Source organism: Cololabis saira, chromosome 4, assembly GCF_033807715.1.
Source record: "Cololabis saira isolate AMF1-May2022 chromosome 4, fColSai1.1, whole genome shotgun sequence".
In the NCBI taxonomy this organism is placed as follows: domain Eukaryota; kingdom Metazoa; phylum Chordata; class Actinopteri; order Beloniformes; family Belonidae; genus Cololabis; species Cololabis saira.
In genome coordinates this window covers 47,929,822-48,048,403 of record NC_084590.1, presented here as the reverse complement: position 1 = coordinate 48,048,403, position 118,582 = coordinate 47,929,822, and the positions used below count along the sequence as shown (strand labels likewise).

Sequence of the window (118,582 nt, the reverse complement as noted above, 5' to 3'; positions counted from 1 at the left end):
CCATGTTGACCACTATACCACCATGCTGACCACTATACCACCATGCTGACCACTATACCACCATGCTGACCACTATACCACCATGCTGACCACTACACCACCATGTTGACCACTACACCACCATGCTGACCACTACACCACCATGCTGACCACTACACCACCATGCTGACCACTACACCACCATGTTGACCACTACACCACCATGCTGACCACTACACCACCATGCTGACCACTACACCACCATGTTGACCACTATACCACCATGCTGACCACTATACCACCATGCTGACCACTACACCACCATGCTGCCACTACACCACCATGCTGACCACTACACCACCATGCTGACCACTACACCACCATGTTGACCACTACACCACCATGTTGACCACTACACCACCATGCTGCCTCTACACCACCATGTTGACCACTACACCACCATGCTGACCACTACACCACCATGCTGACCACTATACCACCATGTTGAACACTATACCACCATGCTGATGACTATGCCACCATGTTGACCACTATACCACCATGTTGACCACTATACCACCATGCTGATGACTATGCCACCATGTTGACCACTCTACCACCAACGCTGCAGGAAAGTACCTGAAACAGCTGAATGAGACGTCACAGTTTTCCAGTCACATGAGAAGGTGAGCAGTCATGATGTCAGAGAAAGTAACTCTTTGGTGATAGTTTCTCCAGTATCACAGGCTACTTAACTCCATTTGGCCCTCAGTTTGCACAACAACTTCTAGATTAACGATTGCATGTTTGTATATTCAGTTAGACATGTAATGTATTTATCAGATTTGGATCTTTGGACAGTGATCCGTTTATATTAAGGGCAGTTAAATATTTCCTTTTTACATTTCTTTTTTCTAAAGCAAAACAGTAACTTGTGTTCCTTTCTCCTTCCTCTAAACTTAATAAAAGCTCCTTTAGCCAAGTCTAAATAAAACTGATCCAGGTGTAGCTGGATGTTTTTTTAATTCAAGTTCATCTCCTAAGGTAAGTAGTTCTTTTGAGAGAAGGAGATCAAGTTTATACATCAAGTCAGCTTCTAGTTTATGTTGGAACCACGTGACCTCCACTGTGCACACAGACAGTATTTGACGTAGTATTTTGTTATTAAGCAAAGAGACTTACTTTAAGGTAAATAAATTAAATAAAAATGTATTTTTTTAAACTCAAAGAGAAAGAGTGTTTTTGTGCTTGAGAAGACAATGATAGTCTCATTCAGTACTCCTTTTACTTGCTTTAAAAATAAATGTGTTTATACTTCACCTGAAACTTCCACAACAATATTAATTTCCAAACAATTAGATACTTAAAAAAGGGCACAAAGTCATCTTACCCTCTTGTCCTGCTTGTAATGTTTTCAATGAAACATATATAACTTGGGTTTGGCGAGCTCAGCCGTTTAAATGCCCTTATTTATACAGATTTTAGTACATTTTTTCTTGTTGTTTATGCTTCTAGCTCCTTGTTTGCCTTTGCTTTGATTGTTAATATTATTATTAAATGCATGCCTTGTCACAAGTTTTTAATTTCTCAATACAACCTTGTGTTACTGCTGCATATGACAATAAACTTCTTGAACATGTTTGTAAACTGCATCTAGAATAACTAACGTTTCCTTAAATCCCCTCTTCATTGTCACAGCCAAGAAAAACATCCAAACTAGATCTTAGTGTACCAATTACATTTGATTCAAACCTATTAAGTGGATTCCTCTCCCTTTCAGGCGCTGGGCTCCGCCGGCAGCTGCAGGAGAGCCGTCACAGCGACATCAAGTGGCAGGAAAGTGACATTACATCAACAGAAAAAAAATCTTCCTTTTTATTTCAGTTTAAGACAAAAGATAATCAAAGCAGAAAATACATTTCTTAGGCAGAGCTTACTTGTATCTTTCACATGCACTTAATTTAAATACAGAGGCTCTAAGCAGAACTAAAGAACCCAGAGCGTCTTCATGTGGCGGGCGGCCGATTCGGGGAAATGTCGCCATCTGCTGGACGATTAACTGCACTGCAACAACAAACGGAGGAGGAAGGTTGGACCTCTGTTGGAGGTTTTCCTCCAAAAGAGGAGGAGGACGCATTCTACAATTCTTTATAAAACCATAATATGGTTTATACCTTAATAGGGTTCATATTAAATGTCTTTCTCTTTCAGATATGTGGACTTGGAGAACAAGTAGACAACGTACCTCCCAAGAGTCTGTCCTTTCTGGATACTTAAATCCCCAAAAATAAATGTAACCCCTTTCCCAGGTAGCTAATTAGTAATGATGGGGTGTTGTAGTACACTGGAACGGGGCCTGAGTTCGTCTAGTTTTGGCGCAACATACCGGTAAGGACCTGAATAACAATATGAAATAATATGGCGGTGCCTCCAATAATATCTAAGAAGTAGCACAAATTAGGTACTTCCCCTTTAAAATGTCTTGACTGACTTATATTTCAAATAACCACAGAGTATTGACTTTATAATCAAAACACAGATTTATTTCTATCAAACAGGTATTTATGAAACAATATGAAAAGTAGTCAAATTAGTTAACAAGTTCACTGTTGACCTTTAAAGGTGTAATGGTAACAAAGTTCAAAAACCCAATAAGGAACTCACAGTTTTGATCCACATTAAATCAGTGAATGAATGAAAATGACCATAAGTCACGATACCCACAGCCCACACTCACACACACACTCACACCGGGCTGTTAAAGAAAATGAAAAATAAAATAAAGCGTTGCAGGCCCAGTCGATGCTCGTGAGCGGTGAGGCCAAAAACGAAAGGCCGGTTCACTGGGTTACCAGCATAAAATAAAACAGCACGTGCAAAGGTACTCACGAACCCAACAGTCAGATGTGGGGATGAGGGAAAAGGGCAGGAAGGCACGACGTGGTTTCGGCGGTCAGGATGAAGCGGGCAGCTTCACCAGGCAGGAACACGTGCTCTCAAGTACAGCAGCTTCAGTCTCTCACGGTCCAGGGCTCTCCTGGTCCTCACTCTCTCCCATACGGCAAATGTGCAGTCCTGAACCAAATAACTCTTTTTAATTTTCACACCACAGGCTGACTCGTGGCAAAGACTCACAGTAAACACCATTAGCAATTGCTAGCCGCAATGCAAAATCATCAATATAAAAGTCTATGAGCATATTAAACCAACGGCTAGCAGCGCTTAGCATTTTAGCTCGTTTTTACACATGTCAAAAACAGTAAGTACATAAAACACATTCATTTACCTCTGGCAGCTTCTCAGAGTACACACACATCCACTACACGACGACTCTCCGTCAGTCTTGGGAGTTTAGAATGTTCTTACTTTAATTTTACTATAGGCTACAGCATACAGCTCTCCTGCTCGACGCAGCAAAAACGGCTCTGCCGATATATCATTGATGCGCCCGAGATGACGCTAAGCACCTCCTACCTGAACAAGGTGAGGACAGGATTGGCTCAGGGCTGGTGGCCCAAGATGAGATCATGAGAGGATGCTCCACTGTACCCAAAATTAACACCAACAAAACCCTTTACTCTCTGACTTTTTAACTGTAAATAGAATGAAATTTTAACATGTTATACTACAGCATTTTTAAACATAGTTACACCTTATGAACTATTATTTATTATTAACTTAAAACATTGTATCCTCTAAATAAAGGAATGAAATAAGAGCCACAGGGCTACAATCTCCCCTTTCTAAAAGGTGTTGATGTCCTCATCACACAAGTATTACATCAGTCACATCCGATATTTTGTCAATATCAACGTCTGGCATATATGCTACAGACTAAGGTCTTAAACAGGTGTTTTTAATCACATCATTATACATTATCCCAACTTTTACATATCATTGGGGAGTCTCTTTTGATAGTAATTCTCAATCCTCTATGTACAACCACAATAGGTTCATTTGTGGAATGGCCAGGTCTATCATAGCTTAGCCGAATGACTGGCTTCACTGGTCTTCGGGCAGGACGATCATGAACAGGGTTAGCACTACTTTGAGACTGACTAGTAGAGAGGAGTACTCCCCCTTCTAGACCTGTGTCCACCACAGTGTCCTTTGGCAGTAGCTGAGTTTGCTCTGTATCCTGTCCTACTGGGATTATATCCACATCCTGCTCAGTGTCCACGCCAATGTCCTCCTCAACATTATCCTGTGTCAGCACATTTTCCAGGGGGACATCTCCACTTAACTGATCCGCCAGCAGATCAAGGGCAAGTAAGAGGTCCTCTCTCCGGTCAGCAGGTACATCCCAGTATTCATCCTCGTCTTCCGAGTTTTCCTCCTGGTTTGAACTTTCATTTGGCTTTTCCTTTTGATGTGATCGTGTCACAGGTTTCTGTGGTAACTGATTCATCTCCAAATCTGACTGAAACCTGACTAAATACCCAATGGGTAAAAGGTGGTCCCGGTGCAGAGTCTTGACAATGGCCCTTCCCTTTTCAGGTTTTACTCTGTACACAGGTAAGTCTGGTAGTTTTTCCACAACGACGTAAGCGTTAGAGTGCCATTTGTCACCAAGTTTGTGCTTTCCAGGCAAACCTAGAGCTCGTACAAGCACACGATCACCTTTCTCCAACACTTGGTCTCTTACTCGATTGTCATAGTATCTTTTGTTTTTGTCATGTGACTTGTTAGCAACTGTCACTGCCAACTCGTACGCTCTCTTCAGGTCACTCTTCAGTCTTGCTACATACTGTAAGTACTCTCCATGGTTGTTTCCATCAGGTGAAGTCCCAAAGCACAGATCAATGGGAAGACGCGCCTCGCGCCCAAACATTAGGTAGTAGGGGGAGTAACCCGTTGCATCGTTGCGGGTACAGTTGTAGGCGTGTACGAGTGCACTGACATACTGGCTCCATTTCTGTTTTTGACTGGGCTGGAGGGTACCAAGCATAGACAAAAGTGTTCGGTTAAACCGCTCTGGCTGCGGGTCACCTTGGGGGTGATATGGAGTCGTTCTGGATTTCTTGATGCCTAACATCCCTAAGAGCTCTTTAATGAGACGACTCTCAAAGTCACGTCCTTGGTCAGAATGGATTCTGGATGGAAGACCATAATGCACAAAGAATTTCTCGACCAGCACCTTGGCGACAGTAGTTGCCCTTTGATCTTTGGTCACATACGCCTGTGCATAGCGGGTAAAGTGGTCTGTAACCACAAGAACGCTGGTCAAACCTTTTGAGTCTGGCTCTATAGACAAAAAGTCTATACATACTAAGTCGAGGGGCCCGCTGCTTGTTATCTGCTTCAAAGGTGCGGCCCTGTGAGGTAGTGTTTTACGAGCAACACATCGCCCGCAGTTTTTGATGTACTGGGAGACGTCAGAGGCCAATTTTGGCCAGTAAAATCGGTCTTTCATCAGGTCAGTGATGCGGTCAGCTCCTAGATGGCCAGAATCATCATGGATAGACTTAAGGACTTTGAGACGATATTCACTGGGAAGAACTAACTGACAAATAGACCTTCCCACTGGTCGGGTGGTTTTTCTGTACAACAGGCCTGATTTTATCAAGAGTCTGCTACTTTCTCGCTGCAACAAAGCAACATCTGGAGTGTGATTTTGGGAGGTCGCTGGCCAGACTCCATTTTGTACAGCCTGCTTAGCAATACTGATGGCAGGGTCTAAATTTTGTGCTTTTTGCAGCTCCGCGTGGCTTAGCTGTTCCACAGAACTCACCCCAAGCTGAGTGGATAAGGTGTAAGCAGGTGGGATGACACTTGGAGGAACTCCCAGCTGGTCTATGAGACGGTATGGTAGCTCAGATGACTGAGAGACGCTAATGGGGCGACAGAGAGCCTTGACACCTGATTGAGGGATGTGTCTCCATCCGTCGTCCTCTTGCATGGCATTTCGGGACAGCCAGTCCGCATCAACGTTTTCTTTGCCAGGCTTATACTTTATGTCAAAGTCGTATGTAGTTAAACTAGCTAACCACCTATGACCAGTAGCGCTCAATTTCGCAGTGGTGAGGACATAAGTCAGCGGGTTGTTGTCTGTTCTAACTGTGAATTTGGCACCGTAGAGATAATCGTGGAACTTATCCACTACGGCCCACTTCAAAGCTAGAAACTCAAGTTGGTGTACAGGGTAGTTTTTCTCTGATTGGCATAATTTACGACTAGCAAATGCTACAGGACGTAACCCCTCAGGGTACTCTTGATTGAGGACTGCTCCCAGTCCATCAAAGCTGGCATCTACATGTAAGATGTAGGGCTTTGTGGCATCTGCGAAAACCAATACCGGAGCACTAGTAAGGCATTGAATGATTTGGCGAAACGCGTCTGTACAGGCTGGAGTCCAGCGCTCGCCGAATGGTTCAAATGGTCGGAAGTAGTCATTTTTGGGTCTGAGGGGCTTCTTTCCCTTCCTCACAGGAGGGTACCCTTTGGTCAAGTCGGTAAGAGGGCGCACTATGGCTGAATAGTTCTTGATGAACTTACGGTAATAACCGCAGAACCCCAGAAATGACTGAAGTGACTTCAAGTGTGTGGGCGGCTGCCAATCTGCTACAGCCTTGATTTTGTCTGGGTCTGTTGCAATACCGGCTGCGGACACAATGTGTCCCACATACTTTACTTCAGGCTGGCAAAAGTGACATTTATCCAGCGAAAGTTTTAAACCGACCTCTGCTAGTCGATCAAGTACGCGCAACAGACGCTCTTCGTGTTCCTCCAGAGTGGAACCAAACACGATGAGGTCATCAAGGTAGACAAGACACTGAAGCAGGTTCATATCTCCCACTGCCTTTTCCATTAATCGTTGGAATGTAGCAGGGGCGCCGGTGATGCCTTGGGGCATCCGCTCGAATTGATAGAACCCAAGCGGGCAAATAAACGCTGTTTTCTCTTTGTCCTCCTCTGACATGGCGATTTGATAATAGCCAGAGCGGAGGTCAAGCACAGAGAACCAGCGGCTTCCAGTGAGGCTAGTTAACGCATCGTCAATACGAGGAAGGGTGTATTGGTCAGGTATGGTTTTCAAATTAAGGGTGCGATAGTCAATACACATCCTTATTCCACCATTTTTTTTCCTAGCTATCACTATGGGAGAGGCGTACGGGCTCCGGGATTCTTTGATAATCCCTGCCGCAAGGAGCTCCTGTAGATGTTTGCGAACCTCATCAATTTCTGCTGGAGCAAGACGCCTGACTCTCTCTCGGAAAGGGCTAGGGTCTTTCAGCCTAATGTGGTGCTCTACCCCCTTAGCCAAACCAACATCCCACTCAGACAAGGAAAAAACCTGAGGCCGCTCGGCCAGTTTTTGGGCCAGTCTGTTCTTCCAGTTCTCTGGAATGGGAGAGTTACCAAAATTAAAGATAGCAGGGTCAAGTGGGCTAAGTGGGGTCTCTGTGCGCTGTAACTGAGTGACAACTTCTGCTTTATGCACATAGGCGATCACTGTGCCTTTAGGGATTGCTTTTGGTTGGGCAGACTCATTTTTTAACAGCACAGAAAATCTGTTGCAATCCATCTCGGAAGAGAGCAGAACAGATGGGGGCATTAACACTCCAGCTGGAAGTGCTCCATTAGAAGGACTTTCTATCATGAGGATGCTATCTTTAAGTGTCTCGTTACTGGACACAGTGCAAATGGCTGAACGCTCGCCACCAGGAGGTACAGTAAGTGGTCCAGGTCCAGTCCACTTGACTACAGCTACGGGATCCCCAGGAGGGAGAAGGGACTTAGCCTTGACAGGTAAGTGTGTGCGTACACGCATGGTTTGAGCAGGCTTGGGGTCACCTTTAACTACACTGGACCGAGGTGAATGACTGAAAGCTCGGGCATTAGTGCCAACAATAAGTGGCAGTTTTTCAGGGCCACTACTTTCTGGGCAGACTAAAATAAACACCACCTTGGGCTCACACTGATCACCATCTTCAAGAAACTTTATCTCAGCTGCAATGTAGCCTTTATATGGGTAGCTAGCCTGACTTAGGCCCCATAGCTCCAAGGTTGAAATGGGATGAAGCGTTAAGTGGGACAAGTGCTTGTGGTAATAATCTTCAAAAACAATTGAGACATTTGAACCACCATCCATTAAAGCGTCACAAATGTGTCCCTCAATCATAACTCTCCCAGTGCTCGTTTCACCCACTAAGCCTTTAGGGATGTCGGGTGGCAGGTCTGGCCAACTGCTATCGAGTTGGCTTACATGTCCTGTTTTTACAGGGGGAATGGTTGAGGAGCCCCTTTGGTTTTGTTTAAGCTTCTGGTTGCTTTTGATTAGCTTACTTATCACTTTGGAGGGGTTGTCAGTACCACTACAAGTTTTGGTGATATGGCCATCTTCCCCACAGCGGTAGCAAAACACACTTTTATCATCTGTAGTGTTATTACCTGTCTTAGGTTTAAAGGGCAATCTGGATTTAAACCTTTGAGGGTACTTTTCTGGTGTTTTGGGGGACTCTTGCATGGCTGATTGCTCTCTGAGCTGATTTATCAGTTGCAAACTAGCCACTTGTTCCTTCAGTGACTGCACTTCAGGATCAATGGGCAACACTGAGGGTTTCTCTTTGACTGATAGCTGCTGTACTTTAGTTTCTAAAGCTTTGACTTGACTCTTAAGTGCATATACTTCAGCAGAGTGGGAAACTTGGTCATCTGCTGTGCGCACCGTGTGCGTGCTAGTGGTGAGAGTTCGTTTTGTCATTCTCTGATCTTCCTCTGCTCTAATTTCACTTAATAACTCCATGAAAGAGGGTGGGGTGCGCAACCTCTCCTTCAAACGCAACTGGAGTAACAGGATGTCTGACTCTGATGTTGCACCTCTTAATAGCTGCTCGACCCGGACACGGTCTCTGGACGCAGAAGGAAGGCCTCCTTTCTGAACTACTTTGGACAGCACCTTCTCTAATCTCCTCAAATAATCTGACAGTCTCTCACCTGACTTTTGCTGCATGGATCGGAAAGTAAAGTAAAAATCTTCACCAGACTTGGTGACTCCAAATGCATTTTCCAAAGCTGCCAGATAATCTTCTGGTCGCGCATCTGCATCATTGCACCGTACAGCTTGGATTATCTCAAATGCTGGACCTCTTAGACTTTCCGCAATCCTCTTTTTTTTTTCTTTTACAGAACCATCACATTCGTCCAACATCACCTGTGCCTGCTCGAGCCAGTTTTCGAGGCTCTCTTCCCCTGCGGGTGTTGGCAACACTCCTGAAAAGACACGTAACCTCCGAAAGGCGTTATTTTCTTGTGGGGGTCGCATTGTTTTCTCCAACAACTCTCCCACAGCACGAATGATGGAGGTTGGGTCCGACTGTGTGGATGTACTTTGCTCAAGTAATGGTTTGAGATCATTCATTGATTTACCTTCACTTTGCAGTAAACTTAGCAACTTCAATGTGAAGTCATCAGGAGGAGCAGCAGCGCATGTGAGAATGGTTGTCGTCCATGGGGTTCCACCACCAATGGGGTAGATCTCAGGGGGAACTGTTTGAGGGTCAACTGGGTTTCTGCACTCACAGAGTATCATCTCATGTTTTAGCGGTGGGAATACTTTTCTAGCTTTGTAGCGAACCCGGCCGAGTACTTTTACAGTTTCTAATGACTCTGTTATATCAGCTACAACAATCTCGTCAGGTACATCACCAAGTATCAGAGCATTGGCTGGATTTACTCCTACGTTTTCACACCATTCCTGAAGTTTAGCTAGCAACTGAGGGTCAGGTGAGTGAGCCATTGTTCTTATATGGGTTTTGAACTTGTTACCTTAATTACAGTCAGTCATACAGTGAACCAATCCCAGCGGTGCCTCCATTTATGTAACCCCTTTCCCAGGTAGCTAATTAGTAATGATGGGGTGTTGTAGTACACTGGAACGGGGCCTGAGTTCGTCTAGTTTTGGCGCAACATACCGGTAAGGACCTGAATAACCATATGAAATAATATGGCGGTGCCTCCAATAATATCTAAGAAGTAGCACAAATTAGGTACTTCCCCTTTAAAATGTCTTGACTGACTTATATTTCAAATAACCACAGAGTATTGACTTTATAATCAAAACACAGATTTATTTCTATCAAACAGGTATTTATGAAACAATATGAAAAGTAGTCAAATTAGTTAACAAGTTCACTGTTGACCTTTAAAGGTGTAATGGTAACAAAGTTCAAAAACCCAATAAGGAACTCACAGTTTTGATCCACATTAAATCAGTGAATGAATGAAAATGACCATAAGTCACGATACCCACAGCCCACACTCACACACACACTCACACCGGGCTGTTAAAGAAAATGAAAAATAAAATAAAGCGTTGCAGGCCCAGTCGATGCTCGTGAGCGGTGAGGCCAAAAACGAAAGGCCGGTTCACTGGGTTACCAGCATAAAATAAAACAGCACGTGCAAAGGTACTCACGAACCCAACAGTCAGATGTGGGGATGAGGGAAAAGGGCAGGAAGGCACGACGTGGTTTCGGCGGTCAGGATGAAGCGGGCAGCTTCACCAGGCAGGAACACGTGCTCTCAAGTACAGCAGCTTCAGTCTCTCACGGTCCAGGGCTCTCCTGGTCCTCACTCTCTCCCATACGGCAAATGTGCAGTCCTGAACCAAATAACTCTTTTTAATTTTCACACCACAGGCTGACTCGTGGCAAAGACTCACAGTAAACACCATTAGCAATTGCTAGCCGCAATGCAAAATCATCAATATAAAAGTCTATGAGCATATTAAACCAACGGCTAGCAGCGCTTAGCATTTTAGCTCGTTTTTACACATGTCAAAAACAGTAAGTACATAAAACACATTCATTTACCTCTGGCAGCTTCTCAGAGTACACACACATCCACTACACGACGACTCTCCGTCAGTCTTGGGAGTTTAGAATGTTCTTACTTTAATTTTACTATAGGCTACAGCATACAGCTCTCCTGCTCGACGCAGCAAAAACGGCTCTGCCGATATATCATTGATGCGCCCGAGATGACGCTAAGCACCTCCTACCTGAACAAGGTGAGGACAGGATTGGCTCAGGGCTGGTGGCCCAAGATGAGATCATGAGAGGATGCTCCACTGTACCCAAAATTAACACCAACAAAACCCTTTACTCTCTGACTTTTTAACTGTAAATAGAATGAAATTTTAACATGTTATACTACAGCATTTTTAAACATAGTTACACCTTATGAACTATTATTTATTATTAACTTAAAACATTGTATCCTCTAAATAAAGGAATGAAATAAGAGCCACAGGGCTACATAAATCAGCTCCACCTTCCACTGAGTCATTCTGGTCATTTGGTTTTGTTGCCTTCCTAACATTTGTGTTTTGGCTACTTACTCCAGTTATTGTTGGTATTTATTTATAATTAAAGGCATTCCCTAAGGTCTTTTTCAATGGGATCTTATCTGTTCCATTCATATAATGTAATTAACAATCATTTCAAGTGGATAATCAAACTATATATGTATAATTTAACAAGGAACGAGACAAAGCTTCAAAGTTGAAAGAGAAACAAGCCACATTTATTAATACAAATATAACAATACACACATGGTAAACAAATATATACAGATATACAAAGTAACTGTATACAAATTATGAAAAAAATACAAACATTTATATACAAAACCTCCTCCTTATTAGGGCACGAGCACTGATAGTGCGAAGGCCCTATTGTATCTGTAGGAATTTTCCTTGTTTTATTTTTCCTTCTTCCGACAAAATGAGGGCCTTTTTGCCCCCATAAACGTGCCCCAAATTTTGCGCGCAAGCTAGGCCTGGCGAAAAATTTGATATTTAATGGCTTGCATTAATGGGTGTGGCCTAATGGCTCAACAGCGCCCCCTAGAAAAACTTTGACGTATATGCACGAAAATCGGTACACACCTGTATCATGTCGCAAATTAAAGAAAAGTCTCTTGGCGCCATGGCGAAAACCGAACAGGAAGTCGGCCATTTTCAATTAATCGTGTAATTTTGGCGCTTTCAGTATGAATCCACCAAGCAGCGCGATGCTGGCATCAGGCAATTTTTGACGCATTAGGCAAATTAAATCTTGTCCCTTTAAAGCCGATCATACAAGTCTGGTGTGACTGCCCCCTTGGGGGTTAAACAGATTCTGTTGTTCCAGCAATAATCTGTCCTTTCTGTGGCCGATAGCACAGGAGTGCCACAGTGATGCTACTCTGAGTAACAAGGAGTTTGGGGAACATCCCTGAATAGCGCACACTTTAGTGAAAGGGAGAGGCTGGTGAATGGGGAGCACCCTGCATCCTCACTGGAAGACAGAGGGAGAACTGTCAGGCCGCTCTCTTCTTCTTCTAGGCTGGCTGATCGACAGCTTGGGTGGGCAGTCTCGCCATAGCTGAAGTAAGCGTCTGTGCTAGGTGGTCCTCGCCTCCTGCCTGGGTGGAATAGCAGGCATTGGTTGGGGCTTAGGCTCTGTTGGGTTCGTAAAATTCAGATGAATTCAAATCAACAGCACAAAGTAAATAATTCAGAGAATTATATTGTTTTTAAAGTTCTTCAACTCTTTGTACGGAAATGCTTACTGACACCTGAAGATGCTGTAATTTGTAAATGGTCACCAAATGATTGTGAAGTAAGGGCGGAGTTACCTCTATCACCACGCCCACCCAAAAAGCATGACAGGCCTTGGTCTCTGTGGCGCTACCTGGATCAGGATCGTCTGTCCAAACTCCAATTTCATCATCCAATCATGGCATTCACTGCTCCAATGTCAGATTGGACGTAGGCCAATCATGGCATTCCCTGTCCAATGTCAGATTGGACGTAGGCCAATCACAGCGCTTCTTTCCAATCACGCCGAGAAGGGAAGAAAGCTGAGGCTGCTTCTGGTTTCCTTATATACAGTCCATTAATCAGTCATAAGTAGGATGTATGCAAAATAACATCATCATCCTTTATTATCATCATTACTTTGAAAGGAAAAGGATGATGATAATGTTATTTGGTATATTTGGTATCTACCAGTGACAGCTTCCAGTCACATGACTGATCACTGGACTGTGTATAAGGAAACCTGAAACAGCCTCAGACACCACCCTGATTAAACCAAGACAGCAGAAAATAAACACATTTATTCTATATTATATAGAATATTTAATCACTGAACTTGGAGGTATAAAGAATCTACGTATGGATAGTCTAAGTATATAATCTAAACTAGGGAAGTTTTTTTTAATACTAATAGACTAATAAAATAACTAACAATAATAATATACTAATATTGATTTTTTTTAAAAATATTAATAACAATGTATTAACAGTTAATTGCATTGCAAGAGTCTTATATCTATATTATATAAAATATTTAATCTCTGAACTTGGAAGGTATAAAGAATCTACGTATGGATAGTCTAAGTATATAATCTAAACTAGGGAAGTTTTTTTTAATACTAATAGACTAATAAAAAAACTAACAATAATAATATACTAATATTAATTTTTTTTTAAATATTAATAATAATGTATTAACAGTTAATTGCATTGCAAGAGTCTTATACGTCATAATCTTGAATAAATTCAAGTTTACACAGTCAACACAAACACTATTATTCTGCATATTATAAACTTCAATCCTGCCAGAGTCAGGATTCGAACCGGCGCTTTTGTGGACGTGTCTTCCTCCTCCGCAACGCACAAAAAATAACTTTTCTTTTCTTTAACAAAAATACTACGGTATATAATGACTTTCAAAAGAATGGGTGCTACAGAATTGTGCTTTCTTCTCTTTTTCTCATTTTTTCTCGCTTTTTTCTCTCTGTTTCCTCTTTTTCTTCTCCCCCCTTCTTCCCCCTTCTTTTCCTTTCTTCCCCCCCCATGGTAGACTATTGTTCCCCAGCTTTGGCGCAGTCGGTTAGCGCGTTTGACCGTTAACCGAAAGGTTGGGGGTTCAAGCCCACCCAGGGACGTGCATTGATTTGGGCCTTTGTCAACCTTGAGAACAAAACTAGGCTATCAGATATTGCCCTTTTTTTGCACAATGTACAGGGGATTTCACCTGGTAAAAAGAGCAAGACTGTGCATTCACACCTCCACAAACAAACAGGACTCTCCAGGCAAATGAACCCTTGTCCCTTTAAAAGGTATAGTCTGTAATCGTTTTCAAAAACATTTATTGTTATACTGGGTGAAATGGTCCTTACATCCTGAGAAGCTGCGGCGCTCACTTGGATGCACCGTGCCGGTGAAATCTGCAACAAAAACTACAAACGAAACACAAAACCAACACGGAGCCGACCAAAACACGAGCAGCAATCGACCCAAATCTTGAGATCCAAACACAGTCTGAGCTAAGCTACCGCTAACTAATCCCAAAAACTACAGAACAAGCGTGCAGGGGAACAAACCAGTGTATATATCTATGTGTGTGTGTGCGTGTATGTATATGATTATGTGTGTGTGTATGAGTGGGTGTGTGTGTATACGTGCGTGTGTATGTGTTGCGATGGCTTCCAGTGCAACTGTGAGAAACCTTGGTGTTATTTTCGATCAGGATTTGTCGTTTAAACCATATGTCAATCAGGTTTGTAAAATAGCCTTTTTCCATCTCCGTAATATTGCAAAGATTAGGAAAATCCTCTCGCAGAGTGATGCAGAAAAACTAGTTCATGCGTTTGTATCTTCTAGACTAGATTACTGTAATGTGTTGTTAGCAGGATGTCCAAGTAATTTGCTGAATAGGCTCCAGCTGATCCAAAATGCAGCAGCACGAGTACTGACAGGAATTAGCAGGAGAGACCACGTCTCTCCAGTGTTAGCGTCGCTCCATTGGTTACCCGTAAAACTCAGAATCCAATTTAAAATTTTATTACTTGCGTATAAAGCCCAAAACGGCTTAGCTCCGCATTATTTGCAAGACCTGATAGTGCCTTATGTTCCTGTCAGAGCTCTCCGTTCTCATAGTGCAGGTTTACTCGTAGTTCCTAGAGTATCCAAATGTAGATTTGGAGGGCGGGCTTTCTGCTATCAGGCACCATTACTATGGAACCAACTTCCAATCTGGGTTAAGGAGGCTGACACCACCTCCACCTTTAAAACTAAACTTAAAACATTTCTGTTTAGTAAAGCCTATAATAGTGTTTAGTAAACCTCTAGCTGGTGTTGGTAAATCTTTAGGTAGTGTAAACTTTAGTGTGTCAGAGTCGCTCCTGTAGTTTCTTGTGCTGGCCGGACATTTTGACCATTCTAATGGTTGAATTAAATGATAACGTCAAATTTTGATCAGCGGCCAAACCATTTTTGTGTTTTTTTCCACAAATAGGCATTTTTGAAACATTTTGAAAAATGATTCCATAATTTAATGAGAATTAAAAATATATATATATATTTTTTTTTTTTCTTCAGTTCTGGGCCCCCCCCTACCCTGGGCCCGGGACAACAGACCCGTTTGTCCCCCCCTATCAGCGGCCGTGTGTAAGCGTGTATATGTATGTGTAGCTAAGTGCGTGTGTGTGTATGCATATGTGTAGCTATGTGTGTGTATGTGTGCATGTATGAATATATATATATATATTATATATTATGTATATATATATATATATATATATATATATATATATATATATATATATATATATACATATATACATACGTGCATGTATGTGAGTGAGTGTGTGTGTGTGTATATGTCTATGTGGCTATGCGTATGTATGTGTGTGGGTATGAGAGTGTGCGCGTGTGTGTGTGTGTGTATGTGTGTGCGTAAAAAACCTATCAAAGCTCCACCTGAAGTGTATCTATAGTGGGAGAGGGGGGAGCAACTCCGCCACCCGCAAGACCTGGGGCCGACAAGGAATAACCCGGAACCCAGGCCACCGGCAACCCCACAATGTTTGATTTTTGACAGATTTTAATTTAAACTTCTTCTATTGAAAGAAGGGAGTTGAAAGTCCTTGTTGCCCAGCGACAGCCCCAAAACATCACGCTCTAGAGGAGATCTGCATGGAGGAACGGACCAAAATACCAGCAACAGTGTGTGAAACCTTGTGAAGACTGACAGAAAACGTTTGACCTCTGTCATTGCCAACAAAGGGTATAAGTATTTGTATAGTATAATTAGTATTGAGATGAACTTTTGTTATTGACCAAATACTTATTTTCCACTATAATTTGCAAATATATTCTTTAAAAGTCAGACAATGGGATTTTCAGTTTGTTTTTTTTCGTCATTCTGTCTCTGTGATGAAAATTACAGGTCTCTTTTATCTTTTTAAGTGGGAGAATTTGCACAACTAGGTCCTCATGTACAAAGAGTGCGTGGATTTCAACGTTGGTCCTTGCGTGGAATTCTTGTGTACGCAAAAAAAAAGATTCAGATGTTCAAAACTGTGCATACGCCCTAATCCACGCACGTTTCTTTGAACATCACAATCAACGTGGAGTCGAGTGCACATGCAGTTCTGTGAAGAGTTGTGGGTTTATTATGTTCGTAATGTTTTGTGAATGTTAATATTTAGCGTTAGTGCATCATTCACACTCTTTTTTTTCTTGTTTGTAATTTAAGAACCGACACCAGAACTTGAGTTGGTGGGACGAAAAACAGCTCCTTGTTCCGTTTTACTGTCATGCGTATGATATACTAACGGATTAAGCCCAATGTACACGTGTATTGAGTCTCATAGTTTGCATTGTGGATGTTCGTGATCACCTCTGTGTAACACTCAGTACGTGCACATGCAGCGATTCAACCTGGTTGGAGATCATTTGCACACATCGTACTGACTTTTAAACTGCATGTGAACACCTTAAGTCAGTCCAGTCAATCTGATCAGACCGGATTCGTCAACCCGCTTGCAGCACCTAGATAAGCCAGTCCCAAGCCAGTCGCAACCGCCTTGTTAATGCCATGTGAACGGGGACATAGATATTACAGTCTGCGCATGCTCGAGATTTTCCCCCGGGTGGGGTTTTCCCCCGGGGGAGGGGATTCACCTGGAAGTGAAAGGAGACGACGACGCTGCTCAGTAGCACCCTGGGGCGTCGTTTGACTGCTTCAGGGGTGTCGTCAAAATATTTCCTATTCTGACATTTCATATATAAATACTGTATTTTCGCGACCATACGGGCGCCGTGTGGAAAGGCCTCAGTCTTGTGTCATTTCTGTATTTAAAACACACACGGCGCACCGACCGAAAAGGCACACACACAAGAACACACACACACACGCACACAAGGTGCTATTTAAAAATACAGCGGGAGCAAAACTTTGTTTGATTGTAGGCTACTTTATTTCAGTTTTTACATTAATCAAACCCATTAAGTCTCATCCTCTGTTTCTGCATTAAAGAGCTCCGCTAAATCAGCTGTGCCAGTCCGAACTCCTCGCTGTCAGAGTCTCGTTCCGTGCCGTGCGGCGCCTCGGAAATGCACGCTTTTGCAAAAGCTCGCAAAATAGTCCCAGCAAACACGTTAGCCCACGGATCAACAATCCATCTGCAAACTGTGGCATAACTGGCCCGGCGTTGCTTCCACTCCTGGAGAAACTATTCTCCCTCTTAGTCATCCGTTGCTCACACGCCGCCTGCAGCCTTAAGGCTGATTTATGGTTCTGCGTTAACCAACGCAGACCTTATGGCGTAGGGTACGCGGCGCACTCACCGAACGTTGCGCGTCGCCGCGTACCATACGCCGTAGGCTACGCCGTCGATTTTACGCGGAACCATAAATCTGCCTTTATTCACCCGCCCGAGACTCTCCTTTTATTCTCCCCACCAACCGCCCGTGCGCTCCCTTTGCCAGCTCTCTGGTGATCTCCCTCCAGCAGCTGCCACTTTATTGAGGTTTTTGTAGTGAAATGAGGAGGAATCATAGAGATAACTTCTCATTTCAACTAACTGGATCAGCCGTTCCTCATCCATGACTGTTTCCTACAGCGCTTTCACCGCAGGCGGCAGGAAGAAATTATAAGCAGGTCTACCGTCCGACCAAAGTGGGGAAAAAAACAACAAAATAACGGCGTGAGGTGACGCAATGAAACAGCGAACAGCTGGAGTGAGCGGCGTGTTCGTGGTGTTAAATGCAGCAAACATGTCACATCATTACTGGGATGTGGGGAAAAGCAGAGGACACGAGAAATGATCAAATAGGTACCAGATCTTGTTGGATCCGGCACAAATTAAGCTCAAATAAGATTAAGATAAGATTCTTGTTAGGCTATATCTTATTATTTTATCAGAACCTTCCAGCCTGGCGATCTCCCTCCAGCAGCTGCCACTTTATTGAGGTTCTTGTATTGAAATGACTGTTTCCTACAGCGCTTTCACCTTTTTTTTCCAACTTTCAACCGGCTTTCAACGCGACCGACAGGAAGAAAATAGAAGCAGGGCGTGCGACAAAAGTCCAGCTCAAAACGGCGCGCCGCGTCGCTCGCAACCAGTATAGACAGTGCAAATAAAACATAAAGCAATGGAACTGTTTTTGACGCTGACGCTCGCTCGCGTCGCATGCAGTGTGGACACGGTGTAAGATTCGCATTTACAGTCAGAGCGATGCAGCGCGGTTTTTATATATATTTTACTCTGGGGTGTCGTGAGATTTTATTCACTTTTGAAAGGTGTCATGACTGAAAAAAGGTTGAGAAAGGCTGTTTTAGACAGATTATTAATAGGAAAGCAGTGAGAATGCACTTTTTCCTTCCTTGTTGTTGTTAAGCAGAGGTCAACCGGAAGTGGCTCTTTGTTGAAATGGTTACCATGGTTACCTCGGGTACAGCGCCACCTAGCGTCACGGAGTCAGCCATGCTCTGGTTACAGTGGCTTATTCAATCTGATTCAGTCTGATCTCAGAACAGCATGTGTACTCAGACAAGTTGATCCAATCTTCTACATGTCATTATCTGATCAGATCTGCAACCAGCTTGAATCGCTGCATGTGTACGTACTGACTGTGAACAACATAAACTCATATTTAAAACATGAAGCATCACGATCGGATTCCTCCACTCGGATTGTTGCAGCCGCAGGAGGAGAGACCGGTCTAACACTTTCTATAGTCCTGCAGCCGACTCCATATAAGACTCTGAAAGTGCCAAAACATTCAATAAAAACTTTATTCATATATTGCTGATTCACATCAGTTCGTACCAACCAACCTTTCAGTGACATGTTAGTTTTATTTTAAAAGACAACTTTACAGAACCGGTTTTTCGCATGCAAAATGTGTTTAATGTTTTTCTGTCCAGGCAGTTATGGGATGTTTTAGGATCTGGCTTTAGTCTCCAGTACTCGTCCCATACGGTCGTCATGGCGACAGATGTCCGACCTGTCAGCAGCTCCAACTGAAAGGAACATGTTGGTCTGAACCGGAGCAGCTGGTCCAGTTCAGGGCAGAGATCCAGAAGGATCCTCTTGGCTTACTAAATATCCATATGTTAACACTGTTATGATCTTTTTAATAAATATGATATGAAACATGATATATTCCTGTACGATTAAGTTTTTTGACAAATCGTCCTCAAACCTGTTAGGCTTGACAAGTACAATCCAAAAAATTAATTGTGCCAAGTTTGGTGTTAATGGAGACTTCAGGTAAAAGGGTACTGAAATTTATTAAATGTACAGAAATTGCAGAAAAACAGTGGATTTAACATAAAATATCAGGAAATGTTAAAAGGGGCAAATTTAGCAAAGCATTCAAGGAATCGATCCTGAAAGTTCAGCTCTCAAGGACAAATGGTTGATTACATATATAATACATACACAGGAGTTAGCCAGTCGGAGGAACATCTTCCTAGCTCACATCAGGAATATACAGTGACTGCTGGGTATTTCATTCTTGGAGACTCTACTTATCCTTTGCAGGACTGGCTCTTGAAACCATTCCATGACACTGGACGACTGACAGCAGAACAGTCTGCGTTTAAGCACAAAGTCAACTGAGCACGAGTGGTTGTGGAAGATGAATTCAGCAGGTTGCCTTCTGTGATGTCCGACTGGTGAAATGAATGGTGATGACTTCCTGTCCACTGCATAATCTGTGTGAAAGTCATGGAAAGACTTATGAAACATCATAGGATGTACCTGCAGCAGCAACACTTCAGCCAGTGGTGGCAGTGGCTCGGGGTGGAGAGGAGGAAGAGATGTTAGAGATGCGCTAACGCAGTATTTGTGGAATAGTTAATGCTATAGTTAGATTACATTCTGTATCTCAGTATGGTGTAACAAAGTTGTGCTTTTTGCAGATATATGGATTTTGTCCATCCATCCATTTCCATCCACTTGATGTGGGACTGGTTAGCGGGGGCAGCAGTCTGAGCAGAGATGTCCAGACTTCCCTCACCCCACACATTTCCTCCAGCTCTTCTGGAGGGATCCAGAGACGTTCCCAGGTCAGCCAAAAGACATTCCCTCTGGTGTTTCCTGGATCTTCTCCTGGTGGGACATGCCAGGAGCACCTTCCCAGGAGGTGTCCAGGGGGCATCATATGTTAGTCTTTCGAGTTTTGGTATGATGTTGTCTGATTATTTTGCTTTTTTTTTTTGCTGTGCTGAGGTGTTTTTTGCAATTCCGCACTCCATACTGATCACATCTTTAGAGTTTATCACTCGTGTGAGTACATTGGTGCTTCTTTAGCTGACTTGATGTGGTAAAAGCTGCTACACACTGTTCACATCTGAACGGTTTATCTCCAGTGTGGATACGTTGGTGATTTCTTAGATGATCTTGTCTGGTAAAAGCTGCTCCACACTGATCACAAGTGAACGGTTTATCTCCAGTGTGAATACGTTGGTGAATAATTACACTACCTTGTTGGGTAAAAGCTGCTCCACACTGATCACATCTGAACGGTTTATCTCCAGTGTGAATACGTTGGTGAGTCCTGAGATGACCTCGTTGGGTAAAAGCTGCTCCACACTGATCACAAGTGAACGGTTTATCTCCAGTGTGAATACGTTGGTGTATCTTTAGCTTTCCTGACTCAGTAAAAGCTGCTCCACACTGATCACACTTAAACGGTTTATCTCCAGTGTGAATACGTTGGTGATTTCTTAGATGATCTTGTCTGGTAAAAGCTGCTCCACACTGATCACAAGTGAACGGTTTATCTCCAGTGTGAATACGTTGGTGAATAATTAGACTACCTTGTTGGGTAAAAGCTGCTCCACACTGATCACATCTGAACGGTTTATCTCCAGTGTGAATACGTTGGTGAATAATTAGACTACCTTGTTGGGTAAAAGCTGCTCCACACTGATCACAAGTGAACGGTTTATCTCCAGTGTGAATACGTTGGTGTATCTTTAGCTTTCCTGACTCAGTAAAAGCTGCTCCACACTGATCACACCTAAACGGTTTATCTCCAGTGTGAATACGTTGGTGAGTCCTTAGATGATCTTGTCTGGTAAAAGCTGCTCCACACTGATCACAAGTGAACGGTTTATCTCCAGTGTGAATACGTTGGTGTATCTTTAGCTTTCCTGACTCAGTAAAAGCTGCTCCACACTGATCACATCTGAACGGTTTATCTCCAGTGTGAATACGTTGGTGAGTCCTTAGATTACCTGATATGTTAAAAGCTGCTCCACACAGATCACATCTGAACGGTTTATCTCCAGTGTGAATACGTTGGTGAATCCTTAGACTACCTGATGTGGTAAAAGCTGCTCCACACTGATCACATCTGAACGGTTTATCTCCAGTGTGAATACGTTGGTGAATCTTTAGATTACTTTGTTGGGTAAAAGCTGCTCCACACTGATCACATCTGAACGGTTTATCTCCAGTGTGAATACGTTGGTGAGTCCTTAGATGATCTCGCCTGGAAAAAGCTGCTCCACACTGTTCACATCTGAACGGTTTATCTCCAGTGTGAATACGTTGGTGAATTATTAGACTACCTGATGTGGTAAAAGCTTTTCCACACTGATCACATCTGAACGGTTTATCTCCAGTGTGAATACGTTGGTGAGTCATTAGATGACCTTGTTGTGTAAAAGCTGCTCCACACTGATCACATCGGAACGGTTTATCTCCAGTGTGAATACGTTGGTGTCTCTTTAGGTGACTTGATGTGGTAAAAGCTGCTCCACACTGATCACAAGTGAACAGTTTATCTCCAGTGTGAATACGTTGGTGAATCTTTAGATCATTTTGTTGGGTAAAAGCTGCTCCACACTGATCACATCTGAACGGTTTATCTCCAGTGTGAATCATCTTATGTCTTCTCAGACCTGATGAAGTGGTGAGGACTTTCTTGCAGTGATCACAGCGATAACTTGTGGGTCTCTCTTTGCCTTTATGTTTCTGTAAGGACAAAGAAGAAGAATTAAATCATCTTATTGGCTCACTCTCAAAAGCTTTTCAGTTTCTATAAAGTGCTGTCTGTCTAAAGTGCTGTTCTTGACAGCCAGAGACCTTCAGATGAAACATCTCAGTACGTCAAATCAAAAGTGTAAATGGTTAAAGCTACTAACACGAAAACCATCAAAATAGTTCATTAATATGGATGGGTATTGTTAAGATCCTCCAACCTTTTTTCATTCTGCTTAACGATTCGGTTTTTATCCCTTATCAATTCTCATTTGGGAAAAAAGACAACAACAAAAAGTTGATTAGCATCACCAATATAAAATAAATATTCTCCCGTAGAAATGAACAAATACAACATGCATCATTCTCTGGCAATTCCACAATTCCAAAATGTTTCTAAAAGAAAAAAAAAATAATAATAAATAAAAATGTCCTTTTTAAAAAACATATGAACTGAGCAGTCAAAAATAAAGCCAGTGAGCCAGTGACAAATACAACCAAGGCAGAGTCCTCTTCCTGCACGGTGTAGTATTGCTGTAGCTTTTTCAGGATGGGTAAAATCTCACCATAGGTCGCACTTTTGTCACTGGAGACTGCCAGTGTAAAGGTGTAAAGCTTTTGCATGAGCAGCACAAACTCCTCTGCTCTTCTTAAGTCCTCATTTTATCAAGGAGCGGCATGTGTTTGGGTGGCTCGAGGGGTAACATACACAACATAAATTCTTATGTACTATTGTGCGTTTCATTTGATCATGATCTAATAATTTACATGCAAACATGTCTATGTTGCCTGCAATATAAAGTATCTTACTGAGCACGTTTTGCTTCTCCCTAAGGACCACTTTTGCCAGTCCCACACTTTTGCCAGTGTGGGACCTCTTCATCCATACAAATCACCAAGCGAATTCTTGCTGGCCAGTTGGAAATTGCAGTGCAGTTATACAGCTTCTGAGTCCTCGTATAGATTTATTGTTGACCAGTTTAACATTTTTTTTTTGTTTTGTTTTTTTATAAAGTAATATTTGTTCTCTAGACTTGTAAAGTCTAGAACTATTTCTTCAAACTTTTGACCGCCAATGCCAAGCCTCAAAAAAACCACTGAAGGAAGTCATGAGGAACCTTTTGGGGTGAAGTTTGCCAGAAACTTTGGAATTTCAAGATTCCACCAACAGGGCAAGGAAAAAAACACCCCATGGTCAGCGTTTTTAGATACAACCCCATTATTATCACTGGATGATTAATGTTTGTTGAACCCTTTTTGACCTACCATAGAACAAGTCCATCTAAGCATATTTTTACATTTTTGCATAGGATACTGCCATTTTATTGAGTAGTTTTATTTCCTATACATCAAAACAACCCATATAAGCCAATTTTAATAATCTGTATGTTGCAATTGAGGAGGAGTTATGGGGAGGGAAAAGGACTCGGGAGGCATTATCGAGGGGTCCTACCTAACGTGACAGCCCACTGTCTGTTTGGTTGGTCTTGCTGGCTTCACCACCATCAGAAGAGTTGACTGATGCAGGAGATGGAGCAGGTGGCAGATCAATGCTGAGTAACAGGATTTACATAGCAACTTTGCCCCAAATCATGTTGCACAAATATAACCAGCAGGCTCCTTTGCCACTCCTGCTGTTGTGTTTGTTGAACGCAAATAACTTCTTTATGTGTTTGTTAAGTTGTGACCCGAGTGTCATGTTATACAAAGGTCTGTCATTTTAGTAGGCAGTTGCCGTTGACAGCTCTGCAATATGCTGATTTATGACTTTGTGGATGAGAACCTTGCAGACATCACTGTCTTGTCATTAATGAATCCCTCCCCCAACCCACCACCCTGTGTTAGTTCAGTGTAAAAAGGACAGGTGACAACATAGATTCCAGCATTAAAAGTGGGATATTTACCAATTTAAGAAGAATTACAAATGGTAATGGCTTTTTTTTTTTACTTGGTACATACATTAATAGTAGTAGGTGGCATTTGAATAGTGAAATGAATGTCTAATGCTATATTGAGGATTAATGTAATCATTATTATTTGTAAAGTATGATGGAAATTTACCAATGACACCTATGTAACCACTTCAGATTATTCATGTTGATCACACAGGACAGAAGCAGCTGTTCCGTGAGCACAGAAGAGAAACTTATTTGGTAGATTTACTGGGTATAGTCTGGCCCTGCCTCCTGCTGAGGCATAGGATGCTCATAATCTGAAAACAAAGATAGTGATAAAATGCAGGGTTACGTCACACCCCAAAGACATTCTGTCTCAGACAGACATGTGTAATCTCCATCCATCCATCCATCCATCCATCCATCCATCCATCCATCCATCCATCCATCGTTCGCCGCTTATCCGTTCCCGGGTCGCGGGGGCAGCAGCCTCAGCAGAGATGCCCAGACTTCCTTCACCCCAGACACTTCCTCCAGCTCCTCCGAGGGGAGTCCGAGGCGTTCACAGGCCAGCCGAGAGACATAGTCTCTCCAGCGTGTCCTGGGTCTTCCCCAGGGTCTCATCCCGGTGGGACATGCCTGGAAAACTTCCCTAGGGAGGAGGGACATGCCTGGAACACCTCCCTAGGGAGGAGGGACATGCCTGGAACACCTCCCTAGGGAGGAGGGACATGCCTGGAACACCTCCCTAGGGAGGCGTCCAGGAGGCATCCGATACAGATGCCCAAGCCACCTCAGCTGACTCAACTCAATGTGAAGGAGTAGCGGCTCGACTCCGAGCTCCTCCCGGGTGACCGAACTCCTCACCCTATCTCTAAGGGAGCGTCCAGCCACCCTGCGGAGAAAACTCATCTCGGCCGCTTGTATCCGCGATTTCGTCCTTTCGGTCACTACCCAAAGCTCATGACCATAAGTGAGGGTAGGGGCGTAGATTGACCGGTAAATCGAGAGCTTCGCCTTTCGAGTCAGCTCCTTCTTCACCATGACGGTCCGGTACATCGACCGCATAACTGCTGACGCTGCACCGATCCGTCTGTCAATCTCACACTCCATCGTTCCCTCACTCGTGAACAAGACCCCGAGATACTTGAACTCCTCCACCTGAGGAAGGACTTCTCCACCCACCCTTTCCAGTTGGAGAACCATGGCCTCGGTTTTGGAGGTGCTGATTCTCATCCCTGCCGCGTCGCACTCGGCCTCAAACCGCCCCAGCACATGCTGAAGGTCCCGGTCCAATGAAGCCAACAGGACGCCAAACCGGATCCCCTCCGGCCCCTGGCTGCGCCTAGAAATCCTGTCCATAAAAATTATGAACAGGACCGGTTACGAAGGGCAGCCCTGCCGGAGTCCAACATATGTTTTGCTTAACCTCGATGTGTCACTGTTCTTGATAACCATAATTTCCACAAAAAAACAAAACAAATACAAAAAAAAAATCAAAGTGACCATGAACGTTTGATGAACTCAGTGGGTCTCATTCATGAAACATGAGCAGAATAGATTCATGGGTAAAATCAGCAGAGTAAAAGTTCCTCACTTTGTGTTGCTGAAATGTCCATAGTTCTAAACTTTTCATTGGTGTTAACAAAATCTACTCCTGCCTCTGACCATGTGCAGAGGTTTTGGAAATGACAGGTTCACATAAATACTGGTGTCAGCCTTGGACTTTACAGCGTGAAGTAGGGCTGGGCAATATGGCCTTTTATTAATATCTCGATATTTTTACGCCATGTCACGATACACGATATATATCTCGATATTGTGCCTTAGGCTTGAATTAACACTTTGATGCCTACAATCACACCAGTATGATAATTCTATATGTCTACATTAAAAAATTCTTGTTCATACTGCATTAATATATGCTAATTTTAAACTTTCATGCAAAAAAGAGGGAATAAGTCAAATTTATCGAAACTGTATTTATTAAACAGTTACTAAGCAGTGAGTGGCACAAACATAAAAAGTGTCATTTCAAAACAGAAAGTGCACGTTGCATCTCTCTGACTCTGTCTGAAGAATATCTGCTAAGAATCTACTGGTCCCGGTGTTGTGCCAAAAAGTGATTGCCTGCCAGAATCTGATTTCTTCTGATTTCTGGCCGCGATAGCGCGCACAGCAGCCCGTTGAACGTTAGTGCTAAAACGTCAGATTTTCAGATTATGAAGCTCAAGAATGAGATCAAGTCATATTTAGGTAGAAACAACTTTTCATTAACTTTATTTGGCCTTCAATAATTTTTGGCAGGTGAAAATGCCTATTTTGTGTTGTAATGCTCCTTTAAAAGAGTTAAAAGCAATCCTGTGAGCTCTAGTGTTTATATTATGAAGCTCAAGAATGAGATCAAATCATATTTAGGTAGAAACAACGTTTAATTAATTGTATTTGGCCTTCAATCAATTTTTGGCAGGTAAAAAGACCCATTTTCAGGGGAGAAATCAGATTCTGGCAGGCAATCACTTTTTGGCACGACACTGGTTTTACCTGGTTTTACCAGGATGAGCTGCTCTGAGCAGGAGGGCCTTTACAGCACCTTTATATTAAGACTAATTGTAGGTGTAGGGACTGCAATGTTTCATCCTCTCCTCCTTTAATTTGCATCACTTTCACTTACTTTTAGAAATATGATGTCATATAGTCTTGTTTGACTTTGTTTCGATGATAGTGATTGATTTCATGTGGCCACATTTAAGCAACACTAGGTGACGTTTGTCAGCTCTGGCAGCTCGACTCAGAACCTACGCCGTAGGGTACGGCGTAGCCTACGGCGTAGCCTACAGCGTAAGCGCAACTACGCCGTAGGCTCTGCGTTGGTGTAACGCGGAACCATAAATCAGCCTAAAGGCTTGGCTGCGCGTGTCGCACTGAACGGCTCCTCGGCTCTCCGGAGAGCCGTGCGAGGAGAAAACATCCCCTCCCGTCTTTACTAAACCGGGTCCGTCGCGCATAACAACTGTGCGGATGAGATCATGGCGCAAACAGGCCGAGTTTAGGAAAGTTAAAGTTAAGTTAAAGCGGGGTGGAAGTGACCGGCGGTCCCGGACAGCAGCGCCGACACCTGCAGCTGGTCGGGGGCCAATGATAATGCACACAGGACAGCACGTGACATACGTGTGTAACAGGGTGCGCTTGTTTTATGTCTCAGAGAAGGAGAGATGAGACGAGAGAGTGAGAAAAGCCTGTAATTTAATGCCCGCGGCTAAAAGCAAAATTTATATTCGAATATGCACGATAGAGTCATTTTGTACATCGCACAGAGTAGAAGCCGAGATACATCGGCTATACTCGATATATCGCCCAGCCCTAGCGTGAAGCACGGTTATTTTTACACTATACTTATAAACCACATTTTAAACATGATAATACATTCAAAATATAACATCTACCCATATTCCTCTGCTTATCCGTGGTTGGTTCGCATGGGCAGTAGCGTAAGCAGGAAAGCCAAGACTTTTGACTTCCTAGCCACTTTTGGCGCTTTTTCCACTAGTACCTACTCGTCACGCCTCATCCCGGCTCCACCCGCTTGGTCCTCATTTGTTTTTCCACAGCCAGGTGAGAAGTGGACGGGTTGGGGTGAAGCTACTGTGACGTATTCGATTGCGCAACCCCTTTGTTCGTGTCGGCGCAGATGAGAAATCAGCTGGACCCGCGAGCGGCTAAGAGTAAAACAGGGTGCCTGTGGACTTCCGGTTATGGTGCGCTGCTGACCAGTCGCAGCAACGTGGCTCGCAGCTAACTTTCTGGAAAAACTCTGAACAAGCGACCGGTATCTCAACAAACTAACTTTCAAAGACCTGTGGACCTGAGTGGAAGGATGCCGCCAAAAAACTCTAAACCTGGACAACAAACATCAAAAACGGCGCCACAAAGTATCTCGACCGGCATCACTGCAGTCGGTGTTAGCAGTGATGCTAACGCGAGTCAAGGCGAAGCTAATGCTGGAACCCCCTCAAACAGCGACATACTGGGCGCGATTCGTACACTGAGGGAAGAATTCTCCAGACAGTCATGCTGGAAGCAGTTAACGGAATTAAAAGGGGATTTACTTTCACAGTCCAGGAGGATTGGGGAGGCGGAGGAGAGGGTCTCACAGATGGAAGAATAGATAATTGCTCTCCAACAAAAAGTTAAACAACTTGAGGGAGTAACAGAGCTGCTTAGAAATAAAGTACAGGACCAAGAAGACCGAGGAAGACTCTCCAACTTGAGACTAGTCGGTCTCCCCGAAAAAAACGAGGGTTCAGACATGTGGAGCTTTTTGCAGAACTGGCTGCCTATGGTGCTGGGTGACACTTTCACCTCCGCTCCCATCATTGAGCGAGCAAGCTCAATGAGTCCTCATCTCCGAGACAGATCATCATGAAGTTACTGAATTATAAGGACCGGGAGAAGACACTGCGAGCAGCGAGGATACAGAAAAAGGTCCAGTATGAAAACTAGCAGGTTCAGTTTCTTCCCAGATCTTTCGGCTGAAACCCGCCAGCAACAGCGGCAGTTTGATGCCGTTAAGGTCCGACTCCGATCCATGAACATCTGCTACGGGCTGCTGTACCCGGCTCACCTGGTGATCACACATGACGGGCAGTGCCGGATCTTCAAATCCGTTACAGAAGCAGAGGAACATCTCCGGGGGCTGCAGGCTGCTCCACAGGGATCCCCGCGACCCGAGAGCCCCGGGACATGAGAGCTGAGCCAAGCATCTCCTGTGTCTTTCCTCTTCCCACCTTATTCCGACTCGAACATTAAAGGTATGTCTGTGAAATCACTGCAGTGACAGACTGAGGACCTTCGTTTGAAACTATCTGCCAGCTTTTTTTTTTGGTCTTCTCTCCCCATCTACAATATGGGCGCCTTTAGTTGTGAACTCCTGTGGTGGACAATTTATGCATCTTAATGACTTTACGGGCACCTCACCTACCCGGACTTCAGAGATATTTTAGTCTCTGTGGCCCTCTCTCTGTCTGTTATTATTGTTACAGAAACATATTATTATGTATGACAGTGAGGGGACTGATTTAATTTATTTTTTTCCTTCCCTCTTTCGGTTCATGGGAGGGGTCAAGTTCTCAGTGCTTTGTTTTTATTTCTAATTTCTATCTTTTCCAGTCATGCTATCCTAATACACAGCCAAGCAAACAAGTGATACTATTATTGTTAGATGAATAGTTCAGAGTTAAAAATCTCTAGCTGGAATACAAGAGGACTAAACAAATTGGTTAAACTTAAGCAAGTACTTGGTAGAATAAAGCAAATGAAATCGAATATAATCTTCCTACAAGAAACTCATCTGACACAAAGTGACATCAGCAGGGTTAAAAAAAGATGGCCAGGGCAAGTTTATTCAGCCTGCTTTACTTCTCAAGCTCGGGGGGTCATGATATTGATTCATAAAACGGTCCCTTTTCAGCTGGTTCAAAAATACATAGACCCATCAGGGAGGTAGATTATACTTAATGGTACCATAGTGTCTCTCCAGATTAATTTAATATGCATACATGGTCCTAATAGTGATGATCCTGTTTTCTATCAGAACCTCTTCTTTCTTTATCATCATACTCTGGACAACATATAATTGGCGGTGATTTTAACTGTGTGCCAGACCCATTACAGGATCGCTCTACTGATAATGACACTTCCCACCAACAAACAATAGGATAGAGATAGAAAATAACACATTGGAACTCCCACTGTACTTATATCTTTACTCTTCACAAATAAAAAAGCTTATAAAACATACACATAATCCATTTCTTAAAAACACTATATCAATCTGGCACGAGGCCCATATCTTCTTAAATTAAACTACCAAACTGTCATGTTTCACACCTATTTGGGGAAATGATAGTTTGAAACCAGGGAGGCGTGATGCAGGATTCAAGCAATGGATGGACAAAGGGCTAAGCAAAACTGCAGACCTGTATAGTGAAGGAACTCTAATGTCATTTCAGCAGTTAATAGATAAATATGACCTTCCAAGAAAACACTTTTTTAAGTATCTACAAATCAGAAGCTTCATTTATTCCCAAATTAAGACCACTTTGGTACCCTCACTGTCCAACATTGAGCAGCTCACAGTAAAACATTTACATGATAGAGGCCAGTTGTCCATGTTCTACAAAATATTACTGTCAGGTTCCAAAGAAAACTCTCATGCATATCTATCTGCTTGGAAGAATGATCTTCAGGTAAACATCTCTGTAGAGGACTGGGAGAAGACATGTCTTCTTGCCCCAACCCAAACCATAAATACTAAGTGCAAACTGTTACATTATAAATGGCTGCTCAGGACCTTTATCACACCAGTTAAATTACACCATTTCAATCCCAGTATTCCTGACAATTGCACTAAATGTAATGAAGAAATAGGAACGTTGTTTCATTGCATGTGGAGCTGTCGTAAGCTCCAAGTGTTCTGGAAGGAGGTTCTCAAACTGGTTTCTAAACTAACAGAAAGCGTTATTCCTGTTGAAGCTAAAATATGTTTACTACATATATACCCTGAAGATTTTCCAGCAGGTACGACAGAAAAGAGACTTATTAATTTCTGCTTGTTACAGGCAAAACGCGTAATTGCATTGAAATGGAAGGATATTGTGGGACCTAATTCTAATCAATGGATTAAGGAGATGTCTAGCAGTTTGGCATTGGAAAAACTTACATACATAGTAAGAGGTAAAGTCAAGAGTTTTTATGAGATGTGGACGCCTTTCTTACAATGTATGAGTGACGTGAGGATGTAAGATGCTTGTGAGTGGATAATTGTAATTGTACTTTTATTTTCAGTCTGGTTTTACTTGTGAAAGTGTACTCCAGCTAAGGTAACTCAGGTGCAAATTATTTTTTTTATTTGTATTTACTCATGTATTTCTTCCTTTATTATTTATTTCTTCAATTTAATTTCCCCATGTATATGTATATATGAGTATATGTGCATATGTGTATGCATGTATGTATACAGGCTTGTGTGTATGTGTATATGTACATAACTGTATTCTTTATTTAACATTTTGACTGAGAATGTTGTGTTATTGGGGATGGGAGGGAGGGTTTTTATGGATGTCTGTTCTGTATATTTAATGAAAAAAGCCAATAAATATATTGTTGAAAAAAAAACAGAGCCTGTGGATCTGATCGTTCCTTATCGCCCGTCTACATCCCTTTTTTAATTCTCTCCTCAGCCGTCCGGTTTATGAACATCTGCACCTCAGAGTTGGATCACCAAACAGACGTTTACGCTGTATAATAAAATCGCTGCAAGCCGCTCTCGCGCTGACTCCCGCTTCCTGATTCAAACGTCTGACGGCCCCCGACCAATCGGTGCCGTGGAGGGTGATGACGTCAGATATAGTGCCGGCTCAGCCCGGTTAGAACCTCAGCAGAAAAGAGAAGTATCTGCTTGGCACGGCTCCACCCGCCTCAGCCCGTAGTGGAAAAGCGCCAGACGGGGGCGTGGAGGGTAGAAGCGCTGAGTAGATACTAGTGGAAAAGAACCATTTGTCAAGCTCATCTAAGGGCGACCCAAGACATTCCAGGCCATTTGAGAGACAGATTCCCTCCATTGGTCCTGGGTCTCCTCCCAGTGGGACGAGCTTAGAAAACCTCACCAAGGAGACGTCGAGGAAGCTCCACATCTGATGCCCGGAGTACCTTGTGTAACACTCTACCTCATAGGGGAAATATTTCAAACAAATAAGGCTTCTTTCTTCATTCTGAGAAAGTTATTGTATGTGATACGTGTAGCTGTTATGAACAAACAGAAAAATTATCACAGAACAAGGACTTAAAGTTTGTCACCCAATATCTATTTTCACCATATATTTACAAATAAACACAATAAATCCAAAAAAAGGACAAATGACGTTTTGGACTTTCTTCAAGACTAAAGACAGGAAAAGAGGCCGAGGGAGCTGGATGAAAAGGAGGAGGAGAGGGAAAGAAAGAGGGATGACCAGTTATCTAAGTTAATTGACATTTTTGGGAAGATGGAGGACAAAATGTTAAAGTTAAAGTTAAAACACACAATCTAAAGTTAAAACACACAATCTAAAGTTAAAACACACAATCTAAAGTTAAAACACACAATCTAAAGTTAAAACACACAATCTAAAGTTAAAACAGTTGGAGATGCTGCTGGTTCTGCTGGAGTTTTATTGTTGTAATAATCAGACCACGAGGCAGCGTGAGGTAAACTGAATAAAACTTTATTTAGGTCCGTCAGGCACCATTCCTATCAGTCCTACAGCACCACCTACTGGTTTCTTCCAGTACTGCACATACATGACATCTCCCTTTATTTAGATTTGTTTTCTTTTTTTTGTAATATACAAACTCAGTTTCATAACAAAAATGTGTTAACATACTTAACTGTTTCTCTCATCTGTACTCCAGCTATTAACTCAATTTCTACTAATATCACATTATAAACCACAACACAGTTGTCTATAAACTTGCAACTAATTAGTAGGTCATTTCAATAGGACATCAGAAACATTTTGGAACAGATTTCTTTTAACATGTGTCCTTATTCTTTAAATCTTAGAGGAACTCTTATTGGCCTCCCATAACGTGTGGTTTTCACAGTTTCATTTGTTTTGTTCAACATGGGTGTGACAACAGGTGATGGAGACTTTGCTGCAGGAAACTGTTTCTCAGGTAAGAGTCTCTCCTGGAAATCCTCTCTGTGTTCACTTTCTCTTCCTGCAGATTGTTTATTTTCCATCAGCTGCGGTGGATCATGTATGTTGTCGTCAGTCTCTGTTGGTCGTGTTACGGTCCAGTTTTCCTTTGTTTTCAGAATGTGTCTTCTGTTCCTTCTGTAGATTTGGTCCTTGTCTGTCTGAACAATGTAGGACCTTGGCTTATCAAGTGTGTTCAGAACAACAGCAGGTTGCCACGTGTTCTGCTGTCTGATTCTCACTCTTTCTCCTTCTTTCACTTCTGGTAGGTTCCTCGTGCCACGATCAAAGTAGCTTTTATGCTTGTTTTGTCTATTTATCAAACTGTTTCTTACTTGTTTGAAGACTTGGGGCTGCAGCAAGCTATTTGACACTGGAAGCTTTGTTTTTAGTCTTCTACCCATCAGAACCTGTGCAGGAGAATGATTTACTCCACTCAGTGGTGAGTTCCTGTACTCTAAAAGAGCAATGTATGGGTGCGTGTGACTGTCCTGTGCTTTTTTTAGCAGACGTTTCACTGTTTGAATGGTTCTTTCGGCTTGGCCATTTGATTGAGGAAACTCTGTGTATGTGTGAACTCCCAGCTTTTTGCAAACTCCTGCATTTCTCCACTGACTAGTTGCCTTCCATTATCAGAGAAGAGTTCATCAGGCACACCATGTCTGGCAAAAATAGATTTCAAAGCAGTTATGATGTGTTTGCTTGTTGTACCGCTTAATTTTATGATTTCAGGGTGCTTGGAAAAGTAGTCCACACAGAGAATGTATTCAGCATTATTAAAATGGAATAAATCCATTCCCAACTTTGACCAAGCTCTCTCTCTGGGACTGGATGATATCAGGGGCTCTCTTGGATTTTGATTTCTGTGCTTGTTGCACACTGCACATTTCTGTTTCACATCTTCAACTCTTTGGCCATCCCTGGCCAAAATATGATATCTCTGGCCCTTTCCTTACTTTTCACAATTCCCATATGAGATTCATGAATTTTCTCCAACATCTCTTCTCTCAACTTTACTGGCACAATCAGTTTTGAATTTTTGAACACAAGTCCATCAGAGTATGCTAACTCTTCTCTGAAAGTCCAGTACTGTTGTAGTTCCTCTGGAACTTGTCTCCTTGACTCTGGCCATCCGTCCTGTATTGCTGCTATAAGCAAACTCAGCGTCTCATCCTGTCGTGTGGCCTCTTTGAACTGACTCAGCTTCTCCTCTGAAACTGGTAGCTGTTGGGCTACGTAGCATGTAGCTCACCTCCAACTCCTTCTCCTTTGTGACATCTGGGAGATCTTTCAGACTGGCTCTGCTTGTAAGTCACTTGTAGGCTGTATTTTTGAAGCCTCATTAACATCCTCTGCAGCCTGGCTGGTGCCTTGTGAAGAGACTTTTTAAAGATTGTCTCCGAGGGTTTGTGATCCGATTCAACCTGCACAGATCTCCCATACAGGTATTGGTGAAATCTTTCACAGCCAAAAACAATAGCAAGCAGCTCTTTTTCAATTTGAGCATATCGTTTTTCACAATCTGTTAGCGACCTGGAGCCATATGCTATGGGATGTCCTTCTTGTAAGATTACTGCTCCCAGACCACTTGTGCTCGCATCAACAGAGAGTATGACAGGCTTTTCCACATCATAATATTTCAGCACTGGTGTGTTACTCACAAGTTCCTTGAGTCTTGAGAAGCTCTTTTGTTGTTCGTGTTCCCAGTGCCAGATAGTGTCTCCTTCCAGTAGCCTCCTGAGTGGTGCAGACTCTTCCCAGAGATTTGGGATGAATTTGGCGACATATTGCACCATTTCCAAGAATCTCTGCAGTTCTGTTTTGTCTTGTGGCTCTGGTATTCCTTGTATGGCTCTCAATTTCTCCATGTCTGGTTTCAGTCCATCTTTGCTCAATACATGTCCGATGTAGCTGATTTCATTTAATCCAATTTTGCATTTGTCCCTGTTGAGTTTCATGTTGATGCTTCTCAGTCTGTCCAGTAGCTTTCTCAATCTGATGTCATGTGTCTCTTGGTCTTCACCCCACACCAGAATATCATCAACAACATTTACCACTCCTTCAAGTCCTTCTAGATGTTTCTCCAAACATCTCTGAAAGACTTCTGGCGCTGAGGATATGCCAAAAGGAAGTCTCTTAAATCTGTACCTTCCCAGCGGTGAGTTGAAAGTGAAGAGTTTGGAGCTTTCTAAACTAAACTAAAGTAAACTCTCCTCATCTAGCTGGATCTGCCAGTAGCCATGATTGGCATCCAAAACAGAGAAAACCTTTGCGTTAGGCATTTCTGCTACTACTTCCTCCACTGTCTTGAGAGGATAGCGTTCTCTTTTTATCGCCTTATTTAAATCTTGTGGATCAAGACATTCTGATTTTGTGTGGTTTCACCACGGTCACCATGCTGCTCACCCAATCTGTGGGCTCTGTTTGTCTCTCTATGACATCAAGGCTTTCCATTCGTTTCAGTTCTTTCTCAATGTCCTTTTTTAAAGCGACTGGAACTTTTCTTGGCAGATGTATCACTGATGAAACTTCAGGATCTACTTGAATACGGGGACTTCCAGGCACACAGCCTAGTCCTGTGAATAAATCTTCATATTCACACAAGATGTCTGTCTGTATTTTTCTTGTCATTCCATAGATCCTTTTCACCATTCCTAGTTCAACACTAGACCCGCCTCCCAGTATTGCTGTTACTTCTTGCTTTATCACTTGAAATGTTATCTCATACTGTTTGTCTTTGAATAAGCATTTAATGTTCTTCTGCCCCAGTGGCTTTTCTTTCTGTCCAAAAACACCCACTAGCTTGAAGCTTGACTTTTTCAATTTGTCATCACTCAGTTTCAGCTTTTCTAATTCACTCTTTGACATGACGTTACAGTCAGCACCTGTATCTATCATCACTGTGATTTGCTGGTCTTTCACATTCACAGACTCTTTCCAGACCTCTCTGCCACTTTTCACAACCACTTTGTTCACACGCTTGTCTTTTTCATTAACATGCACTGGCCCAATGAACATGTCATTTTCATCATTACTTGCTGTGTCACATTCAACACCTCGTACTTTCCGGCGGTTATCCATCTGTCCGCCACTCATGCACATCTTGGCGTAGTGATTTTTACGGTGACATTTGTTGCAGGTTTGACCATATGCTGGACATTGTCTTGCTTCATGTTTGTACCCGCATCGTCCACAATCTGCATGTGATCTTACCTTCTTTGTTTGTGGCCTGTCTTTCTTTTGCTTGTGTTGTTTGTATATTTTTTGAACTTGCACGTCATTCTCTTCATGTAGCTTTTTTAGCTGGCTTCGGCTAACTTCTGCTGCACGGCAAATATCAACAGCTCTTTGTAGCGTTAGCTCGGGCTCTCTCAGCAATCTGCCTCGGATCTGATCATTTGTAAAACCACAGACGATCCTGTCTCTGATCAGTGACTCTGTCATATCTCCAAATTCACAGTCTCTTGCTTTATTTTTAAGATCTGTGACGTAAGCATCAATGGATTCAGCATTTCCTTGCACTCTGGTATTAAACAAATGTCTCTGGAATGTTACGTTTTTCCGCGGTTCACAGTACCTTCTGAACAGCTCTTTTAAGCCTTCAAGTCCATCAACATCTTCATCAAACTCAAAAGTATTGAAAACCTTGAGAGCATCGTCTCCTGCGACGTGAAGAAATGTGGTACATTGTACTTTTTCTGACTCCTCGGAGACTCCACTTGCAATGAGATAAATCTCAAACTTTTGTATCCATACCCTCCAACTTTCTGCAAGATTGCCTTCTAAATTTAATGTCCCCGGAGGTCTTTGGTGGTCCATCCTTCCGTCTTTTTAGTCAATTTCTGACACCATGTAATATATCAGACCATGAGGCAGCGTGAGGTAAACTGAATAAAACTTTATTGACCTCCGTCAGGCACCAGTCCTATCAGTCCTACAGCACCACCTACTGGTGCCTTCCAGTACAGCACACAAAGATGACAATTGTGATGTTGGAACACATAATCTAAAGTTAAAACACATAATATAAAGTTAAAACACATAATCTAAAGTTAAAAGACACAATCTAAAGTTAAAACACACAATCTAAAGTTAAAACACATAATCTAAAATTAAAACACACAATCTAAAGTTAAAGGGAAAGTTTCGTTTTTTACAACCTGGACCTTATTTCTGGCATTTTTTATGGTCGTATACTCACCAAGAAAAGTTTGGTGTCATTTGGAGTCCTTCGGAAGATATTAGGAGTTTTGTGCGAGCCGCTTATCCATATAATGCGAATGGGGGCACAGCGGGACACAGACGATGCAGCGTCTAAATAACACATTATTGCTGCAAAACTCGTTCATTTCTTTTATGAATCACTAGATCTGCTTCCAGGACCTGTTGTCTACATCCGGGGCTGTGTGTGTAACAAATAAATCAGTTTGTAAACAAGACCTCTGACCTGCATGACGTCATCTCTGTGCGCGCATCGCAGACACAGCTCTGTGTACAGCTGGAGTTCGCTACTGTTAGTTATTTGAAACATGTCTGAATATTTGTCAAATTCTGAGGTTCTGGACGACGACTTTGAATATGATGGACGTCCTTACCGTTTTGAGCCAGAGTATACGGCTGTACTTACTAGCAGTCACGTTAGCAAAGTCTAGCTGTACCTGTCCGGGATGCGCGCACAGAGATGACGTCATGCAGGTCAGAGGTCTTGTTTAAAAACTGATTTCCTTGTTACACACACAGCCCCGGATGTAGACAACAGGTCCTGCAAGATGCCCAGAAGAAGATCTAGTGATTCATAAAAGAAATGAACAAGTTTCGCGGCAATAATGTGTTATTTAGACGCTGCATCATCTGTGTCCCGCTGTGCCCCCATTCGCTACCATTATAAGGATAAGCGGCTCGCACAAAACTCCTAATATCTTCCGAAGGACTCCAAATGACACCAAACTTTTCTGGGTGAGTATACAACCATAAAAAATGCCAGAAATAAGGTCCAGGTTGTAAAAAACGAAACTTTCCCTTTAAAACACACAATCTAAAGTTAAAAGACACAATCTAAAGTTAAAAGACACAATCTAAAGTTAAAACACATAATTTAAAGTTAAAAAACACAATCTAAAGTTAAAACAAAAACACAAAATTTAAAGTTAAAACACACAATCTAAAGTTAAAACACATAATCTAAAGTTAAAACACACAATCTAAAGTCTCCACCAACTCGTGAGTGTCTGCAGTTCTGGAAACATCTGGTTGGTTCTACAACCGAGTAGCAGCAACATCTCCAGAGCAGCGGGGTTTGTTGGAGCTCCTATCCCGGGAGGGAGATGCCGCCGGCGGGTTAAAGTGGAGGGAGATGCCATTATTAGCACAAAACCCGCCGTAAAAGGCTGCGTTTTAAATGAGTGGCATAAAAACCGGCGTTTTCTGCTGTCCATGAACGCCAGTAAAATATATGGCAAGCCATAAGGGCCAAAAACCGGTCATGAATGAATGCGCTGCCGAACAAAGGCATAGGGGTGTAACGCTACACTAATCTCAGGATACGATATTGAGGTCACGATAACGATACGATATTATAGCAGTATTTTTTTAACAACCTTTGAATGAGGAACATATGACTGGAAAAAAAAAATGTTATATGAAACGCATAAAATACAAAACAATGGTGTGCCCTATTGTTACAGTTTGTAATGCTTTATAACTGTTTAAGTTTTAAAGAGAAAGCCAGGCCAACCATTTTCCACAAACTGAACTAAAAGTAAATGTCAGGTTTGCATTATGCATCTTCAGTTTCATACAATTAAAAATATTTTGCCACAAACTGAATAGTTTCTCTCATGTATGATTTGACTTTTTTCTTTTCCAGAAATTTAACAACTAAAATTAAATAAATTAATAAAAGTAAATACATACAATTTTACATCATAAAAAAGATTGATTCATGCTCACCTTACATGTTACAGCCCTTGGCATCAATAAGACTGCGTTGAGTTCAACTGGTACAATTCTTTTATTTCTCCATCGAGTACCGTGAAACTAAAAAACAAATATAACAAATTATCAATATTTGCACATGTTAAAACACTTAAGTTTACACATTTAACACTTTAATACATTTACGTTTACATTTTCTTTAAAACCCAAACACATACCTCGCTTCGCCTACCAAGGGTGCAAACTTTCCACATCTAAACAATGACTGGCAACAGGTACCCCAACCAAACTGCACTTGAAAGAAATACAACAAAAAAAAACACTTCACATGAATCATGCTAGAAACAAACAAACCAAAACAGCATGGTAGACAAATTAAAACTTACTTGCTTCTCTGCTCCCCTTTCCTCCCTACTCAAGCGGACCTGCTCTCCAAGTGAATGTGGCCATCACAGGTGTGTGCCAATTAGCATTTATAAACTCCAGTGGTGAACCCAGGAACATGCATTATGTATACCAAACCAGCTCAGCTGGCCACTAACACTCCCACCAAATCATAACATGATTAAACTTAACCAAACAACAAAAGTTACTCATGTATGATTTCACAGCTGGCCACAAACTCGATATGCGGATCACCATGTAACCAGTCAACATTATGTCTGATAGGAGTTACCTTTCTGAACAAATGAATCACCTTCAAGCAAAAGTACTAGTTTTTGAATAGGCTGTTCAATAATTGAGGGTTTTGAGGGAAAGTCCTTTTTCATTGCTGACTTGCGCTCACCAACTTGAACCGACGAACCAATCCATCAGACCCTTCTGTAGTTTCAACCACTCGTCCCAAGTACCACTCATTTCTTGGAAGAGTGTCCTCCTTAATAATGACAATATCATCAAGCATTATGAACTGCACGAGAGGACAAACACGTGATGATAAGCCCATATCTCTTGATCTCCTTACGACCATTCTTTATAGTGAAAGGGCCAAAACAATCCATCCCACAGAATGTCAATGGAGCTGAGATTTCACAGCGTTCCTTTGGGAGACTGGACATTTTTTGTTCTTCCACTGGTCTCCTTTGCCTACGGCACAGCACACATTTGCATAACTTCGAAACTGTTTTGCTCCCACCTAGTGCCCAAAATCCATTTGCCCGTAGCTCCATCAAGGTTTGATTTCGGCCTTGGTGGCATACTTGGCTGTGAAAGTGGGACAAAATCAGCTCGGTGATGTGGCTGTCTTTTGGAAGAATAATGGGGTGCTTCTGTTCTTCACTGAGGATTGAACCTTTAAGCCTTCCACCAACACGAAGAAGTCCTTCCTCCAGGATGGGGTTAAGCCTAAAGAGTGGACTTGACTTTGGAAAACTGGATCCCTGAGGCTTTCCTTGAAGAAGCTTTAGCTCAGAAGAGAAGGCTTGTTGCTGTAGTAGATGTGAAACTTCCTCAGCAGCTCTCTTGCGTTCTGCTACAATCACAAGGTCAACATGCTTTAGCTTTGAACCAAGCCTCTGTATTCTTGCGACCACTTTAAGGAGTGTGGTCCAAGAAGAAAACCTCTCCAGCCGACCCAAGATATCTGCCTGTTCACTGACTTGAGTTGCAGACACATGAGCAGATTTGACCTCAGGGTCACCAGCCAGAAGCTTAATAGAGGGCTTAGATGTTTGAAGTACCTCTGGTTCCCATAGAAACTTGGGACTGGATAACCAGCCAGCTGAAGGGATGTCTGCAGGATGGAGGGCCTTGTATTGCTGTGCCAGGTACTTCAGACCAAAGTTGGCACATCCAGGTGAGGAGGTGGCACCAAAGAGATGAACTGTCATCCGATATTCTCGTGGTTCACTTTCCAACTTCCCACTTTCCCACCAAAGGAACCTTAAGTAGTTGCGAGCTTCTGGGAAAACACGAAATTGATGGAACATTTTTTCAATGTCACAGACTACAGCAACCTCCTCCCTTCTGAAGTGGCACAAAACTCCCACCAGTGAATTTATCAAATCCGGGCCCGTAAGTAAGGTGTCATTCAGTGAGATGCCATTAAACTTTGCTGAGCAATCAAACACAACTCTTAGTTTATTTGGCTTCCTTGGGTGGTACACCCCATGGTGGGGAATGTACCATGCAGTTTCTCCCTCCAAAACTGCAGGGACTGGCTCTGCATCACCTCTGCTGATGATTTCTTCCATAAAGGCAGTGTATTGGTCATGATAGTGCTTGTTGGCAGATAACTTCCTTTTCAGGTGTTGCAGCCTTACAGCAGCTAGCCTTTTATTATTTGGCTGACTTGGTGGGCTGTTATTTTTAAATGGGAGGGGCATTTGATAGTGTCCATCCTTTTCTTGCTTAATATTATCACTCAGAGAATGTATGAACCGAACATCATCTTGAGACACATACTTGTCCCCATGGCTCCTTTCATTGAAGTCTGACTCCAGAGACTTTAACACATCTGTGACAGTGGGCACAAGCTGTTCTTTAACTGCAACACGATGCACAAAACTATGGCTCCCCCATCTATCCATGTGAGGGTTGGCTGACCCTATGATGCTCCAGCCGAGAGCAGTTCGTTGAGCGAAGGGCTCATTTCTGTCACCCATAATAACCTCTAGGGGGGCTAAGGCTGATGGGCAGTTATAGCCAATACGGAGTCCCACCCCACAATCTTGAAGTGGTGGTAACTTGTTGGCCAGATGGCTGAGGTGAGGCCACTGAAGTGCTGTAGTTTTGATGGGGATGTGGGATTTATCTACTGGTATGAAGTCCCGTGTGTAAGCCTGCTGTATTTGAATGTATGCTTCAGAGTTAAGTCCACGAACTTGAAAACCACCAGCGGTTTTACTGGCTATGATGGTATCAACAGCTGTCATTGTGCTTAATTTAAGCTGCACCGGCTGAGTTTTCACATTCAGTTCTAGAACTAAATCTTCCAGAATAAACGTGGAGTCGCTCTGTGTGTCGAGAAGAGCATAGGTAAGTACTTCTCTCCGGGGTTCTGTTATTGAGGACACAAAGACAGGAACAATACTGGAGGTGGCAAAAGCATGTTGAGTCAAGGCATGGGACATAACTGTGTGGACGTCATTGTTTACGTGGTCCCCTGTGGCAACAGAGTCATTACTTGTCATTTCTGCAGGTCTCACATTTTCTTGATGCAGACAGGTGGGATGACGTCTACCGCAAGTGCTACAAGTGTGCCGCCTTTTGCAGTCCTTGGCACTGTGCCCCTTTCTCAAGCATCCAAAGCATAAATTATATTCATGAATGAAGGCTCTTTTTTCCTCCATGGATTTTGATGCAAAGGCTGAGCATGTAGCAATACCATGTGCTTCACCTTTGCAGAATAAACATGATGGCCTTGGTTTTAAACTTTCGGGTGTTGCCGAGATGGAGCCATTCATTTCAGTGCTTGTGTTGAATGTTTTAGCTCTTCTTGATAACCCCTCATCACTTGTTTTCATATTTATCATGAAAGGGGAGGCGATGGGATTACAAGCAATTCTGGCTTCCTTTTGCATGAACTTTGTGAAATCTAGGAAGCTTGGATAATCACCGGATCGACCCAACTCTTCAACAACACTTCGACTCCATCTGTACACCAACCACTCAGGTAATTTCTTAAGAAGTTTGTGATTTTCTTCACAGTCATCAAGGATGGACAGGCCTTTAACATGTGGTATAGCTTCAGCACAGCCTTGAAGAAAATCTGCAAACTCTCGTAGTGCTCTTGGGTCGTTAGCTATCTTTGGCCAGTTCGTGAGTCTCTCCCTAAAGGCTCTTCGGACAATAAATGAACTGCCATACCTGTCCTCTAAAACAGCCCAGGCACCACGGTATGCATCTTCTGAGTTGCGGTAAAAGAAACCTTCCACAGCCTTGCGCGCCTCTCCTGCTAGATGACTCACTCTTCAAGTAGAGCATTTTCTCACTTGCTGGGAGGGGCTTCTGATCAATCAGGGCCTTAAAGGATACTTTCCAATCTATGAACTTTAAGGGGTCACCTGTAAAAATTGATGGCTCTGGGATCGGTAAACGGCTTAAAGCAAAGGCATTTGTCATTGCTTGAGTCAAAATGGCTTCCTGAGCAACACTGGCATCTTCCTGAGTTGGTTTTAGGGGTGCTGCATCTCGAGGCACAAAGGGCGTAGCTACTGGATTTAGGAAAGGTTTGTAATCAGTGTTATGGCTGTCAAGAAAAACCTTGTCACTCGCTTTATCACCTTCTCCAGATGCATCAAAGTTGTTATATGCTCTCACACGTGCCTCTGCAACCTTGACTTCACTGTCAGCTTGCAGCTGCTGCAACTTTGATTTTTCCTCCTCCAGCTTTAATTTCATTTCAGCCTCCTTTTGTTTGATTTCTGTTAGCATCTCTGTTTGCTTTAATTTCCATTCAATCTCCAGTTTGTCCAGCTTTGCTTGTTGAGCATGCAGCATTTGAATAGCCTTTGATTGTTCCACTTTGGCTGCAAGTTCAGCCTCAGCGTCAGCTCGTTTGCTGGAGGACCTGGAGATGGAGCTTACTTGATCATCAGATCCTTTAAGAGACTGTGAAACCACTGTTTCCGTGTTGGTTCTCCCAAAAACAGATCCATATTCCCTTTTATTTAGCTGCATCCTTACTCTCTCCTTCTCAAGGCAATCATTGAAAGTCACTTCAACACTTTCCATTCATTTATTTACAAGGTCACAAATCTCAGATGATAAAATGCTGCATGCATCCATTTTCTTGACAACATCTGGAGTACTTGTAAGATTGCGTCTGACTGACTCATAATGCTGGCACACTTTGTCATGTTTAGCTGTAATGTCTCTTTGGATTTCCTCAAGATCCGATGGTGAGCAGAAGGTCTTTAGTTTGGCTCTTATTTCCTTAGCTGCAAGTCTCCAAGCCTCATATGCCTTGTTGAACGCCTTTTCCTTTTTCTTTTGTTCCTGGATTTGCAACTCTTGGCCTATTTCTTCAGGAGCGGCTAACATTTTTAATAATTTTGACCAACTGTTTATAGCAAAGCAGCTTTGAAGGGTTTGTCTGAACTTAATTTGATAGGTAGTGGTTTTAAACTATTTTTAAATGCTTTAAACCACAGCTCTGATCAGACATTTACACCTTTTAGACACATCAAAGTTAACAGTGCCACAATAGAATAAAACTTGCATGAAATTCAGTCAAAAATAATAAATAAATAAATTCCCTCTTTGAAGTACCATTGATTTCAAGATTGAAGATGATTATTATGTTAACCTTCAGTGCACCTTAATATTTTATTTTTTAAAACCAGCAATTTCTGTTTAAACAAATGCACGGAAACACCACACCTTCAGAGCATTTATAAAAGGTAATGTCATATAAAATCTTTAACTGTCCATTGTCTCATACAATAGAGACGAGCAGATAGCATGAAATGTTCAACCTTTACTCAAACAGTTCAGTGTCTCTGTGAGTGACTTTACCCTCAGCTACAAAAAGTCCTTCACTGTAGTTGTAGCATGCTGAAGCCGCAGATGGAGGATGACACTCGATAGAAGATGGCTCCAATACAGCGTCGAGTTTCACTGTTACAGCCCTTGGCATCAATAAGACTGCGTTGAGTTCAACTGGTACAATTCTTTTATTTCTCCATCGAGTACCGTGAAACTAAAAAACAAATATAACAAATTATCAATATTTGCACATGTTAAAACACTTAAGTTTACACATTTAACACTTTAATACATTTACGTTTACATTTTCTTTAAAACCCAAACACATACCTCGCTTCGCCTACCAAGGGTGCAAACTTTCCACATCTAAACAATGACTGGCAACAGGTACCCCAACCAAACTGCACTTGAAAGAAATACAACAAAAAAAAACACTTCACATGAATCATGCTAGAAACAAACAAACCAAAACAGCATGGTAGACAAATTAAAACTTACTTGCTTCTCTGCTCCCCTTTCCTCCCTACTCAAGCTGACCTGCTCTCCAAGTGAATGTGGCCATCACAGGTGTGTGCCAATTAGCATTTATAAACTCCAGTGGTGAACCCAGGAACATGCATTATGTATACCAAACCAGCTCAGCTGGCCACTAACATTATAAGTGTAAGAGGAGATTTATTTTTGTTAAGAAGGTTATTTTGGTAATTCAGGGTTCATTATTTTATAAATATATTCTTTATATTCTGATGTAAATTAGGGACTATAATGACTCTAGTCAGTCTATTTGTAGTGATTAGTCTGTTTTAGATTGGGCGGAGTGATACGCCACAGTACGGCACTAGGTGCTGTGTTGATGTTCTAAAATCCTACACTGTTGAGGGACATTAAAGTACACTGGAACTCAGCAGAAGTTGTCCCCGTGTTTATCCTACTCACAACCCCAAAAAGGTTTAATTTAATAAGGTAAGGCTTAACTCTACACCAGCTTGACATAAGTAAAAGTTCAGAGCTCAAAACCCTGTAAGAGCCCCGTGATCGGGACCAAAACGGTACTAGTTTCTTTTGAGCGGAGTAAGATTTTGGTCCGCGGGTCGAGGTGCAGTCGGCACGCGTGGTCGGATGCGCGTTACTAGTCAACACAATAGATTAATATTAATAACTCCACGACACGTATCGTGACGTTTTTGTATCGCAAAATTTCGTGGCACGATATATTGTTACACCCCTAACATATATACGTAGACACCACATCGAGTGTTCTTGCCCGCTGTTGCGATACGTCAACGACGCCGCCATATTGGATGTGGCAAGACTGCGCTGTAAACTAATACAAGTAAATTGACTTATTTTCATAAAGCGCCTTTCTACAAAGAAATGTATGTTTTACGTCTCATTTATTCATTCACAGACGCACTAATATACTTGGGACACAGTTAGGCACCAAATATAATATATTTCATTTTCTCAATGGCAACAATAAGAACTTTATTGATTCCACATAGCAGTAATTCATGTTATATCAGACATAGAGAACAAGGTAGTGCCGAAAAACAATATATATATATATAAAATAGAAAAACATTTTCTCATCAACAAAACAAATTTAAAATTTTTCAAATAACAAAATAACATATTTGAACCATTTTTCAGAGAATAAAATAACTGAAAAATGATTCAAATATGTTATTTTGTTACTTGAAAATATGTTTCTCTTTTTTCTTATTTTTGGAAGGGGGATATGTATATGTATATATGTATATATGTATATATATATATATATATATATATATATATATGCGGTTGCAGTTAGAAAATATAGTTTTATCACATCGCGATATTATCGCAAATGCAATTAATCGTTCAGCCCTACTTTCGTCTTCAGTCAGCCGACCCTTTGCTGCTGTGCAGTCCCTTCTTATCAAGGCAGGCAGGGTGGAGAGGTTTATGGGGCCCACCTGCGCCCGATCACCTGAGTGGCTGCACCTCCACCCTGCCACAAACTGTTTTCCAAGTATATTAGTGCGTGTGTGAATGAATAAATGAGACATAAAAAGTAAATTACTTTGTAGAAAGGCGCTTTATGAAAATAAGTCCATTTACTTGTATGAGTTTACAGCGCAGTCTTGCCACATCCAATATGGCGACGTAGTTGACATACGGCTCAGCGCTTGATTGGGCGTCTACGCATAAATGTCTATGAACAAAAGGGTGTAAAAAGCGTCGTTTTGAGCACAAAAAACGCTGTAAAAGGTGGCGTTCATGAATGTGCGTAAAAAACGGCGTTTTGTACAACTGACGTGTGTAAAATACGCCGTTATTGTTCAAACTTAAGATACCTCCCCCTCTGAATTTTCCAGCCACTAAAAGTGAACTGTTAGGAGCCAATGAGAAAGGAATCAGAGCAGAACACATCAATGTCTGTGTACTTAGGTTAACGTTGCTGCAACTGAAGAGGGACACCACGCTGACTTGAAATGTGAACAATGTAATGTTAACTGAATATTATATTGTTGTGTAAAGTTTGTGTATTGCTTTCTAGCTAAATCAAAAGCTTTTGATGACGAACAGATCTTACTTTTGTTAAAGGGGACCTATTATGGCATTTAATGTATATTTTAAACAGGCCTTGAATGTCTTAAAAACAATCAAAAGCTTGTTTATTCTATATAAATCAGAAATTCAGCCTGTGGGCCATGTATTTAGTTTTACCGCTTCTAACCTCCTTTTCTATGCTGGATTCTGAAGGGAGGGGAGGCTATTATAATGAGGCTCTGTGCTGATTGGCTGCTTGAATGACGTGTAGCAGGGGAGGAAACAAAGCCTCCAAAGGAAATAAATTCCATTGCTTTATTTTTTTTGTATTGGACTGACTGGCCGCAAGTTTAACGGTTTCAGTGTGGACAGAGAGCGTCCGATGTCACGCAGCTCGACGCGATATTCGGACGCTCTCATTCAGTTACACAGTTTAAACGGATCTTAAACCTGAATTACGGTTCTGCGTTAAATCGACGCGTACCCTACGCCGTACGCTCTGCGTTGGTGTAACGCGGAACCATAAATCAGCCTTTAGTCACCTCGTCTTCACACAGGAAGATTTGATTGAATTCTAAACAGGTACACCACAGTTATTTACTCAGATTCCTCATCATTTCATTTCTTATGTTACAAGACAAATGAATCATGTTAACTGTTAAGAAATCACAACACTGAAGTTTCACAAATGGCAACGTTATTGTTAAGAAAAATAAATAACATAAGTCGCATATAAATAACATGTATGTACTATTGCTCGCTCAAGGAAGGACCGTGCGTTTTCTGAAGGTGTCGTTGAACAGCTTCAGGTGCATTGCTTGGAAGATCTGAAACCATAAACAGAAAAAAATGTATTACGGTACTAATAGAGCTCCGTAACACCGGAGCTACGCTAAATACCTAGTCCATGCAAAGATCATACTTGTAAACAAATAACAATAACATAAAAAATTAATGTCACTTACCGCTGACTCGTGTGCAGTTGCCGTAGTCCGTCCTGTTGGTACTGATCCTTTTATGAGGGTAAGTGTCGATGCAAAACCTCATTTTTACTGTCCCTCGTTGAAACAGCCACCGCTTCTGAACAATGGCGGACGCTCCGGCCGGTGGAGTTAGTTGTGGGCGTGGTTTCAGCAGCGGAGGAGACCGAGGCGTGGTTTGCATTTTAGTGTAGTGTACATTAATATGCATTGTCGCGTCTAAATAAACTTTGAAACTTTACTTACGTAACGAAAATGCACAAAACGGCTCGTAGACGTCACATGACACTGGAAGGATCCTCCGGGCGGGGTGAACAGACCATGCAGAATTTAGTTGCTTTCCTCCTTGTCTGAGTTGTGAGTTGGGAGACCACTTTATATATGTTAAAGCAAGAAAAAACTTGTTTTTCATAATAGGTCCCCTTTAAATTGTGGTCCAGTATTGGGACACCTGGTTAGTTGAGGGAGAGATACGGCGGTACAGAACTCTGCTCTGTCAGTTCAGTAACCTGGTGGTGACTGTGAGGGAAACTTATCACACCTGGCAACCAGGTATCTGTGTGTCCAAGCTTCACTTATCACACCTGGCAACCAGGTATCTGTGTGTCCAAGCGTCATCCACATCGTCAGAGCGTAGGGTTTCTATGTAGGTAAGGTCTGTCTAGGTAATGTGTTATGACATTTTTTACTCTTTACAATTCATTTCATAAAATTAGTATTAAAAAAAGTATAGTTCAATAACCGGTCTCAAAGTGAAAGTATCAGTACCAGTACTGATATTTTTTTTAAAGGTACCAGCCCTACATATGACCTGTACACGGTTAGTTGGTGAACTAACCAGAGAGGATTTTAACAGGTATCAGACACCGAGGTGTCAGAGGGCAGGACTGCATGTCAGTATGTAGCTCTGGAAGATCTGGCCTACCAACATGAAAAGAAGAGAAAAAGAGGGCGCAGACAAGCACAAAAAATACAAGAACAATGGTGCACAATGATTCCAGTGAGATACTTCAAATTAATAACTAGATTAAGCTGAAGAGTTTATAAACGTTTATGGTTACTTCGGTTTTCTTTTTTTTTTTTTTTTTTGTGGAAATTCTGGTTATCAAGAACCGTGAGACATCCAGGTTAAGCAAAACACATTTATTTCTAACGCATGCAAAAGGAAAGGGTCACAGAGTGTACGGAGAATAAAGGGAGGCTCTTTGTGCATCTATGTTATGTTATATATCAGATACAGGTGATGGTATTCCTGCTGGGCATTGCTGCCTGACGCACCTCCTCCAGTGCCTTTGAACAGGTGTACTGTGTCCCCTCACTGAACACCTCTGTGAGCCTAAACGGGTCATCAGCTGGGGATCACCATTCATTAACGTTTCGCTCCTTTAGCCCCAGTATTTCTCATGGTGGCGGAGCGATGGCAGGGATCTCTCCCTGCCACCCCCTGCTGATGCCCTAGGTGTTAATCCCCCAGCTCTTCTGCTTCCTCCTTAGCCACAGCCAGAAGCTGCCTTTCTCCGCCTCCTCAGCCAGCTCTTTCATGGCTTTCCGATGCCCCGCTCCTGTGCATCCCATGTCACGGAGTAGGCGGGCCGTTGAGGAACCCACGAAGCCCCTACACCCCACTTCCACAGGGCAGATGGCCGCTTTCCAGCCAGCCTCCCTGCACTCTGCCGCTAGGTCATGAGTACTTGGCTTGCTTCCGCTCGTACGCAGCCTCCAAACCTCCCTCCCATCGGACGGTGAGTTCCACCAGAAGGACTGTCTTGCAAGCCTCTGACCACAGGACTAGGTCTGGCCGCAGCAATGTTTCCACAATCTCCCTGGGGAACTGGAGTTGCTTCCCCAGGTCGACCCTCATGGACCACTCTTTTCCCGGTGCGAGGAGTGTTGCTGTAACTCGCTGGTGGGACGGTTTGACACCCACTCCACCCCTTGCAAACTGGATAGGATGTCTGCCTGGAGTGGAAGGTCTGCTGTTTGCTTCCTTTCTGCATGTCTCTGAAACCTCCGCCAGTTTTTTCAGGACTTGGTCATGTCGCCATCTGTAGCGGCCTTGGGACAGCGCTGTCCTGCAGCCTGACAGGATGTGCTGGAGATTAGGCTTGATGGTGTTGCAGAGTGGACAGGTCTCTTCGGCACCAAACCATCTGGTGGAGGTTTCGGACAGGACCAACCAACTCGCGGTGCTTTAGCCTGCCGATTGCCATGTCGACCACTTCTTGGGCTTTCCACTTTCTCCCTGTTCTTATCTGGGTGCCTGCTGCTCTCACCATCTGGTCGGTGGATTCCCTCAGCTCCAGCACCAGCCGCGCTTTCTCCTGCTTGTAACCTGCGCTGATGGATCGCAGTGGTAGTTGTAGCGTGTTCCTACCAAAGATGCCTACGTCTGACGGGCATTTTGGTAGTCCCAGCCATTTCCTGATGAACGAGTTTGCCAGCCCGCCCATCTTGCTTACCACTGAGGAGGGGATTTCGCTCATCTTCAGTGGCCACATGACACGTTGGTACAGTATGAAGTGGTAGCACCATACTTTGTACTTCCCGGGAAGTTGGCTTTGATTGATCCTGGCCAGGCCATCTGCGAGCTGCTTCCTCACCGTCTCCCCCATCTGCCTGTCAGAGAGCTCTGCTGTGTAGGTACGCCCCAGGCTACGAACAGGTTGGTCTGCAAGCAATGGGACGTTCTCACCACCTGCGACAAAGATGGTGCTGTCACTTCTGACTCCTTTCCTGATAGACAGACTGCGTGATTTTGGGGGTTTGATCTTCATCCTCGCCCACCCCACAAGCTCGTCTATATAGAGTTAGATTACACATGTCTGTCTGAGACAGAATGTCTTTCGGGTGTCACGTAACCCTGCATTTTATCACTATCTTTTTTTTCAGATTATGAACATCCTATGCCTCAGCAGGAGGCAGGGCCAGACTATACCCAGTAAATCTACCAAATAAGTTTCTCTTCTGTGCTCACGGAACAGCTGCTTCTGTCCTGTATGATCAACATGACAAATCTGAAGTGGTTACATAGGTGTCATTGGTAAATTTCCATCATACTTTACAGATAATAATGGGCACATTAATCCTCAATAAGGCATTAGACATTCATTTCACTATTCAAGGGCCACCTACTACTATTAATGTACCAAGTTAAAAAAAAAGCCATTACCATTTATAATTCTTCTTAAATTGGTAAATATCCCACTTTTAATGCTGGAATCTATGTTGTCACCTGTCCTTTTTACACTGAACTAACACAGGGTGGTGGGTCGGGGGAGGGATTCATTAATGACAAGACAGTGATGTCTGCAAGGTTCTCATCCACAAAGTCATAAATCAGCATATTGCAGAGCTGTCAACTGCAACTGCCTACTAAAATGACAGACCTTTGTATAACACGGGTCACAACTTAAACACATGAAGAAGTTATTTGTGTTCAACAAACACAACAGCAGGAGTGGCAAAGGAGCCTGCTGGTTATATTTGTGCAACATGATTTGTGGCAAAGTGGCTATGTAAATCCCTTTATTCAGCATTGATCTGCCACCTGCTCCATCTCCTGCATCAGTCCACTCTTCTGATGGTGGTGAAGCCAGCAAGACCAACCAAACAGACAGTGGGCTGTCACGTTAGGTAGGACCCCTCGATAATTCCTCCCGAGTCCTTTTCCCTCCCCATAACTCCTCCTCAGGTAGCAGGGAGGAAATAACACGCCTTGCATTTACATTGCCCAATGCCTGTTAACCCTTTAATTCTTTTTGCCTGTTAAACAGGAAGAGTTTCTCTTGCATATCTTGCATTTAGTGTGTCCCAGTGTTCTGTTTTGATCCATTAAATCATTTGGAAAAATCACATAATAATCCAGTAAAATTGCGCACACGGAAATCTTCATAATTGACATGGCGGGTTATTTATCAATCCGGTACGTGTTCACAGCACGTCCTACGTTGACATAAGTTGACACATACAGTACATCATCACGTTGTGAGCGTGTCATTAGGTTGTATTTTTTTTAACGCCACTTCCCGCGAAAAAGGGAGGTGACGTCATTCATGGGATTTCTGTATTTAGAAAAAAAATTAAAAAACGATTTACATTTTTTTGGTAGTTATTTGCACTTTTTGGCAATTTATTTAGTTAGTATGGACTTGTAACATACAGATTATTAAAGATTGGCTTATATGGGTTGTTTTGATGTATAGGAAATAAAAGTACTCAATAAAATGGCAGTATCCTATGCAAACATGTAAAAATATGCGTAGATGGACTTGTTCCATGGTAGGTCAAAAAGGGTTAAACAAACATTAATCATCCAGTGATAATAATGGGGTCGTATCTAAAAACGCTGACCGTAGGGTTTTTTTTTTTTTTTTGTCCTTCCCTTGCCCTGTTGGTGGAATCTTGAAATTCCAAAGTTTTTGGCAAACTTCACCCCAAAAGGTTCCTCATGACTTCCTTCAGTGGTTTTTTTTAAGTTTGGCAGTGACGGTCAAAAGTTTGAAGAAATAGTTCTAGACCAGGGGTCGGCAACCCAAAATGTTGAAAGAGCCATATTGGACCAAAAACAAATATGTCTGGAGATGCAAGAAATTAAAAGTCTTGTATAAGCCTTATGAAGACGACACATGCAGTATGTATCTTCTATATTAGTTATATTATTAACATTCAGGCAATGAATGCAAATGATTCGCTCCAAGAAATGTTGAATCCTCGTTTTTCTGTTATTTTTTCTCTTTTTCCCTTTGGAAACAATCCCTTTGGCCGGTTTGTTTCCAACAGCCACCTGCCTGGCCCCACACTGCTGGTAGAAACGCACAATATAAATGACATAATGCTCAACTAACATGACTAAGCATAAATTACATAGAAACACCAGCAAAAATATTTTAAAAAATGAAATAAAAAAGGATTTAATTAAGTAAGTAGTTAAGTAATTAAACCCTCATATTGTTTAGTTTTTATATGTTTTAAGGGTTTAAAGTAATTAAATCATCATATTCTTTAGTTTTTCTAATATATTTTAAGGATTTATTTTTTTCAAATGTTAAATTTTTTTTATTGTAGTTTTCAATTTGTTAATACGTGTATTATTCAAGTTTATCCACTTTTCCATATTTATTCTACACATTTTTACAGCATTGGAAAATTTTAAGAATGTATGTCCTCCTACAGAAACCATATTAAAACAAAACATATTTTTCCCTATCCATTTCCATTTTCAAACATTTTTGAAAAAGCCCCAGGGAACCACTAGGGCGGCGCTAAAGAGCCGATCCCTGATCTAGAGATCTAGAGAACAAATATTACTTTAAAAAAGAAAACAAACTGGTCAACAATAAATCTATACGAGGACAGGAAGCTGTATAACTGCACTGCAATTTCCAACTGGCCAGCAAGAATTCGCTTGGTGATTTGTATGGATGAAGAGGTCCCACACTGGCAAAAGTGGTCCTTAAGGAGAAGCAAAACGTGCTCAGTAAGGTACTTTATATTGCAGGCAACATAGAAATGTTTGCATGTAAATTATTAGATCATGATCAAATGAAAAGCACAATAGTACATGAGAATTTAAGTTGTCAAAGTCAAATTTATTTTTATAGCACACAAACAAACGGCTGAGCCGCAACCAATGTGCTTCACAGAAAGTGCTTAAAAAACGAAGACATAAAAAAAGGGACAAGAAAGGGGCTAAGAGACAAAATCTGAATAAGACGATATAAAAAGACACTAATTAAAAGCAAGGGAAAAAAGGTGGGTCTTTAACTGAGATTTAAAAATATGCAAAGACTGGGCCGCCCGGATGTGTAGGGGGAGGGAGTTCCAGAGTCTGGGGGCTGCGACAGCGAAGGCTCTGTCCCCCCTGGATTTAAGCCTGTTCCTGGGCACTTCCAACAACAGTTGGTCAGCTGACCGGAGTGCTCTAGATGGGATGTGGTGGTGGAGAATCTCAGACAGGTATGTGGGGGCCAGGCCGTGGAGGGATTTGTAAGCGGTCAGGAGAAGTTTGAAATTAATACGGTAGCGGATGGGGAGCCAGTGGAGTGATGCAAGGACCAGGGTGATGTGATCTCGCTTCTTTGTGCAAGTAAGGAGTCGAGCGGCTATTGTGTATGTTTCCCTTCAGAGCCACCCAAACACATGCCGCTCCTTGATAAAATGAGGACTTAAGAAGAGCAGAGGAGTTTGTGCTGCTCATGCAAAAGCTTTACACCTTTACACTGGCAGTCTCCAGTGACAAAAGTGCGACCTATGGTGAGATTTTACCCATCCTGAAAAAGCTACAGCAACACTACACCGTGCAGGAAGAAAGCTCTGCCTTGATTGTATTTGTCACTGGCTCACTGGCTTTATTTTTGACTGCTCAGTTCATATATCTTTCAAAAAGGACAATTTTATTTTATTTATTATTATGTATTATTTATTTATTTTTTCTTTTAGAAACATTTACAAACAATTGTGGAATTGCCAGAGAATGATGCATGTTGTATTTGTTAATTTCTACAGGAGAATATTTATTTATTAATATTTACATTTTATATTGGTGATGCTAATCAACCTTTTGTTGTTTCTTTTTTCCCAAATGAGAATTGATAAGGGAATCGATAAAAACCGAATCGTTAAGCAGAATGAAAAATGGTTGGAAGATCTTATCAATACTCATCCCTATTAATGAAATATTTTGATGGTTTTCGTGTTAGTAGCTTTAACCATTTACACTTTTGATTTGACGTATGTCAAATCAAGATGTTTCATCTGAAGGTTTCTGGCTGTCAATGACAGCACTTTAGACAGACAGCACTTTATAGAAACTGAAAAGCTTTTGAGAGTCAGCCAACAAGATGATTTAATTCTTCTTCTCTGTCCTTACAGAAACATAAAGGCAAAGAGAGACACACAAGTTATCGTTGTGATCACTGCAAGAAAGTCCTCACCACTTCATCAGGCCTGAGAAAACATAAGATGATTCACACTGGAGATAAACCATTCACTTGTGATCAGTGTGGAGCAGCTTTTACCACTAAAAGTTATCTAAAGATTCACCAACGTATTCACACTGGAGATAAACCGTTCACTTGTGATCAGTGTGGAGCAGCTTTTATCACTAAAAGTTATCTAAAGATTCACCAACGTATTCACACTGGAGATAAGCCGTTCAGATGTGATCAGTGTGGAGCAGCTTATACCACATCAAGTGGTCTAAGGACTCACCAACGTATTCACACTGGAGATAAACCGTTTACTTGTGATCAGTGTGGAGCAGCTTTTTTCAGAATAGATAGTCTAAGCACTCACCAACGTATTCACACTGGCGATAAACCGTTCAGATGTGATCAGTGTGGAGCAGCTTTTATCACATCAAGTCACCTAAAGAGACATCAACGTGTTCACACTGGCGATAAACCGTTCAGATGTGATCAGTGTGGTGCAACTTTTACCCAACAAGGTAGTCTAATGACTCACCAACGTATTCACACTGGAGATAAACCATTCACTTGTGATCAGTGTGGAGCAGCTTTTACTGTGTCAGGTAATCTAAGGACTCACCAACGTATTCACACTGGAGATAAACCGTTCAGATGTGATCAGTGTGGAGCAGCTTTTACCACATCAGGTGGTCTAAAGATTCACCAACGTATTCACACTGGAGATAAACCGTTCAGATGTGATCAGTGTGGAGCAGCTTTTACTGAGTCAGGAAAGCTAATGATTCACCATCGTATTCACACTGGAGATAAACCGTTCAGATGTGATCAGTGTGGAGCAGCTTTTACCACATCAAGTTGTCTAAAGATTCACCAACGTATTCACACTGGAGATAAACCGTTCAGATGTGATCAGTGTGGAGCAGCTTTTACCACATCAAGTAATCTAATGACTCACCAACGTATTCACACTGGAGATAAACCGTTCAGATGTGATCAGTGTGGAGCAGCTTTTACCCAACTAGGTAATCTAATGACTCACCAACGTATTCACACTGGAGATAAACCGTTCAGATGTGATCAGTGTGAGGCAGCTTTTACCACATCACGTCAGCTAAAGAGACACCAACGTACTCACACGAGTGATAAACTCTAAAGATGTCATCAGTATGAAGTGTGGAATTGCAAAAAAACACCTCAGCACAGCAAAAAAAGCAAAATAATCAGACAACATCATACTGAAACTTGAAAGACTAACATATGATGCCCCCTGGACACCTCCTGGGAAGGTGTTCCTGGCATGTCCCACCAGGAGAAGATCCAGGAAACACCAGAGGGAATGTCTTTTGGCTGACCTGGGAACGTCTCTGGATCCCTCCAGAAGAGCTGGAGGAAATGTGTGGGGTGAGGGAAGTCTGGACATCTCTGCTCAGACTGCTGCCCCCACTAACCAGTCCCACATCAAGTGGATGAAGATGGATGGATGGACAAAATCCATATATCTGTAAAAAGCACAACTTTATTGTTACACCATACTGAGCTACAGAATGGAATCTAACTATAGCATTAACTATTCCACAAATACTGCATTAGCGCATCTCTAACATCTCTGCCTTCCTCCTCTCCACCCCGAGCCACTGCCACCACTGGCTGAAGTGGTGCTGCTGCAGGTACATCCTATGATGTTTCCATGTCTTTCCATGACTTTCACACGGATTATGCAGTGGACAGGAAGTCATCACCATTCATTTCACCAGTCGGACATCACAGAAGGCAACCTGCTGAATTCATCTTCCACAACCAATCGTGCTCCGTTGACTTTGTGCTTAAACGCAGACTGTTCTGCTGTCAGTCGTCCAGTGTCATGGAATGGTTTCAAGAGCCAGTCCTGCAAAGGATAAGTAGAGTCTCCAAGAATGAAATACCCAGCAGTCACTGTATATTCCTGATGTGAGCTAGGAAGATGTTCCTCCGACTGGCTAATCCTGTGTATGTATTATATATGTAATCAACCATTTGTCCTTGAGGGCTGAACTTTCAGGATCGATTCCTTGAATGCTTTGCTAAATTTGCCCCTTTTTAACATTTCTTGATATTTTGATGTTAAATCCACTGTTTTTGGCAATTTCTTTAAATTTAATAAATTTCAGTACCCTTTTACCTGAAGTCTTTATTAACACCAAGCTTGGCACAATTAATTTTTTGAATTGTACTTGTCAAGCCTAACAGGTTTGAGGACGATTTGTCAAAAAACTTAATCGTACAGGAATATATCATGTTTCATATGATATTTACCAAAAAGATCATGACAGTGTTAACATATGGATATTTAGTCAAATCCATGAATAGCAAAAAAAAAACCTCAGATGTTCAAAAAGTGATTTGAACTTTGAAAAGTTGCGGTTCTTCACGCACACATCAAGGCTGGCGTACACACATTTCTGAGGTTTTGTCCGTTGGCGACACTCACTGGTGATGCAGTGAAGTCCAGAATATGAGGAAACATGACGTCAACAATAAGTTCAATACCACAAGTGAAGGACATGACAGTCCCCACATCACCAGGGTTGTGCTACGTCCAGTGATCATGTGAACTCTGAACTTATAAATGTTTGTGAACATTTTGTGAATGTGTATTTCAACTTTAAAAGTCGGTTCAACCCCGACCAGCCTCCTAAAATGGCCGCCTTGTCCAGAACTACAAGACCAGCATGCTTTGGGGGCGGTGCCTAAAAGCGGCGCGCATCCAATCACAAGTGAGGTGCTGGTGACGTCATCGCAGACCGCGACCCGCAGTCGACAAAGCCCGCAGCTGCCCGACCCGGATTCCGAGGAGGCGTGAGCTCATGAGCCCTGGTGATCAGTAAAACTTAGAGCGGTTCAGAACTGAGATTACTGCATACATCATCATCATTGTGTTCGTTATGTTGTAGTCGCCATTTTCTGCCAGTCATTCACGTTTGAAACGCCCGCGTTTGCCATCCGGTCTAGTTGCACGTGGCGAGGGCGCGTCCATCTTTAAAATACCAGAGTCCCGCCATCTTTAAACACTGCAGCCACGTTGTTTGAACCTGTTTTGTTGGATCGTGTTTATTATTGTTTGAGTCCATGCATTTAACTTTCATTTCATTTTTATTGTTGTTGTTTTTCTTGTTAGTTAATGGTTTTTGTTTATCGTAGTGTGCCATCAGGATTTATTTTGGGTATTTATTTACATCTGCTTTGGTACCCGTATGTAAATAAATTCTGATTGATTTTTAATGAGGAGTTGTTTGTGTTTTATAAAATTTCTGTCACATTGACTGTTTGACAGAGCCAGTACCAAACTCTTTAAGAGCCTTCAACATTATTCACCAGGAATAATAGAACCTTCTGGTTATTCTGGTGGAATAATCCCTAATTTATGAGACTGATTTCTGCTGTTAAAAGTTATAATTTTCCTGGTTGAGGCCCAGGTGGTGCCCCTACGAGGATTATTATCATTTTAATAATTCAATTTGATAAATAGTCGACTTTATTAATTATTAATAATTGTTGAAGGGGGGCACGGTGGCGCAGCTGGTAGTGCAGCGGTCTCAAGCAAGAAGGTCCTGGGTTCGATTCCCGCCGGGGGACGCTGTGGGTGCTGAAGTGCGTGTTAGTTCCCCCATGACTTCAGCGCCCACACCATGGGTGGGGTTGGCGAAAGGATCTTTCTGTGTGGAGTTTGCATGTTCTCCCTGTGTTCCCCTGGGTAGCTAGTGTGAGCTACCCTCACAAAAACATGCACACAGTCCTGGGCTGTCTGGTGAAAAGATGCAGCCTGCTCACTCCTCAGGTTAAGGAGGAGACCTGAGCTCAGTGCAGGGCCCTCCCGGGGTTGGTAGAGGATGGCAATGCCCAGGACTGTCAGTAGGTAGGAGCACGGGGTGGTAAAAATGGGGAAAAAAACCGGGATAAAAATATTTAAAATTTTTCTTGACATTTCGACTTTTTTCTCGAAGTGCATAATGAAAAAATACGGATACATGAGTTATTAACGCATCATTTTTTTCAAATGTCACCAAAGGGGCTCCGTTACTGTACGTTACTTAGTTTGAACTCTCATAACTCATAGAGTCTCAGAGAATCAATCACTGTGCAATATGCTGTAACAACGCACCTCCCAATAATCTAATCATATCTACCTCATTCTGCTGCCTCTCACTTTTTAAAAATTGTATATATGTTATTAAGAGCTGTCATTACCATGTCGAACTCAGTACTGCAGCACCTTTCTCTTTTTTAATATATATTATTTTATATTGTATAAATTATAAATTGCCATTATATATAAATTATATTATATTGTATATATGTTAATGATAATAAGCACACCGTGATAAAAGTAACTGTTTCATCAACAGAACTGTCCAGACCTTTATGACAAGCTAATGATGACTAGTAATTAGAATCAGGTGTGAGGAAGCAGGGAAACATCTAAGTGTGAGCTGAGCATCAATGTGATAGAAAAGTAGCATGCTGAAAATACAATGACCATTTGAACGTTTTCTACACTAATGACCCCTCAGTAAATATATATATTTTGTTTTGGTTTTAACAGTTCTTATGCTGATTAAACTTAAACAAGAGTTTAAAAAGAAGTCTTTAATTCGGTATCTGTGCAGCAGTAAGGATGGCAGATAATCAAGACAGTTTCAGAGGAGAAGGTGAAGACTTGACCCAAAGTTTAAAGGCTCTGCTGGGAGTTGAACCCAGGATCTCCTGTTTACGAGACAGGCGCTTTGACCACTAAGCCACAGGGCCTTCGATTGTAGAAGAACCAGGTATGTAGAGACATATGGTGCTTTTACACTAGTACCTACTCAGCGTGTTTCTACTCTCCACGTCCCCGTTTTGAGCTTTTAAACTACGGTCCGAGGCGGGTGGAGGCGTGCAGAGCAGATACTTTTTCTGTATCTATTCTGCCGAGGTTCTAAGCGTGCTGAGTCGGCCCTGGATCTGACATCATCACACTACACGCCACCGATTGGTCGGGGGGCGGGGCCACCAAATGTAGCAACAGCGCCCTCTGCTGTTTATATTGAAACGTAAACATTTTGCTTAACATTCTGCTGTGTATTCCATGTGCAAAAAGCAACATAGGGTGCGTCTGAAATGCCATAGTAAAAAGTATACTAAAAAGTATACTTAAATTTGGCACACTTTTGAGTAAATATCAGTAGTGTGCATTAATTTGGACGTACTATTAAGAGCGCACACGGCACTTCCTGCCGTGAATCATCTTACAGGCTCCACATAGATGAGAATTAGAAAGGTGATGTCTTTCTTCAACACACATTTATATTTAGTTTTACACTTTAAAAACCATAAAAAGACATTATTTGTTGCGCTTATGTCTTGCTGTCACCTGAATGAAATGATCCTAAAAGACTTATTAAGACATGATAGTAAAAACTTAGAAAAAGATGTTTTCCATGTTCAGAGTTTTATATTTGGTAAACTTGTATTTGTTTAAATGAAATGTAACGTTAGTGAAAGGAAGCCAATGTTGGTTTGACTGATTTCAGCCACAGTAAGAAGTTATTCAGTAAATGAGCTCTACAGCTCATATGTTGGACGACTACACATTCAGTCTGTCCACTGTTGTCTGTCAGACTCTCTGAGTTCATTAACAGCGTCTGGAGGACATTTCTGAACGTATCAGCTGTTTAAGCTCCTCCTACGTTTCCATTAGAAGCTGTTGTTCACTCGGTGAAACATCAACGACACTCGTCCTCCATTTCTGAATCAGGACATCTGGGACCGACCTCACGGTCTGCTTAAGACAGACGTCAACGTGCACGAACCAGGATTAGTTCAACCTGGCTTCACATAGCTGCACCTCCTCATCCTGGATCGTCTTCCTGCAGCGGAATCATCCAGGATGAACTCAGGAGGAGATGTCAAGCCTTTCTCACACATCCTGGACTTCTTCTTTCTACTTTCATGCAACAAACCTCCCAACTGTCCCAGAAAAACTACACCAAGATGATAAGCCATGAAACTATTCCAACCATGGAAAACATTTGAAAAAGCAGCAGAGAAAAGCAGCTGGAGATGACTTTGGAGGTCTGGAATACAATATGTAATCCTGGATCAATCTGGGGACTTTATATTGATGATGATGATGATGATGATGATGATGATGATGATGATGATGATGATGATGATGATGATGATGATGATGATGATGATGATGATGATGATGATGATGATCCATAAAACAAATGTATATTTGTCAATATTTCAATTTTGAGTTGTCTTAGGGGAAGAGGTTGTTACTTTAAATCAGTTTCTTCTATTTCACATCTGGATAACTCTCCGTGGGTAAAACTGGTAAAACAATGTTTAAATCATCTCTAGAAACCCTGATTGTCATGTAAAATTTCATTGATAACTTTGTGAGGTGTTATAGTTGTAGTCAGAATGGCCGAGTGGTTTAAGGCGCCAGACTTAAGGATAATGTACTTCCTTCATGTGTACAGAGTATTCTGGTCTCCCAAGGGAGGCGTGGGTTCAAATCCCACTTCTGACAGTTTCATGCTGCTTTGACCAACAAAGCTCTCTTTCTGTTTACCAACAACGCCACCGTCGGTTAGGGCCCAATAAACCAAAATGTGTACCCAAATCTACTCAAAGGGGATTTTACTACATCCTGACATGAGTGGAACATGGTGTACAACACTTTTATTATGTATTATTTATTTATTATTAACGTTAGTATGTGAGGCCCCGGTTGTTTTGAGATCCTGGGTTCAAATCCCAGCAGAGCCTCTAAACTCAACTGTCTCTGGAAGATTAGAGATGTCTCATTCATCATGTCTGTTACCAACAACCATGCCATGTTCAAAGTCACTTAAATCACTGTACTTTGACATTCTGATGCTGGTTTGAACCACAGCAGATTCTCTTGACCATGTCTACGTGCCTAAATACATTGAGTTGCTGCCATGTGATTGGCTGGTTAATGAAAGCCATTAAATATCACATTTTTCGCCAGGCCTGGCTTGCGTGCAAAATTTGGGGTACGTTTATGGGGGCAAAAAGGCCCTCATTTTGTCGGAAGAAGGAAAACAAAAAAACAAGGAAAATTCCTACAGATACAATAGGGCCTTCGCACTATCAGTGCTCGGGCCCTAATAAGGAGGAGGTTTTTTATATAAATGTATATAGTTTTTTTTATAATTTGTATACAGTTACTTTGTATATAAATGTATATATTTGTTTATCATGTGTGTATTGTTCTTTTTGTATTAATAAATGTGGCTGGTTTCTCTTTCAACTTTGAAGCTTTGTCTCGTTCCTTGTTAAATTATATATATATAGTTTGATTATCCACTTGAAGTTATTGTTAATTACATTACTGGAACAGATAAGATCACAAAAACTCCGGGAATACCTTTAATTATAAATAAATACCATCAATAACTGGAGTAAGTAGCCAAAACACAAAGGTTAGGAAGGCGACAAAACCAAATGATCAGAATGATTCAGTGGAAGGTAAAGCTGGTTTATTTTTGGGGCTTTAAGTTTCCAGAAAGGACAGACTCTTGGGAGGTACGTTGTCTAGTTGTTCTCCAGGTCCACGTATCTGAAAGAGAAAGACATTTAATATGAACCATATTAAGGTATAAACCATATTATGGTTTTATAAAGAATTCTAGAATGCGTTTTCCTCCAACAGAGGTCCAACCTTCCTCCTCCGTTTGTTGTTGCAGTGCAGTTATTCGTCCAGCAGATGGCGACATTTCCCCGAATCACCGCCCGCCACATGAAGACGCTCTGGGTTCTTTAGTTCTGCTTAGAGTCTCTGTATTTAAATTAAGTGCATGTGAGTGATAGCGTTGCTGAAGAAATGTTTTTTCTGCTTTGATTATCTTCTGTCTTAAACTGAAATAAAAAGGAAGGGTTTTTTGTTGTTGATGTAATGTCACTTTCCTGCCACTTGATGTCGCTGTGACGGCTCTCCTGCAGCTGCCGGCGGAGCCCAGCGCCTGAAAGGGAGAGGAATCCACTTAATAGGTTTGAATCAAATGTAATGACGTTACATTTGATTCATACTAGATATTTGTATCATTTACTCCATCATTGTATGTTTGTTCCACACTATTGTAAACCTTGTTGCTGTTTGTTTAGCAACATTTGCTAATAAAGGTTTTTAAAGAGGTCACGTGGTTCCGGGTTGCGTCATCACAGTTTTTGCAGACGAACTTTTAGATTGAAGATCTGCAGGATCAGAACTAAACGAGAACGAAGCAGAACCAGGACTCGGAGATGGACCGGGATCAGAACCAGGACTCGGAGATGGACCGGGATCAGAACCAGGACTCGGAGATGGACCGGGATCAGAACCAGGACTCGGAGATGGACCGGGATCAGAACCAGGACTCGGAGATGGACCGGGATCAGAACCAGGACCAGGAGTCCAGCATCAGGACCAAAGCGGGATCTTCCTCTGCTGGTCTGCAGGTCAGTGTTCAGGTCCAGGTTCTGCTGATTCTGATCCAAACACTTTATTTGATTCCGTGTCCGTAACTTTGAACGGAACCGCAGAAAACACAAACACGTGATCTTCCTCGGAGACTTTGAAACGTGTTTCCGTCTGAATATGTGAATGTGGCGGCGACACGGACGCAGCAGTTGGAGATGCTGCTGGTTCTGGTGGAGTTTTATTGTGGTGTTGGAACACACAATCTAAAGTTAAAACACACAATCTAAAGTTAAAACACACAATCTAAAGTTAAAACACACAATCTAAAGTTAAAACACACAATCTAAAGTTAAAACACACAATCTAAAGTTAAAACACATAATCTAAAGTTAAAACATAATCTAAAGTCTCCACCAACTCGTGAGTGTCTGCAGTTCTGGAAACATCTGGTTGGTTCTACAACCGAGTAGCAGCAACATCTCCAGAGCAGCGGGGTTTGTTGGAGCTCCTATCCCGGGAGGGAGACGCAGCCGGCGGGTTAAAGTGGGAAGAGACGCCATTATTAGCACAAAACCCGCCGTAAAAGGCCGCGTTTTAAACGAGTGGCGTAAAAACCGGCGTTTTCTGCTGTCCATGAACGCCACTAAAATATATGGCAAGCCACAAGGGCCAAAAACCGGGCTTGAATGAATGCGCTGCCGAACAAAAGCATAGACATATAAACGTAGACGCTCCATGGAGCTGCTGCGATACGTCAACGTCGCCGCCATATTGGATGTTCAAGACTGCGCTGTAAACTAATACAAGTAAATGCACTCATTTTCATAAAGTGCCTTTCTACAAAGAAATGTACGTTTTATGTCTCATTTATTCATTCACAGACGCACTAATATACTTGGGAAACTGTTAGGCACCAAATATAATATATATAATCTCTCAGACGCCAAAAATAAGAACTTTATTGATCCCACATAGGAGTAATTCATGTTATATCAGCTATAGAGAACAAGGTAGTGCCGAAAAACAATATATATCCCCCTCACAAAAAAAATAAAAATAGAGAAACATATTTCCCTTCAACAAAGCATATTTTATACATGGGGAAATTAAATTGAAGAAATAAATAATAATGGAAGAAATACATGATAAAATACAAATAAAAAAAAAATTAAAAGTAAATAAATAAAAAAAAAATATATATTCAAATTAAATAAATCGTAATTATCAGTCATCATTCTGTTTTTCTCTTACAACCAAGTTATTATTTGCACCTGAGTTACCTTAGCTGGAGTAAACTTTCACAAGTAAAACCAGACTGAAAATAAAAGTACAATTACAATTATCCACTCACAAGCATCTTACATCCTCACGTCACTCATAAATTGTAAGAAAAGCGTCCACATCTCATAAAAACTCTTGACTTTACCTCTTACTATGTAAGTAAGTTTTTCCAATGCCAAACTGCTAGACATCTCCTTAATCCATTGATTAGAATTAGGTCCCACAATATCCTTCCATTTCAATGCAATTACGCGTTTTGCCTGTAACAAGCAGAAATTAATAAGTCTCTTTTCTGTCGTACCTGCTGGAAAATCTTCAGGGTATATATGTAGTAAACATATTTTAGCTTCAACAGGAATAACGCTTTCTGTTAGTTTAGAAACCAGTTCGAGAACCTCCTTCCTGAACACTTGGAGCTTACGACAGCTCCACATGCAATGAAACAACGTTCCTATTTCTTCATTACATTTAGTGCAATTGTCAGGAATACTGGGATTGAAATGGTGTCATTTAACTGGTGTGATAAAGGTCCTGAGCAGCCATTTATAATGTAACAGTTTGCACTTAGTATTTATGGTTTGGGTTTGAGCAAGAAGACATGTCTTCTCCCAGTCCTCTACAGAGATGTTTACCTGAAGATCATTCTTCCAAGCAGATAGATATGCATGAGAGTTTTCTTTGGAACCTGACAGTAATATTTTGTAGAACATGGACAACTGGCCTCTATCATGTAAATGTTTTACTGTGAGCTGCTCAATGTTGGACACTGAGGGTACCAAATTGGTTTTAATTTGGGAATAAATGAATCTTCTGATTTGTAGATACTTAAAGTGTTTTCTTGGAAGGTCATATTTATCTATTAACTGCTGAAATGACATTAGAGTACCTTCACTATACAGGTCTGCAATTTTGCTTAGCCCTTTGTCCATCCATTGCTAGAATCCTGCATCACGCCTCCCTGGTTTGAAACTATCATTTCCCCAAATAGGTGTGAAACATGACAGTTTGGTAGTTTCATTTAAGAAGATATGGGCCTCGTGCCAGACTGATATAGTGTTTTTAAGAAATGGATTATGTGTATGTTTTATAAGCTTTTTTATTTGTAAAGACTAAAGATATAAGTACAGTGGGAGTTCCAATGTGTTATTTTCTATCTCTATCCTATTGTTTGTTGGTGGGAAGTGTCATTATCAGTAGAGCGATCCTGTAATGGGTCTGGCACACAGTTAAAATCACCGCCAATTATATATTGTCCAGAGTATGATGATAAGGAAAGAAAGAGGTTCTGATAGAAAACAGGATCATCACTATTAGGACCATGTATGCATATTAAATTAATCTGGAGAGACACTATGGTACCATTAAGTATAATCTACCTCCCTGATGGGTCTATGTTTTTTGAACCAGTTTAAAAGGGACCGTTTTATGAATCAATATCATGACCCCCCGAGCTTGAGAAGTAAAGCAGGCTGAATTAACTTGCCCTGGCCATCTTTTTTTAACCCTGCTGATGTCACTTTGTGTCAGATGAGTTTCCTGTAGGAAGATTATATTCAATTTCATTTGCTTTATTCTACCAAGTACCTGCTTAAGTTTAACCAATTTGTTTAGTCCTCTTGTATTCCAGCTAGAGATTTTTAACTCTGAACTATTCATCTAACAATAATAGTATCACTTGTTTGCTTGGCTGTGTATTAGGATAGCATGACTGGAAAAGATAAAAATTAGAAACATACAAACAAAGCCCTGAGAACTTGGCCCCTCCCATGAACCCCTCTTTCACTTCCCCAATCGAAGCGCAAGTGAAAAAACCCCTGAGTAATTAACTTTGATTATGCAAAACACTTGATCCACACGATGTGGAGCAACGTAATGTAAATATTGACCCATTCCAATAGACTCGCTAACTTATTGGAGATAGGCAGACCTTAAGCTCAACTAACAGTAAAACGAAAGAGGGAAGGAAAAAAAAAAAATTAAATTAAATCAGTCCCCTCGCTGTCATACATAATAATATGTTTCTGTAACAATAATAACAGACAGAGAGAGCGCCACAGAGACTAAAATATCTCTGAAGTCCGGGTAGGTGAGGTGCCCGTATTTAAAACTTAAAGTCATTAAGATGCATAAATTGTCCACCACAGGAGTTCACAACTAAAGGCGCCCATATTGTAGATGGGGAGAGAAGACCAAAAAAAAAAAAAGCTGGCAGATAGTTTCAAACGAAGGTCCTCAGTCTGTCACTGCAGTGATTTCACATACATACCTTTAATGTTGGAGTGGGAATAAGGTGGGAAGAGGAAAGACACAGGAGATGCTTGGCTCAGCTCTCATGTCCCGGGGCTCTCGGGTCGCGGGGATCCCTGTGGAGCAGCCTGCAGCCCCCGGAGATGTTCCTCTGCGTCTGCAACGGATTTGAAGATCCGGCGCTGCCCGTCATGTGTGATCACCAGGTGAGCCGGGTACAGTAACCCGTAGCAGATGTTCATGGATCGGAGTCGGACGTTAACGGCATCAAACTGCCGCTGTTGCTGGCGGATTTCAGCCGAAAGATCTGGGAAGAAACTGAACCCGCTAGTTTTCATACTGCACCTCTTTCTGTATCCTCGCTGCTCGCAGTGTCTTCTCCCGGTCCTTATAATTCAGTAACTTCATGATGATCTGTCTCGGAGATGAGGACCGGGTGGAGTGAGCTTGGCCAAGCTTACTCCAACTCATTGAGCTTGCTCGCTCAATGATGGGGGCGGAGGTGAAAGTGTCACCGGGCACCATAGGCAGCCAGTTCTGCAAAAAGCTGTACATGTCTGAACCCTTGTTTTTTTCGGGGAGACCTACTAGTCTCAAGTTGGAGCGTCTTCCTCGGTCTTCTTGGTCATGTACTTTATTTCTCAGCAGCTCTGTTGTTCCCTCAAGTTGTTTAACTTTTTGTTGGAGAGCAATTACCTCTTCTTCCATCTGTGAGACCCTCTCCTCCGCCTCCCCAATCCTCCTGGACTGTGAAAGTAAATCCTTTCTTTCCGTTAACTGCTTCCAGCATGTCAGCAGACTGTCTGGAGAATTCTTCCCTCAGTGTACGAATCGTGCCCAGTATGTCGCTGTTTGAGGGGGTTCCAGCATTGGCTTCGCCCTGACTCGCGTTAGCATCATTGCTAACACTGACTGCAGTGATGTCGGTCGAGATACTTTGTGGCGCCGTTTTTGATGTTTGTTGTCCAGGTTTAGAGTTTTTTGGCGGCATCCTTCCACTCCTTGCTTCAACAGGTCTTCTAAAGCTAGTTTGTTGAAATAACGGTCGCTTGTTCAGACTTTTTCCAGAAAGTTAGCTGCGAGCCACGTTGCTGCGACTGGTCAGCAGCGCACCATAACCGGAAGTCCACAGGCACCCTGTTTTACTCTAAGCCGCTCGCGGCTCCAGCTGATTTCTCATCTGCGCCGACACGAACAAAGGGGTTCCGCAATCGAGTACGTCAGAGCAGCTTCACCCCAACCCGCCCACTTCTCACCTGCTTGTGGAAAAACAAACGAGGAACAAGCGGGTAGAGGCGTGACGATGCGTGACGAGCCGAGTCGGGCTGAGTAGGTACTAGTGGAAAAGCGCCAAAAATGGCTAGGAAGTCAAAAGTCTTGGCTTTCCTGCTTACGCTACTGCCCCTGCGAACCAACCACGGATAAGCAGAGGAATATGGGTAGATGTTATGTTTTGAATGTATTATCATGTTTAAAATGTAGTTTATAAGTATAGTGTAAAAATAACCGTGCTTCACGCTGTAAAGTCCAAGGCTGACACCAGTATTTATGTGAACCTGTCATTTCCAAAAGCTCTGCACATGGTCAGAGGCAGGAGTAGATTTTGTTAACACCAATGAAAAGTTTAGAACTATGGACATTTCAGCAACACAAAGTGAGGAAATTTTCCCCTTCTGATTTTACCCATGAATCTATTCTGCTCATGTTTCATGAATGAGATCCACTGAGTTCATAAAAGTTCATGTCCACTTCGATTTTTTTTTGTCTTTATTTTGTTTTTTTGTGGAAATTCTGGTTATCAAGAACAGTGAAACATCCAGGTTAAGCAAAACACATTTATTTCTAATGCATGCAAAAGGAAAGGGTCTCACGGTGTACGGAGAATAAAGGTAGGCTCTTTGTGCATCTACTTTGTGTAAGCTCCCTTACAAATAAAATAGATGAACTTCTTATGCTCATCACAAAGAACCGGGATTTCAGCAAATCTGCCGCCGTTTGCTTCACTGAAACCTGGATCAGTGATCTGATCCCGGACAGCGCAATACCTGGATTCCAGCTCATCCGAGCGGATCGCAGCAGGGAACTCTCAGGGAAGAAAAAAGGTTGCGGGATCTGCTTCTATATAAACAAAGGTTGGTGTACAGATGTCCATCCATCCATCCATCCATTATCTTACCCGCTTTATCCCTTGCGGGGTCACGGGGGTCTGCTGGAGCCTATCCCAGCTCATTTCAGGTGAGAGGCAGGTCACCAGTCCATCACAGGGCCACATATAAACACACAAACCATGCTCACAATCACACTCACGCTCACACCTACGGTGTAATCATCAATTAACCTAACATGCATGTTTTTGGACTGTGGGAGGAAGCCGGAGTACCCGGAGAAAACCCACGCAAGCACGGGGAGAACATGCAAACTCCACACAGAAAGGCCTGGGAGTCGAACCGGGGACCTTCTTGCTGTGAGGCAACAGTGCTAACCACTAAGCCACCGTGCTGCCTGTGTACAGATGTCACAGTGCTAAAAGACTCTTGCAGCCCTCACTTAGAGTCACTTTTCGTAAACTGCAGACCGTTTTATTCACCGTGTTTTCATCCTTTGTTCTGGTCGGCGTCTACGTTCCACCGGACGCGTGTGTGGCTGAAGCCACGCAGCGGCTGGCTGTGTGGCTTCTGTTATCTGGCCGACCAGATAACAGACCTGGAGAAAAAACTCCCGAACTCACTCTTTATTTTTTGGGGGGATTTTAACAGAGCAAACCTCACTCACGAACTCCCGAAATTCAGGCAACATATCACGTGTCCCACCAGGGACACGCAGACTCTGGACCATTGTTACACCATTATTAAGAACGCATACCGCTCTGTTCCCCGCGCAGCTCTTGGACATTCGGATCACTGTCTGCTTCATCTGATCCCTACCTACAGGCAGATCCTGTTTGTGGACTTCAGCTCGGCGTTCAACACGATCGCTCCCGCAATCCTCCACCAGAAGCTCACCCAGCTCACAGTGCCTGCCTCCACCTGTCAGTGGATTACCAGCTTCCTGAGTGACAGGAGGCAGCAGGTGAGGCTGGGGAGCATCACATCCAGCACCCGCACCATCAGCACTGGCGCCCCCCAGGGGTGCGTCCTCTCACCACTTTTCTTCTCCCTCTATACGAACGACTGCACCTCAGGGGACTCTTCTGTGAAGCTCCTGAAGTACGCGGACGACACCACCGTCATCGGCCTGATCCGGGAAGACGAGTCCGCGTACAGACAGGAGGTGGAACAGCTGGTCCACTGGTGCAGTCGGAACCACCTGGAGCTGAACCTGCTCAAGACTGTGGAGTTGACAGTGGACTTCAGAAAAAACCCACCGCCACTCCCCCCCCTCACCATCCTCAACAGCACTGTCTCCACCTCAGACTCCTTCAGGTTCCTTGGATCCACCATCTCCAGGGACCTGAAGTGGACCACCCACATTAACTCTGTCAGGAAGAAGGCGCAGCAGAGGTTGTACTTCCTGCGGCAGCTCAGGAAGTTTAACCTGCCACAGCAGCTGCTGATCACCTTTTACTCTGCCATCATACAGTCTGTTCTCTGCTCTTCCATCACTGTCTGGTTTGGATCAGCCACCAAACTGGACAGGCACAGACTGCAACGGACAATCAGGTCTGCAGAGAGGATAGTTGGGACTAACCTCCCATCTATCGACGACCTGTACCGGTCCAGGACCAGGAAACGGGCAGGTCGAATCTCTGCAGACCCCTCACACCCAGGACACAGTCTGTTCCAACTCCTCCCCTCTGGACGGTGCTACAGAGCTCTGTGCGCCAGAACCTCCAGACACAGGGACAGTTTCTTCTCGCAAGCGGTTGCTCTGATGAACTCTCACAAATAACAGTCTCAGAGTAACCAAACACGTGCCATAAAAAAAATCATCTAGCACCCTCTTTAATAATCATGTCTGCCTCACTCTGCTGCACCTCTCACTTTTGTATTTCTTTTGTATAATTTTTTTTTTCTTGTATTTTTTGTATAATTTGTCTGTTAAAATTGTAAATAGGTTATACTTATTCTTATTTTTATTCAGAACTGTCCTTCTCACTACCTCAAACTGCTGCACCTTTAAAATGTTTATACTGTACATAGAAATACCACATTTGTTTATTGTTTATTTGTTTATTGTTTATTTTAATACCAAAGAGCGAAATTACCGGAGTCAAATTCCTTGTTGGACAATGTTCGAACCTGGCCAATAAAGCTGATTCTGATTCTGATTCTGATTCTATGTTATATAGAGTTAGATTACACATGGCTTACTAGAGTACACTAGGCCGGAGGTCGATGATCAACTTTGTTGTCGTTTCATCTGACCTTCGGCCGCATGTCTTGGACACTCGGGTGAAGAGAGGGGCTGAGCTGTCAACTGATCACCACCTGGTGGTGAGTTGGATACGCTGGCGGAGGAGCAGGTTGGACAGACCGGGCAGACCCAAACGGATTGTGAGGGTCTGTCGGGAACGTCTGGCTCAGCCCCCTGTCAGGGACGTCTTCAACTCCCAGCTCCGAGAGAGCTTCTCTCAGATCCCGGGGGAGGCGGGGGACATTGAGTCCGAGTGGACCATGTTCTCTGCCTCCATTGTCGACGCGGCGGCTCGAAGTTGTGGTCGCAAGGTCTCCGGTGCCTGTCGTGGCGGCAATCCTAGAACCCGGTGGTGGACACCGGAAGTACAGGATGCTGTCAGACTGAAGAATGAGTCATACCGGGCTATGTTAGCCTGTGGGACTCCTGACGCAGTAGATGGGTACCGGCAAGCCAAGCGAGCCACGGCTCGGGCGGTCCTGGAGGCAAAAACTCGGGTCTGGGAGGAGTTCAGGGAGGCCATGGAGGAAGACTTTCGGTCGGCCTCGAGGAAATTCTGGCGGACCGTTCCGCGCCTCAGAAGGGGGAAGCAGTACTCTGCCGGCACCGTTTATGTGCGGGTGGGGAGCTGTTGACCTCGACTGGGGACATTGTCGGACGGTGGAAGGAATACTTCGAGGATCTCCTCAACCCGACTGACATGCCTTCCACTGAGGAAGCAGAGAGTGGGGACTCTGGGGCGGGCTCATCCATCACCCAAGCCGAGGTCACTGAGGTAGTTTGTAAGCTCCTCCGTGGCAGGACACCGGGGGTTGGATGAGAGCCGCCCTGAATACCTCAAGTCTCTGGATGTCGTAGGGCTGTCTTGGTTGACACGCCTCTGCGACATCGCATGGAGGAAGGGGACAGCACCGCTGGAGTGGCAAACCGGGGTGGTGGTCCCCCTTTTTAAAAAGGGGGACCGGAGAGTGTCTTCCAACTATAGGGGGATCACACTTCTCCGCCTCCCCAGGAAAGTCTACACCAGGGTACTGGAGAGGAGAATACGGCCGATAGTTGAACCTCGGATTCAGGAGGAACAATGCGGTTTTCGTCCCGGTCGCGGAACACTGGACCAACTCTACACCCTCCGCAGGGTGCTCGAGGGTTCATGGTTATTTGCCCAAACAGTCTACATGTATTTGTGGATCTGGAGAAGGCATTTGACCGTGTCCCTCGTGCCATTCTGTGGGGGGTGCTCGGTGAGTATGGAGTCCGGGGCCCTCTATTAAGGGCTGTCCGGTCTCTATATGATCGGAGCCGGAGTCTGGTTCGCATTGCCGGAAGTAGATCAGATTTGTTCCCGATGCATGTTGGACTCCGGCAGGGCTGGGATCCGGTTTGGGAACCTTTTTGCGGATGATGTTGTCCTGTTGGCTTCATCGGACCGGGACCTTCAGCATGTGCTGGGGCGGTTTGAGACCGAGTGCGACGCGGCAGGGATGAGAATCAGCACCTCCAAAACCGAGGCCATGGTTCTCCACCGGGAAAGGGTGGCGTGCCTTCTCCGGGTGGGTGGAGAAGTCCTTCCTCAGGTGGAGGATTTCAAGTATCTCGGGGTCTTGTTCACGAGTGAGGGAACGATGAAGCAGGAGATTGACAGACGGATCGGTGCAGCGTCGCAGTTATGCGGTCGATGTACCGGACCGTCGTGGTGAAGAAGGAGCTGAGTCGAAAGGCGAAGCTCTCGATTTACCGGTCAATCTACGCACCTACCCTCACCTATGGTCATGAACTTTGGGTAGTGACCGAAAGGACAAGATCGCGGATACAAGCGGCCGAGATGAGTTTTCTCCGCAGGGTGGCTGGACGCTCCCTTAGAGATAGGGTGAGGAGTTCGGTCACCCGTGAGGAGCTCGGAGTCGAGCCGCTACTCCTTCACATTGAGCGGAGTCAGCTGAGGTGGCTTGGGCATCTGTACCTCCTGGACCTGTACCTCCATGCCTCCTGGACGGAGGTGTTCCAGGCATGTCCGGGAGATGACCCCGGGGAAGACCCAGGACACGCTGGAGAGACTATGTCTCTCGGCTGGCCTGGGAACGCCTCGGACTCCCCTCGGAAGAGCTGGAGGAAGTGTCTGGAGTGAAGGAAGTCTGGGCATCTCTGCTGAGGCTGCTGCCCCCGCGACCCGGGAACAGATAAGCGGCGGACGATGGATGGATGGATGGATTTGGGGCAAAGTTGCTATATAAATCCTGTTATTCAGCATTGATCTGCCACCTGCTCCATCTCCTGCATCAGTCAACTCTTCTGATGGTGGTGAAGCCAGCAAGACCAACCAAACAGACAGTGGGCTGTCACGTTAAGTATGACCCCTCGATAATGCCTCCCGAGTCCTTTTCCCTCCCCATAACTCCTCCTCAATTGCAACATACAGATTATTAAAATTGGCTTATATATTGGTTGTTTTGATGTATAGGAAATAAAAATACTCAATAAAATGGCAGTATCCTATGCAAAAATGTAAAAATATGCTTAGATGGACTTGTTCTATGGTAGGTCAAAAAGGGTTAAACAAACATTAATCATCCAGTGATAATAATGGGATTGTATCTAAAAACGCTGACCGTACGGTGTGTTTTTTCCTTGCCCTGTTGGTGGAATCTTGAAATTCCAAAGTTTCTGGCAAACTTCACCCCAAAAGGTTCCTCATGACTTCCTTCAGTGTTTTTTTTTAGGCTTGGCAGTGACGGCCAAAAGGTGAAGAAATAGTTCTAGACTTTACAAGTCTACAGAACAAATATTACTTAAAAAAAAAAGAAAAAAAACATTAAACTGGTCAACAATAAATCTATACGAGGACAGGAAGCTGTATAACTGCACTGCAATTTCCAACTGGCCAGCAAGAATTCGCCTGGTGATTTGTATGGATGAAGAGGTCCCACACTGGCAAAAGTGTGGGACTGGCAAAAGTGGTCCTAAAGGAGAAGCAAAACGTGCTCAGTAAGATACTTTATATTGCAGGCAACATAGAAATGTTTGCATGTAAATTATTAGATCATGATCAAATGAAAAGCACAATAGTACATAAGCATTTAAGTTGTGTATGTTACCCCTCTGAGCCACCTAACACATGCTGCTCCTTGATAAAATGAGGACTTAAGAAGAGCAGAGGAGTTTGTGCTTCTCATGCAAAAGCATTACACCTTTACACTGGCAGTCTCCAGTGACAAAAGTGCGACCTATGGTGAGATTTTACCCATCCTGCAAAAGCTACAGCAACACTGCAGGAGGAGAACTCTGCCTTGGTTGTATTTGTCACTGGCTGACTGGCTTTATTTTTGAGTGCTCAGTTCATATATCTTTTATATTTTTTACCGTCACTGCCAAAACGACAATTTTATTTATTTATTTATTTTTTCTTTTAGAAAACATGTTGGAATCATGGAATTGCCAGACAATGATGCATGTTGTATTTGTTCATTTCTATAGGAGAATATTTATTTTATATTGGTGATGCTAATTAACTTTTTGTTGTCTCTTTTTTCCCAAATGAGAATTGATAAGGGAATCGATAAAAACCGAATCGTTAAGCAGAATGAAAAATGGTCTTATCAATACCCATCCCTATTAATGAACTATTTTGATGGTTTTCGTGTTAGTAGCTTTAACCATTTACACTTTTGATTTGACGTACTGAGATGTTTCATCTGAAGGTCTCTGGCTGTCAAGAACAGCACTTTAGACAGACACCACTTTATAGAAACTGAAAAGCTTTTCTGAGTCAGCCAACAAGATGATTTCATTCTTCTTCTCTGTCCTTACAGAAACATAAAGGCAAAGATAGACCCACAAGTTATCGCCGTGATCACTGCAAGAAAGTCCTCACTACTTCATCAGGTCTGAGAAAACATAAGATGACTCACACTGGAGATAAACCGTTCACTTGTGATCAGTGTGGAGCAGCTTTTACCAAACAAAGTCATCTAAAGATTCACCAACGTATTCACACTGGAGATAAACCGTTCACTTGTGATCAGTGTGGAGCAGCTTTTACCCAACGAAGTCATCTAAAGAATCACCAACGTATTCACACTGGAGATAAACCGTTCACTTGTGATCAGTGTGGTGCAGCTTTTACCACATCAAGTAACCTAAAGATTCACCAACGTATTCACACTGGAGATAAACCGTTCAGATGTGATCAGTGTGGAGCAGCTTTTATTCAGTCAGGACAGCTAAGCACTCACCAACGTATTCACACTGGAGATAAACCGTTCACTTGTGATCAGTGTGGAGCAGCTTTTACCACATCAAGTTATCTAAATATTCACCAACGTATTCACACTGGAGATAAACCGTTCAATTGTGATCAGTGTGGTGCAGCTTTTACCACATCAAGTAACCTAAAGATTCACCAACGTATTCACACTGGAGATAAACCGTTCACTTGTGATCAGTGTGGTGCAGCTTTTACCACATCAAGTAACCTAAAGATTCACCAACGTATTCACACTGGAGATAAACCGTTCAGATGTGATCAGTGTGGAGCAGCTTTTATTCAGTCAGGACAGCTAAGCACTCACCAACGTATTCACACTGGAGATAAACCGTTCACTTGTGATCAGTGTGGAGCAGCTTTTACCACATCAAGTTATCTAAATATTCACCAACGTATTCACACTGGAGATAAACCGTTCACTTGTGATCAGTGTGGAGCAGCTTTTACCACATCAAGTCATCTAATGACTCACCAACGTATTCACACTGGAGATAAACCGTTCAAATGTGATCAGTGTAGAGCAGCTTTTACCACATCAAGTCAGCTAAAGAGACACCAACGTACTCACACGAGTGTTGTGCAACTCAGGCAGCTAAGCTGATTGGTTATCCAAGGCTATTAATGAATATTATTAATAATTATTAATAATTAATAAAGTTGACTATTTATCAAATCGTATTATCAAAATGATAATAATTCTCGGGGCACCACCGCCGGGCCTTACTCCGGTCGGATTCCATAACTAAAACAGCAGAAAATCAGTCTCACATGATTTGAATTATCCTGCAGAACAGCAAATCTTACTATATCTTACAGAATAACAATGAAGGCGTGATGTCCGAACACTAGGCTCTGCTTAAACAAATCAATTTGTGACCAAATCTTGCATGAAATAACAACAACCACTCGTTAAAAATCAATCAGAATTTATTTACATACGGGTATCAAAGAAGATGTGAATAGATACCCAATAAATCCTGATGGCAGAACTTAAGTATTATAAAACAATTAATTAACTAGGAAAACAACAATCAATAAAAAAATGAAATGAAAGTTCAATGCATGGAATGGGAAAAAGAAATCAAAGCAATAATAAAAATGATGATAAAGAACACAATAATGATAACGTACAGTAATACGCATACAGTAATCTCATTAAACATAAGTTCAGCTTTACACCGTTCTAACTGACTGATCGCCCACACGCCACCTCACGTCTCCTCTGGATTCTGGATCTGGGCTGCGGGCTCTGTCGGTGGTGACCGGGTTCCTGCCGGGGGTTCCCGGTGTCGGAGAGGTCCGGTTCAGCTTTGCCCCCACCGCCGATCGCTTCTGGCGGGGATGCTCCGATAGCGAGCGGTCCCTCAGTCTCTGTCCTGCTCCTACTTCAAAAAGAAAAGGGCAACAGTTGCTGCAGCGGCGCCTCACGCCGGCTCTCTGGTCCTGACCGCGGCCTCAACACCGGCCTCGTTGCGACGGGGGGGCCGGTTCCTCCCTCGGAACGTCGGCTCACGTCCCGTGTGTGTCGCCGGGCTGCGGGAGGGGTTCGCGGGTCCAAGGCTGGAGCTTCTACGGCGGGTTCTGGCGGAGCAGTCGTCCTGGACGCACGGTCCCTGGTGTGGGGAAAGTGCTCAAAGGAAGAAAGGAGTTAGCAGACAGAGAGAGTTGAGAGCGCCGCGCTCTGGTATCGGATTTTACGCCCGGCCTGTTAATGCAGGTCCGGAACGGCTCCCCCCCCGCCCCAGGCTCTCGGGGAGTAGATGCGGCAGCGGCTGCACCGTCGGCAGGAACGTCCGTTCGGTCCGCTGGCTGAAGGAGAGAGAGTGAGCACTGGGCAGGACGGGAGTTTGAGTTCCGCGGGCTGCGTGATGTCACCAGCCCCTGGCAAGTGATTGGGTACTTCCCGCTTTTGGGCTTGGGGCGGTTTTACTGAGAGGGACAGTCCCCCCCTTCAGGGCTCGCTTCCTGGGGCTCCACTGAGTCTGAACCCCCCCCTGGTGTCGTCACCCCAGGGAGTCTGTTCCTGGTCCCTTTGCGTTGTCTTTTCCTTTGTTCCTCCAGGTCTGGCGGGAACCCTGCTGGGTTTGTGGGGGCTATACTGCGCCTGACCCCCCTCCTAGGTGTCGTAAACTTACTATCTCGAGCTAGGCAGTGGGGGTCGTAAACGGACTATCTCGGCCGAGATCACCAGGAGGCACATTGCAGCCGATTTTCAGCTGAGCAGTTTCAAAGTTGAATATACACATTCACAAAATGTTCATACACATTTATAAGTCCAGAGTTCACATGGGCGACGCCCAACACGAGTAATAAACTCTAAAGATGTGATCAGTATGAAGTGTGGAATTGAAAAAAAACACCTCAGCACAGCAAAAAAAAAAAGCAAAATAATCAGACAACATCATACCGAAACGTGAAAGACTAACATATGATTCCCCCTGGACACCTCCTGGGAAAGTGTTCCTGGCATGTCCCACCAGGAGAAGATCCAGGACACACCAGAGGGAATGTCTTTTGGCTGACCTGGGAACGTCTCTGTATCCCTCCAGAAGAGCTGGAGGAAATGTGTGGGGTGAGGGAAGTCTGGACATCTCTGCTCAGACTGCTGCCCCCGCTAACCAGTCCCACATCAAGTGGATGGAAATGGATGGATGGACAAAATCCATATATCTGCAAAAAGCTCATATTTATTGTTACACCATTCTGAGATACAGAATGTAATCTAACTATAGTATGAACTATTCCACAAATACTGCATTAGCGCATCTCTAACATCTCTGCCTTCCTCCTCTCCACCCCGAGCCACTGCCACCACTGGCTGAAGTGGTGCTGCTGCAGGTACATCCTATGATGTTTCATAAGTCTTTCCATGACTTTCACACAGATTATGCAGTGGACAGGAAGTCATCACCATTCATTTCACCAGTCGGACATCACAGAAGACTACCTGCTGAATTAATCTTCCACAACCACTCGTGCTCGGTTGACTTTGTGCTTAAACGCAGACTGTTCTGCTGTCAGTTGTCCAGTGTCATGGAATGGTTTCAAGAGCCAGTCCTGCAAAGGATAAGTAGACTCTCCAAGAAGGAAATACCCAGCAGTCACTGCATGTTCCTGATTTGAGCTAGGAAGATGTTCCTCCGACTGGCTAGCTCCTGTGTATGTATTATATATGTAATCAACTATTTGTCCTTGAGAGCTAAACTTTCAGGATCGATTCCTCGAATGCTTTGCTAAATTGGCCCCTTTTAACATTTCTTGATATTTTGATGTTATAATTTCTGTACATTTAATAAATTTCAGTACCCTTTTACCTGAAGTCTTCATTAACACCAAACTTGGCACAATGATTTTTTTGGATTGTACTTGTCAAGCCTAAAAGGTTTGAGGACGATTTGTCAAAAAAGTTAATCGTACAGGAATATATCATGTTTCATAACATATTTATTAAAAAGATCACGTATGGATATTTAGTAAAATCCAGGAATAGCAAAAAAAATAACTTCAGATGTTCAAAAAGTTATTTGAACGTTGAAAGTTGCGGTCCTTCACGCACACATCAAGGCTGGCGTACGCACATTTCTGAGGTTTTGTGTGTTGGCGACACTCACTGGTGATGCATTGAAGTCCAGAATATGAGGAAACATGACGTCAACAATAAGTTCACGACCACACGTGAAGGACACGACAGTCCCCACATCACCAGGTAGGTTACACACGAGTGGTCCAGGACAAAGACTGGACCATCAGCTGGTTTAGGTACCAAGAGGATTCTTCTGGATCTCTGCCCTGAACTGGACCAACTGCTCCGGTTCAGACCAACATGATGCTTTCAGCTGGAGCTGCTGACAGGTCGGACATCTGTCACCATGACGACCGTATGGGAAGACTACTCGAGATAAAAGCAAGATCATAAAATATCAATAACTACGTCTGAACAGACAAACATTAAAGAACCGGTTATTAATATTATTATTATATTATTATTATTATCATTATCTTTGTTATCATTATTGTGTTTAGTATATTATATTATTATTAGTATAGATATCGGATAGGTGAATGGATGAATGAATGGGATGCCTGGGTCTGGGGCCATCCGTTGTTGGGCCCGCGCGGGTGTCGCCCTGTTGGGGGGTTCCCTCTCTCCGGGCTCGTCTCCGGTCCCCCCCGCTGCCTCCGCGGCGGGGCGCACCTCTGGTCCTGGAGGTCCACTTTCGTGGGGGCGGGTGCTCCTGCCCACGTCGGCGGCCGGGGCGGCTCTGTCTCTCCGGGCAGGCTGGCCCCTCGCCGGGTGGGGGTCGTTGGCCTGCAGGGTGAAGGCCTCCTGGCCACGTGGCCGGGGATTGCCTGGGTCACGGTCCGCCGCCGCGGGATCTCTGGCTGCTTCTTCCCGTGTCGTGGGCGGGTACCCTCGGCCGCCGCCGGGGGGGGGGACCTCCGTCCTACTTCTCCCCTCTGTGGGGTTGCTGGTGGTCTGGGTTCCGGGTTCTTCCTTGTCAGCCCCTGGTCTTGCGGGTGGCGGGGTTGCTCCCCCCCCTCCCCACTATACATACACTTCAGGTGGAACTTTGATAGGATTTTTACACACACACACACACACACACACACACACACACACACACACACACACACACACACACACACTCTGTTTTGGGAGAAATCTTAATTAGGTTCTAGGAGTGGTCGGCTGTACCAAAATGAATCACACACACACACCTCTTCTTTGCTATGAAATATGAATACATTTATTAGCAAGAAGCAAGCATTACATAGAAGACATCCACATAACTACCCGTTTGCTAGGATAAGTGTCGAATTACCCCCCACAACTCGGCAGTACACACAATATCACTCGTTTGCTAGGATGACGCGACAAGCTATCCCCCGCAAAACAGCAGCAATCATCACAGTTGCAATCACACACAGGTGAAAGGGTTAAAAGGGCCTTCTTACCTCGACACAGACTGGAGAGCCCGGCAGTCCGGTTTTGAATAAGCCAAGGAAAAACCCCGCGCCGGGCGTTTTGCAAGAACCCACGGCCGACTCTGGCTATACTTCTGGTTTCCCTGTCTTTTATACCTTTCCCCCCTCAGCACCTTGCGGAGGGGGGGGGGGGGGGGGGGGGGGGGGGGAGACCTATTCGCCCCCCCGTCCGCAAGCTCTCAAAACAAGTTTCGGCTCCCACGGGACCCAAAATCCCATGCGAACCAGGCCCTTTCTCACAGAAAAAACAGGCATTTGCTATAATATACAGCAGGTGCGCGGCTGACTAAAACTAAAGCTGTGTTTTGGGAACCCAGGGCATCTTCAGGACACAAAACTTATTTTTTCTCACTTCACACTCATACCCACACACATACATACACATGTAGCCACAGATATATATACACCTACAATCTCTCAAGCACACACACACACATATATATATGTATTCATACATGTACACATACGCACACCTAGCCACACAGACATGTACATACACACGCACGTATACATATACATACACACACACAAATACATACACACATACACACACAAATAGCCACACAGACATGTACATACACACGCACACACACACATCCACTGGCTTGTTCACCTGCATGCTTGCTCTGTAGTTTTTGGGGTTAGTTAGCGGTAGCTTAGCTCAGACCGTATTCGGATCTCGAGATTTGGGTCGATCGCTGCTCGTGTTTTGGTCGGCCCCGTGTCGGTTTTGTGTTTTGTCTGTGGTTTTTGTTGCAGATTTCCAGTGCTTGACGTGAGGCCTCCGTGTGTTCCTACTTCCTGGATTGGCAGTGGATGCCACCCCCCCGCCACCCCCCCAAAAAAAGAAAAAAATCACTGGGTTTGAATGTGTACATGTATGTATGTGTATGCGTATGTATGCATATATATGTATATATACTAAATACAGTAATAATGCACATATGTACGCCTCAGGTTTCTACCGGCATGGTATCAACCATTAATATGTGTGCAGACAAGGTTAAAAAAAAAAACAAAAAAAAACAGTTCTCTAAAGTTGTCTTTTAAAATAAAACTAACATGTCACTGAAAGGTTGGTTGGTACAAACTGATGTGAATCAGCAATATATGAATAAAGTTTTTATTGAATGTTTGGGCTACTTTCAGAGTCTTATATGGAGTCGGCTGCAGGACTATAGAAAGTGTTAGACCGGTCTCTCCTCCTGCAGCTGCAACAATCCGCGTGGAGGAATCTGATCGTGATGCTTCATGTTTTAAACATGAGTTTATGTTGTTCACACTGTTACACAGAGGTGATCACGGACATCCACAATGCGAACTATGAGACTCAATACATGTGTACATTGGGCTTAATCCGTTAGTATATCATACGCATGACAGTAAAACGGAACAAGGAGCTGTTTTTCGTCCCACGACTTAAGTTCTGGTGTCGGTTCTTAAATTAAAAACAAGAAAAAGAAAAGAGTGTAATGATGCACTAACGCTAAATATTAACATTCACAAAACTTTATGAACATAATAAACCCACAACTCTTCACAGAACTGCATGTGCACTCGACTCCACGTTGATTGTGATGTTCAAAGAAACGTGCGTGGATTTGGGCGTACGCAGTTTTGAACATCTGAATTTTTTTTTTGCGTACGCAAGAATTCCACGCACGGACCAACGTAGAAATCCACGCACTCTTTGTAAATGAGGCCCCAGTTGTGCAAATTCTCCCACCCCCAAACGATAAAAGAGACATGTAATTTTCATCACAGAGACAGAATGACGAAAAAAAACAACAGAAAATCACATTGTCTGATTTTTAAAGAATATATTTGCAAATTATAGTGGAAAATAAGTATTTGGTCAATAAAAAATAGTAATCTCAATACTAATTATACTATACTTATACTTTACTAATACTTATACCCTTTGTTGGCAATGACAGAGGTCAAACGTTTTCTGTCATTCTTCACAAGGTTTTCTACACTGTTGCTGGTATTTTGGTCCGTTCCTCCATGCAGATCTCCTCTAGAGCAGTGATTGGTCCGTTCCTCCATGCAGAACTCCTCTAGAGCAGTGATGTTTTGGGGCTGTCACTGGGCAACACAGACTTTCAACTCCCTCCAAAGATTTTTTATGGGATTGAGATCTGGAGACTGGCTAGGCCACTGTGAGATCTTGCACGGAGCCCCAGATGGAGGGAGATTATCAGTGTCTTGTATTTGTTCTATTTTCTAATAATTTACGGAAGCAGAACAAGATCCAATCAACATAGACATCCAACTGCAAAGTATTTATAAAACTCAACGGAACACCTGAGGAATCCAAAGTGCTGCTCATCAAAGACATCATGGAGCTGGAAAAGTTCAAGAAATGACAATTTAAAGGACACACAAGCAGAATGACTGTCACTCCTGAAACTCACAGCCCATGACAAGCCCTGACACAAACCATTCACTCCCAACTGATGTCATGAGACAAAATATCACTGAATGTGAGGCCCTTGGACTTAAAACATCTAGATTCACAGACTACAGGGGTCATGACATTGAAAATGATATTTATCCTGAGAATAATTTTTACATTAACATACAGAACCACTGTGAATACTAGACTGAAGAACAGTTTGGGAACAACTTTAGAGAGGAGGGGGAATCTCAATCATACATTTCAATAGAAGAAGTTTAAATTAAAATCTGTCAAAAATCAAACATTGTTTAGAATAGTTAAAGACTAATTTCACAATAATAGCAGTCTCTGAAACTTGGCTAAGCGAAGAACAAACCGCCTTGGCTGAAATAGAAGGTTATGAAATGTATCATATGAATAGAAAACAGAAAAAAGGTAGAGTAGCAATATACATTGATAAAACCTACAGAAATAAAGCTATGATAGCATGTAAGAACTATGTAATGGAATGTATCACAGTATTAATAGAAATGGAGAAATCTAAAAATGTACTAGTAAGCTGTGTCTACAGAATACCAGGATCTTGTGTTGAAATATTCAAAGAGAAGCTATCGGTTATATATGAAAAAATAAACGGAGTGACTATTTGCACCCAGGGTACAAATAGCAAGCCCCCATCAGCTGAGCTATTCACACCCTGTTGACAAATGAAAAACAAATGTGTTGCCCATGTGCATGTGCACCAACGTGTCTGCACTGGAAGGAGCAATTTCATTTACAATTTCAATTTTCATTCGTTCACATTTCACTGCCCTGTGATGAAGAAAGAATAAAGAAAAGCATTCTGAAACGGAACTCAGAGGTAACGTTACATCTTGTATTTGTACGGAAGAGTATCAGGGCCACGCAGGAGAAATATTATTTGACAGGGGAAGAATTTTGTGTTATTGTGCACTTTGAGAAAAAAGTAGAAATGTCGAGAAAAAAGTCGAAATGTCAAGATTAATGTTGAAATATAATTTTGAGAAAAAAGTCAAAATGTAGAGAATAAAGTTGAAACACATGTCAACCTTTTTCTTGACATTTCGACTTTTTTCTCAAAGTGCATAATGAAAAAAATACGGAGCCATGAGTTATTAATGCGTGGCCACGCATCATTTTATTTTATTCAAATGTCACCAAAGGGGCTCCGTAAAAAAAATCTTCCCCTACATAGTTTCTGCCGTGTGTTATATTTAAAACTCATAAGTAACTAATGTTTGAATTATATATATTTATCTACGATGTTTCTTTTGTGCTCCTTAAGTACATGGCTGTAATGTGAAAGAGTATATATCATAGTCAGAAAAAGGTTTATTGCCAAGTACGTTACTGTACGTTACTTAGTTTGAACTCTCATAACTCATAGAGTCTCAGAGAATCAATCACCGTACAATATGCTGTAACAACGTACCTCCCAATAATATAATCATATCTACCTCATTCTGCTGCACCTCTCACTTTTTAAAAATTGTATATGTTATTAAGAGCTGTCATTACCATGTCGACCTCAGTACTGCTGCACCTTTCTCTTTTTTAATTGTATATATGTTAATAAGTGCCATGTTTGATTATTTACTGTACATTTGTTTATTTCCTCTTTGCTACTTTTTAAATCTGGGTACAGTGAGCGGAATAACTGGAGTCAAATTCCTTGTCGGGCAACGCTCAAACTTGGCCAACAAAGATGATTCTGATTCTGGACCTACGAGGAATTTGTTTTGGCATAGTTGTTGCAACGGATTTTGTAAATATGGAGATATGGACCCGTAGTTTTTTAGCAGTATAAACAATATCAAAACATGTAATGGAATTAGCAGTTTATGAGTTACTATAAATATAAATGGTAAGTGATTCAGTAAGTAAATGAAAGAGCAGTCCAACAATATACAAGTGATCACAGTGCAAGTTTCCAAAGTGTGAGCTGAGCATCAATGTGATAGAAAAGTAGCATGCTTAAAATACAATGACCATTTGAACATTTTCTACACTAATTGGAGCTTAACAAGCGAATTTCGGGAGCAGGACCACGCCTCAACCACGCCTCCTCCGGCACCACGCCTCTTCCGGCAAACCTTCAAATACCAGCCTAACCTTCACTTCCTCTTCGCTCTCGTTCTATGCACCCCTCCCCCCCACCCCTTTTCTCTTCTCTTCTCCTTCTTCCCTCTCTTTCTCTACCTCATAGATTCCTAGGGGGTTCGTCGTTGCCCGGGCGCTGCGGCGGATTCCCTACCAGCTTCCCCACAACGCATCGACTGATCCATAGATCATCATCATCGCCATTGTCATCGCCATTATCATCACCATCGTCATCGTTATCATCTTCGTATCAATAAATCATTTAAACGTATCCTGTTGATGGCGTGGTCCTTGCTAGTGAATGACCCCCAGTAAATATATATATATATATATATATATATATATATATATATATATATATATGTATATATATATATATATATATATATATATATATATATATATATATATATGTATATATATGTATATATATGAATGAATGTTGGTGGTGGTCGGAGGGGCCATTTGGCGCGATATGGCAGCCACGCTTCCGCCAGTCTGCCCCAGGGCAGCTGTGGCTACAAAACGTAGCTACCGCCACCAGTGAGGATGTGTATGAATGAATGAATAATGATCTCTGTAAAGCGCTCTGGGTACCTTGAAGGGCGCTATATAAATCCAAGTCATTCATTCATTCATATATATATATATATATATAATATATATATATATATTTTTTTTTTGTTTGTTTTAACAGTTCTTATGCTGACTAAACTTAAACAACAGTATAAAGTTTAAACAGAAGTCTTTAATTCGGTATGTGAGCAGCAGTAAGGATGGCAGATAATCAAGACCAGGGGTGCCCAATCCTGGTCCTCGAGAGCCCCTATCCAGCATGTTTTAGATGTTTCCCTGCTTAAGCACACCGTGATATGTTCTATATATACTAATGATGACGAGTAATTAGAATCAGGTGTGAGGAAGAAGGGAAACATCTAAAACATACTGGATAGGGGCTCTCGAGGACCAGGATTGGTCACCCCTGATCAAGACAGTTTCAGAGGAGAAGGTGAAGACTTGACCCAAACATGTGGAAGAGTCTTTGGTTTTAAACTTATATCTTTACTTCTGTGTTCATGAGTTTAAAGGCTCTGCTGGGAGTTGAACCCAGGATCTCCTGTTTACGAGACAGGCGCTTTGACCACTAAGCCACAGGGCCTTTGATCAAAGAACCAGGTATGTAGAGACATATGGCGCTTTTACACTAGTACCTACTCAGCACGTTTCTACTCTCCACGTCCCCGTTTTTAGCTTTTAAACTACGGTCCGAGGCGGGTGGAGGCATGCCGAGCAGATACTTTTTTCTTTAAGGAGTGCTATGTATACCCTCCATAAGTCTTTGTGATGTCATCAGTGACATCACATGTCTTTGATGACATTCCAAGGCTAAAAGACGGAGTTGCTACTCACAACGATGTAACTGATGCAACTCTTACCACCTCTACTGGCAACTTCCTGTTTTTATCGTCCTAAATAAACAACACAAACATCTTCATGATGTCATTTTAGGACTAAATTACTGCTTCAATTAATTTAATTGCAATCATATAGTTTACATACTGAGTTAATATCGTTTTATACTTATATGCTCTACAAAGCAATTTAATCTATTTCGTATTCACCCATTCACACGCTTTTATTATAGACACTCTGGTCTGTTTTACTTTGATCCCTAATAAAGACGCAAAATCAGGAATCTCAAGGTTAGAGCTCTCTTCATTCAAATGTCAATGACAGTTGTCATTATCAAAGTCTATGGTGTCTTTCTAAGAGAATGTTGTAATGCAATGGATGACAACACATATCTAACTGAATATACCTGCAAACATGCAGCTTATACAACAAGAAGTTGATGTATCAGCTGAGGGACAAATGGAGTTAAGTAGCCTGTGATACTGGAGAAACTATCATCAAAGAGTTACTTTCTCTGACATCATGACTGCTCACCTTCTCATGTGGCTGGAAAACTGTGACGTCTCATTCAGCTGTTTCAGGTTCTTTCCTGCAGCGTTGGTGGTATAGTGGTCAACATGGTGGTATAGTGGTCAACATGGTGGTATAGTGGTCAACATGATGGTATAGTGGTCAACATGGTGGTATAGTGGTCAACATGTTGGTATAGTGGTCAGCATGGTGGTGTAGTGGTCAACATGTTGGTATAGTGGTCAGCATGGTGGTGTAGTGGTCAACATGATGGTATAGTGGTCAACATGATGGTATAGTGGTCAACATGTTGGTATAGTGGTCAGCATGGTGGTGTAGTGGTCAACATGATGGTATAGTGGTCAACATGGTCGTATAGTGGTCAACATGTTGGTATAGTGGTCAGCATGATGGTGTAGTGGTCAACATGGTGGTATAGTGGTCAACATGATGGTATAGTGGTCAACATGATGGTATAGTGGTCAACATGGTGGTGTAGTGGTCAACATGATGGTGTAGTGGTCAACATGGTGGTATAGTGGTCAGCATGGTGGTGTAGTGGTCAGCATGGTGGTATAGTGGTCAACATGATGGTGTAGTGGTCAGCATGGTGGTATAGTGGTCAACATGATGGTGTAGTGGTCAACATGGTGGTATAGTGGTCAACATGGTGGTGTAGTGGTCAACATGGTGGTATAGTGGTCAACATGGTGGTATAGTGGTCAACATGGTGGTGTAGTGGTCAGCATGGTGGTGTAGTGGTCAGCATGGTGGTATAGTGGTCAGCATGGTGGTATAGTGGTCAGCATGGTGGTGTAGTGGTCAACATGATGGTGTAGTGGTCAACATGGTGGTATAGTGGTCAGCATGGTGGTATAGTGGTCAACATGGTGGTGTAGTGGTCAACATGATGGTGTAGTGGTCAACATGGTGGTATAGTGGTCAACATGGTGGTATAGTGGTCAACATGATGGTGTAGTGGTCAACATGGTGGTGTAGTGGTCAACATGATGGTGTAGTGGTCAACATGGTGGTGTAGTGGTCAACATGGTGGTGTAGTGGCCAGCATGATGGTGTAGTGGTCAACATGGTGGTGTAGTGGTCAATATGGTGGGTAGTGGTCAGCATGGCGGCTTACCAAGCAGTTGACCTGAGTTTGATTCCAAGACAATGCAGGACACTTGATGGCTTCATAAGTCTAATGGTTCTTGTTGGGGAAGAATATGTTTTGGACAATCAGACTCTAAGTATGTGTACATGGCTTCAAACTTTTTTTGGAAATGAGTCCTAATTGATGACTTGACAGACATTAAATCAGACATGGGGGAAGGTGGCTCAGTTGGTAGAGCGTTCGCCCATGAACCTGAAGGTCAGTGGTTCGAACCCTAGTTCCGCCTGTGTCCACCAAAGTGTCCTTGGGCAAGACACTGAATCCCCCGGTTGCTCCCGGTTGTCAGGCCAGCGCCGTTGTCTATGGCAGCTCCGCCGACGACCGGTGTGTGAATGTGTGCGTGTGTGGGTGAATGTTTGCAGTGTAAAGCGCTTTGGGGCTGTAGGAATACAGCTGGAAAGCGCTATATAAGTGTAAGCCATTTACATATAGTCTCACACCTATATGTGCAAGAAGACAGGTAACATATATATCTTTATATGGCGGCACATTCACTATTATTAGGGGATCTGTTTACCGACACCACCTTTGATTAGGGCCCAAGGACCCGTACTAAAGGTCAATTATCACCTCTACAAAAGGACACTAAGATTCCTTCACTCAGGGAGGGAGATAGGGGACGGAGTTCAATAATACACACAATATTTTATTATTTAAAAAAGGCACATTGGTGTGTACCCAAATCTACTCAAAGGGGATTTAACTACATCCTGACATGAGTGGAACATGGTGTACAACACTTTTTTTATGTATTATTTATTTATTATTCACTAGCAAGGACCACGCCATCAACAGGATACGTTTAAATGATTTATTGATACGAAGATGATAACGATGACGATGGTGATGACAATGGCGATGATGATGATCTATGGATCAGTCGATGCGTTGTGGGGAAGCTGGTAGGGAATCCGCCGCAGCGCCCGGGCAACGACGAACCCCCTAGGAATCTATGAGGTAGAGAAAGAGAGGGAAGAAGGAGAAGAGAAAAGGGGTGGGGGGGAGGGGTGCAGAGAACGAGAGCGAAGAGGAAATGAGGGTTAGGCTGGTATTTGAAGGTTTGCCGGAAGAGGCGTGGTGCTGGAGGAGGCGTGGTTGAGGCGTGGTCCTGCTCCCGAAATTCGCTTGTTAAGCTCCAATTCACTAGCAAGGACCACGCCATCAACAGGATACGTTTAAATGATTTATTGATACGAAGATGATAACGATGACGATGGTGATGATAATGGCGATGACAATGGCGATGATGATGATCTATGGATCAGTCGATGCGTTGTGGGGAAGCTGGTAGGGAATCCGCCGCAGCGCCCGGGCAACGACGAACCCCCAAAACCGTGGATTATTTAAGGAGATGAGACTGAGCGGATCTGAGGTCGCTAAGATCTGAGCGAATGTAGCGATGATGGTTTGGAGGACCATCGGCCCATGAGCTGTATGAGGTGCTCTGGGATACGTAGCGGGAGGCTGAAGTGGCGGCTCCGATCCTAAGGAGTGACCGGAGTAGTGCGTTGGGGAGATGCCAGATAAGGAGAGTATATGACGGAAGCGATGGTGAAACCAGAAACTGGTGACGACTGTCCTGACTCGGACGCAAGGATCTGTCGAAGATGTGCTCCGTGTTTTCCAGGAAGACAAGTAGTTGGCCAGGGTCTCGAAGTATTCAGGGGAGATTGGTCTTCGGGGATGAGAAACGAGAAAGAGAGTCGGTGATGGTGGTGGAGTGACCGGGGACATGTGCTGCATGGAGGATAAATTGATGTATGGCTGAGTGCCAGACTAGACGGCGCATGAACAGCATGATGGATGTGGAGTTGGAGCGTCCTTTATTAATTATGTCGATACTTATCGATATGAAGATGATGGCGATGATGGTGGCGATGGATAATGATGGCGATGATAATGGCGATGATTATGACGATGACGAAGGCGATGACGATGGCGAAGACGATGGCGAAGACGATGATGGTGGCGAAGACGATGCCGATGATGATGGCGATGAATGATGATGGCGATGATGGCGATGAAGATGATGACGAAGGCGATGACGATGGCGAAGACGAAGGCGATGACGATGCCAATGACGATGCAAGTGATGATGGCAATGACGATGACGATGAAGATGATGGCGATGATGGTGGCGAAGACGATGCCGATGATGGCGATGAATGATGATGGCGATGCCGATGACGAAGGCGATAACGATGACGATAACGGCAATGACGATGTCGATGACGATGACGAAGGAGATAACGATGACGATGAAGATGATGACGATGGCGATGACGAAGGCGATGACGATGACGATGACGATAACGATGACGATAACGATGACGATGCAAATGACGATGGCAATGACGATGATGATCTATGGTTCGGTCGAAACGTTGTGGTATTCGTTTGCGCGCTCTGAGGGCCGTCCTGCTGCGAACCATCTGCCATCGTAAAAGCCCCCAAAACCGATTGAAGGAGCAGCATCAGTGTATGGATTGATGTCGTGGGGGTGAGCCAGTTGGTCATCATAAAAGAAAGTGATCCCCTTCCAGGTGGCAGGAGGTTGAGCCACAACGAAGCTCGGCACGGCTCGAGTTGTCTGGGGAGATGGGAGACAAGAGAGATGGAACAGCGGAAGCGATGGACGGCAAGTGTGAGATGAAGGCCCGCCCTTGGGGAATAATGCGCATGGCAAAATTGAGGTGGCCCAGGAGGGAGAGGAGTTGGCGTTTGGTGCAGCCTGGAGCTAAGAGGAAATAGAAGACCGATAAATAAGAAGACCGATTCGGTTGAGCTTTTGGTTGGAAGAGAAGCCTGAAACAGATCCGTATCGAGAGTGATACCAAGGAATTCGAGGGAGGTGGAGGGGCCCGCCGTTTTCTCAGCGGACAATGGAACCCCGAGTTCGGAGAAAACGGAAGTCAGGGTGACCAGGCTGGAAGCGGGTGGCGATGAGAGAGGGGTAACGATGAGGAATCATTCAAGAGATGGACGAGGAAGGAATGCCGTGGTTGTTGGAGAGGATCCAGCAGAGGGCCTCTGAAGGTGTCGAAAAGTTAGGGGCTACTCTTGCAGTGACTGACTGCAAGTAGTATGCACCTCGCCAGCGGACGCTGAAGTACACCAGCCCGGAAGCGGGTGGCGATGAGAGAGGGTGCCAGAAACCCTGGCCGGATCTAGCGGCTGTAGTTGGTGGAGGTGGGCTGGGGGGGGCAGTGGCATCCCGGTGCCAGTAACCCCGGCTGAAGTTAGCTGTTGTAGGTGCTGGAGGTGGATTAGGTGCTTGAGGTGGGCTGAGGGGGGCAGTGGCATCCCGGTGCCAGAAACCCCAGCCGGATCTAGCTGCTGTAGTTGGTGGAGGTGGGCTGGGGGGGGCAGTGGCATCCCGGTGCCAGAAACCCCAGCCGGATCTAGCTGCCGTAGTGGCATCCCGGTGCCATAAACCCCAGCCGGATCTAGCTGCTGTAGTGGCATCCCGGTGCCAGAAACCCCAGTCGGATCTAGCTGCTGTAGTGGCATCCCGGTGCCAGGAACCCCAGCCGGATCTAGCTGCTGTAGTGGCATCCCGGTGCCAGAAACCCCCGCCGGATCTAGCTGCTGTAGTGGCATCCCGGTGCCAGAAACCCCAGCCGGATCTAGCTGCTGTAGTGGCATCCCGGTGCCAGAAACCCCAGCCGGATCTAGCTGCTGTAGTGGCATCCCGGTGCCAGAAACCCCAGCCGGATCTAGCTGCTGTAGTGGCATCCCGGTGCCAGGGACCTTGGGGAGGGAGTGAGGAGATTGCTGGTGTGGGTGGAAATCCGACCTGCGACGACGGCTATGGGCTGATCCGGATTGTCCGCGTCCTCTTCCCTCCGATGGCGGAGGTGGGCTGGAAAGGCTGGAAGATGGTGAGCTGCAGTGATGCCGGATGTTCAGAAGGGATGAACCGGGTGGAATGTGGACGACTGAAGAGGCAGAAGTTTCTGGGCGGCTGTCAGGCTCGGGAGAGCGGTGTTTCGGGCACGGCGGTGGCTGAGGAGTTTGCCTCCTCCGAAACATGGCGGGGTGTGCTAGCATCCCGGTGCTAGTAACACCGCTGAGTTAGCTGTTGTAGGTGTTGGGGGTGGGCTGGGGGGGGGGCTAGCAACCCAGTGCTAGTTACCTCGGCCCCGAAGTTAGCTGTTGTAGGTTTGTTTGCACAGGTTTGGCCGGAACCGGAGAAATGCGGGAAGCGAAAGCGTTGGGATGACGGGCGGCGGGACCAGCCGCGGACAGGGCGAACGAGCAGCTGCCCGCGGGGCCGGAACGAGTCGAGGAAGAAAACCAGGCCGAAATGTGGTGGGAGGGAAGCCAGGCACTGGCCGGAACTGGGGAAGGGCGGGAAGCGAAAGCGTTGGGATGACGGACGGCGGGATTAGCTGTGGATGGGGTGAAATGAGTAGTTGCCTGCGGGGCCGGAACGGGTTGAGGAAGGAAACTGGGTTGAAATGCGGTGGGAGGGATGCCGGGGTACCGACATCACCTGTTGGGACTGATGGAGCTGGGAAGCAGAGGATCCTGGCAACCCGGTGCCAAGAGCCCCTTCTGGCGCTGGCGGTTGAGGCTGCTGAATGAGCATAGCGGGGGTTTCTAGCATCCCGGTGCTAAAAACCCCGGCTGAGTTAGCTGTTGTAGGTGCCGGGGGTGGACTGGGGGGGGGGGGGGGGGGGGGCCTAGAAACCCGGTGCTAGCAACCCCGGCCGAAGTTAGCTGTTGTACTTGCTGGAGGTGGGCAGTGTAACGATGGAATCGTTTATGTTTCCACACGGACGGCTTAAGGTGAAAGACCGCTCATGTGCAGTTGAGGTTCCTGCAATGAGGCAACGTTGTTCAGAGATTATGTTTAACGAGAATGTTAATAAAAGACCTTGTGAGTAAAGGTAATGCTCAACGTCCGGTTTGTACGATCGCTTCTCTTTTACTATTGCGGTCTATGGGAAAAGCTTTCGGGTTTTTTTTTTTTTTTTTTTTTTTTTTTTTGCGCGCAGTACCGGGGCTGGCCACTGGAAAATCTTCTGAGTGCGAGACCTGAGGGTCGACGTCACGGCGCGCCGTCGGAGTTGGCGTGATGACGTCATCCGGAAGAGAGCAGGTGTCGGCGGGGCTGATGGCATGGCAGGCTGAGATGAGATGGTTGAGAAGTTTTTTCTTCACACCTGCGGGCGGCTGCGATCACGGATGTTGATGAGAGATGAACCGGACGGGATGGACCACTCGTTTCTGGGTGTGTGTCGCTGGAGCGGAGTTGACAGCAGCTCCGCAGGTGGCTGAGAGAAAAGAAAAAAGGAGAGGACACGTGTGTTCCGGAGGAATAAACCACCGCCGGAGCGGCAGCCGACGTGGGAGGTCGGCGGGCTCTTGGCGGGACACCGGGGCGGACGGGGCGGCTCGGTCTCGCTGCGCGGCACCCCCCGGGGGTGGGGGGGGGCGGCGGATTGCGCAACCTGCGGGTCAACGGCGAGGGATTGTCCGCGGCGCGTCCCCTTCCTTCCCGCCGGGCGTGGCGGGCCAGGAGACAGGGAGGACGCCATGGCGGGCTGCCGCAATACCGGATGTTCAGGAGAAATGGACCGGACGGGATGGACCGCTCACCGGGTTGGTGGACCGGGTTAACCGCGGGCTCCGCGCGTGGCTGAGAGAGAGAGGAAAAAAGGGTTAGAGAAACACGTGCGCGGCGGAGGAATACCGGCGCAACCTGCGCTCTCGGGTTGGCGGCGAGGAGACACAGGAGAGGAGTCCGCGACGATCCGGATGATCAGGAGAGATGGACCGGACGCGGACCGCTGAGGAGACGGGGCTCGGGCGGCCCCGCGGCCGCCAGGGAGAGCGGCGCTTCGGGCGACGGCTGCAAGCTGATCGTTGTCCTGATGGTGATCGACGCGAGATCCATGCCGGCCGTCAAACCCGCCGGAGCGTGGCGACGCCGGGACCGATGGATTGCGCACCTGCGGCGCTTCAGGCACGGCTGAAAGATTTTTCTCGGATCTTGATCAGCTGGTGTTTGCTGATGATCCCCTGCAAACAAGTCGTCATCGATGGCGATAATGACACGAGAACCATGCCTGAACGGGTGAGTAACGATCTGAGATACGAGCGTGTAGTAGTGTTGTCATGCTTGCGGTTCTGGTTCGGAGAACGAGAGTGAGCGTGCTGCAGAGAACGAGAGCGAAGAGGAAATGAGGGTTAGGCTGGTATTTGAAGGTTTGCCGGAAGAGGCGTGGTGCTGGAGGAGGCGTGGTTGAGGCGTGGTCCTGCTCCCGAAATTCGCTTGTTAAGCTCCAATTAACGTTAGTATGTGAGGCCCCGGTTGTTTTTAGAGAAATCTTCATGAAGACGAGGTAAGTGAGGGGTTATGGAGGCCCTGTGGCTTAGTTGGTCAAAGCAACTGTCTAGTAAACAGGAGATCCTGGGTTCAAATCCCAGCAGAGCCTCTAAACCCAACTGTCTTTGGATGAGAGAAAGATTAGAGATGTCTCATTCATCATATGGCCCGTCTGTTACCGACAACCATGCTGTGTACTTCACCATTCTTGGTTTAAAATCAGCAGATTCTGCATGTGTGTATATATATATTAATTAGATAAATATAGTAACAATGCAACATATATATATATATATATATGCCTTAGGTTCTTACCAGCATGGTATTAACCATTTATATGTGTGCAGACAAAAAAAAAGTGATTAAACTTATATTTTCAATGAATGCAGACAGTAAAAATCATATTAAAGTAACACAAAATCATGCTGTCTTATCTCAGGCAGAGATTGATGGTTGTGGCATTTTCTGAGCTTGTCCAACTCTGAATATAATTAATCCTTTATGTAACTCAATCTTACTGTATGAAGCTTATTAAGCCGATTGATGGAGAACGCCAGGGATTGAACCCGGGGCCTCATACATGCGAAGCATGCGCTCTACCACTGAGCTACATCCCCTTCAGGAAAGAATTTGTATTTATAACAATGTATCTGATGCATGTCATTGATTTGCCGATGGCGATGATAACATGTGCACGTTACCAAATGTAGCAACAGTGCCCTCTGGTGTTCATATTGAAAAAGAGCACCACTGTGCATTCACACCTCCACAAACGAACAGGGGCCTCATCTATAAAGCTTGCTTGCGCACAAAAAGGGCCTGAAAGATACGCAAGCCACCTTCTACGCAAAGGCTGGGATCTAAAAAGAAAAAACTATACCAAAGATCTGCGTATCTCTACGGCAACCCGGTCCCTCCCATAAGAATTTACTTAAGACACGGGGAACTGGCGACGCAGGCTGTGAGGTGGTGAAATGAAGCCAGATTCATGTCATACTCTTAATAATGTCATCACATATCACAACATATATCAGACTTATAATAAAATAGAGCTGATCCTGTCCCTCTGTGTTTGAACCTCAGCGTCCCCCTAAAGGGACACAGATTTTTTTATTTATACTGTATATAATGAGTTTTATGCGCGCGTGAAACCTTTACATGCGGGTGTAAGCCTAAATTATGGTTCTGCGTTAAAACGACGCAGAGCCTACGGCGTAGGCTACGCGGCGACGCGCACCTACGCCGTAGGCTCTGCGTTGGTGTGACGCAGAACCATAAACCCGCCCTGAGCAGCTCTGAGGGGAGACGGGAGGGAGGAGGGGGAGCGGGGCTGCCGGGCCGTTCTCGCATCGCCTTCGCACAGGGTGTCTGGATGATTTGCAATTACAGGTTGAGCCTACCGTTAGTTTGTAAACTGTAAAAAGTGGGGGGGACAACAGGGGGGACATGTCCCCCCTGTTGCGCCGGGGGACTCACAGCGTTTAGCGCAGCAACGGCGTGCTGCCACTCACTCGCTTTAATTATTTTATACTATTTATATACTCTTTCTACTTTTACTGTCACACTGTATTGGCTCGGAACACCGCAGCACACAGGAAATAAAAAAGAAGTGGTCGGACATAAAGGTGGAGGTGAAGAGGAGAGCGGCTGCACACCGGCCAAGTGTGGCCATGACGGGTGGTGGAGCAGGCACAGAGGCGCTCACCCCTTTTGAGGAGCGCGTGTGCGCAATTGTGGGTGAGACCATCCTCACAGGCATCCTACCTGTCAGTGAGGGCGACACCATCGCATTTGAGCAGCCACATGAAGGTAAATTAACTCCTTCAAGTATACCATAGCCCACAGTGAAGTAAACTTATTTATGCTTGTATTGAGATAATAGACTCGAGTGACTGAAGTGATAGTGACAATTTTATTCAGATGATGCCAAGCCGGAAACCTCGGGGGTCAAAGCTTCCTCCCTCCCATCTGAGGAACCCCGCGCCACCGGTGCCTTCTGTCCTGAGGTCCGTCCAACCGGCCTCATGCTGACACAGGCGGTTCTGGAAATCCACGACAGGATCAGTCGGGGAATTGAGAAACTGAATACAAGCATGGCTGACACACTGGAGCAGATCAGTGCAATAATAAAAGACGTTAAAAAATGAACCTTGACTGAGTTTCAATGAGTGTCAATGACACGTTGTCGGGCCTGAATGGCAGCTGGATGGGGTTGCACAAGGGGGTGCTGGCTCTGGCTCGTCTGCTGGCTCCTCCACCTCTGCCAGTGGGACGCCATGGCGGTGCGCCAGATTGTGCAAGGTGGCACAAGCAATAATGGTGCGGCCCACCTTGTCGGGGCGGTACAGCAGCATCCCCCCCGCTCCTGTCCAGACAGCGCCACCAACATTTCAGCTGCCCGATCGCCCGCTCTACAACAGCTCTAGTGATGGTATGAGCGTGGTTGTAAGGGAGTTCTTCGGCAGTCTGGGGGTTGGTGAAGGGGGTCAACAACCAGCCCTTCAATGGATAGCCGCTGTTACCTGACGGGTTGTCAATAGACACATTAATGAATAGAATAGAAGACTTTATTGATCTCCCAGAGGAGAAATTCAGTCGTGCAGCAGCCAAAACACACACGCTCAACGGTTTATACGAAAAATTTAAAAATAGAAATAACCAATAAATAATAACTGAAGAACTGTGAAGTGGCTTTATTGTCGACATTGTAAGCAATCACTTACAAAGGAGCCATCCATCCTGCACCCTGCCAGCTTGGAGCCTCATCCCCACCAGGCTGTTGGTGAGGATGAAGGAGTCGTGGGTCGAGCCAGGCCACCTTGCCACAACATTTATGAAGCGCATCTGTGCGTCACATATGATGTGCACAGTGATGGAAGGACATTTTTTGCGATTGACGTACGCAAATTCATCCACCGATGGCGCCTTTATTGCAATGTGTGTGCAGTCAATCACACCGATTACATTAGGGAAACCGGCAATCGCTGCAAATTGCGTTTTTTTTATATTTGCAAGGTCAGCTGCACCATATGGGATTCTGACGTACCTGCCAAACATGCCGATGATCCCGTCCCATACAGCTGGCATTGCTCGGCTCAGTGCAGACTGGCTTATTCCTGACCGGTCTGCCAACTCGCGCTGGTAGGACCCGGTAGCCAGGAAACCAAGTGTGGTCAGCACTTGCAGGGAGACAGGTAGTGTGTGGCTCCTCCTTGTGCCCCTCTCCAAACTCGGACCCAACTCAGCACAGAGTTCCAAGAGGGTGGCTCTTGGAAATCTGAAACGGCTGAACAGCCAGTCATCATCGTGGGCCAGTAAATCAGTGTGGTCCCTGAAGACGCGCTCCATCCTGATCCTGCCAATATTGCAGTCGTCTACCACAAGCAAAACTGCCATTGTGATTTGCACAGGTTACGTTGTCCTGTGCCGACCTTTATATGTTCAGACCATGTGGTTGATTATGTAATTGGTGCAGTTCCACCCGTGTGTCACTTATTTGGTGATTGGGGACTGTCGTGTCCTTCATGTGGTCGTGAATTTATTGTTTACGTCACGTTTCCTCATATTCTGCAATTCACTGCATCACCAGTGAGTGTCGCCAACGGACAGAACCTCGGAAAAGTGCGTGTACCAGCCTTAATGTGTGAGTGACTGTAAAAAACCTAAAACACCAAACGCAGCTTTCTACGTTCAAGTAATTCTTTATACATCCGACCGTGAGCGTTGAAAGTGGCGAACGCACGTTTTTTGTGCGCCGCACTCTTAGTACATAAGGCCCCAGATCTCAACCCCATAGAAAATCTTTGGAGGGAGTTGAAAGTCCGTGTTTCCAGCGAGAGCCCCAAAACATCACTGCTCTAGAGGAGATCTGCATGGAGGAACGGACCAATCACTGCTCTAGAGGAGATCTGCATGGAGGAACGGACCAATCACTGCTCTAGAGGAGATCTACATGGGGGAACGGGCCAAAATACCAACAACAGTGTGTGAAACCTTGTGAAGACTGACAGAAAACGTTTGACCTCTGTCATTTCCAACAAAGGGTGTAAGTATTAGTATAGTATAAGTATAGTATAATTAGTATTGAGATTAACTTTTGTTATTGACAAAATACTTATTTTCCACTTGTGGCAGGGTGGAGGAGCAGCCACTCAGGTTGATTGGGGACAGGTGTGTCCCATCAACCTCTCCGCCGCCTGCCTTCATAAGGCGTGGCTGGACAGCAGCAAGGGGTCTCCCTGCGAGGCTGCTGTTGGAGAAGGTGCTTATTCACGTGTGAGTGTTTGAGAATAAAGGAGTTCTGCACTGAAACCCCGTGTCCTCTCTGTCTTGTCGGTCGGGCCCCCGTAGCACTCGCCCTGCTACACCACTATAATTTGCAAATATATTCTTTAAAAAATGTGATTTTCTGTTGTTTTTTTTTGTCATTCTTGAGATTAACTTTTGTTATTGACCAAATACTTATTTTCCACTATAATTTGCAAGTATATTCTTTAAAAATCAGACAATGTGATTTTCAGTTGTTTTTTTTCGTCCTTCTGTCCCTGTGATGAAAATTACAGGTCTCTTATCTTTTTAAGTGGGAGAATTTGCACAACTGGGGCCTCATTTACAAAGAGTGCGTGGATTTCAACGTTGGTCCGTGGTTGGAATTCTTGCTTACGCAAAAAAAAAAATTCAGATGTTCAAAACTGTGCATACGTCCAAATCCACGCACGTTTCTTTGAACACACAATCAACGTGGAGCCGAGTGCACACACAGTTCCGTGAAGAGTTGTTGGTTTATTATGTTCATAAAGTTTTGTGAATGTTAATATTTAGCGTTAGTGCACCATTACAGTTTTTTTTTTTCTTTTTTGTAATTTAAGAACTAACACCAGAACTTAAGTTGGTGGGATGAAAAAAAAGCTCTTTGTTCCGTTTTACTGTCATGCGTATGATATACTAACGGATTAAGCCCAATGTACATGTGTATTGAGTCTCATAGTTGGCATTGTGGATGTTCGTGATCACCTCTGTGTAACAGTGTGAACAACATAAACTCATATTTAAGACATGAAGTATCACGATCGGATTCCTCCACTCGGATTGTTGCAGCCGCAGGAGGAGAGACCGGTCTAACACTTTCTATAGTCCTGCAGCCGACTCCATATAAGACTCTGAAAGTAGCCCAAACATTCAATAAAAACTTTATTCATATATTGCTGATTCACATCAGTTCGTACCAACCAACCTTTCATTTTAGTTGTTAGTTTCAATTTAAAGAAGCTGTATGTAAGAGAAATAATAAAACGAATCATAAAATGACCCCGATATGTCTACAGACATTTAAAAATGATGTTCATTTCAAATACTTATGTCACTGACAACAGCACTCAAGCCAGGATATTCCAGTCTAAAAAGAGGAGTTGCAGCCCTCAACTGATGTTTATGTTGTCATTTTTTGTTTTGGCCTGAAGCTCCACCCTCCACCTATCTCCCAATCACGAAGTCAGGATTGTTTCGGCATCCGGGTTGCCAGCTCGGCTCTAATTATCGCAGCCATGGCAGCCTACGTTCCTGCTGCATTCTGCAGCCTACCTGGCAACCTCTGGTCGGGGGGAGGAGGGGGAGGGTACACGCCGATCAACAATATTTTGAAAGTGACTGCAGTACCAGTTTTGGCCATTTCTTACAGACGGCTCCTTTAAAAGACAACTTTACAGAACCGGTTTTTCGCATGCAAAATGTATTGTAATGTTTTTCTGTCCACAGTTATGGGATGTTTTAGGATCCGGCTTTTATCTCGAGTAGTCGTCCCACACGGTCGTCATGGCGACAGATGTCCGACCTGTCAGCAGCTCCAGCTGAAAGCATCATGTTGGTCTGAACCGGAGCAGCTGGTCCAGTTCAGGGCAGAGATCCAGAAGATCCTCTTGGTACCTGAACCAGCTGATGGTCCAGTCTTAGTCCTGGACCAGCAGGTCTACGTGGTCCCTGAAGACTCGCTACTGATCCTGCATCAGCAGGTTCCTCTAACAGAACCAAGGCTGACATTGTGATTGACAGGTTACATCTTTGTGCTCCTACCTTTATATGTTCACATGGTTTATTGTAAGATTGTTGCAGTTCCACTCGTGTGTAACTTACCTGGTGTTGTGCCACAGGGTAGCTTAACTGTCCAGTTATCAAAAGGTTATTCAAATTGTATTCAACAATTATTAATAATTAATAAAGTCGACTATTTATCAAATTGAATTATCAAAATGATAATAATCCTCGTAGGGGCACCACCTGGGCCTTAACCAGGAAAATATAACTTTTAACAGCAGAAATCAGTCTCGTAAATTAGGGATTATTCCACCAGAATAACCAGAAGGTTCTATTATTCATGGTGAATAATGTTGAAGGCTCTTAAAGAGTTCGGCACTGTCTCTGTCAAACAGTCAATGTGACCAAAATTGTATAAAACACAAACAACTCCTCATTAAAAATCAATCAGAATTTATTTACATACGGGTACCAAAGCAGATGTAAATAAATACCCAAAATAAATCCTGATGGCACACTACGATAAACAAAACCCATTAACTAACAAGAAAAAACAACAACAATAAAAATGAAATGAAAGTTAAATGCATGGACTCAAACAATAATAAACACTATCAAACAAAACAGGTTCAAACAACGTGGCTGCACGTTTAAAGATGGCGGGACTCTGGTATTTTAAAGATGGACGCGTCCTCGCCACGTGCAACTAGACCGGATGGCAAACGCGGGCGTTTCAAACGTGAATGACTGGCAGAAAATGGCGACTACAACATAACGAACACAATGATGATGATGTATGCAGTAATCTCAGTTCTGAACCGCTCTAAGTTTTACTGATCACCAGGGCTCATGAGCTCACGCCTCCTCGGAATCCGGGTCGGGCAGCTGCGGGCTTTGTCGACTGCGGGTCGCGGTCTGCGATGATGTCACCAGCACCTCACTTGTGATTGGATGCGCGCTGCTTTTAGGCACCGCCCCCAAAGTATGCTGGTCTGGTAGTTCTGGACAAGGCGGCCATTTTAGGAGGCTGTTCGGGGTTGAACCGACTTTTAAAGTTGAAATACACGTTCACAAAATGTTCACAAACATTTATAAGTTCAGAGTTCACTTGATCACTGGACGTAGCACAACACTGGTGATGTGGGGACTGTCATGTCCTTCACGTGTGGTATTGAACTTATTGTTGACGTCATGTTTCCTCATATTCTGGACTTCAATGCATCACCAGTGAGTGTCGCCAACGGACAAAATCTCAGAAATGTGTGTACGCCAGCCTTGATGTGTGCGTGAAGAATCGCAACTTTTCAAAGTTCAAATCACTTTTTGAACATCTGACGTTTTTTTTTTGCTATTCATGGATTTTACTAAATATCCACATGTTAACACTGTTATGATCTTTTTGGTAAATATGATATGAAACATGATATATTCCTGTACGATTACGTTTTTTGACAAATCTTCCTCAAACCTGGTTGGCTTGACAAGTACAATCCAAAACATTAATTGTGCCAAGTTTGGTGTTAATAAAGACTTCAGGTAAAAGGGTACTGAAATGTATTAAATTTAAAGAAATTGCCAAAAACAGTGGATTTAACATCAAAATATCAAGAAATGTTAAAAAGGGGCAAATTTAACAAAGCATTCGAGAAATCGATCCTGAAAGTTCAGCTCTCAAGGACAAATGGTTGATTACATATGTAATATATACACAGGAGTTAGCCAGTCGGAGGAACATCTTCCTAGCTCACATCAGGAATATACAGTGACTGCTGGGTATTTAATTCTTGGAGACTCTACTTATCCTTTGCAGGACTGGCTCTTGAAACCATTCCATGACACTGGACGACTGACAGCAGAACAGTCTGCGTTTAAGCACAAAGTCAACTGAGCACGAGTGGTTGTGGAAGATGAATTCAGCAGGTTGCCTTCTGTGATGTCCGACTGGTGAAATGAATGGTGATGACTTCCTGTCCACTGCATAATCTGTGTGAAAGTCATGGAAAGACTTATGAAACATCATAGGATGTACCTGCAGCAGCAACACTTCAGCCAGTGGTGGCAGTGGCTCGGGGTGGAGAGGAGGAAGGCAGAGATGTTAGAGATGTGCTAATGCAGTATTTGTGGAATAGTTAATGCTTTAGTTAGATTACATTCTGTATCTCAGTATGGTGTAACAATAAATTTCTGCTTTTTGCAGATATATGGATTTTGTCCATCCATCCATCTTCATCCACTTGATGTGGGACTGGTTAGTGGGGGCAGCAGTCTGAGCAGAGATGTCCAGACTTCCCTCACCCCACACATTTCCTCCAGCTCTTCTGGAGGGATCCAGAGACGTTCCCAGGTCAGCCAAAAGACATTCCCTCCGGTGTGTCCTGGATCTTCTCCTGTTGGGACATGCCAGGAACACCTTCCCAGGAGGTGTCCAGGGGGCATCATATGATAGTCTTTCAAGTTTTGGTATGACGTCTGATTATTTTGCTTTTTTTTTGCTGTGCTGAGGTGTTTTTTGCGATTCCACACTTCATACTGATCACATCTTTAGAGTTTATCACTCGTGTGAGTACGTTGGTGCTTCTTTAGATGATCTTGTCTGGTAAAAGCTGCATCACACTGTTCACATCTGAACGGTTTATCTCCAGTGTGAATACGTTGGTGAGTCCTTAGATTACCTGATGTGGTAAAAGCTGCTCCACACTGATCACATCTGAACGGCTTATCTCCAGTGTGAATACGTTGGTGAATCTTTAGCTTTCCTGACTCAGTAAAAGCTGCTCCACACTGATCACATCTGAATGGTTTTTCTCCAGTGTGAATACGTTGGTGAGTCCTTAAACCAACTGACTGAGTAAAAGCTGCTCCACACTGATCACATCTGAACGGTTTATCTCCAGTGTGAACACGTTGGTGAGTGCTTAGCTGTCCTGACTGAGTAAAAGCTGCTCCACACTGATCACATCTGAACGGTTTATCTCCAGTGTGAATACGCTGGTGAGTCCTTAAATCATATGATGTGGTAAAAGCTGCTCCACACTGATCACAAGTGAACGGTTTATCTCCAGTGTGACTCATCTTATGTTTTCTCAGACCTGATGAAGTGGTGAGGACTTTCTTGCAGTGATCACAGCGATAACTTGTGGTTCTCTCTTTGCTTTTATGTTTCTGTAAGGACAGAGAAGAAGAATTAAATCATCTTGTTGGCTGACTCAAAAGCTTTTCAGTTTCTATAAAGTGCTGTCTGTCTAAAGTGCTGTCATTGACAGCCAGAGACCTTCAGATGAAACACCTCAGTACATCAAATCAAAAGTGTAAATGGTTAAAGCTACTAACACAAAAACCATCAGAATATTTCATTAATAGGGATGGGTATTGATAAGATCATCCAACCTTTTTTCATTCTGCTTAACGATTTGGTTTTTATCGATTCCCTTATCAATTCTCATTTGGGAAAAAAGAGACAACAAAAAGTTGATTAGCATCACCAATATAAAATAAATATTCTCCTATAGAAATGAACAAATACAACATGCATCATTCTCTGGCAATTCCGGGATTCCATAATGTTTCTAAAAGAAAAAATAAATAAATAATAATAAATAAATAAATAAAATTGTCCTTTTTAAAAAAAGATATATGAACTGAGCAGTCAAAAATAAAGCCAGTGAGCCAGTGACAATTACAACCAAGGCAGAGTTCTCTTGCTGCACGGTGTAGTGTTGCTGTAGCTTTCGCAGGATGGGTAAAATCTCACCATAGGTCGCACTTTTGTCACTGGAGACTGCCAGTGTAAAGGTGTAATGCTTTTGCATGAGCAGCACAAACTCCTCTGCTCTTCTTAAGTCCTCATTTTATCAAGAGCGGCATGTATTTGGGTGGCTCTGAGGGGTAACATACACAACGTAAATTCTTATGTACTATTGTGCTTTTCATTTGATCATGATCTAATAATTTACATGCAAACATTTTTAAGTTGTCTGCAATATGAAGTATCTTTCTGAGCACGTTTTGCTTCTCCTTAAGGACCACTTTTTTTTTTTTGCCAGTCCCACACTTTTGACAGTGTGGGACCTCTTCATCCATACAAATCACCAAGCAAATTCTTGCTTGGTGGAAATTGCCAGTTGGAAATTGCAGCGCAGTTATACAGCTTCTGAGTTCTCGTATAGATTTATTGTTGACCAGTTTAATGGTTTCTTTTTGGTTTTTTTTAAGTAATATTTGTTCTCTAGACTTGTAAAGTCTAGAACTATTTCTTCAAACTTTTGACCGTCACTGCCAAGCCTCAAAAAAACCACTGAAGGATGTCATGAGGAACCTTTTGGGGTGAAATTTGCCAGAAACTTTGGAATTTCAAGATTCCACCAACAGGGCAAGGAAAAAAACACACCGTACGGTCAGTGTTTTTAGATACAACCTAGGGCTGGGCGATTTCGGACAAAAATAAAATCCAGATTTTTTTATCTGAAAACCCGATTTTCGATTTCGATTTCGATTTTTTTGGTAAAACTACAAAAGACAATGGAATAAATTGTTTCAAATATTTTATCTTTATTTTTAAAGAAAAATAGCAAACAAATTTCCCTATTGGGAATGAAGTGCAATTGAAAGATACTGTAAATCCTCCTTGAGTTAAGTAAAGTGACAACATTTACAATTTTCTTGACCAAACAAAGATGACTAGACGAGCTCTGTCTGTAATGCAGCCAGCTGCAAAAAAGGAAAATCGATTTTCCGATTTTCCTTTTTTAACATCGATTTTGATTAATAAATCCGATTTAGATTTAAAATCGATTAATCGCACAGCCCTAATACAACCCCATTACTATCTACTAATATACTATTACTATTACTGGATGATTAATGTTTGTTTAACCCTTTTTGACCTACCATAGAACAAGTCCATCTAAGCATATTTTTACATTTTTGCATAGGATACTGCCATTTAATTGAGTATTTTTATTTCTTATACATCAAAACAACTCTGTGGCAGGGTGGAGGAGCTGCAGCCACTCAGGCTGATGGGACACAGGTGTGGCCCGTCAACCTCTCCACCCTGCCAGCCCTATAAGGGAGAGACAGAGAAGCTGCAGCGTCAGACTGAGGCTGATACTGCTGGTCTGCTGCTGGGAGAAGGTGCTGCTTGTGCACGTGTGGCGGTGATTGCAAATAAAACGTTCTTGCACTGAAATTCCGTGTCTTCTCTATCCTGTCGGTCTGGCCCCGTAGCACTCGCCCTGCTACAAACCCATATAAGCCAATTTCAATAATATGTATGTTGCAATTGAGGAGGAGTTATGGGGAGGGAAAAGGACTCTGCATTATCGAGCTGTCCTACCTAACGTGACAGCCCACTGTCTGTTTGGTTGGTCTTGCTGGCTTCACCACCATCAGAAGAGTTGACTGATGCAGGAGATGGAGCAGGTGGCAGATCAATGCTGAGTAACAGGATTTACATAGCAACTTTGCCCCAAATCATGTTGCACAAATATAACCAGCAGACTCCTTTGCCAGTCCTGCTGTTGTGTTTGTTGAATGCAAATAACTTCTTTATGTGTTTGTTAAGTTGTGACCCGAGTGTCATGTTATACAAAGGTCTGTCATTTTAGTAGGCAGTTGCAGTTGACAGCTCTGCAATATGCTGATTTATGACTTTGTGGACGAGAACCTTGTAGAAATCACTGTCTTGTCATTAATTAATCCCTCCCCCGACCCACCACCCTGTGTTAGTTCAGTGTAAAAAGGACAGGTGACAACATAGATTCCAGCATTAAAAGTGGGATATTTACCAATTAAGAAGAATTATAAATGGTAATGGCTTTTTTTTTTTACTTGGTACATTAATAGTAGTAGGTGGCCTTTGAGTAGTGAAATGAATGTCTAATGCCTTATTCATGTAATCATTATTATCTGTAAAGTATGATGGAAATTTACCAATGAAACCTATGTAACCACTTCAGATTAGTCATGTTGATAACACAGGACAGAAGCAGCTGTTCCGTGAGCACAGAAGAGAAACTTATTTGGTAGATTTACTGGGTATAGTCTGCTCCTGCTGAGGCATAGAATGCTCATAATCTGAAGACAAGGATAGTGATAAAATGCAGGGTTACGTGACACCCCAAGGACATTCTGTCTCAGACAGACATGTGTAATCTCCATCCATCCATCCATCGTTTGCCGCTTATCCGTTCCCGGGTCGTGGCGGCAGCAGCCTAAGCAGAGGAGGTCCAGACTTCCTTCACCCCAGACACTTCCTCCAGCTCCTCCAAGGGGAGTCCGAGGCGTTCCCAGGCCAGCCGAGAGACATAGTCTATCCAGCGTGTCCTGGGTCTTACCTGGGGTCTTCTCCCGGTGGGACATGCCTGGAACACCTCCCTAGGGAGGAGAGACATGCCTGGAACACCTCCCTAGGGAGGCGTCCAGGAGGCATCCGATACAGATGCCCAAGCACTCTATCCTGCTAAGATGCCTAACAAAAATGGTGACAAGAAACAACTCTGATCGAATCAAGCTTGGTCGGAAAATGGGGGTGAGTCGAGCAGTATGATTGAGGTGGATGCAGCCGTACTTGACTCGATCAACGCTAGACTAAGCAAGTTGGATATGCTTGATGCATTACAGCAAGACATCCGTGACCTGAAAGCCAGCTTGGAGTTTAGTCAAAGCCAGATTGAGGAGTTGAGGAAGGAAAATGCCTTCCTTAAGCGTACAGTGAAAGAGGTACAGCAGTCTACTGCCTCTCTCACCTTGGAGAAGAAGCGCATGAAAGAGTCCGTACTGGATTTACAGTGCAGACAGATGAGAGACAATTTGATATTCTCTGGCATCACCGAGGATAATGCCGAGCCTGAAAAAACTGTGAGACACTTTCTGTCCAGCAAGCTCAAAATGTCTCCTGAAGTAGTTAGGGACATAACCTTCTCTAGGTTTCACAGACTGGGCAGACCGGAAGAAGGAAAATGCAGACCAATAATAGCTCGCTTTGAGCACTACAAGCATAGGGAATTGGTGAAGAGCAATGGCAAGGAGCTGAAGGGGTCCTCTTTTTGGGTAAATGAACATTTCCCCAAGGAGATCAATGACAGGAGAAAGAAACTGTATCCGATCATGAAGGAAAACAGGGATCTGGATCACAAAGTGGCCTTGTCAGTCGATAAGCTGTACATAAACTGACAACTGTACAGAGACTCGGAGGTGACCCCCTGGCTCTTTTGAGTCAGTGTTTGTTTTTTGTTTCATTTTTAGTTTATTGCTATGACTACATCCAATACTGATATGCCTGGCTGCATTAAACTGGGCTTGCCCAAGGGCATGGTTCTAGCTCATGTAAATGTATGCAGTCTACGTAATAAGTATCATGATGTAGAGCGTATTATCAGAGACAACTGTATCAACATCATTGCTATTTCTGAGACCCACCTTGATGATTCCTTCTCTGATTCAAGTGTAACTATTGATGGGTTTTCTATTTTGAGAAAAGATAGAGATAGGTTTGGAGGTGGAGTGGCTCTTCATGTCCAAGATAATTTACCTGCCAAAATACGTAATGATCTGATGAGGGAAGACTTAGAAATTATTTGTGTGCAAGTCCATTTGCCTTATTTAAAACCAATGCTGGTATGTTGTTTCTACAGGCCCCCTAGTGCCGATGCTATGTATATGCAGGGGTTGTGTGAGATGTTTGACAAGATAGCAGATGAAAACAGAGAAATGTACCTATTAGGTGATATGAATGTTTGCTGGCTGGTACAGTCATGTCCAAACAGAAATAAGTTGGTCTCTATATTAAATGCTTGTAATTTGTCTCAAATCGTCCCTTGTCCCACAAGAATAAGTCTGGGTAGTGATGGTGTTATCTCTGGTACATGCATTGACCATATTTATACAAATGCTTCTGAACAATGTTCTAAGGCCATTTCGGTTCCTGTAGGTTTTAATGACCACAATATAATTGCTGTCACTAGATATACAAAAGTGCCAAAACCTAAAGCTAAAATCATTTTGACACGGTCCTACAAGAGATTTAATGAAAATACATTTATTGATGAAATATCGAGGGTAAATTGGAATATGGTGTGCAATGTAGCCGACCCTGAAGCTGCAATGGATTTATTCATGTCTGTATTTATGAATGTTGTAAACAAATATGCTCCTCTAAAAAGTTTATGGTCAAAAACAGGTCTACCCCATGGCTTGATTAAAATCTTAGGTCTCTAATGACTGAAAGAGACATGGTCAAAAAGTTAGGGGGGAGTGGTAGCCTAGTGGTTGCAGAAGTGGACTGGAGCCCCCAGAATGCAACCCAGGTCAACCACCCTGGGCCCCTGAGCAAGGCCCTCAACCTCAACCCATCTCTAGTCTCTAGAGATACGTAATAACGTAATAAGGCAACAAAACTAAATAAGGTTAAAAAAAGGGAGTATTATAAATTAAGGTTATATGATGCAAGATATGATACCAAGCAAATATGGAACGTTCTAAATGAAATCATGGGACGCAAGTCAACTGTGTGCACACCATTAGTGGAATCACATGGACTTGTTCTTACTAAACCAGGTGATATTGCAAATCACTTTTGTGTCTTTGAATTTCATCAGGTTGATGCCAGTGAGGTTGAGCGGCTTCTCCTCTCACTTCCTGAAAGTAAATTAGCAGGCTTAGACAACCTAGATAGCAAACTGCTTAGAATGACTGCTGGTATCATAGCATCTCCTATCTGCTATATTTTTAATAGGTGTTTGGATGTGGGCCTATGTCCAAAGATTTGGAAGAAGGCCAAGGTAATTCCTCTACCTAAGGATACTAAATCTGCTTTCAATGAGGGGAATTCTAGACCTATAAGTATTTTACCTATTTTGAGCAAAATGATGGAAAAGTTGGTGCATGAACAAATTCAGTCTTATTTTGTGTCAAACATGCTTGCAACAGACTCTCAGCATGCCTACAGAGCTGGCCATTCTACTTCAACCGCTTTAATTCAAATGACTGATGACTGGCTTAAAGCTATGGACAACTCTATGATGGTGGAAGTTGTAGTATTAGATTTCAGTGCCGCATTTGATGTTCTTGATAATTCTCTAATGATTGACAAACTTAAATGTTATGGTTTTAGTGACTCTGCTTTAAAGTGGATAAAAAGTTCTTTGTCTTTCAGATCACAGAAGGTTTATCTAAATGGCAATCTGTCCAGTAGGAGACGTTTAGAGTGCGGTGTGCCACAAGGGAGCTGCCTGGGGCCTTTGCTCTTTTCATTATTTACAAATGACCTGTCTTGGGCTACTAAATATGCCACTACAGTACTTTATGCCGATGATTCTACTTTATATTACGCTGCACCGTCATGCAACATACTTAATGAGGTCTTGAGTAGAGAGCTAAAAGTGGTGCATGACTGGGTAGTATGCAATAGACTTTCCCTTAACATTTCCAAGACCAAATGTATGGTGCTGGGTACAAGGCATAGGCTAGTTAACAGGCCTATGCTTGATTTAAAGTTGAGTAATTCGCCAGTTAAACAAGTTGAAAATACAAAACTCCTTGGAGTGATGATAGACTGTGCTCTGTCTTGGTCAAACCATATTAATTATATTGTGTCAAAAATGGGCAGAGCAATTGGTATAGCCAGGAAATGTGTTGCTTGTGTTGCCCAACCACTTTTATGTCAGATTGTTCAGAGTCTTGTTCTATGTCATCTTGACTATTGCTCCACTGTGTGGTCATCTGCTGCTAGTGGTGACCTGAGGAAGCTCCAGGTTGTCCAGAACAGGGCAGCACGGTTAGTTCTCGGCTGCTCACCTAGGTCTAATGTGAGCCACATGCATGCCAGCCTTTCTTGGCTTACAGTAGATAAAAGGTTGTATTTTAATAAGCTTGTACTGTTCAGGTCAGTCATAATCTGTAAAAGTCCTGTTTTTATTTATAGTCAAATAGTTTATAGCAATACTGTGCATGATCACAACACTAGAGGTTCCAGTAATGGACATCTTGTACTACCAGGTCCAAAGACAAATGCTTTAAAGAGAACTTTCATATATCGATCATTGGCTCTTTGGAATAACCTGCCCCAAAACCTCTGCAATACCCTTTTCAGTAAACTTACTTTTAAAAAGAAGTTAAAATTGTATTTGTCACTGTAAGGTTTTTTTTTTTAGTATTTTGTTTTTGTTTTTTTGTTTACCATGCTTTTTAACAACTCCCATCATGTAACTTGTTTTAAATTGTAAGTTTTTTTAGTACTGAATACTGATATTAATTAATGTTGTATTTGTACATTTATTTTGTATGTCTTTTATGTGGACCCCAGGAAGACTAGCTGGTCGCTACGGCGCCAGCTAATGGGGATCCCTAATAAAATAAAAAAAAAATCAATCAAATCAAGCCACCTCAGCTGACTCAACTCAATGTGAAGGAGTAGTGGCTCGACTCTGAGCTCCTCCCGGGTGACCGAACTCCTCACCCTATCTCTAAGGGAGCGTCCAGCCACCCTGCGGAGAAAACTGATGTTGGCCGCTTGTATCCGCGATTTCGTCCTTTCGGTCACTACCCAAAGTTCGTGACCATAGGTGAGGGTAGGTGCCAAGATTGACTGGTAAATCGGGCCGCTCGGTGGCGCAGTGGGTTAAGCAGCGGGCCATATACTGAGGCTACAGTCCTCCTCCTGCAGCGGTCGCGGGTTCAAATCCAGCCCGCGCACCTTTGCTGCGTGTCTTCCCCGTTCTCTTTCTCTACCCCTTTCATATCTGCATCTCCAATAAAGGGCCACTAGAGCCCAAAAAAACCTTAAAAAAAAAAAAAAAAAAAAAAAAAAGATTGACTGGTAAATCGAGAGCTTCGCCTTTCGACTCAGCTCCTTCTTCACCACTACGGTCCGGTACATCGACCGCATAACTGCGGACACTGCACCGATCCGTCTGTCAATGTCCCGCTCCATTGTTCCCTCACTCGTGAACAAGACCCCGAGATACTTGAACTCCTCCACCTGAGGCAGGACTTCTCCACCCACCCTGAGAAGGCACGCCACCGTTTTCCGGTGGAGAACCATGGCCTCGGTTCTGGAGGTGCTGATTCTCATCCCTGCCGCGTCGCACCCGACCTCAAACCGCCCCAGCACATGCTGAAGCCAACAGGACAAAGTCATCCGAGACGAAATCCTGTGGTCCCCCCCCCCCCATCCTCCACTCCTCCTCTCCCCCAAACTCCCCGCACACAGCAAACAGTGGATCAATGGTATGTGATTTTGTCTTGCACACCGTCCAGGGGCTGAGCCTCGATCAGAAGGACTCAGGCCCCCGACCGACACTGGGCAAGCGGTCTTCCGTACGCCACATTTCCTACGCCCGCCGCTCGGACGGGGATTCGGCGCTGAGCTCTTCCCTCTTCGCTCGCCCCTACTGAGCTGAGTTTCTTTTCCTCCGCTTAGTAATATGCTTATGCAGCGGGTTGTCTCGTCTGATCTGAGGTCGTAGGCGAAAAAAAAAGCAGAGCGCGGGTGGAGAGGAGAGACGTCTCTCTCCCTCCAGCCCGCGGCTCAGCGCTGATGGGCAGGGAGCTGGGTGGAGGGGGCGGTGATTTAGCGGCCCTTTACGTAACGGTCCGCCACCAAACCAGATGCGCCGTTTTGGCATAATTATGCGGAAAATCCCAGAAAGCACACAATACACTGAATGTTAAAAGTTCGGTTTTTTTTGGGTGTAATTGATGTCAAGACACCCAACAAAGCACAAAAAATCAAGAAAAATGTGTTTTTCATGTCACAATACCTTTAAAGCAGCACAACGTAACTTTCAGCTTTTCTGAGTTTGGCGGCATCTTTTGGACAAAAGCGGTAGTGCTTTACCAGAAGGAACACTACGTTTCCCATGAGCACCAGCGCGTACTGCCGGAAAACTCCTGTCCCGTCGCATGCATTTGTTTTGAGAGAAGACGGGACGCTTTTCTGTTTCACCAAGTGAAAAGACGGAACGCAAAAAAAAAGATGTTAAACTGCTGGAAAGGAACTGGAATTTACCAGGATACCTTAAACAAGGAAGCCAGGGAGCGGTATATGGAGAAAATAATGATTATTAACGGTCTGGATCCATATGAAATCCCTACTAAAGAATGGAGCTCCTCGTCAGAGCGCCACTCTTTAGAAGGATTTACTGCCGCAGTTCTGCACAACCCACGTCTTAGGCTACCTTGTTTAGGAGTGTTTGGCAGCTGCTTTGGTAAATGTTTGACTCGCCATGTGTTTCAATAAATTAGCATAATAGAACAACATACAGTACATGTTTTGTATTACTCTTACTTTTCTATTCTTTTTTTTTGACTGCTTTGAAGAGGCTCCGAGGCATGAGCAATATTTTTTTTTCCTCGTGAGATTATTTTTTTCCTCTGCAGCTACAAATCAAATAGTTAATATTTTCTCCTCAACAAAATTAATCTTACCGCAGAGAACTGGCCAACAACTGCGTTTAGCTGGAGAAATGGGGAATAAAACCCGTTTGAATGATCCAACCCCGGTCTGTGAGTGTTTGTTTGTGGTTTAATAAACCCGTGTTTTGATCCGACGCCCGTCTGCGTGCGTGTTTGTTTGTTTACTGAGGAACGTTATGTTTGGTCGGACTCGTTACAGCCGCGATCCCACCGAACCGACGACTCTTTTAATTTGTTATCTCAGATAATTGGCCGGCCTCCGTGGTTCTGCCTCCGAGCAGGAAAGCGCTGAAAAGTTAAACCATTAGCGATCTTTTCCCCACGTCTGTTGTGTGGAGCTGCTGCAGCCACGACGCAGCAACGGGTTACCAGCTTCTACGGAGCTGCGCTCCAAGCCCCGCCCATTTTCGTCTCGACTGCGAATCGGGAAGGAGGGGGAAGTGACGTACGTAAGTTTGAACGAAAACAGCGTACTTTACACACGTCATAGTTGTACAAAACACAGTTTTTTTACACGCGTTCATGAACGCTGCTTTTTAAGCCACTTGTAGAAAACTGCGCTTTTTACAGCGTTTTTTGTGCTCAAAACGGCGCTTTTTACACCCATTTGTTCAAAGACAGACCAATCCAGCGCTGAGCCGTACGTCAACGACGTCACCATATTGGATGTGGCAAGACTGCGCTGTAAACTAATACAAGTAAATGGGCTTATTTTCATAAAGCGCCTTTCTACAAAGAAATTTACGTTTTACATATGCTTGGGAAACAGTTAGACACCAAATATAATATATTTAATTTTCTCAATGGCAAAAATAAGAACTTTATTGATCCCACATAGGAGTAATTCATGTTATATCAGCTATAGAGAACAAGGTAGTGCCAAAAAACAATATATACATATATATATATATATATATATATATATATATATATATATATATATATATATATATATATATATATATATATATATATCCCCTCATAAAAATAAGAAAAATAGAGAAACATATTTTCTCATCAACAAAGTATATTTTACATAAACATATTTTACATTTTTCTAGTAAAACAAAATAACATATTTGAACCATTTTTCAGACAATAAAATAACATATTTGAATCATTTTTAAGATTTTTTCAGTTATTTTATTGTCTGAAAAATGATTCAAATGTTATTTTATTGTCTGAAAAATGGTTCAAATATGTTATTTTGTCATTTGAAAATTTGTTTTGTTGATGAGAAAATATGTTTCACTATTTTTATTATTTTTTTCAGGGGGGATATATATTGTTTTTTGAAATTAACTTGTTCTCTATAGCTGATATAACATGAATTACTCCTATGTGGGATCAATAAAGTTCTTATTTTTGCCATCTAAGAAAATTAAATATTTTATATTTGGTGTCTAACTGTTTCCCAAGTATATTAGTGCGTGTGTGAATGAATAAATGAGACATAAAACGTACATTTCTTTGTAGAAAGGCGCTTTATGAAAAATAAGTCCATTTACTTGTATTAGTTTACAGTTCAGTCTTGCCACATCCAATATGGCGGCGACGTTGACGTATCGCAGCAGCTCCATGGGGCGTCTACGTTTATATGTCTATACTTTTGTTCAGCGGCGCATTCATTCAAGCCCGGTTTTTGGCCCTTATGGCTTGCCATATATTTTAGCGGCGTTCATGGACAGCAGAAAACGCCGGTTTTTAATGCTACTCGTTTAAAACATAGACATATATACATAGACGCCGCATTGACTGACGCTTCCTATTGGGGCCGACGTCGGGAGTGGCCGCCATCTTGGATCGGTGGCGCTTTGACTCCAGTAGGTTTACTTCTATTGAGGAAGGAGGTGTATGCATAAGTAAAATAACTATAACTCACTTAATTTTCAACCGATTTTCACGCAGTTTGCTTTGTTACAAACGGCAGACATGTAGCTATGATACAGGATGCTTGATGTACGTTAAGAATGCAGGCTTTCATGCTAAAATACGTTCTGAAGGTAGTCACACTACTGGTTATATGCTATTCAGGTATACACACACATATATGTATATATATACACATTGTGTTGTGTATACATATATATATATATATATATATATATATATATATATATATATATATATATTTTGTATTGTGTATATGTATATATATATATATATATATATATATATATATATATATATATACATATATTTATATACACACACACATGTATATGTATATATATATATATATATATATATATATATATACACAATACAAAATACAGTATGGCATATTAATGAATGTATTAATATATTTTAATAACAGACAAACTTAAAAACAAAAAACATAACGGATGACAGCATACAATTGTCATAATGGAGAAGAAAAAGGAACATTTGGTGTTATAAATGAAAATTATATAATAAGGCAATCGCTATGATATATAATTTTATAATATAATAAAGTCAAAAATATATGAAATGAAGCAACATACAAAAAGATAATACAATATGCTATATTACTGGGTACGCTAATATGATATAATAACATGTAATATAATATGGTATAATAGATTAATATAATATCATAAATTCTGTTATACTATAACATGTAATAAGGGATAACAAAAATAAGGTACACTATGATAATAATGACAATAATAATAAAAATAATAATAAAAAGAGAGTTGAGTTGAGTTTATTTCATTTACACTATTTACATTTTTACCAACTGATCTTCACACTTCACAACAGTTGTTTGTCTCTCTGTCTGTCTGTTTCTCTCACAGAGCCACTGTATTTTCAGTGTTTTTTTAAATGAGGAACTCATAAAAAACATGACTCTACTTGTTCACATCACACACACAGACAGAGACAATCATGGCGGTACAGATGAAAGGATAGTAGTTAAAATCAGATCACGATCATACAGTACAGCTGTATCTCATGGTCCAGAATGTATGATATTATATTAATCTATTATACCATATTATATTACATGTTGTTATATCATATTAGCGTACCCAGTAATATAGCATATTGTATTATTGTATTGTATGTTGCTTCATTTCATATATTTTTGACTGTATTATATTGTAAAATTATATATCATAGCGATTGCATTATTATATAATTTCATTTATAACACTAATATACAATTCCTCACACACACACTCTTTCCAAATGTTTCTTTTTTTTCTTCATTATGACAATTGTATAATGTCATCCGTTATGTTTTTTGTTTTTAAGTTTGTTATGTCTGTTATTCAAATATATTAATACATTCATTAATATGCTATACTGTATTTTGTATTGTGTATATTGTGTGTGTGTGTGTGTATGTATATATATATATATATATATATATATATATATATATATATATATATATATATATATATATATGTGTGTGTATGTATATATATATATATATATATATATATATATATGTATATGTGTGTGTATATATGTGTATATATATGTGTATACCTGAATAGCATAACCAGTAGTGTGACTACCTGCAGAACGTATTTTAGCATGAAAGCCTGCATTCTTAACGTACATCAAGCATCCTGTATCATAGCTACATGTCTGCCGTTTGTAACAAAGCAAACCGCGTGAAAATCGGTTGAAAATTAAGTGAGTTATAGTTATTTTACTTATGCATACACCTCCTTCCTCAATAGAAGTGAAAGCACTGGAGTCAAAGCGCGACCGATCCAAGATGGCGGCCACTCCCGACGTTCTCAGGCAGTCAATGCGGCGTCTATGTATATATGTCTATGGTTTAAAACGTGGCTTTTACGGCGGGTTTTCTGCTCATAATGGCGTCTCCTCCGACTTTAACCCGTCGGCGGCGTCTCCCTCCCGGGATAGGAGCTCCAACAAACCCCGCTGCTCTGGAGATGTTGCTGTTACGGACACGGAATCAAATAAAGTGTTTGGATCAGAATCAGCAGAACCTGGACCTGAACACTGACCTGCAGACCAGCAGAGGAAGATCCCGCTTTGGTCCTGATGCTGGACTCCTGGTCCTGGTTCTGATCCCGGTCCATCTCCGAGTCCTGGTTCTGATCCCGGTCCATCTCCGAGTCCTGGTTCTGATCCCGGTCCATCTCCGAGTCCTGGTTCTGATCCCGGTCCATCTCCGAGTCCTGGTTCTGATCCCAGTCCATCTCCGAGTCCTGGTTCTGCTTCGTTCTCGTTTAGTTCTGATCCTGCAGATCTTCAATCTAAAAGTTCGTCTGCAAAAACTGTGATGACGCAACCCGGAACCACGTGACCTCTTTAAAAAAACTTTATTAACAAATGTTGCTAAAACAAACACCAATAAGGTTTACAATAGTGTGGAACAAACATACAATGATGGAGTAAATGATACAAATATCTAGTATGAATCAAATGTAACGTCATTACATTTGATTCAAACCTATTAAGTGGATTCCTCTCCCTTTCAGGCGCTGGGCTCCGCCGGCAGCTGCAGGAGAGCCGTCACAGCGACATCAAGTGGCAGGAAAGTGACATTACATCAACAACAAAAAACTCTTCCTTTTTATTTCAGTTTAAGACAGAAGATAATCAAAGCAGAAAAAACATTTCTTCAGCAACGCTATCACTCACATGAACTTAATTTAAATACAGAGACTCTAAAGCCGCGTTTATACTTGCAGTTCAGAACGCGTACGCGAGACGCAGGATACGCGTGACGTCACGTCTCGCGTATCCTGCGTATCCTGCGTACATTTGACGCGTCGACGTGCACGTTCTCAAAAAGACACTGAACGCGTACGCGACCTGCAGTTCTCGCTCTGGCCGCTAGTATCGCTGTTCCCGGTCTGATCCCAGCTGGCACGATTATGCTGCTCTCCCCTGGAGAAAGTTCGCCGTGCATATATTTATGCAATATTTAACTTCCCCCCAGGGTTTCCGTTGTCCGGTAAAATATGCCGAAGTCCGGTATTTTATAATCTCTCCGGTCAAAATACTCACTGGTGCTGCGGGACTAGAGTCCCCGGGAGTACCGCGGATGGCGAGCCCCGGCCGCCGAGCCCCGGCCGCCGAGCCCCGGCCGCCGAGCCCCGGCGGCCGAGCCCTGGCGGCCGAGCCCCGGCGGCCGAGCCCCGGCGGAGGTACGCGCCGAGCCTCGGTGCCTCCCGGAGCCGGGAGCCAGGAGTCAATTGACGGGACTTATTTTATTTTAAATACTCTGTTTTTCAATAAAAATACTATTGAATGACTTGCAAATGAATGAATGAATGACTTGGAATCATATTAGGAACAATACATTTTTTTACCATGTTAATCTTTCTTATATATTGACATCTACTTCTCCATATGAACCTAAAATTAACTGGATTTATTGTTTCGTCATTCTTGTTGAGATGGGTAAGGAGAATGCTGGATAAATTAGTCTGGAAAGACTATCCACTTTTGATAATAAGCAATAATAATAAGATAAGATAAAATAGTCCTTTATTACTCCCTCAACGGGGAAACTCACGTAGCAGAAGTACACACACACAGACACACAGGGAAGGGGGTAAAACAGTAATATAAATAAGTAATACACATTAAAAAAAGAGTAATAATAATAATAATAATAATGTTGTGGTTTTCTTTAGCTTCCTTCAAGGCTCCCAGAGCTTTACAGAGATCACTATCATTCATACACATCCTCCCGGTAGCTCCGTCTGTAGCCGCAGCTGTCCTGCAGACTGACGGGAGCGTGGCTGCCATATCGCGCCAAACGGCCCCTCCGACCACCACCAACATTCATACACATTCATACACATTCACACGATGTTATAATCTCCTACATCATCCAATATTGTCCTGTAAAAGTGTTCGTTTTTCTAATCTGCTACCGCTGCTGCTGCTACTACTTCTGCTACTTAATATAAGTAGCTTTTCCAACTGTTGCTCTGCTTACTGCCC

The 118,582-nt window shown here is 43.3% G+C and overlaps 2 protein-coding genes and 5 non-coding genes across 8 annotated transcripts; 3 read left to right on the top strand and 4 right to left on the bottom strand.

Annotated features, from left to right (window-relative positions):
• Window positions 1-19,091: 19,091 nt before the first annotated feature.
• Window positions 19,092-116,911, bottom strand: LOC133442059 (gastrula zinc finger protein XlCGF49.1-like). Of its 2 annotated transcripts, none has more exons than XM_061719960.1 (2): window positions 116,629-116,911; window positions 19,092-22,248 (listed from the first exon to the last, which is right to left on the bottom strand). In XM_061719960.1, the coding sequence occupies exons 1-2, from the start codon at window positions 116,821-116,823 to the stop codon at window positions 20,536-20,538; spliced, it is 1,908 nt and encodes a 635-aa protein (XP_061575944.1). In that variant the 5' UTR covers window positions 116,824-116,911; the 3' UTR covers window positions 19,092-20,535. The 2 variants fall into 2 exon arrangements, with proteins under 2 accessions (XP_061575944.1, XP_061575945.1); XM_061719961.1 differs by lacking the exon at window positions 19,092-22,248 and adding an exon at window positions 100,721-103,405 and having other exon boundaries at window positions 116,629-116,905.
• Window positions 54,505-56,788, top strand: LOC133442180 (zinc finger protein 665-like). The gene is made up of 2 exons (XM_061720132.1): window positions 54,505-54,519; window positions 54,631-56,788. The coding sequence occupies exons 1-2, from the start codon at window positions 54,505-54,507 to the stop codon at window positions 55,837-55,839; spliced, it is 1,224 nt and encodes a 407-aa protein (XP_061576116.1). The 3' UTR covers window positions 55,840-56,788.
• On the bottom strand, window positions 59,396-59,468 carry trnat-cgu (transfer RNA threonine (anticodon CGU)). Its single transcript has one exon. It is a non-coding gene; the product is annotated as a tRNA-Thr (tRNA).
• trnal-uaa (transfer RNA leucine (anticodon UAA)) lies at window positions 61,125-61,239 on the top strand. Its single transcript has 2 exons — window positions 61,125-61,162; window positions 61,194-61,239. It is a non-coding gene; the product is annotated as a tRNA-Leu (tRNA).
• Window positions 85,872-85,944, bottom strand: trnat-cgu (transfer RNA threonine (anticodon CGU)). Its single transcript has one exon. It is a non-coding gene; the product is annotated as a tRNA-Thr (tRNA).
• Window positions 94,249-94,322, top strand: trnat-agu (transfer RNA threonine (anticodon AGU)). The gene has a single exon. It is a non-coding gene; the product is annotated as a tRNA-Thr (tRNA).
• Window positions 94,758-94,830, bottom strand: trnaa-cgc (transfer RNA alanine (anticodon CGC)). Its single transcript has one exon. It is a non-coding gene; the product is annotated as a tRNA-Ala (tRNA).
• Window positions 116,912-118,582: the final 1,671 nt, after the last annotated feature.

Bases quoted from the DNA above. Each gene is read 5' to 3' on its own strand.
- LOC133442059 (XM_061719960.1), bottom strand. From the start codon at position 116,823: ATGGACTGGGATCAGAACCAGGACTCGGAGATGGACCGGGATCAGAAC. The intron at 22,249-116,628 runs GTCAGTGTTCAG...TTGTCCTTACAG, and splicing joins CTTCCTCTGCTGGTCTGCAG to AAACATAAAGGCAAAGAGAG.